The sequence below is a fragment of the Mus musculus genome, chromosome 7 (genome assembly GCF_000001635.26).
Source record: "Mus musculus strain C57BL/6J chromosome 7, GRCm38.p6 C57BL/6J".
Classification (NCBI taxonomy): Eukaryota; Metazoa; Chordata; class Mammalia; order Rodentia; family Muridae; genus Mus; species Mus musculus.
Genome location: NC_000073.6, coordinates 87423240 through 87567418, shown reverse-complemented (window position 1 = coordinate 87567418; position 144179 = coordinate 87423240). Strand labels below are relative to the sequence as shown.

Sequence of the window (144179 nt, the reverse complement as noted above, 5' to 3'; positions counted from 1 at the left end):
CAACATTTGGCAAGTCATATATATTTATTATTACACTACTGGTCCTCACTCGGTAGCCAGCAAGAATGCGAGATCTCATAGTTTAACAATCATGTTCAAGCACTAACTGGAAATCTACTACATAGGGACTGATTCTTACTTATATTTTCTTATTCTAAAAATGTTTACCTAGCTAGTATATGTCAAAACCTATTCTTAAATATTGATAATCAAATAAGAAAAAGCATACATATATGCCTGTCATATAACTTCTAAGAGAATATGTATAAAAATTTTAAAAATTAAAAAATAAAAATAAAATTTAAAATTAATCACACATACACATAGTATTTATGATGATGAAAAGCAGTTTGAAAAAATAAATAATATGTAAATGTAAAGATTACCATTTAGCAAATTTGAAAAGGTCCACTGAAAGATGCATACCTTCCCATTGCTGCATGTGACTTCTAATGCAATTTAATGAAAGAAAAATCTCTCATTACCACCACTAAGCTTGTTTTCTGATTGAGAACTTACAGAACCACTAACCTTTTCTTGACTGAGTGCCTAGGCCACAATACACAAATTGTTGCCTTAGCTTTCAAGTCATATTCTGTGTCAAGACTTGGTTTCCTTAAGCCTTCAGTAAGATTTTGCTGAACTAACAATCTGCCCCCAGGTTTCTGTTAGCAAGTCCTCACACCTAGAGAGGACAAACTTGCCTTGAACTTGAAGGGTTAAGTGCAGTAATAGATTACAACCAGAAGAGGGTAGCAGAGGGTTGCTGAGTAAGAGCTAATGTTGTCAAAGTTCTTCCTCCTAAAAAGGCTGTATTCAAAGTACCAGTGTAGTCAAAGTCCAGAGAGTAAATTCCCAGAATAAATCACCAAAATAGGAAGAACATACTTTATGTGTAAGAATAATAATCTAGGATAGCATATTCTGTGGAAGAAATAATACCTTGATGGAATGGTAGATAGGTGTAGAACCCTATCTTAACAAACAGTCTTAGCTGCTATCAGAAATTTCATTTCCTATCAGATGACCTAAATCTCTATACATGTACTACTACCCGAACGTCTATTTCCTTCTTGTTCCTGTCAATGTCGGTCTATGTCGATTTTTATTCTCATACACTCTGTGTCTGGTAGGATCTACCCAGTCAAGAACACAAGTGCCTAAATATACCACGAGATCTCAGGATTCAAAGGTTCCTTCTTTAGAATGTACTACTTATTCATCATGAGCCCCTTGCTTAAGCTTGTGCCTAGAAAGTATGCAAACTGCATTATTATAGTAAGTCTTTTAGAATAACTCAAAGTTGAAACCAAGACCGTGGGTGTGATTAATTCTGTAGTGCCTTCTACACCAAAATACCAGGTAGAAAATAAATTTTGTTGTTGGATTTCATGAAAGTGTAGCAGAAGATGGCCTAGTCGGCCATCATGGGGAAGAGAGGCCCCTTGGTATTGAAAACTTTATATGCCCCAGTACAGGGGAATGCCAGGGCCAAGAAGCAGGAGTGGGTGGGTAGGGGAGCAGGGCGGGGGGGGGGGGGATATAGGGAACTTTCGGGATAGCATTTGAAATGTATATAAAGAAAATATCTAATAAAAATAAATAAATAACACAATTAAATCATAATTTTACACTCTTTGTATTCCACAATGGCAGCAGTTGGACAAAGTTTATTTCTACTTCATGATCTACAGAACCCAGACAACACATCTTTTGTCACAACACCTAGCAGGAAGCTTCCCCCCTACAGAAACCATTGGGCAGGCTTCTGACAATGATATCAAAGAGATGAACTTAAAAATTCAGTACAGGAAACCGGTATGATCTTTAAATCATCACCCTCCATGACCCTCAGTCCAAAGCAAGCCAAAGGTCAGAGCTGTCCCCATGAGTTTTGGGCAGGATTCAGCCACCTGTCAACTGCAGTGGACTTGCCAGCAGCTCTCTCTGGACAAGAACTAACAGAAATTCTGGGCAAAAAGCCAGATAATCACCCAGAATCTTAGAGCCAAGTATATGGAAATGGAAAAGGAAGAAACACTGAGATTTTTTCTTTCCAACAATACTGTAAAATCAAACAAAAATATTTTCAAGTATTTGATCTTTAGTATTGTTTATCATACATGGAAAAGCATTATTATTTTAATTATTACTTTAGTTTTCTTCTTCTTCTTCTTATTATTATTATTATTAATATTATTATTATTATTATTATTCCTACTAGAGTATTTGTCATTTTCATGAATGCTGCTGAATGAAGCCCAATTTATTTCTGTGTAATTCATATGACCTGGTTTATAGTTCTTAATGCATATTAATTTGGATTTTCTGATTGTACAGGTCAATATAAATTACTCATGGAACAGATAAGGCTTTGAGGCCAGGGTATGAACATATAAATTTTTCCTATAAAACAGTTTTCATTGAATAAGCATCTTTTCCTTACAATATCATTCAGTAGCCCTGAAATATAAATGAGGAGCAGACAAAAACCAGGAATTTGCTAGGTAGTATCTGTTCCTTCATCTTACTTCAGTTTATTTATATATAAACGTTTTTGGACAACATTTATGTATATAAAATTTTTGGACAAAATTATAGTTTATGGGTGAAAAGAAAGCAAAAGTGAACTTGCTAATTTAAACACAAAGTTAAAACAGTCTCTGTGGGGAGGGAGGGAGGGAGAGAGAGAGAGAGAGAGAGAGAGAGAGAGAGAGAGAGAGAGAGAGAGAGATTGAGAGTGCTCAGTCACTACTGGTTGCAGTGCAAACTAGTACAGTTTCTGTGCAAACCAGTATGGAAGTTTCTCAAAAAATTAAAAAATAAATCTAGCATTCAGCCAGCTATATCATTCCAGTATATACACAAAGACTATATCCTATCATGGAAACATTTAAAAAAACATGCTACTGTCCATCAACAGAAAAATAGATAATGAAAATTATATGTTTGTGGGCATGCATGCACATGTGTGTCTATATATATATGTGTATGTTTGTATGTATATATACATATATATGAATATATATGTGAAGATATATATATATATCCAGTTGTAAAAAATATGAAAAATGTAAAGTTTCCAGAAGATGGATGGACCTGGAAAATATGATTAACACAGGTACCTTAAACTCAGAGAAACAAAAAGATTGCATGCTTCCTGAAGAAACCTAGTGCACATATATATCGTTTTGTTTGCCTTGAGTCATTGTGAGGCAACAGTTTTAAAAAACTCTCAAGCTGGGCGTGGTGCTGCACTCCTTTAATCCCAGCACTCGGGAGGCAGAGGCAGGCGGATTTCTGAGTTCCTGGCTAGCCTGGTCTACAAAGTGAGTTCCAGGACTACACAGAGAAACCCTGTCTCAAAAAAAATCTCCTAGAGGAATTATTCATTAAAACTGAATTTAAACAAGTATTAATATGAGAAGTTCAACCTTTCTCTCAATTTCAGGATTTTTGGAGAAAACTCTAAACATGAACTAGGAAGAGTCAATCCAGGACAATCTGGAAATCAGAAAGTAGGAAGAGCTTAGCTCATATGTAGATTATACTCCCAACCCCACTGGCTAGACCTTAATCACGGAACAATTATTTTATGGCAGCTATTTGATGAGTTTTCTAGCCCCTGTTTCTCAAGCTGACAATTTTATTAAGTGAGTTTAACAGTAACTGACATCTGAAAATGAACAATAAGTCTTGGATATGTTGATTTTTTTTCTTATAACCTGTGAAAAATAGAATCAGATAGAAGGGTGCATCTTACCAAGTGCTTGTGGCATTTAAATTATTCTAAATCATACCTGAAAAAGTAGATATGAAAAATTAAATAACCTGAAAAAATAGGATTTATAGCAAAAACAAAATAAACACGCAACAAAACATCAACAAACCCTTTTCTTGTCTTTGAGTTATTCATTAATTTTTCAGTATTGTTATATGGTTAACACAAATTCCAAGGAGTATAATTATATAGGCACCATTTAGGATGTCTCATTCTTGCCACTTGAATATACCCAAAGAGAGGTATTCCTATGAATTAGTCTTGAAGTTTTCAGGCTATCTTCAACATATCAAAGAAGCTAATGTGTTACCAAAGAAATGCTAAAGTGGTCCTTCCTGTGAGCTTTTTAGAGATTTTAAATTCTCATGAGAAATTACTGTAATTCATGTTTTTAACTAGTTCAACTTTTGCACTTAAATCTTCAAAGTCTGAAGAAAATTCATATGTGAAGAGCATTAAGGCTTGGGTATATAAAGACACTCAGAAATGTTCATTTCATGAAACAGGTTTCTGTGTTGTACTCTGATTGTTTGATAGGAAAGTACTGGGATTAAAGAACATCAAAAATAGAAAAATGGGGTGAGCCCCATCTGGGAGGAATTCACTCTTCAAAGGAAAACTTATATATTGAGAAGTAGAAAACTTTCAAAGAAAGTCACTAGGAGATAATAATCACAGGTGAAGGAGTTCTTTCTATTCAGTGGCTCTGTGGAACAAAGTTGATATCCACTGTTGTAGTTAATTCTCAAAACTGTTCTACAAATTACATATTTACTTCCATTATTAATGGGAAAAACAGACACACGCACATATTCAGAAACATAGGGACTGCATGATATGTGCTTGCTCATGGATCCATAGAAACTGTTGAGTTTGATTGTTGTTACATTTGAAATTCATCACAACTTTGCATTATTATCTTTTAAAATAAATATATAATTGCATGCTGTGGTCGAAGTCATCAGGCTTTAAGGTTTCAGAAAATCTTAATCAGTCCAAATTCTAAATTAACAGTCATTGTAAGTCATCTTGGTTACAGATAAAAAAATCTATTAAATAGTGTCTTAAAATACGTGGACTACAACTTTCATATAGCAAATAGTGCAGAAATGCTGCTGATGTGGACCAGTAGCCCAATTATTCTGCTATCTTTGCCTGCTCACCATTTCTTTTTGTTTTCCACAATCAGTTAGACATTGGCCTCAACTTTGGGTATGTATCTGCAATTAAGCCCATAGCAAGAAACAACAATCGAAGAGGTACATCAATTGATTTTCCATACTTCTGTAACTACAGCAATGACAATATAATCTATAATATATGTCAATAACAGCATAATAACACAATTTGAATGTATTTGATGCTCTCTGACATTAAGATAGTATTTTCTCATAAGGACTAACTCTTACATAACACATAGGTTATGAAAAAGAGATCATTATCTTAATTTTATGGATGATAAAAACTGAGAAGAAAATTAATTCATTTCTTCATAATCAAGACCCTAAAATTAATTTTAAAGCCATGATCTAATTCTGTACTTAATTCTAAATCTGGTGCTTACAATTTATGCTATGCTTATTCTTATAGCCAATAAATGGACATATGCACATATACGCAGCCTTTATAACCTGATTCAGGTGACTGCATCATCAAAAGTGCCACAATTCACCACCATTTCAAATTCTGCTTTCTCTATGAGGGAAGCAAAATTGTTAAAATGCCTCAGACCTTCAGCACAGAATGCAAAAAAAAAAAAAAAAAAAAAAAAACAAAAAAACAAAAAACAAAAAAAACAAAAACAAAAACAAAAACAAAAACAAAACCTGTGTCTAGGATGCTAGTGTTTTTCAGTTTTTGGCTCTCAGCTCCTTCAGCGCTATGTCTGCCTGGATGCTACCATGCTTCCTACCATGATGACAATAGACTGAAGCTCAGAAGCAGTAAGCCAGTCCCAATTAAATATTGTCTTTTATATGAGTTGCCTTGGTCATGGTGTCTCTTCACAACAGTAAAACCCCAACTAGACAGAACTTGATACTGGGGACTGGGGTATTGCTGTGATAGGTCTGACTATGCTTTTGTTTGGAAGAATGTGGATTTGGAATTTTGGATTTTAAAACAATAGAATCCTTTAAGTGGTGCTTTATGGCCCATCCTATCAGATACTTGGAAGACATTACAGCTGAGGGTGATTTGAAGTGTGGAAGTCCGGTTCTGGAGGTTTCAAAAGACAAGAATATCAGTATGTGGTCTAGAGACTGTTTTGTGGTGATTTGTTGAAGAATGTTGCTCCTTTTTGCCCTTGTCTGAAGTGTCTGCCTGAGGCTAAGGTGAAGAGACTCAGATTAATTGCATTGAGAAAAGAAGTCTCAGAAATAGCCAGCATAGACTTTGTCCTCTGGTATATTCTCATGAAGAGCATTGTGATCAAGCATAGCAAGCTTCAAAAGACTGGATTTATTTAGTTAGGGCTATTAAACCACCTCAAAGTTTATCAGTCTAAATCAGTTCATTACTGAATTAACTCAAAATAAGGCAGGAAGTAAAGAGTGAATAAAAATAGTTCAAAGAGCAATAGCAGCACAAGGTATTTAACAGAAACCCTTCCAAGTATAATACAGAATATAAAGGATTTTATCAAAAAAAATACAAATATAAGAATTCATGCATTAAATTTCTTTTACATTTTAAAATCAGAGTGGAGAGATGACTCAACAGTTGAAAGCATTTATTGCTCTTGCAGAGGACTGGAATTCAGTTCCTAGGACATATATCATATGGCTCATAATCACCTGAAATGCCTTTTCTCAAAGATCTGACATCTTCAAGTATACACACACAAATTCTATATACTCATATAGATACATACAGACATATATGCTTACCTATAAATAAAAATAAATATTTTCTTCAATTGTTCATAAGTCAAGTAGCAGTACAAAGTAAAGCGATGATCATATGAGCCATAACGAATTCTCTGGAGAGCTATAAATATTACTGAGTAACTGAGAAAACAACATGCTCTACTTGTGGCGTACAGAATGGGCACATTTGTCTGACACAAGCCCAGTAAGTCATCATGTAGCAGTGTGACAGAAAAGAAAATTTCTAAGAGGAGTCCAAGGAAAGTAAAACAAACCCAATTAATTCTCACACAAAAAGCCAAACATGCATAATGGTGAACACACCTAGAACATCTATATCTTTTCTCCTCATTTTTAAATCACTAAAAAATAATAACTCACAATATGACATGACATCTATGTGAAGTCTCTTGTCTTGATCTCCACTGTACTCTGACACTATTTCTGAAACTGGTGAGTGCAATATCAAGATAAGTGACAGCACTTGAGATGAAATGACTGATGATATAGACATGGTACTTTAGAACTAGACATGTTTCTGGATAATTAAAGTGTCACTGAAGTCAGAAAGACTTATAAGCTTGTGTAATGAAATTGTTGATCTGATAACTTTTTGTTTCTTGTGTAAATAGTGTCATAATTTTGCCACAGAGATGAAATTTTGTTCTAACATATACAACTTGCCAACCTTTCAGACATGATGTGATGAATCAAAACTTTTTGTACCCTGTGAAATTTATTTTGATTTCATTAACTGTGGTTCATCTGTCCATTGCAGACTATTTTCTGACAGGCATTTATTCTATTAGTGACATTTTTTGGTTCATTTTATCTTGTGATAGCATGTTAAAATTCTAGCCATGTTCAAAAGAAAGAGTTTCATTCATGTTTGATCTCTATTATAAATGTAGCATCTTGTTTGATAAACAAGTCAATCAAGTAATTATTTCATTTGATAGACATAGGTGATGGGGTTAAAGCAATGGTAATTAGATTTAATTATCTGTCAGTACTCAGTACATGAAATGGCCAAATATATAAACCACCACAGTCCACAAGAATAAATAATGCTGGAAATGTTGACAGTTTGGTTGACAATGGCTTTAGTTAATGAAGAAAGTTATAATTCTGTCGGAGAGTAAAAATTCTGGAATGCAGAAAATAATTTAAGACTGAGGTAAGATTTTTTTGTTTTGTTTTGTTGTTTGCATATCTGCAGATATGCAATATCTTTCTATTTACTAGTAAACTTTCAGTTAACTTTTTGAATGATCTGAACCTTCTACATCATCTTCTTTTGCACCCACAGTTCTAGTAAGCTACTCTAATTTAACATCTATGAGGTCTATTCCTTCCTAATATCCTTTTTGTTCTCTTTGGTTACCACTTCCATAATAGCCCTTTGGATCTTTAATTGCAATAAATGTTTCATGTACCTGTCCTCCTTTCCCTTTTAAAGTATTCACTTTATCCTCTTCAAAACTACAACCATAGGATTCATTTCTACACCACTGAAACTCAGTACTTTCTAACAAATATTCTCCCTCCCTCCCTCCTCCCTTCCTCCCTCCTCTCTCCCTCCCCTCCCCTCCCCTTCCCTCCCCTCCCCTCCCCTCCCCTCCCCCCTCCCCTCCCCTCCCCCCTCTCCTTCCCCCTCCCCTTCCCCTCCCCCCTCCCCTTCCCCTTCTTTCCCCTTCCCCTTCTTTCCCCTTCCCCTTTTCCCCTTCCCCTTTTCCCCTTCCCCTTTTCCCCTTCCCCTTCCCCTTCCCCTTCCCCTTCCCCTTCCCCTTCCCCTTCCCCTTCCCCTTCCCCTTCCCCTTCCCCTTCCCCTTCCCCTTCCCCTTCCCCTTCCCCTTCCCCTTCCCCTTTTCCCCTTCCCCTTCCCCTTTTCCCCTTCCCCTTCCCCTTCCCCTTTTCCCCTTCCCCTCTTCCCCTTCCCCTTCCCCTCTTCCCCTTCCCCTTCCCCTTCCCCTTCCCCTTCCCCTTCCCCTTCCCCTTCCCTTCCCCTTCCTTCCTTCCTTCCTTCCTTCCTTCCTTCCTTCCTTCCTTCCTTCCATCCTTCCTTCCATCCTTCCTTCCATCCTTCCTTTCTTCTTTTCTTCCTTCTTTCTTTCGAATCTGACAGTTACTTTTATTTTAGATTTGGATTACCATTCAGTGTAAAAGGTTTCATTATGATGTGTAATCCAAGTATGTCATATTTCATCCTTATCTATCCCTTCTCCAGTGGCCTCTGCCATTTCTCTACTTGTTTTTGCTGCTCTATTTTTTCGCCAGAAACAATTGCCTGTGGCTCACATAATTTGCATCTGAAACTCCCATTTTTATACAGCACTAGCAAAGAGAAAAGTGCAAGTTATGGCTTGAATAGTGTAGAGTTTTATGGAAAATGAGACACAACGAAGTCAGAGACTGTATTTGTTTACATAGCAGGTGTTCATGCAAAAATAGAAATTAGGATCATGCTTTTGAAATCCTAAATTATAATTCTGTCTCTTATTATTCTAGTGCGAAATAAATTCTTAGAGCTTTAGTTTGAGGGTTGGTATATGGTAGAAGAGAAAGAATATAACAGAATATAACAGTGTGCTATGAAATAGACAGACTGAAGCATCACAAATAAGGCCAAATGGAAGGTGTATTATTTTCTTCAGAAAATATGTAAGTACTTGGTACTTGGAATGATTAGACTTTTGGGGCTATGACAGACATGGTTCTAAGCAAGGGCTTCCAGTACATAATACAACTCTCTAGTTGATATGATTAGTAGACATATAGTAGAGAAATAAGATTTATTGAAACTCTATTTTAGTTTCTGGAGATTTTACCAGGATAAATGTGGTACATAACGATTCAGTTAGTTGTTTATAGTTTTGACATTTATTTAAGTGAAAGATGAAAACTGTGGATTTAGCGAACATGGATTTCTGAGAAGATTACCTATATTAATAGCACTCTTTAATATAGCAATGTACCCAGGATATTCAACTTACAAGGAGAAAAAGCTCATTTTGGTTCACAGTTTCAGAAGATTTAGTCTGTGGTCTATTAACTTCATTACATTAAGCCTATGGCAGAATACTGCTTCAGCACAGGCAGAATGCAGAGGAGTAAAGCCACTTATTCATGGTAGCTGGAAGGCAAAGCACAGAAAGCAGGCAGAGTCCAGGGTAGCAATGTCCTTTGTAAGGGATGATGCCTATTATGTGACATCCTTATACTAGACCCAGCTTCTAAATATACTATTAACCACCAGCAGAACATGTCACCTCATTAGGGGGCAGAAAAGATCCAGACTAATACACTGTCATGTAATTGGGATAAACCAGTGCAATTGTACCCGTATGCCTGTACACATACTTATTTGAAGGTTTTCTTTCCTCTGTGAAATGCTGAGGAGAGCCTCTGAGCTCCATAGAATTTGGTTACAGAGAAAAATCTAAAAGTTCACTATTATGCATTAAACACAGACAAAAGTGGTTCACTCTTTGCATCTTCACACTCTCATATTACCTACCATGGGATTTTGCAGTTAACTTATTTTTTAATGCTGTTATTTTCAGGGCATTTTAGAATATGGAAGACAACCACAACTGAACCTTTGATTCCAAAGAATTTGTGAAAGGATTAGATGATTACACTCTGGTCATGGAAGAGAAAGAGGCAGAAGAATTTTTCCTTTGTTGTTTTGTTTTAGTCAGCTATTACACAAATATTGCAGTTCTGTCAAGCAAATTTAGAATAAGATACCTCTGCTATTATAAGCACACTGGCAAAAAAATATATAACTAGCACAATTGGCAAATAGTTAAATTGGTTAAGTGAAGAATGGTTTTGGAGGACTTTTACAGCACCCGAGTGATTATAAGATACAACAAATTTCACTGATCACTGTAGTAAGATAATGCAAGTCCATTCTTCCATTAAAGTCACATTCCCAGTGACATAGAACAAAATATGTATAATATTGTTAAATGGGGACATGTTTCTAACAATGCAAAGGAAAGGTTATCTATATACTTTTATTTAATAGTCAATATTTTTACCTGTTTTATAGCCTTTATTCTTAAGTTGTTACTGTTGCATTCATACATACATATAAATATATAAATAAATCCTGCTGAATCCATTTGGTGCTATACATATGTATGTGTTTATTGCTGATTGTCAATGGGGGGTATCAAACACTTTCATTGAAGTCTGTTACATTGTACATCCTAAAATGCATCATTTCAATAACGCTCATTCTTATACCCTAGTCCTAGCCTCTTTGGATTTACAGCACACAAAGCTAAACCATCCCAACATCATATGAATTCTAATGCCCAGCTTTTTGAAAATTAAACATATTTAATAGAAATAGAACAATATTACTTACTCCCTTCCTTTCTTTTCTCCAGCCTGTCCCACACGCCTTCCCTCCAAAACCATCCTATGACTCCTCCCTTCAAGCTGGTAGCCATTTTGTCCTCAATTATTTCTGTTTTATATATATATATATGTTTGTGTGTATAAATATAACCTGCAGAGCCCATGTTTTGTTGCATGTGCATATATGACTTCAGGATTAGCCATGAGGTGTTGGGTAACCAATAAGAGAAAACTTGAGTGGTTGAGGCCAATTCTCCTTCTCCCAGCAGTTATTGGTTGCCTATAGCTCTTTGTCTTTGTATGGCCATTAGAAATTTCTACTCTTCTATATGTCAGTTAAAATAGGCATTGTTCAATGTTTGTTTAGGCAGTCATTTATATAAAAGACTGTTTCAAAACAAAATTTCTGATACTTTGGCTTTTACAATTTTTTTTTGTACTGCACCCCTTTTTCTGTGATATTCCCTGAGCCATAGACACTGTAGCTGTGAAACTATCTATTGGGCTATTGGGCTGAGCTTCCTGTGATTGGTTTACCTCTGCACTACATGCAGTTGTTGTTTCTCTGAAGATATCCACTTTCTGTCAGAAGACACTTATTTGATAGTGTCAATAGCTACACTTATTTGTGGGTATATATATAAGATTTAGAATGTAGTAAGAAATTATTCTGGTATAGTGATTCTTTTCTTATGCCTATGTCCTCACTAGTCCTGAGAAGCTGGCTGGATTTTCAGTATCCATCTTGATTTCCTTCCTGTTAAAGTTGGCCTTAAGCCCACTTAGACAGGTATTTGTTACCACCACCACTTGAGTGACACTTATACATCTATGCATATCTCATCATGTTTAAAATATATTGCATCTAGGTAGGACCGTTAATTGTTTCTGTCCCTTGGCATCTTGCATTTGTATTTTCAGTAACATGGAGGCGAGATTACAGGAAAGAGGCATTCAGGTGAGATTCATATGGAAGCACCACCAATAGTCTTTGTCATTTTAAGAGTCAATTCAACTACCATGGCCAATTATTTGAAAGGAGGATTCTAGTACCTGGTACTCAAGATTTTGTTAGGTTTCAATTTTTATAGGTCTGTGGGGAGTGTTGTCTGGCTTAACTTCAAGAAACATATATGCATAATACATACATACATACACCATGTATAAATTGGGGTAAATATAAAATAATTCCTTAAAACTTTATCAAGCCTTCCGCTCCACTCGAGCCCCTGGTACCTTGCCAGTGGAGTCGCCCAACACCCTCAAGGGCCCACACAGAATTCCTCACGGGATCCTAAGACCTCTGGTGAGTGGAACACAGCGTCTGCTCCAATCCAATCACGAGGAACATGAGACTGCAGTAAATAGGGAAGCAGACTACCTGGGCCTGACCTGGGGCACAAGTCCCTTCCACTCCACTCAAGCACCGGGGTACTTTGCCAGCGGAGTCGCCTGACGCCCGCAAGGGCCCACACAGGATTCCACACAGGATCCTAAGACCTCTAGTGAGTAGAACACAACTTCCGCCAGGAGTCCGGTTCGAACACCAGATATCTGGGTACCTTCCCTGCAAGAAGAGAGCTTGCCTGCAGAGAATACTCTGCCCACTGAAACTAAGGAGAGTGCTACCCTCCCAGGTCTGCTTATAGAGGCTAACAGAGTCACCTGACGAACAAGCTCTTAACAGAGACAACTATAACAGCTAGCTTCAGAGATTACCAGATGGCGAAAGGCAAACGTAAGAATCCTGCTAACAGAAATCAAGACCACTCACCATCATCAGAACGCAGCACTCCCACCCCACCTAGTCCTGGGCACCCCAACACAAGCGAAAATCTAGACCCAGATTTAAAAACATTTCTCATGATGATGATAGAGGACATCAAGAAGGACTTTCATAAGTCACTTAAAGAATTACAGGAGAGCACTGCTAAAGAGTTACAGGTCCTTAAAGAAAAGCAGGAAAACACAACCAAACAGGTAGAAGTCCTTAAAGAAAAACAGGAAAACACATCCAAACAGGTGATGGAAATGAACAAAACCATTCTAGAACTAAAAAGGGAAGTAGACACAATAAAGAAAACCCAAAGCGAGGCAACGCTGGAGATAGAAACCCTAGGAAAGAGATCTGTAACCATAGATGCAAGCAACAGCAACAGAATACAAGAAATAGAAGAGAGAATCTCAGGTGCAGAAGATTCCATAGAGAACATCGACACAACAGTCAAAGAAAATACAAAATGCAAAAGGATCCTAACTCAAAACATCCAGGAAATCCAGGACACAATGAGAAGACCAAACCTACGGATAATAGGAATTGATGAGAAGGAAGATTTTCAACTTAAAGGGCCAGCTAATATCTTCAACAAAATAATTGAAGAAAACTTCCCAAACATAAAGAAAGAGATTCCCATGATCATACAAGAAGCCTACAGAACTCCAAATAGACTGGACCAGAAAAGAAATTCCTCCCGACACATAATAATCAGAACAACAAATGCACTAAATAAAGATAGAATATTAAAAGCAGTAAGGGAGAAAGGTCAAGTAACATATAAAGGAAGGCCTATAAGAATTACACCAGACTTTTCACCAGAGACTATGAAAGCCAGAAGAGCCTGGACAGATGTTATACAGACACTAAGAGAACACAAATGCCAGCCCAGGCTACTATACCCGGCCAAACTCTCAATTACCATAGATGGAGAAACCAAAGTATTCCAAGACAAAACTAAATTAACCCATTATCTCTCCACGAATCCAGCCCTTCAAAGGATAATAACAGAAAAGAAGCAATACAAGGATGGAAATCACGCCCTAGAACAAGCAAGAAAGTAATCCCTCAACAAACCAAAAAGAAGACAGCCACAAGAACAGAATGCCAACTCTAACAACAAAAATAATAGGAAGCAACAATTACTTTTCCTTAATATCTCTTAATATCAATTGACTCAATTCCCCAATAAAAAGACATAGACTAACAGACTGGCTACACAAACAGGACCCAACATTCTGCTGCTTACAGGAAACCCATCTCAGGGAAAAAGACAGACACTACCTCAGAATGAAAGGCTGGAAAACAATTTTCCAAGCAAATGTCTGAAGAAACAAGCTGGAGTAGCCATTCTAATATCGGATAAAATCGACTTCCAACCAAAAGTTATCAAAAAAGACAAGGAGGGGCACTTCATACTCATCAAAGGTAAAATCCTCCAAGAGGAACTCTCAATTCTGAATATCTATGCTCCAAATACAAGGGCAGCCACACTCATTAAAGACACTTTAGTAAAGCTCAAAGCACACATTGTACCTCACACAATATTAGTGGGAGACTTCAACAAACCACTTTCATCAATGGACAGATCGTGGAAACAGAAACTAAATAGAGACACAGTGAAACTAACAGAAGTTATGAAACAAATGGACCTGACAGATATCTACAGAACATTTTATTCTAAAACAAAAGGATATAACTTCTTCTCAGCACCTCATGGTACCTTCTCCAAAATTGACCATATAATTGGTCACAAAAGAGGCCTCAACAGATACAAAAATATTGAAATTGTCCCATGTATCCTATCAGACCACAATGGCCTAAGACTGATCTTCAATAACAACATAAATAATAGAAAGCCAACATTCACATGGAAACTGAACAACACTCTTCTCAATGATACCTTGGTCAAGGAAGGAATAAAGAAAGAAATTAAAGACTTTTTAGAGTTTAATGAAAATGAAGCCACAACGTACCCAAACCTATGAGACACAATGAAAGCATTTCTAAGAGGGAAACTCATAGATCTGAGTGTCTCCAAGAAGAAACGGGGGAGAGCACATACTAGCAGCTTGACAACACATCTAAAAGCTCTAGAAAAAAGGAAGCAAATTCACCCAAGAGGAGTAGACGGCAGGAAATAATCAAACTCAGGGGTGAAATCAACCAAGTGGAAACAAGAAGAACTATTCAAAGAATTAACCAAACGAGGAGTTGGTTCTTTGAGAAAATCAACAAGATAGATAAACCCTTAGCTAGACTCACTAAAAGGCACAGGGACAAAATCCTAATTAACAAAATCAGAAATGAAAAGGGAGACATAACAACAGATCCTGAAGAAATCCAAAACACCATCAGATCCTTCTACAAAAGGCTATACTCAACAAAACTGGAAAACCTGGACGAAATGGACAAATTTCTGGACAGATACCAGGTACCAAAGTTGAATCAGGATCAAGTTGACCATCTAAACAGTCCCATATCCCTTAAAGAAATAGAAGCAGTTGTTAATAGTCTCCCAGCCAAAAAAAGCCCAGGACCAGACAGGTTTAGAGGAGAGTTCTTTCAGACCTTCAAAGAAGATCTAATTCCAGTTCTGCACAAACTATTTCACAAAATAGAAGTAGAAGGTACTCTATCCAACTCATTTTATGAAGCCACTATTACTCTGATACCTAAACCACAGAAAGATGCGACAAAGATAGAGAACTTCAGACCAATTTCTCTTATGAATATCGATGCAAAAATCCTCAATAAAATTCTCGCTAACCGAATCCAAGAACACATTAAAGCAATCATCCATCCTGACCAAGTAGGTTTTATTCCAGGGATGCAGGGATGGTTTAATATACGAAAATCCATCAATGTAATCCATTATATAAACAAACTCAAAGACAAAAACCACATGACCATCTCGGTAGATGCAGAAAAAGCATTTGACAAGATCCAACACCCATTCATGATAAAAGTCTTGGAAAGATCGGGAATTCAAGGTCCACACCTAAACATGATAAAAGTAATCTACAGCAAACCAGTAGCCAACATCAAAGTAAATGGAGAGAAACTGGAAGCAATCTCACTAAAATCAGGGACTGCACAAGGCTGCCCAATTTCTCCCTACCTTTTTAAAATAGTACTTGAAGTATTAGCCAGAGCAATTCGACAACAAAAGGAGATCAAGGGGATACAAATTGGAAAAGAGGAAGTCAAAATATCATTTTTTGCAGATGATATAATAGTATATATAAGTGACCCTAAAAATTCCACCAGAGAACTCCTAAACCCGATAAACAGCTTCGGTGAAGTAGCTACATATAAAATTAACTCAAACAAGTCAATGGCCTTTCTCTATACAAAGAATAAACAGGCTGAGAAAGAAATTAGGGAAACAACACCCTTCTCAATACTCACAAATAATATAAAATATCTCGGCGTGACTCTAACTAAGGAAGTGAAAGATCTGTATGATAAAAACTTCAAGTCTCTGAAGAAAGAAATTAAAGAAGATCTCAGAAAATGGAAAGATCTCCCATGCTCATGGATTGGCAGGATCAACATTGTAAAAATGGCTATCTTGCCAAAAGCAATCTACAGACTCAATGCAATCCCCATGAAAATTCCAACTCAATTCTTCAAGAATTAGAAGGAGCAATTTGCAAATTCATCTGGATTAACAAAAAACCTAGGGTAGCTAAAAGTCTTCTCAAGGATAAAAGAACCTCTGGTGGAATCACCATGCCTGACCTAAAGCTTTACTACATAGCAATTGTGATAAAAACTGCATGGTACTGGTATAGAGCCAGACAAGTAGACCAATGGAACAGAATTGAAGACCCAGAAATGAACCCACACACCTATGGTCACTTGATCTTCGACAAGGGAGCTAAAACCATCCAGTGGAAGAAAGACAGCATTTTCAACAATTGCTGCTGGCACAACTGGTTGTTATCATGTAGAAGAATTCGAATCCATCCATACTTATCTCCTTGTACTAAGGTCAAATCTAAGTGGATCAAGGAACTTCACATAAAACCAGAGACACTGAAACTTATAGAGGAGAAAGTGGGGAAAAGCCTTGAAGATATGGGCACTGGGGAAAAATTCCTGAACAGAACAGCAATGGCTTGTGCTGTAAGATCGAGAATTGACAAATGGGACCTAATGAAACTCCAAAGTTTCTGCAAGGCAAAAGACACCGTCAATAAGACAAAAAGACCACCAACAAATTGGGAAAGGATCTTTACCTATTCTAAATCAGATAGGGGACTAACATCCAACATATATAAAGAACTCAAGAAGGTGGACTTCAGAAAATTAAATAACCCCATTAAAAAATGGGGCTCAGAACTGAACAAAGAATTCTCACCTGAGGAATACCGAATGGAAGAGAAGCACCTGAAAAAATGTTCAACATCCTTAATCATCAGGGAAATGCAAATCAAAACAACCCTGAGATTCCACCTCACACCAGTCAGAATGGCTAAGATCAAAAATTCAGGTGACAGCAGATGCTGGCGAGGATGTAAAGAAAGAGGAACACTCCTCCATTGTTGGTGGGATTGCAGGCTTGTACAACCATTTTGGAAATCAGTCTGGTGGTTCCTCAGAAAATTGGACATAGTACTACCGGAGGATCCAGCAATACCTCTCCTGGGCATATATCCAGAAGATGCCCCAACTGGTAAGAAGGACACATGCTCCACTATGTTCGTAGTAGCCTTATTTATAATAGCCAGAAGCTGGAAAGAACCCAGATGCCCCTCAACAGAGGAATGGATACAGAAAATGTGGTTCATCTACACAATGGAGTACTACTCAGCTATTAAAAAGAATGAATTTATGAAATTCCTAGCCAAATGGATGGACCTGGAGGGCATCATCCTGAGTGAGGTAACACATTCACAAAGGAACTCACACAATATGTACTCACTGATAAGTGGATATTAGCCCAAAACCTAGGATACCCAAGATATAAGATACAATTTGCTAAACACATGAAACTCAAGAAAAATGAAGACTGAAGTGTGGACACTATGCCCCTCCTTAGAATTGGGAACAAAACACCCATGGAAGGAGTTCCAGAGACAAAGTTTGGAGCTGAGATGAAAGGATGGACCATGTAGAGACTGCCATATCCAGGGATCCACCCCATAATCAGCATCCAAACGCTGACACCATTGCATACACTAGCAAGATTTTGCTGAAAGGACCCAGATGTAGCTCTCTCTTGTGAGACTATGCCGGGGCCTAGCAAACACAGAAGTGGATGCTCACAGTCAGCTAATGGTTGGATCACAGGGCTCCCAATGGAGGAGCTAGAGAAAGTACCCAAGGAGCTAAAGGCATCTGCAACCCTATAGGTGGAACAACATTATGAACTAACCAGTACCCCGGAGCTCTTGACTCTAGCTGCATATGTATCAAAAGATGGCCTAGTTGGCCATCACTGGAAAGAGAGGCCCATTGGACATGCAAACTTTATATGCCCCACTACAGGGGAACGCCAGGGCCAAAAAGGGGGAGTGGGTGGGTAGGGGAGTGGGGATGGGTGGGTATGGGGGAACTTTTGGTATAGCATTGGAAATGTAAATGAGCTAAATACCTAATAAAAAATGGAAAAAAAATCTTTATCAAACAAACTTAGTGTTGTTTATCTCTGTCTCCCTTCCATGACACTTTTCCTCCTCCCTTCACTTAGGAACCCTTTTTACTTTCTTTAGTTCTTTAGTTACTCCATATTGTATACTCACATATGAGAGAATTTGGTGCTAGAAGTTTCAAATTAGCCAACACATGTAGCATCTGCCTGAATCTTGGTTTCCTCACTTCTGTATAATTTTTTTCTAGTTCCATCTGTTTGCCTGCAAATTGCATGTTTTCATTTGTTTTTACAATTGAATTATTGTATAGTATATGTTTATCTTGATCCACACATCCATTGAAAAATATATAGGCTATTTCCATTCCCTAGTTATTGTACAAATGGTGGTGATGAAACTGCTGAGTAAATACTTAGGGAGTCAGATGTTGAGTACTTTAGCATATGCCAAGGAGTGGTACAGCTGTGTTATATAATGGGTTTTTGTTTTGTTTTGTTCTTGTTTTTTAATATTTTGAAATTTCTCATACTGGTTTCCAAAGAAACTTTACAAGTTTGCATTCCCATCAACAGTGGATGATATTTTCCCTACCTCACATCTTCTCCAGCATTTGTTGTTAATTATTTTGTTGATCTTTGCTATTCTAACTGGGGTATTTTCATTTGCATTTTTCTGATCGATATGGATGAGAAACACTTTTTTAGTATTCCCTAGCCATTTTTATTACTCTATGTTTAGATTCTTAGCCCATTTATTTAACTGAGTCATTGGTGTCCTTGACTATTTGTTTCATGAATTCTTTGTACAATCTGGATACTAGTTGTCTCAGATATATAGCTGAAAAGACTCTCTCCCATTCTGTGAATGTCTACTCTATATGATAGATTGCTTCCTAAGTTGTACAGAAGCTCTTTTACATACAATACTAAAAAGCACATGGAAATGTCTCAAAAGTAGATCATAGTTTGCTATACAAAGCAAACCTTAACAAATGCAATAAAAATGATCTTCTTTATCTATTATTCAATAAAACTTAAAATGAACAGCAAACAAAAACTCAAATAATTGTAGAAAATCATGGAAAGTAAAGCAACTCATCACTGAATGATGAATAGATCAAAGAAGAGACCAAGAAGTCAAAATATTCCTATAACCAAATAAAATGAAGATATCGCACAAGAAAATCTCTGGGAAAAAGGTAAAACAGTTAGAAAAGGAAGTTTTAAAAATCAAACTGAGCACAAAACCATAACAAACTAAATCAAACCCACTAGATGTTAGGAAATAATATAAATCAAAGTATAAATTAATAAAATAGAAGCAAAGAAAAGAGTGCACAGTTTCAATTAATCTATGAATTGGTTCTTTGAAAAGATAATACATTAAAAAACCACTAGTCTAACCAACTAAAAGAAAGAAATATATGACTCAAGTTAACAGAATAAAGAGTGAAGAGAGAAACATTACAATAAATGCCAAAGAAGTATAGAATAAGAAATTTTTAAATTGTAAAAATTAGAAGAGATAAAAATTTTGCTAAGTTGGGAAATCTAAAAATAAATGTGTCAAATTCTTGATGCACCCAAACTACCAAACTGTGTATGAGACCAACAACCAAGACAGACCTATAACAAAGGAAGATATAGAAACAGTAAAAAAATTAGTTTATATTTTAAAATTCCAGGCCCAGATGAATTCACAAAATATATCAGTTGTTTAAAGAACTACAGTCAATACTTAAAGTCTTCAAAAAATAGAAAGAAAATATCACCTCCAAATTTATTTTATAAAGCCAGTAATACTCTAATAAACAGACCGATAAGCACACACACACACACACACACACACACACACACACACACATACATGTGCATAAACACAACAGACCAGTATTTCCAATGAAGAGCCTCAAACACATGGGTACAGGGGAAATTTCCCTGAACAGAATACTAATGATTTGTGCTCTAATATCAGTAATTGACAAATGGGACCTCATAAAATTGAAAAGCTTCTGTAAGGTGAAGAATAATGTCAATAGGACAAAACAGCAATCTACAGATAGGAAAAAAAAGTATCAACCCCACTTCCAATAAAGGGCTAATATATAAAATATACACAGAGATTAAGTAGACTCCAGAGAACCAAATAACCCCATTAAAATTGGGGTACAGATCTAAACAGAGACTTTCCAACTGAGAAATCACAAATGACTGCAAAACACTTAAAGAAGTGTTCAACATCTTAGTCACCATGGAAATGTAAATCGAAACAACCCTGAAATTCTACCTCACACCAGTCAGAATGGCTAAGATCAGGAGACAACAGATGCTGGTGAGGATGTGGAGAAATGGGAACTCTCCTCCATTGCTACTATGTTTGGAAGCTAGTACAACCACTCTGGAAATCAATCTGGCGGATCCTCAGAAAATTGGAAGTAGTTCTACCTGATGACCTAGCAATACCACTCCTGGGCATATATCCAAAAGATGCTCCAGTATATAACAAGGTCACATGCTCCTGTATGTTCATAGCAGCTGTATTTATAACAGCCAGAAGCTGGAAACAACTCAGATATCCCTCACCAGAGGAATGAATTCAGAAAATATGGTATATTTGCACAATGGAGTACTATTCAGCTATTAAAAACAATGATTTCATGAAATTCACAGGCATATGGATAGAAGCTTAAATATCATCCTGAGTGAGGTATCCCAGTCACAAAGAGTGTACATGATATATACTCACTGATAAGTGGATATTAGTAAAAGAGAAGCTAGGAGTACATATGATACAACTCACAGACCATATGAAACTCAGGAAGAAAGTTCACACCGAAGTGTGGATACTGCAGTACTACTCTTTAGGAGGAAGAGAATAATCTTTGAGAAGTGAAGGGAGAGAGGGATCTCAGAGGGAGAGAGAAGGGGGAGGAAGAAGAGGGGGCAGTTCAGATATGGGAGGATATAGGGAAGAAATAATAGAGGGTCAATAATTTGAAAGTAGGTGTGTAGCAGTGGGGAGGGGAAACGGGGAGTAGAACTAGAAAATCCCTAATGCCAGGGGCCCAAGAGTTTCCCAGGACCCAATGTGCAGGACTTGAGCGGAAACATAACAAAGGAAAGATAGTACCTGTAGAGACCAAATCCAGTGGATAGACGTGGTTCCAAGTTGAGGGATGAGGACACTCACCTCAAAAATATTAATCCAGAATTCCTCCTGTCAAAAGGCAATACAGGAACGAAGAGTGGAGCAGAAACTGAAGGAAAGGCCATCCAGGGACTTCCCCACCTACCACTCCATCCTATCTCCTGACACCAAACCCAGACACTACTTTTTTTTTCGTTTTTCTTTCTTTATTTATCTTTTTTATTAGATATTTTCTTTATCTACATTTCAAATGTAATCCCCTTTCCTAATTTCCCCTCTGAAAACCCCCTATCCCTTCCCCAGCCCCCCTTATCACCAACCCACCCACTCCCACTTCCTAGCCCTGGCAGTCCCCTATACTGGGACATATAACCGTCACAGGACCAAGGGTCTCTCCTTACATTGATGACCTACTACGCCATCCTCTGCTACATATACAGCTAGAGCCATGAGTCCCACCATGTGTATTCTTTGGTTGGTGGTTTAGGCCCAGGGAGCTCTGGAGATACTAAACCCAGACACTGTTGCTGACGTCAAGAAATGCTTACTGGAAGGAGCCTGGTATAGCTGTTCCCTGAGAATCTCTGCTAGAGCCAGACCAATACAGATGTGGATATACACAGCCAAACATTGGACGTTGGGCAGGGACCCCAATTTAGAAGTTAGGACGAGGATTGTAGGAGCTGAAGGTGTTTGAAACCTCATAGGAAGAACAACAATATCAACCAACCAGACACGGCAAAGTTCCCAGGACTAAACCACCAACCAAAGAGTACACAGGGTGTACCTATGGCTCTAGCTGGGTATGTTGCAGAAGATTGCCTTATCTGGCATCACTGAGAGGGGGGTCCCCTTGGTCCTGTAGATGCTACATGACCCAGGATAGAGGAACGCTAGGCTGCTGAAGCTAGAGTGGGTGGGTAGGGGAGCACCCTCACAGAGGCAGGGCAAGGGCAGAGGGGATAGGAGGCTTGTGGAGGGGAAACTGGGAAGGGAGATAACATTTAAAATGTAAATAAATATAATAACCATTAAAAAAGACATACCAAAAATTCTAATATAAAATTTCTAGAAATAATTAACAATTTCAACAGAGAGAAACAATGGCAATGCCAACTTGGAAAAATCAATAGTCTTTCTATGTACCAACAACAAACACATTGAGTAAAAGATTATGGGCACACTTTCATTTCCACCAGTATTCAAGACAATAAAACACCTTGAAATAAACATAATGAGGGAGGCAAAAAACTCTACAATGGAAATCTCAAATCTTTGAAGAAAGAGATTGACAAAGATACTAGAAAGTAAAAAGACATTAATGTTCATGAATCAGTAGAATTAATGTAGTGAAAGATAATATCCTACCAAATACAATTTACAGATTCAGTGTAACCCCAACCAAAATAACCACACATTCTTTATAAAACTGGAAGAAAAAAAATCCTGTAATTCATGTTAAACTAGAAATGAATCTAAATAGCCAAAACCAGAACAAAACAAAACAAAAAGTACTGTGCAAAATGACTGGAAGGATTGTTATTCTGGATTTCAACATGTAACATAGAGATATATAGTAATAAAAACAATATGGTGCTGGCACTACAAGAGACATGCATACCAATGGAATAAAGTAGAAGACCCAAACATGAGTATTCATAATTTGATAAAAGACAAATAATTTACAATGAAGGAAAAACAGCATCTTCAACAAAATTCTCTGGAAAGCCAGGATCTGCACATGCAGAATAATGAAACCTGAACAAAAATTAGATCAAACACCTCAATTTGAATGGTGAAACACTGAATCTGCTAGAAAGAAAAACGCAGGCAGTACCCTACAAGATATACATGGAAGAGGGAATTTTCTGAATAGGACTCCATTTTCCCCGAAGTTAAAATCAACAATTGACAACTGGTACTTAATAAAACGATTTCCAAAAAGGAGGTCATGAATATAAAGGAGAGTGAGGAAAAGTATATGGGAGCATTTGGAATAAAGAGAGTATACAGATAAATCTTATAGATATATTATAATCTCAAAAATTAAAACCAAGCAAATAGACTTTTTTCTGGTATCACAATGCTTATTGACAGATACAAGCATATAAAACTTGGGCATCAACATGAGTTGATAATCTAAATAGATTTAATTTCAATACTATGCTAAGAGGGACGAATTCAAATTCCCAACATTTGTTTCACACCCACAAAAACAACTCAAAGGATATTAACCATCTAAGAAAACTGATTCATTTTGTGCAAGGACACCATGTTTCTTTTAAAAAGATGAACACTTTCCCATGATCTAGGGAATGACAGCAATAAACATCTATTACAGTTAAAGAATTTTCCTATAACAACCAAATGGATGTCAAATAATGCAACAACTCAAGTATTACTGAGAAAAATGTATCTCTACATTATTCAGTGTTGCTATTTATTTTTATAGGTAGGTAAAAAATTCTCTGCATAAATGTATATATACCATATAAATATATGTATATGGTGCTATAGAGTTCAGAAGAGGGCATTGGATCTCCTGGTGCTGCAGTTATGGATGGTTGTAAGAGAATTGAACTCGTGTCCTCTGGAAGAGTAATAAATACTCTTAACCACTGAAACTTTTCTCCATTGCCAAAATATGCTTTTCTTTTTTGTTTTTCTTTTATATGACTGAACCAAAATGACTAAGTCCATTTGAGGAAGTCAGAACACAGAAAACTATTTTTCTTTTACAACACCCTCCAGAGTCTGCCAATCAATAAAAGCATAGTCTTTGTATCCCCCATTTCACACCAGTTATTCCCAACTTGTTGTTGTTGTTGTTGTTGTTGTTGTTGTTGTTGTTGTTGTTGTCTGGCTTCTTTTGCCCTTTCCTTTTCATAAACTGAACTTCATTTTAAGCAACAAGTCTGTGTGAAACAGAAATGTCCTAATCTCTCTTTGACCAAATGTACCCATATTCCCTTATGTTAACATGTATTTTTTACATTTAAGATTGTTAAAGTGGAACAGTTTTTTTTCTGCCATTATAGCACCTGTCTCTACTTTTCAAAGTATATGAATTATGATCTTTCTCATGTGGTTGTAAGCCCCATCTTTACAAGATTCACTTGATCTTTCATATTCAATTATTTATGGAACAAAATACCTGTCAATTCTTAGAGTCTTTTCTACATAATTTATTTGTGAAAGAAAATGTTACTGGAAAGTGACAAATTAGAGTCAAAATATAAAGACTGTGGCAGGTTATATACCTATAGTGTGATATGAAAGCTTTTGTAAGAAGAGGTAGTGGTACTAAACTGGACAAAATCCAGATAAAAGAGGCTTTGTGAAAATCAGGTAAAAATTTACTTAATATACAGCAAATACTAATAGTTGCTGTTTATAAAATACCATTTTCTGAACATTGTTTTTGCACATATAACTAAAATGTTGAATATACCCAAGTATGAAAATTTAGTGTCATAGATATTAAGAACATTCTACCCTTTTCAGGAGAGTCATTGACAGTGATTTAAGTGACTCTGCTTACACTGCTTGTCCTCTAACACTGACTCCATAATGATTGCAGCAAAAAATTAAAGCTCAAACGGTCTTGGGGATTACCTAGTTCAATGACTTTGATTTAACACAGTAAGTACTTGAAGTAGAAAGAGGTACATTAACAAGCCAGGCAATGATGATATGGAGGGCAGTGTGATTAGAGTACAGGATTCTACACTCATTCTGCATTATTGGTTCATATTTCTTCTGGGGTAACTCACTTCCTTCCTTTTTCATATTTTCATTGCTCTAACTCTAGCCTTGACTTTAGGAACATCTCTTCTTTTTCCACCTATAAGATAGAATTGTTTTCTGCTGCAGGAGATTAAGATAGCTGGCATTCCTTTATGCTTATTTAGTCATTTCAAGCGATTAACTTCATCCTATCAGACTTTGAGATTAAGCTGCCAGTAGTGACCTCATTAAAGTCCACACTTCTAATAAGCTTCTCTAAAAATTGTTGAGAAGGCATTCTTGAGTTGGTACAGGGAAAGAATTGTGGACTCAGAAGCAAACATAGCAAAGCTCATTTGTTCCAGTCTATGGTTTACAGGTCAAGTGATTTGGGACCAATTGCCAAAATACATTGGTGAGGAAAGGCATTAATATCAACTATGCCAAGTTACTATGCTTATTAAACTCAACCATGATACAGAGTTATATAATGTTATAATGTATTCATTGAATGTTTTATAAGAAACCAATTGTTTATTTGTTATTTAACTCTGCAAAACTACAGAAAGGGGAAATGGTTATTTAAGTGGGTAATAAGTTTTAAGTATTTATCGTTCATAATAATTAACAGAGATGTTACAAAAATGTGACTGATTTTACTTGAAATGTTGCCATTTTAGTAAATGTGGTGCCAAAGCAAGCATGAAATGTTGCCATTTTAAAGACATTTATTTTCTAATGCTATAATATATTCATTACATATTATTAAAATAATTAATGTAAAAATACCCAAAATGTGAAAATAACACGTAAGTCCTATTTTATGATTTTCCATATCAAATTCAGAAACTAATACTCAGATCTTATTGTTTAAATAGTATTTAAAATTAAAGACACATAGTCAGGAATATATGCTAAATAAATTTTCCAAATTGAATAACTAACTTTCAGGGTTGCCTTACTTTCAACAAGAATATGCCTCTATTTGATTACTAATTGTAACTTTGTTCATAGACTACATAAGGTAATATTACAAACATATTCATTATTTTGACACATACTTACTTAAATAATAAATAAACATTAGAAAATATACTTACTATTTATATATAAAGAATTTTTTTGTTTCGAAGGAACTTTAATAAATGAGATTATAAGGTTGTTGTTCAGGTACATTGAACATTTTTTCAGGTTAATAAGGTGTCTAAAAATAAGTTTAGAAAGATCTAAGGTATTCTTTTTTATTTGTTTTTGTCCTTTTTTATTTTTCTTTTTTGAACTGGGTTTCTTCTTCAATTAGCCCTGGCTGGATGTCCTGGAACTAGCTCTATATGCCATGCTGTCTTCAAACTCATAGAGATCTGCCTACCTTTGCATCCCAAGTGCTGGGATTAAAGGTATGAACCACCTCTTCCACCACTGCCAAGTAAGAATTCTTATTTTACATAAGTCATTATGAAGGAAGTTATGTGTTTACTGTAAACAAGATTAATGACTTGGTTTGCTGATTTTCTCTGAAAACATGAAATCTCTTCATATAGATCTTGCTTCTGGATAATAAAAGGCCCATGGAGAAATGTTCGTCTGTCTAGTTTCATATTCATATTAATGATCCTGAATCAATTTTCCTCCATTGAGACTTGCATACTTAAGTATTAATGATTGCTGGAGTTCCATTCATAAGGATTCTTTATGTATTACATGTTAAAATTTTTAAACCTACGACATTTTGGGATATAGTTTAGTAAAACATCTTAAATGGTGTAAGTGGTACCAATTAGTTTGAAGGCAAAAACAATTGTTTAAGTGGATTAAGGTCTGTTCAATACTAGGGAACACCTGCTTGAAACACTTGACAATAGAAACTTAGCTAACTTACCCATGTCTGGAAAGGTCATGGACTCTGAAGGAAAACTACTTTTACCATTTTCCTAAATCAATATAGCTTTTAACTATTCTAAACACTGATCATTATACCCATAGACAGTTTAGATCAACCCTTTCCAAAGAAGATTCTGTTTGTAGTAGATAAGGCTTAATACAAAGATCCTCAATTGGTCCAAATCCAGAGAATAGGTAAGCCTGTGGTGTTTAGGTGCCCAACTTAGTCTACCAATAATACTACCTATGTACTTGAGTACTAGTGAACAGGATACAGAAGGTGGTATCAGGAAGACTGTAAGAACCAGAAAATATGAATACATACATGTGTATATTTATGCAAGAGTAACAATTAAAGAAGTTTATTAATCTGAGTGTGTATGTGTTAATGTATAAAAATCTCAGAAAAGTATTTAAAATTATTTTGCCTTTGGAAATAAAAATAACAAGTATTGTTCAAGAAAAAGATAATTCCAGGATACTAGCCAATTTTGCTCTTAACTTAGAAATATAATTATATTTTTTCTTCTCTTTGACTGGATAAATATGTACGAATGTTCTTTGAATATTTGCAGCCAATTTGACTCCCTAAAAAATGGTATAGTTTTAAATGTGTTTAACATATTGCTTTTGTGAAAGACATTTTTTTAGTATTAGATTCAATACTTTTTAACCATGTGGACATGGTTGGTGTTATTTTTGTTCTAGAAAGGAACTGTTAAATTTCTGCTCCAACTTAGGTCATATAAGGGAAAATGAATCTGGTATTCTACAGAAAAATATAACTGTAACCATTTTGATGATTTTTGTGTTAATTAGCACTGTTTGTCTGTTCATATCATTGAGGCACAGAAATGGTATATTTATATAACACCTACCAAACAGCCTCATAAAGAAATAGATAGATTCTGGGGAATAAATGATCTCCATTTGATCCTCAGTTTTATTAAAATCCTTCTGTTCCTGTGGCATGAATTCATCCAAACTGAGTAATGCTGGCAAGCAGGAAGGGGATCAAGGTCATCCAAGGGATACTGACTTGGAAGGGTCTGGGCATGCAACCAAGTACTTCCAGGGTGAATTATTATTAAGAAAAAGAATGTTGACAAAAAAATATGTGAAAAGGACCTATAGCTAGCTATTCTCTTGGTGACCTGGGTCTTGAGGAAGTTCTCTGGGAAGAGTCACTCAGCACATTTGGTCAAATGAATTCACCTATTCTGAAAACCAAATGAATATAGATTTCTGGACACCTCCCAAGGATTCATGTGTAAGATGAAATGCAGATTGTTCACCAAAATTGTCCCTGACTCCTATACTTAGACCATTTATTTTTCTGAAATCCCATAAACTGAGAAGATGCTGTCTGATTAGAAGATACACAAGTCGTGGATAATAAGACAAAAGAGCCCATGAACCTACAAAGCTCATTGCAAAGTGAACTTCTGTCTTGTAACAGAGAAAGCAGACAAACCAACAAAATCATTTATTTCAGTGAAAAGGAGGGGCCAGAAATGGAAAGATTACATTTCCTAAGTCTCGTACTTGAAGACAGGTTGGGTCCTCAGAACTAATTAAGTAGTAGAATGCACAATGTGCTTCAAGAAAAAAGAAGCTATGAAAAACAGGTAGTCTATTTTATTTCAACCTAGCAACAGTGAGAAAAGGATGAGCTAGCAAGGAGATGCAGATAGTGAAGTGTCCATTGTGGATTTACTCTGGTTCTGACAGGTGGAATTGCTTCCATTCAAAACAAACAAAATAAACTTCTAACTCACAGTAATTCACAGTGTCACACTTTGTAACACAGGATGTCAAAGTTTCAGGACATACAGTCTCAACACATAGGTAATTAATTTAAGTGAGGTGATTTGAGTGAATTTAAATGCAATGGACTTGTAGATTTTGTAAAAAGAAGACACGTCTTTCAATACGCACACATATGGGAAAATGGTATGTAAATATGAAGTTAGCACTTGTAAACCTTAAACAAATCCTTAGTTACAAGCTTAAGATGTAATCAGTCCTGCCTGAATTTGACTTCAGAATTTTCATATCTAATACTCTGAAAAAACTTCTAGTAGATGGTGTTTGGTATTTTACTATGAAATTCTTCAAAAATAATACTATGATTTGACTTAATTGGTTATTTACACACATGAAAAGACATAAATGAATAAGGAATATGCATAACAAAATGTATAAATAATATAGATTATATTATAAATAAGTAGTATTACTAAAAATGTTAACTGAAATTCCAATAGTTTATTGGTCTAGAACATGAATTCATAATGCAATCATTAATCAAAGACATTTTAAATCTGGGTTTAGTATTATTGCAAAGATTTATCCAATAGTCTTCCTTTCAGTTTCTATCAGTAGAGACCAGTGCTTCAATACCTATCTTCACATAGCAGGGTAAGCATATATCAAAGTCAGGCAAACCTATTATTCTATGTATCTAGTACCTATGATTTGCAGGCATGAAATAGGTTCAAAGAATAGGCCTCCAACACCTTCCAAGAAATTCTCTCTCATTAATTTCAATTAATTTGTTTGAGACACAGTCTCACTATGCTTCAAAAGATAATCTTAAACTCCTAGGCTAAAGTGGGCTTCTGCCCCATCCACCCAAACAGCTGGGACTGCAGGCATATATTGTACTTGTCTTGAAATTTATTTTAAATTATTTCTTCAACTATTATTACATTGACATAAACTTGACAAATATGTTATTTAAATTTGTTTTAATCCTAATTGATTAAATTTAATATATGGCAATACTAGATTTTTAAATTGAAATGTTTGGCTTTAAAAGGTTACAAATCTTTATGGCTCATTCATGGTTATGTAAATAAAGATAAATATATTGAACTCCAACCTCAGTTAATGATAATATATCAAATGAATAGGTTTGACACTGTGAATTGTAGGAAGTTGTACTGGTGTTGCTATTATTTCTATGCTAGACCCTGGTCCCTAAGGTCTAGTTGCCCCTGAGAAGGAGATACTTACATAAACCAAATGATTCTATGTAAACTTTTACCCCCAAGTTATCACTGACTGATTAATAAAGACTCCAACATCCTGTGCTGAGTAGAAGAGAGGGTACAGAGCAAAGGTTCCTGGGCTGGGGGGTCAGAGGCAAAAACCATGAGGCAAGATGAGTGTAGAAGGAAGGGCTCAGTGTGGGGTATCTTGGATCATATGAATAGGGTCATGAGGCCTGGCATGATGTAGTAGGAGCAGGACAAATGAAACATGACATGTACTATCTCCTGGATTTTGAAAGGGAAGTAGAAAAAAAAAAAACACATAGAGGGTTGATGTCGGCCCAGATCTAGTGCTTTAAACCTTACTATAAATTTAAATGTTCCTATGTCTTTTATTTGGGAACTATATGGTCTGTAGTCAGGAAAGAATCCCCTAATATACATTTAAAGACAACAAAGGGTTGACTTTATTATTAACCACAGGATAATATTAACCACAACAGAGAAGAGAAACTCATCTTTCAACTTCCTAACTGGCTTCTCTTACAACATCTCTGATAAAATAATACACTAATGAGTTACATTTACTATATAAGATATGGCTTCCAATTATAATAGGGCAACAAATGTTATTTACTTCTAAAATTAGAAAAGTTAAAGTTATGCTCATTCAGAATAATGGATCTATTTTTTATCTAGACTATAAATAAGTATATATATATGGACCTTAAGTATACTTCATCTTCTTATTTGGAAGCTAGATACTAAATCACTCATAATAAATAATAAATGGCAACAATACTAGGGGTAAAAATAAATGTATTATAATTTTTGTTTGTCACAATCATTTAGAAACTCTGAATTATGACTATCCAGATAGGTATCTTTGAATGTAAAGATACACTTTTAAAAATGAGTTTTAAAAAAAATAAGCCTGGCAGTGGTGGCACACACCTTTAATTCCAGCACTTAGGAGGCAGAAGCAGGTGGATTTCTGAGTTTGAGGCCAGCATGGTTTACAGAGTGAGTTCCAGGACAGCCAGAGATACACAGAGAAACACTGTCTAGAAAAAAAAATTGTAATAATAATAAGAAAAAAAAATCATTGTTTTTATGTTGAAAAGAATACTGTGAGGAGCACGTGTGGAATTATGGTCTTTCAACTTTAAATCTAGAATGTGAATACTCATGTAGGGAATGCAATATCTAAAATGCAAGCATCTCTCTAAACAAATTGTCCTTTCAGGAATTGTGTAAGATACTTAAGCATCCTTTTTGTTTTGTTTTTATATCATAGAATACATTAAAATAACAGTTTTCAATCTGTTCTAGTTCTTCACAAAATATTCCACAAAATAGAAAGAGAAGGTATGCTACCCAATTCATTCTATGAAGCTACAATTACTCTGATACCTAAACCAGAGAAAGACACAACAAAGATAGAGAACTTCAGACCAATTTCCCTTATGAATATCGATGCAAAAATACTCAAAAAAAATTCTCGTTAAGAGAATCCAAGAACACATCAAAACAATCATCCATCCTGACCAAGTAGGTTTCATTCCAGGGATGCAGGGATGGTTTAATATACAGAAATCCATCAACGTAATCCACTATATAAGCAGACTCAAAGACAAAAACCACATGATCATCTCATTAGATGCAGAGAAAGCATTTCACAAAATCCAACACTCATTCATGATAAAAGTCTTGGAAAGGTCAGGAATTCGAGGCCCATACCTAAACATGATAAAAAGCAATCTACAGAAAACCAGTAGCCAACATCAAAGTAAATGGTGAGAAGCTAGAAGCAATGCCACTAAAAGCAGGGACTAGACAAGGCTGCCCACTTTCTCCCTACCTATTCAACATAGTACTTGAAGTCCTAGCCTGAGCAATTCGACAACAAAAGGAGATCAAGGGGATACAAATAGGAAAGGAAGAAGACAAAATATCACTTTTTGCGGATGATATGATAGTATATATAAGTGACCCTAAAATTTTTACCAGAGAACTCCTAAACCTGATAAACAGCTTCATTGAAGTAGCTACATATAAAATTAACTCAAACAAGTCAAAGGCCTTTCTCTACACAAAGAATAAACAGGCTGAGAAAGAAATTAGGGAAACAACACCCTTCTCAATAGTCACAAATAATATAAAATACATTGGCATGACTCTAACTAAGGAAGTGAAAGATCTGTATGATAAGAACTTCAAGTCTCTGAAGAAAGAAATTAAAGAAGATCTCAGAAGATGGAAAGATCTTCCATGCTCATGGATTGGCAGGATCAATATAGTAAAAATGGCTATCTTGCCAAAAGCAATCTACAGATTCAACGAAATCCCCATCAAAATTCCAACTCAATTCTTCAACGATTTAGAAAGGGCAATCTGCAAATTCATCTGGAATAACAAAAACCTAGGATAGCAAAAACTCTTCTCAAGGATAAAAGAACCTCTGGTGGAATCACCATGCCTGACCAAAAGCTGCACTACAGAGCAATTGTGATAAAACCTGCATGGCAGTGGTATAGCAACAGACAAGTAGAACAATGGAATAGAATTGAAGACCCAGAAATGAACCCACACACCTATGGTCACTTGATCTTTGACAAGGGAGCTAAAACCATCCAGTGGAAAAAAGACAGCATTTTCAACAAATGGTGCTGGCACAACTGGTGGTTATCATGTAGAAGAATGGGAATTGATTCATTCCTATCTCCTTGTACTAAAGTCAAATCTAAGTGGATCAAGGAACCCCACATAAAAGCAGAGAGAGTGAAACTTATAGAGGAGAAAGTAGGGAAAAGCCTTGAAGATATGGGCACAGGGGAAAGATTCCTGAATAGAACAGCAATGGCTTGTGCTGTAAGATTGAGACTTGACAAATGAGACATCATAAAATTGCAAAACTTCCGTAAGTCAAATAACACCATCAATAAGACAAAAAGGCCACCAACAGATTGGGAAAGGATCTTTACCTATCCTAAATCAGATAGGGGACTAATATCAATATATGTAAAGAACTCAAGAAGGTGGACTCCAGAAAATCAAATAACCCCATTAAAAATGGGGCTCAGTGCTAAACCAAGAATTCTCACCTGAGGAATACCGAATGGCAGAGAAGCACCTGAAAAAAATGTTCAGAATCCTTAATCATCAGAGAAATGTAAATCAAAACAATCCTGAGATTCTACCTCACACTAGTCAGAATGGCTAAGATCAAAAATTAAGGTGACAGCAGATGCTGGCGGGGATGTGGAGAAAGAGGAACATTCCTCCATTGTTGGTGTGATTGTAAGCATCTCTGCAACCTCTCTGGAAATCAGTCTGCCAATTTCTCAGAAAATTGGACATAGTACTACCAGAGGATCCTGCAATACCTCTCCTGGGAATATATCCAGAAGATGTTCCAACTGGTAAGAAGGACACATGCTCCACTATGTTCATAGCAGCCCTGTTTATAATAGCCAGAAGCTAGAATGAACCCAGCTGCCCCTCAACAGAGGAATGGATACAGAAAATGTGGTACATTTACACAATGGAGTACTGCTCAGCTATTAAAAATAATGAATTTATGAAATTCCTAGGCAAATGGTTGGACCTGGAGGGCATCATCCTGAGTGAGGTAACCCAATCACAAAAGAACACACGTGATATGTACTCACTGATAAGTGGATATTAGCCCAGAAACTTAGAATACCCAAGATACAAGATACAATTTGCAAAACACATAAAACTCAAGAAGAACGAAGACCAAAGTGTGGACATTTTGCCCCGTCTTATAATTGGGAACAAAACACCCATGGAAGGAGTTACAGAGACAAAGTTTGGAGCTGAGACAAAAGGATGGACCATCTAGAAACTGTCATACCCGGGGGTCCCTCATATAATCAGCCTCCACACGCTGTCACCATTGCATACACTAGCAAGATTTTGCTGAAAGGACCCTGATATAGCTGTCTCTTATGATACTATGCCTGGGCATACTAAACACAGAAGTGGATGCTCACAGTCAGTTATTGTATGGATCACAGGGCCCCCAATGGAGGAGCTAGAGAAATTACCCAAAGAGCTAAATGGGGCCTGTAACCCTATAGGTGGAACAACAATATGAACTAACCAGTACCCCCCTGGAGCAGGTGTTTCTACCTGCATATATATCAGAAGATGGCCTAGTCGGCCATCAGTGGAAAGAGAGGCCCTTTGGTCTTGCAAACTTTATGTGCCTCAGTACAGGGAAAGCCAGGGCCAAGAAGTGGGAGTCGGTGGGTAGAGTAATGGGGAGGGGATGGTATGGGGGAATTTTGGGATAGCATTGGAAATGTAAATGAAGTAAATACCTAATAAATAATTTAAAAAAAAAAAGAATTTCAAGCCTCTGAAGAAAGAAATCAAAGTTCTCAGAAGATTGAAAGATCTCCCATGCTCTTCAATTGGCAGGATCAATATAGTAAAAAAGGCTATCTTGCTGAAAATAATCTACAGATTCAATGCAATCCTCATCAAAATTACAACTCAATTGTTCAATGAATTAGAAAGGAAAATTTGCAAATTCATCTGGAATAACAAAAAACCTAGGATAGCAAAAACTCTTCTCAATGATAAAGGAAACTCTGGTGGAATCACCATGATTGTATAGCATGACTTAAAGCTAAAGTACTAAAGAGCAATTGTGATTAAAACTGCATGGTATTGGTACAGTGACACACAGGTAGATCAATGGAATAGAATTGAAGACACAGAAATGAACCCACACACCTATGGTCACTTGCTCTTTGACAAGGGAGCTAAAACCATCCAGTGGAAAAAAAGACAGCACTTTCAACAAATGGTGCTGGCACAACTGGCCCTTATCAGGTAAAAGAATTTGAATTGATCCATTCTTATCTCCTTGTACTAAGGTCAAGTCTAAGTTGACCAAGGAACTCTATATAAAACCAGAGACACTGGATCTTATAGAGGAGAAATTGGAGAAAAGCCTGGAAGGTATGGGCACAGGGGAAAAATTCCTGAACAGAACAGCAATGGCTTGTTCTGTAAAATTGAGACTTGACAAATGAGACCTCATAAAATTGCAAAGCTTCTGTAAGGCAAAAGACACTGTCAATAAGACAGAAAGGCCACCAACAGATTGGGAAAGGATCTTTACCAATCCTAAATCAGATAGGGGACTCATATCCAATATTTTTAAAGAACTCAAGAAGATGGACTCTAGAAAATCAAATAACCTCATTTAAAAAATGGGGTACAAAGCTAAACAAAGAATTCTCACCCGAATGGCTGAGAAGCATCTGAAAAAAGTACAACATTCTTAATCATCAGTGAAATACAAATCAAAACAACCCTTAGATTCCATCTCACACCAGTCAGAACGGCTAAGACAAAAAAACTCAGCAGGGCAATGGTGGTGCAAGTCTTTAATCCCATCACTTTGTAGGAAGAGGCAGGCAGATTTCTGAGTTCAGGGCCAGCCTGGTCTATAAAATGAGTGCCAGGACAGCCAGGGCTACACAGAGAAACCTGGCTCGAAAACAAACAAACAAACAAACAAAACAAAACACCAAAAACAACAACAACAACAACAACAACTCAGGTGACAGCAGATGCTGGTGACAATGTGGAGAAAGAGGAACACTCCTCCATTGTTGGTGGGATTGCAAGCTGATACAACCACTCTGGAAATCAGTCTGGCGGTTCCTTAGAAAATTAGACATAGTACTACTGGAATATCCAGCAATTCCTCTCCTGGGCATGTACCCACAATGTTCCAACTTGTAATAAGGACACATGCTCCACTATGTTCATAGCAGCCTTGTTTATAATAGCCAGAAGCTGGAAAGAACCCAGATGTCCCTCAACAGAGGAATGGATACAGAAAATGTGGTACATTTGCACAATGGAGTACTACTCAGCTATTATAAGCAATGAATTCATGAAATTCTTAGGAAAATGGATAGATCTGGAGTATATAATCCTGAATGAGGTAACCCAATCATAAAAGAACTCACATGATACGCACTCACTGACAAGTGGCTATTAGCCCAAAAACTTAGAATATCCATGATACAATTTGCAAAACACATGAAACTCAAGAAGAAGGAAGACCAAAGTGTGGATACTTTGCTCCTTCTTAGAATGGGGAACAAAACACCCATGGAAGGAGTTACAGAGACAATGTTCAGAGTTTTGACAGAAGGAAAGACCATAGAGACTGCCCCACGCAGGGATCCATTCCATAAACAACCACCAATCCTAGATAATACTGCAGATTCCAACAAGAGCTTGCTGATAGGAGCCTGATATAGCTGTCTCCTGAGAGGTTCTGCCAGAGCCTAACAAATACAGATGTGGATGCTCATAGTCATCCATTGGATGGAGCACAGGGTCCCCAAGGAAACAGCTAGAGAAAGTATCCTAGGAGCTGAAGGGGTTTGCAGCCCCATAGGAAGAACAACAATATGAACTAACCATTAACCCCAGAGCTCCCTGGGACTAAACCACCAATCAAAGAAAACACATGGAGGGACTCGTGGCTCTAGCTGCATATGTTGCAGAGGATGGCCTAGTTGGTCATCAGTGGGAGGAAAGGCACTTGGTCTTCTGAAGGTTCTATTCCCCAGTATAGGGGAATGCCAGGGCCAGGAAGCAGGAGTGGATGGGTTGGGGAGAAGGGGCAGGAGGGAGTGGATAGTGGATTTTCAAAGGGGATACTAGGAAAGGGGATAAAATTTGAAATGTAAATAAAGAAAATATCTTTAAAAAAAGAAAGAAAAGAAGGAAGGAAGGAAGGAAGGAAGGAAGGAAGGAAGGAAGAAAGAAAGAAAGAAAGAAAGAAAGAAAGAAAGAAAGAAAGAAAGAAAGAAAGAAAGAAAGAAAGAAAGAAAGGAAAAGAAAGGAAGGAAGGAAGGAAGGAAGGAAGAAAGAAAGAAAGAAAGAAAGAAAGAAAGAAAGAAAGAAAGAAAGAAAGAAAGAAATGCTTGTCATGTTATCCTGCCTGAAGTATGTTTTACTTATATAACGGTATCTATATCTCTTATGTGGTGTTACAGCCCTTTTCTATTAAAAAGTAAAGACTGGTTTCCTTAAAACCTCATATTCATGTAATAGGATAACCCTTTGCTAATTTATACCCATATGTACTTTGTCTTATTAGGGTTATGATTGCTGTGAAGAAACACCATGAGGAAAAGGAAGCTGATAATGAATGTGTTTACTTCCATATCACCATTCATCATTCAAACAGGAAGCAGGAATTTAGGCAAAGCAGGAACCTGCTAGCCAGAGTTGTTGCCAAGGCCAGAGAGTTCTCCTTACTGGTTTGCTTCTTATGGTTTGTTTAGATTTCTTTCTTACAAAACCCAGGACCACCATCTCAAGTGACACCATTTACAGTGAGTAGGATCCTCCTGTATCAATCACTAATTAAAATGCCTTAGAGGCTAACAGCCCAATCTTATGAGGACATTTTCCCAACTGAACTGAAGTTCCCTCCTTGCACATGGTTTGTATGAAGTTAGCATAAAACTAGCCATCACATACATTTTAAACAATATTAAGAATCATTGATAGGTGACTCTCTAGCAATGGGCAAAGAGACACCTTATTGATGGTAGTGTTTTTATATCAGTGAAGGGGCAGAGCAGATGGCAGTTCTTGGTTCATCCCAGCTTGATAACTGGCTTGGTGGCCCAAGTTCATTTATGCCTAGAACTTGTAAAAATCAAATCAAATAAAAATTAGGCAGCACAGGGTGAGACAAGGAAAAGAGACAGATCTGAGGACCATTTTTGCCAACCACATATTTATCCTCTAGCTCCTGTGCACACCACAGATGGGCCACAGACACATGCTTGTTGCCACACTATATAGTATGATTGGATAAATGATGTCACCACAGGGCTGCCAGCTGCATGGCCAGCTGGCAGTGAGAGCCTCCACAAAGTGAAAGTTTGTGGTGGTCATATGGGAAAGAATGAGTAGTGGAGTAGCTTGAGCATTATAAAGTGACCCTACCACTTCTCTGCCATGGTGTGGCACAGGTGCAGAGGTGATTCCTTGTCCCTGTCCCTTACCACCTGTGTTAGTCAGTAGACCTCTCCCTGGAGTCATGAGCTCCAGACAATTAATCCTGCTCCTTACCTTGCCTGGACAGCACAGCAGAGCTGTGGAGCTCCAGATAAACCAGCCCAGAGAGTAAAATCAGGGGAGAGCTGACCCTGCCACTCAGCTGTCCTGAGGCAACCTGTGGGAGACAAAAATGCCCTCCTCCTCTCCCCCTTGGCCATCTGAGGCAATCCAGAGATCTGACCTTGAGGACATGAGAGTGAATGAGCTGGCCCTGTTCATTTTGGCTAAAACATTTGAGACAGGGAACCCTCAGTCTTGCTTGAGCAGCACAGTTGTACTGGCCATGGTTGAGAACTGGGAGAGTCAGACCTGATAACAAAGATTGAGAGATCTGGCCTCTTCACTCTTCTGCCATGATGTGGCATTGGCCAGAGGGTGATGTTCCCTCTCTCCCTCTCCCTCTCCCTCTCCCTCTCCCTCTCCCTCTCCCTCTCCCTCTCCCTCTCCCTCTCCCTCTCCCTCTCCCTCTCCCTCTCCTTTTCTCTCTCTCTCTCCTGCTTCTCATTGGGGCAGCACAGTACTACTGTCCCAGTGTATTGCAGGAAGGGGAGAGGCAGGGTACCAGTAATCTGGCCCTGCCACACCTCTGGAGTCAGGTACCATTAGTGCAGGGGGCAATGCCCTTCCCCTCCTTGACTAGCCACACAGGGTAGTAGGGAGAGCTGAGCTGGCCCTGCCTCATATATCTCCTGGCTATAGCACTTGAAAGAGTGGGGCTCTGCTTCTTGACTGAGCAGCACAATGGTGCTGTCTCTGGAGGTGAGCCAGTCCAAGGGAATGGGAACAGGAGAGTTTGCTTCCTGACGAAGGTGGCATTGGGTGGCCTAGTTGGAGCATTCCTGAAGAGCTCTCTCTGGTGGTGTAGGTAGGAAAAGCCAGCAGACCCAGATCCAGGGCTCTGAGTTGGCCCACCCACAAAATCTACATGGTTTGGATGTGTGACTGGTCCTGCTGATCTAAGCTGCAGGATCCCCGTGACACAGAGCAGCAACAGGATGATCAGGAAGAATTCCTGTGAGGATCTAATATTGATGGTGTAACAGAAGTCAGAGATCTCAATTCAGACCAGTGACTCATTGCAGTTAACATTTGCAAATGAATATATGGGGGCCCAGGTATAGACTATGGGATACACTGTAATGTACTACAGCTTTTATGATAAGATGTTTTCTATACTTTGTTTTGTTGTTGTGATTATTTATTTGTGTCTTTTATTGGGGTGTAGTTTAAGGGTGAAGGGTGGATATGAGAGGATGGAGCAATGAGTAGAACTGGGGTGCATAATGTAAAACTCAAAAAGAATCAATAAAAAGTTGAACAACAACAGTAACAACAAAATAATTGATATAGTGAACCCACAAATCCCATTGAATGATGTGAATATTTTACAAACACTACTTGTGGTTCTTAAATGAATTACCTTGCTCTTTGTCTGCATCAACTTTCTTCCTCGGTGGATTATAGGTAGCACTGCACACATCTCTCACCTTGTCAGTTAAGTACCTATAAGTTTTTTACTATTTTATTCTGTTATAAATGTGAATGTGGTTTTCTTCTTTTCTCTTCATCTTTCTTGATTTCTAATGCCGGGATTAAACTCAAGACCTTACCTGTCTCTCTTTTAGCTTCATGCCCCCCATTCATTGTTTAAAATTATTCATTTTTTGAGATTGCAATAAAATTACATAATTTCCCCCTTTATTTTTTTCTCTAAACCTTCCCAATATACTTACTCTCATATATACTCATATATATATGGTCTCCTTTTTATTGTGATTGCTTGTGTGTGTGTGTGTGTGTGTGTGTGTGTATGTGTGTGTGTATTGCCTTCTCAGTCTGTGTAATGTTACTTGCATGTATTTTTTCAAGGCTGACCATTGTGTTGGATAACCAATTTGTATGTTCTTCCCAGGGAAAGACTATTTCTTTCACTCTTAGCATTTCTTAATGATCTGTAGCTCTTTGTATACTGTTGAGGCCTATGGGTCCTCCTCATCTACCCTAACATGTCTATGGTTGTCCCTCTTTTTTTTTTTTAAAGATTTATTTATTATTATATGTAAGTACACTGTAGCTGTCTTCAGACACTCCAGAAGAGGGATTCAGATCTCGTTACAGATGGTTGTGAGCCACCATGTGGTTGCTGGGATCTGAACTCTGGACCTTCAGAAGAGCAGTCGGGTGCTCTTACCCACTGAGCCATCTCACCAGCCCGGTTGTCCCTCTTCAACTAATATTTAAGGATTTACTTTTTAACTGATAAGCTCCTGAATCCATATAGTGCTAGCCATATGCACATCGTATGGGCTCATTCTTTGAATCATGGGCAATCTAGTAGTAGCCATTTTCCCAAATATAAGATTGTCTTTCCTGATACAGAAAAATAGTCTCTATTAGACAGATTTCCATCCTCCTTTCATAGCCCAGAAACTCAGAATACCCAAGACACAACTCCCATATCACAGGAAACTCGAAAAGAAGGAAGAAAAAAGTGTAGATGCTTTGCCCCTTACTCACCGGAGCATATATGGAGACAAAGCATGGAGCAGAGACAGAAGGGAAGGACATCCAGAGACTGCCTCACCTGAAGATCCATCCCATATGCAGTCACCAAACCCAGACACTATTGTGGATGCCAACAAGTGCTTGCTGACAGAAGCCTGATATAGCTGTCTCCTGAGAGGCTCTATCAGTGCCTGATAAATGCAGAGGTGGATGCTCTCAGACAACCATTGCAATGAACACAGGGTCCCCAATGGAGGAGCTAGAGAAAGTACCCAAGGAGCTGAAGGGGTTTGCAGCCCCATAGGAGTAAAAATATGAACTGACCAGTACCCCTAGAGCTCCCAGAATCAAAACAATCAACCAAAGAGTATACATGGAGTGACCCATAATTCCAGCCACATATGTCGCAGAGGATGGCCTTGTCAGTCATCAATGAGAGGAGAGACCCTTGTTCCTGTGAGGGCTCAATGCCCCAGAGTAAGGGAATGCCAGGACCAGGAAGTGGGAATGGGTAGGTTGGTAAGCAGGGGGGAAGCCAGGAAAGGGGATAGCATTTGAAATGTAAATAAAGAAAATATCTAATAAAAAAAAGAACAGGAAAAAAAAAAGAAGCTGCAAACAACACAGATGTCCCTCAACATTGGAATGGATACAGAAAATATAGTACATTTGGACAATGGAGTATTAGTCAGCTATTAAAATCAATGATTTTATGAAATTCACAGGCAAATGGGTGGAACTTGAGTATATCATCCTGAGTGAGGTAACCCAGTCACAAAAGAACTCACATGGTATGTACTCACTGATAAGTGGATATTAGACAAATAGAAGCTCAGAATACCCACAATACAATTCACAGACCATATGAAACCCAAGAAGAAAAAAGATCACACCAAAGTATGGATGCTACAGTACTACTCAGTAGGTGCAAGAGAATAATCTCTGGGAAGTAGAGGAAGAGAAGGATCTGGAAAGGAGAGAGGAGGGGAAAAGAAAGGGGGTGCTAGTTCAGATATGGGAGGAGACAGGGGAGAAGTACAGAGGGTCAAGAATTTGAAAGTGAGCAAGTAGCAATGTGGGGAAGGGAAATGGGAGTAGTCACTAGAAAGGCTACTCAAGGAACTCAAGAGCTTCCTGTACTGGCTAGTTTTGTGTCAACTTGACACAGCTGGAGTTATCACAGAGAAAAGAGCTTCAGTTGAGTAAATGCCTCCATGAGATCCAACTGTAAGACATTTTTTCAATTAGTGATCAAGGGGGAAAGGCCCCTTGTGGGTGGGACCATCTCTGGGCTGGTACTCTTGGGTTCTATAAGAGCAGGCTGAGCAAGCCAGGTGAGGCAATCCAGTAAAGAACATTCCTCCATGGCCTCTGTATCAGTTCCTGCTTTCTGACCTGCTTGAGTTCCAGTCCTGACTTCCTTCGGTGATGAACAGCAGTATGGAAGTGTAAGCCGAATAAACCCTTTCCTCCCCAACTTGCTTCTTGGTCATGATGTTTGTGCAGGAATAGAAACCCTGACTAAGACACTTCCCAAGACCCAATATGGAGTATTTTAGCCGAAGTATCCAACAAAAGGGAGATAGAATCTATAGAGACCATATCCAGTGGATTGGCCCTGTCCCAAGTTGAGGAGTGGGGCCACCCACCGACCTCAAAAATATTAATCCAAAATTCCTCCTGTCAAAAGGCAATACAGGGACAAAGAGTAGAGCAGAAACTAAAGGAAAGTTCATCCAGAGGCTGCCCACCTAGGGATGCATTCCTGCCAGGGCACTGGTAGAGTCAGCTAGTGAGGCAGAAATGCCAAAAAGCTGCTCATGAGAAATGAATTTCTAGGACTCTCCTCCTGGATGTCTGGCGAAAGTCAGCTCTCCAGTTTGGGTCAGTTTGACAGGCGAAAAGCCTGGAAGCTGTTTCACAAGGATAAGAGTTCCATGGAAATTTCTCTCCCGGAGTTATGGCATTTTTTCCCTAACCCATATTAATCAAGTTTCCACTGCGTTAGTCTAATGTATAGATCCACGTGCACTCTATTAAGCATTACCTTATAGTAAATGTGTTTTAAGATTGTATTATAACATAGCTATAGCCTTTTCCCCGTGTTCTTAGATTCTAGATAGCAGCAAGGAGCTTAACCCATTCAGTAACTAATTAAGCACTACCATAAAACAATAAAGCACTAGCCATTAACTTAGTTGTCTGCAGAAAGAGTCTAAAATTCTCACTGAGATAGAAATTCATATTACAGACTACATTCCATGACAAGAGCAAATTAGTATACCATACTGATAAATGGAAATTCTCCAGACATAGATAAGTATTAACGAGGCCTAAGAATTCCAAGGTTCATGACACTACTTTATTCCTGAAGCCAGGCAAAGAGTTTATACCCCCCCCTAGCCCAATTAACACTAGGGTGTGAAACTCTTGCCTGGCGCAGGGCTGATCCGAAGCAGGTGCTAATCTCTAAGGTAAACATAGTCCTTTTGAAGTCACTCCTCTTACATCTGGAGGGACACTTATCCCTAGCGTAAACATTTATCTGGTTCCTGCAAATTCTTTTTGTAGTCACTCCTTTTGCACCTGGAAAACTTCAATGTACCGTATCTGTTATGTTTTACAATTTATGATATTTGTTGTAATATAATTAGTCTAAGCTCGACCAAAAAATTACATTCAGATCCAACACCACTCTTGCATGTTTGTCTGTCTGTCACATCCGACTCTTTTGCCCATCTGCTTAAGAAATCCCGTTCTACGCAGACCAGGGACCCAGAGGGTCTGTGGCACATCCCATCTACTGACACCAAACCCAGACACAATTGTTGATGCCAAGAAGCAGTTCCTGACAAGAGCACAGTATAGCTACACCTGAGAAGCTCTGCAGAGCCAGAGAAATACAGAAGCGCACGTACACAATGAAACGTTGGACTTAGTGTGGGGACCCCAATGGGGAAGTTCAGGTAAGGACTGTAGGAGCTGAGGGGTTGTGCAAACTCATAGGAAGAACAACAATATCAACCAGACAGACCCTTTAGGGCTCCCAGATGCTAAACCACCAACCAAAAAGTACACAGGGGATACCCATGGCTCCAGCTGGATATGTAGCAGAGGACTGCCTTATCTGGCATCACTGGTAGAGAAGCCCCTTGGTCCTGTGGAGGTTTGGTGATGCAGGATAGAAGGATAGGCTGCTGAGGCAGGAGTGAGTGGGCAGGTCTGAGAGCATCTTCATAGAGGCAGCCGGATAGAGAAGGAGATAGGGAGCTTGTGGAGGGAAAACTTGGAAGAGTGATAACATTTGAAATGTAAATAATAAAGGAATCAATAAAAGAGATTAAAAAAGAAATGTTCCTGTTTTTAGCTGTTGTTGATGATGTCCAGATTAATTATAGTGTTTGATAGAATGTATGAGTTATTTTAACTTTCTTGTTTCTTTTCAGACTTGCTTTCTGCTTGAGTAGGTCAATTTTGGAGAAAATTCTGGGAGTTGCTGATAAAACAGGTATATTCTTAAGGTTTTTGGGTAGAATTTTCTGTATATATTTATTAAATTAACTTGATTTATAGTATCAGTAAGCTCTGGTAATTCACTGCTTTAGTTTTTGTCTTGATAACCTGTCCACTGCAGAGAGTAGGGAGCTGAAGCATCCTACCATCCCCGTGTGATAGTCATTATGTGATTTCCTCAGAATCAATGTTTCTTTTATAAAGGATGCTGTCCTTTTTCTTTGTGTCATATATCATTAGTTGACATGTCATCTTGATTATTTTCCTTTGTTGAACATACATTGTCCTTCCTCATCTCTTTTGAATAATATTGGCTTGATGTCAATTTCGTTAGATATTAAAATGGATATAACAGCTTGTCTTTCAGGTAAATTTTCTTGGAATGCCTTTGTCAAGTTTTTACCCTGAGGCAATGATACTATGAATTTATAATGTTGAGGTGTAAGGATAAGCTGTAACTACCTTCAGCTGGTCCATTTGGTATCCATCGAAGCAAGTTCACATTCATCATTCTATCTTTGCCTGTTCTATTTCCTATTACAAACTGCTTTCAACATTCAATGGTTTTACTCATACTTGAATTTGGATAACTGAAACACTTTCTGGGGAATGTGAATACCTGGAAGGGTATTAGGTGCTATAGTCTCAATAATGGGAGTCCTGAAAGGGTTGTTTAATTTTTAACACTACTGATACTTACTTGTGCTGGCCAGACTTCTTGAGAAAAATATTCTGCTGCCAAAAAGGAAAAGAAATAAAGTAAGGAAGGAAGAAGGGAAAAGGGGAAGGATGATGTTTAGAAGAAAGTCTTCTAGGAAGCTAGTAAAATGGTTTGAGCTGAGGGTTGGGATTAGGTATTCATCTTGTCATGTGATGAACCTTCTATAACCTCTTTGATGAGTTATAGTATTCACACCCTCAACTTTGCTTTGTGTCATTCAAAAGATGAACCCAAAGAATACACTTCTGTGCTTCTGGGGTCAGAATCTAACATCACATTCCATCTTTAAGAGATATTCAAATATTCATTCTGTTTTCAGTTTGTCCTCAAAACTCACTTTGTGAGGTGTCATTTAAAATACTTTGCTAATTTCTGAGCTGTTCAAAATGTCTGCTGTTTCCATGGTGGTCTTGCAGCCTGATAATCTGCATGATCTCCTCTGAAGCTGGAACTATCAATTCCTCTACCCTCTGCCAGATCCACAGTGTCTCCTCTCCTTTTAGTTATGTGCTTAAGAATGGATTGATTTAGGAGTCCGTTATTATTGTGTTTAACTTTAGTCAGAAGTTATCAATTCACTTAAATTAAATTACAATGGTGGATTTTCTAATAATACATTTTCTTTTACTTAGTATGATAAATCTTTTCCCATGTACTACTTTTAATTATTTCTCTACTTACTTCAGCTAAGATTTATAGAAAACTTTGACATCGTTTTAACAAATATTATTCTCTATTACTTTTCTATCGAGTACTTGTTTGGTTTCATTCTCAAAAAAAGTAAACTGGACTCATAAAATTATTCGTAGATGTATTTCCCTGTTTTACAACTTTTTACAGATCAATATATAAGGTTTATGTTCCTGGATTTTTTCTATATATACAACTAACAAACCATACATATACATATATGTATATATATACACACACACACAAACACACACACACACATATATATAGTTGGTTTTGTTAGTTGTTGCACAAGTATTCAGGTTGTGTTTCTTATGAGACTAGTTTTGTAAATTATATTTCTCTTACATGCATATTTAATATGAGTTTTATTTCTAAATGTAATTTTTAGTATAATTCACTCCTCACTTTCATTTAATGCCCTTGTTTTTATGATTATGTCTTCTCCATTATAGCTGTCTCTTGTGAGACTATGCCAGAGCCTAGCAAACACAGAAGTGGATGCTCACAGTCAGCTATTGGATGGGTCACACTGCCCCCAATCGAGGAGCTAGAGAAAGTACCCAAGGAGCTAAAGGGAACTGCAACCCTATAGGTGGAACAACAATATGAACTAACCAGTACCCCAGAGCTCTTGTCTCTAGCTGCATATGTATCAAAAGATGGCCTAGTCGGCCGGCCATCACTGCAAAGAGAGGCCCACTGGACACGCAAACTTTATATGCCCCAGTACAGGGGAAAGCCAGGGCCAAAAAGGGGGAGTGGGTGGGTAGGGGATTGTGGGAGTGGGTATGGGGGACTTTTGGGATAGCATTGGAAATGTAAACGAGGAAAATACCTAATTTAAAAAAAAGTATTTATATCCTTTTATTTTATGTGTATAAGTGTTTTGCTGCTGTGTATGTTTGTGCGTCATGCTCATGGAGGCCAGAAGAGGGCATCAGAATCCCTGGAATGAGAGTTATAGATGCGTGTGAACCTCCATGTGGGTGCTTGGTATAGAACCTAGGTCATCTGTAGAAGGAGGAAATTCTCTTAATTGCTGTGACATATCTCCAGGTCCTGTTCCTGTGACTTTAACCTTTTCTCTCGTTAGACCTCAATTCTGGAGCAACAAGTAGATGGATAGAGTTTCATAAAATGACTAGTTTTCTGGTGAATGAATTGGTTCTTTCCTATATAAGTGATGTTGTTTTTATTCTTAACACTTTTAAGGCAATTTATGTTTTATATATACCGAGATTCATTTCAGTTTAAAAAAAAAACAAAAAAGAGTTAGTATCAATCATTACTGCCTTATAACCAATGGATTTGTAGTTTCCTATATCCTTTACTGCCACTTTTTAAATTATGCAATTAAAGTAACTGTAAATATGTAGTTTTCTGTAAGACTTTCTTTTTTTTTTTCTTTTTTTTTTTTTTTTTTTTTTTTTTTTTTGGTTTTTCGAGACAGGGTTTCTCTGTGTAGCCCTGGCTGTCCTGGAACTCACTTTGTAGACCAGACTGGCCTCGAACCCAGAAATCCTCCTGCCTCTGCCTCCCGAGTGCTGGGATTAAAGGCGTGCGCCACCATGCCCTGCTAAATGTGTAGCCCAGGCTGGCCTCGAACTTGTGATCCTCCTGCCTCTGCCTCCTTCAGCAAATCCTACTGGCATGCGCCACCACTACCAGCTCTGTAAGACTTTCATGGTCATAAGGAAGGATGAAAAACACTCCAGAAACTGTCACCTACATATGAAGCATGCCAGTCCAGTTCTGCATGGAATTTTTCCAGGTAAGTCTCAGAACTGAAGAAAGCTTATTGGGGTCATTCATGCTCCTTTCTTTGAAACTGCAATTGTTTGTGTGTGTGTGTGTGTGTGTGTGTGTGTGTGTGTGTGTGAACAGTTAGACTGTGGTGTCATTGGTTACCCTGTCATATGTAGAGTTGGTAAAGCTCTTTTTCCATTCTGGGGACTGCTGTTTTGTTCTATATTTTGCCTTACAAAAATTTCTCTGTTTCATGAGATCCAATTACTAATTGCTTATCTTAGTTTCTATGCTAAGGGTTCAGTAAAATAAGAAATGTTCTCTGTTCTGATCAGAAATGTTCATAAAGTTGTCTCCTGTACCAGTGCATTCAAGGCTATTCCTCACTTTTTAAAATCAGGTTCAGTGTATATGGTTTTATATTGATGTATTTGATCCACTTGGACTTGAGGTTTTTTGTTTAGGATAGATAAGAATGTATTTGCATTCCTCTACACACCAACATCCAGTTAGAGAAACACAATTTGTTGAAGATGCTTTCTTTTATCCTTTGTGCTAAATCCACTCCAATAGTGACCAGCGCGATGGGCCTCAAAAACCTGGGCGCTGTCCTGAGGCGAAAAGTTCAAGAAAACTTAGTCTCCTGGAACCCTGTCATCCTGTATAACGAATGCTCCAATATTCTTGCTTTAGTGGTAAACGGATCTGTGTGCTTTTCCTTAATATTGCTTTATTATAAGTGCCTCTATTTGACATATAGCTAAGTTAGATTCTAGGGAGTCCTTGAGCCAATCCTGGGCATGGATGGCTAAGTCACTGTCCTACGCAGGAATTTACCATTATCTAGGAAGAAGGAAGTTTGTGATCTAAGGAGGAATCAGAGTAGATACTTAGAACTATAGATAACTGAGTTACACCCATACACAAGTATTTACAATGGCCTAGGAGGAAAGGTGGACTATACAATAGACTAGAATAGGAACTATGGCAAGGGCAGAAAGCCCTTGCCCCTGACTCCTAAGATTAAGTGGACCTTAGGTAGAGCTGTTTTTGATCCCAGTTGTTAACACTGAATTATATCCCAGTTGGTTCCTGACAGTCCTTCCGTTTTTGTATTCCTCTGTTTTATGTAAGCATCTGGTAACCACTTTGTACCTTGCTGGTGTGTCACACAACTTCCCTATTTTCTTCTGTATAAAAAGTTTGATGCTCCATTTGACAAATTACATTCAGAACCACTCTCCCTTGTGTCGAGTCTGTTTGTCACCCCATTCCCGCTGACTCTATGCCCATCTGCCGGAACTCCTGATTCCCACAGATTGAGGGGGGTCAACTAGGCCAGGTCCTTGGCACCTTTGTATATTTCTAGCTTCTTTATCAAAATTCGGGTGCCCATAGATGTGCAGATTTGCATATGGGTCTTCAATTTGGTTCCATTGATTAATATGTCTGCTATGGTCTTCAAACACTATGTAGCCTTTAATACTGCAGCTAGACAACTCAAGTACAACTTGAGATCAGAATGGTAATACCTACAGATGTTCTTTTATTGTGTAAGATTGATTTAGCTCTCCTGGACTTTTTGTATTTTTGTATGAATTTGAATATTATTCTTTCATGATCTGTAAAGAATTGTGTTGAAATTTTGATTTGTGTTGACACTGTAGATTGCTTTTGGTAGGATGGCCATTTTTACTGTTAATCCTATCTATCCCTGATCATGGGAGATCTTTCGATCTTCTACTATCTTCTTTGATATCTTTCTTCAAAGACATGAAGTTTTTTTTTTTTTTTTTTTTTTCAGTTATTAGTTTGCACTTTTCTTGGCAGTTAAGCAGTATTTTTATTTTTTATTTATTTTTTTTTTGATTTTTTTTTCCATTTTTTATTAGGTATTTAACTCATTTACATTTCCAATGCTATACCAAAAGTCCCCCATATCCACCCACCCCCACTCCCCTGCCCACCCACTCCCCCTTTTTGGCCCTGGTGTTCCCCTGTACTGGGGCATATAAAGTTTGCAAGTCCAATGGGCCTCTATTTCCAGTGATGGCCGACTAGGCCATCTTTTGATATATATGCAGCTAGAGTCAAGAGCTCCGGGGTACTGGTTAGTTCATAATGTTGTTCCACCTATAGGGTTGCAGATCCCTTTAGCTCCTTGGCTACTTTCTCTAGCTCCTCCATTGGGAGCCTTATGATCCATCCATTAGCTGACTGTGAGCATCCACTTCTGTGTTTGCTAGGCCCCGGCATAGTCTCACAAGAGACAGCTACATCTGGGTCCTTTCAATAAAATCTTGCTAGTGTATGCAATGGTGTCAGCGTTTGGATGCTGATTATGGGGTGGATCCCTGGATATGGCAGTCTCTACATGGTCCATCCTTTCATCTCAGCTCCAAACTTTGTCTCTGTAACTCCTTCCATGGGTGTTTTGTTCCCAAATCTAAGGAGGGGCATAGTGTCCACACTTCAGTCTTCATTCTCCTTGAGTTTCATGTGTTTAGCAAATTATATCTTATATCTTGGGTATCCTAGGTTTGGGGCTAATATCCACTTATCAGTGAATACATATTGTGTGAGTTTCTTTGTGAATGTGTTGCCTCACTCAGGATGATGCCCTCCAGGTCCATCCATTTGGCTAGGAATTTCATAAATTCATTCTTTTTAATAGCTGAGTAGTACTCCATTGTGTAGATGTACCACATTTTCTGTATCCATTCCTCTGTTGAGGGGCATCTAGGTTCTTTCCAGCTTCTGGCTATTATAAATAAGGCTGCTATGAACATAGTGGAGCATGTGTCCTTCTTACCTGTTGGGGCATCTTCTGGATATATGCCCAGGAGAGGTATTGCTGGATCCTCCGGTAGTACTATGTCCAGTTTTCTGAGGAACCGCCAGACTGATTTCCAGAGTGGTTGTACAAGCCTGCACTCCCACCAACAATGGAGGAGTGTTCCTCTTTCTCCACATCCTCGCCAGCATCTGCTGTCACCTGAATTTTTGATCTTAGCCATTCTGACTGGTGTGAGGTGGAATCTCAGGGTTGTTTTGATTTGCATTTCCCTGATGATTAAGGATGTTGAACATTTTTTCAAGTGCTTCTCTGCCATTCGGTATTCCTCAGGTGAGAATTCTTTGTTCAGTTCTGAGCCCCATTTTTTAATGGGGTTATTTGATTTTCTGAAGTCCACCTTCTTGAGTTCTTTATATATGTTGGATATTAGTCCCCTATCTGATTTAGGATAGGTAAAGATCCTTTCCCAATCTGTTGGTGGTCTTTTTGTCTTATTGACGGTGTCTTTTGCCTTGCAGAAACTTTGGAGTTTCATTAGGTCCCATTTGTCAATTCTCGATCTTACAGCACAAGCCATTGCTGTTCTGTTCAGGAATTTTTCCCCTGTGCCCATATCTTCAAGGCTTTTCCCCACTTTCTCCTCTATAAGTTTCAGTGTCTCTGGTTTTATGTGAAGTTCCTTGATCCACTTAGATTTGACCTTAGTACAAGGAGATAAGTATGGATCGATTCGCATTCTTCTACACGATAACAACCAGTTGTGCCAGCACCAGTTGTTGAAAATGCTGTCTTTCTTCCACTGGATGGTTTTAGCTCCCTTGTCGAAGATCAAGTGACCATAGGTGTGTGGGTTTATTTCTGGGTCTTCAATTCTATTCCATTGGTCTACTTGTCTGTCTCTATACCAGTACCATGCAGTTTTTATCACAATTGCTCTGTAGTAAAGCTTTAGGTCTGGCATGGTGATTCCGCCAGAAGTTCTTTTATCCTTGAGAAGACTTTTTGCTATCCTAGGTTTTTTGTTATTCCAGACAAATTTGCAAATTGCTCCTTCCAATTCGTTGAAGAATTGAGTTGGAATTTTGATGGGGATTGCATTGAATCTGTAGATTGCTTTTGGCAAGATAGCCATTTTTACAATGTTGATCCTGCCAATCCATGAGCATGGGAGATCTTTCCATCTTCTGAGATCTTCCTTAATTTCTTTCTTCAGAGATTTGAAGTTTTTATCATACAGATCTTTCACTTCCTTAGTTAGAGTCACGCCAAGATATTTTATATTATTTGTGACTATTGAGAAGGGTGTTGTTTCCCTAATTTCTTTCTCAGCCTGTTTATTCTTTGTATAGAGAAAGGCCATTGACTTGTTTGAGTTTATTTTATATCCAGCTACTTCACCGAAGCTGTTTATCAGGCTTAGGAGTTCTCTGGTAGAATTTTTAGGGTCACTTATATATACTATCATATCATCTGCAAAAAGTGATATTTTGACTTCCTCCTTTCCAATTTGTATCCCCTTGATCTCCTTTTGTTGTCGAATTGCTCTGGCTAATACTTCAAGTACTATGTTGAAAAGGTAGGGAGAAAGTGGGCAGCCTTGTCTAGTCCCTGATTTTAGTGGGATTGCTTCCAGCTTCTCTCCATTTACTTTGATGTTGGCTCCTGGTTTGCTGTAGATTGCTTTTATCATGTTTAGGTATGGGCCTTGAATTCCTGATCTTTCCAGAACTTTTATCATGAATGGGTGTTGGATCTTGTCAAATGCTTTTTCTGCATCTAACGAGATGATCATGTGGTTTTTGTCTTTGAGTTTGTTTATATAATGGATTACATTGATGGATTTTCGTATATTAAACCATCCCTGCATCCCTGGAATAAAACCTACTTGGTCAGGATGGATGATTGCTTTAATGTGTTCTTGGATTCGGTTAGCGAGAATTTTATTGAGGATTTTTGCATCGATATTCATAAGAGAAATTGGTCTGAAGTTCTCTATCTTTGTTGGATCTTTCTGTGGTTTAGGTATCAGAGTAATAGTGGCTTCATAAAATGAGTTGGGTAGAGTACCTTCTACTTCTATTTTGTGAAATAGTTTGTGCAGAATTGGAATTAGATCTTCTTTGAAGGTCTGATAGAACTCTGCACTAAACCCATCTGGTCCTGGGCTTTTTTTGGTTGGGAGACTATTAATAACTGCTTCTATTTCTTTAGGTGATATGGGACTGTTTAGATGGTCAACTTGATCCTGATTCAACTTTGGTACCTGGTATCTGTCCAGAAATTTGTCCATTTCATCCAGGTTTTCCAGTTTTGTTGAGTATAGCCTTTTGTAGAAGGATCTGATGGTGTTTTGGATTTCTTCACGATCTGTTGTTATGTCTCCCTTTTCAGTTCTGATTTTGTTAATTAGGATTTTGTCTCTGTGCCCTTTAGTGAGTCTAGCTAAGGGTTTATCTATCTTGTTGATTTTCTCAAAGAACCAACTCCTCGTTTGGTTAATTCTTTGAATAGTTCTTCTTGTTTCCATTTGGTTGATTTCACCCCTGAGTTTGATTATTTCCTGCCGTCTACTCCTCTTGGGTGAATTTGCTTCCTTTTTCTCTAGAGCTTTTAGATGTGTTGTCAAGCTGCTAGTATGTGCTGTCTCCCGTTTCTTCTTGGAGGCACTCAGAGCTATGAGTTTCCCTCTTAGAAATGCTTTCATTGTGTCCCATAGGTTTGGGTACGTTGTGGCTTCATTTTCATTAAACTCTAAAAAGTCTTTAATTTCTTTCTTTATTCCTTCCTTGACCAAGGTATCATTGAGAAGAGTGTTATTCAGTTTCCACGTGAATGTTGGCTTTCCATTATTTATGTTGTTATTGAAGATCAGTCTTAGGCCATGGTGGTCTGATAGGATACATGGGACAATTTCAATATTTTTGTATCTATTGAGGCCTGTTTTGTGACCAATTATATGGTCAATTTTGGAGAAGGTCCCGTGAGGTGCTGAGAAGAAGGTATATCCTTTTGTTTTAGGATAAAATGTTCTGTAGATATCTGTCAGGTCCATTTGTTTCATAACTTCTGTTAGTTTCACTGTGTCCCTGTTTAGTTTCTGTTTCCACGATCTGTCCTTTGAAGAAAGTGGTGTGTTGAAGTCTCCCACTATTATTGTGTGAGGTACAATGTATGCTTTGAGCTTTACTAAAGTGTCTCTAATGAATGTGGCTGCCCTTGCATTTGGTGCGTAGATATTCAGAATTGAGAGTTCCTCTTGGAGGATTTTACCTTTGATGAGTATGAAGTGTCCCTCCTTGTCTTTTTTGATAACTTTGGGTTGGAAGTCGATTTTATCCGATATTAAAATGGCTACTCCAGCTTGTTTCTTCAGTCCATTTGCTTGGAAAATTGTTTTCCAGCCTTTCACTCTGAGGTAGTGTCTGTCTTTTTCCCTGAGATGGGTTTCCTGTAAGCAGCAGAATGTTGGGTCCTGTTTGTGTAGCCAGTCTGTTAGTCTATGTCTTTTTATTGGGGAATTGAGTCCATTGATATTAAGAGATATTAAGGAAAAGTAATTGTTGCTCCCTTTTATTTTTGTTGTTAGAGTTGGCATTCTGTTCTTGTGGCTGTCTTCTTTTTGGTTTGTTGAATGATTACTTTCTTGGTTGTTCTAGGGCGTGATTTCCGTCCTTGTATTGCTTCTTTTCTGTTATTATCCTTTGAAGGGCTGGATTCGTGGAAAGATATTGTGTGAATTTGGTTTTGTCGTGGAATACTTTGGTTTCTCCATCTATGGTAATTGAGAGTTTGGCCGGGTATAGTAGCCTGGGCTGGCATTTGTGTTCTCTTAGTGTCTGTATAACATCTGTCCAGGCTCTTCTGGCTTTCATAGTCTCTGGTGAAAAGTCTGGTGTAATTCTGATAGGCCTTCCTTTATATGTTACTTGACCTTTCTCCCTTACTGCTTTTAATATTCTATCTTTATTTAGTGCATTTGTTGTTCTGATTATTATGTGTCTGGAGGAATTTCTTTTCTGGTCCAGTCTATTTGGCGTTCTGTAGGCTTCTTGTATGATCATGGGCATCTCTTTTTTTATGTTTGGGAAGTTTTCTTCTATTATTTTGTTGAAGATATTAGCTGGCCCTTTAAGTTGAAAGTCTTCATTCTCATCAATTCCTATTATCCGTAGGTTTGGTCTTCTCATTGTGTCCTGGATTACCTGGATGTTTTGAGTTAGGATCCTTTTGCATTTTGTATTTTCTTTGACTGTTGTGTCGATGTTCTCTATGGAATCTTCTGCACCTGAGATTCTCTCTTCCATTTCTTGTATTCTGTTGCTGATGCTCGCATCTATGGTTCCAGATCTCTTTCCTAGGGTTTCTATCTCCAGCGTTGCCTCGCTTTGGGTTTTCTTTATTGTGTCTACTTCCCCTTTTAGTTCTAGTATGGTTTTGTTCATTTCCATCACCTGTTTGGATGTGTTTTCCTGTTTTTCTTTAATGATTTCTACCTGTTTGGCTGTGTTTTCCTGCTTTTCTTTAAGGGCCTGTAACTCTTTAGCAGTGCTCTCCTGTAATTCTTTAAGTGACTTATGAAAGTCCTTCTTGATGTCCTCTATCATCATCATGAGAAATGTTTTTAAATCTGGGTCTAGATTTTCGGTTGTGTTGGGGTGCCCAGGACTAGGTGGGGTGGGAGTGCTGCGTTCTGATGATGGTGAGTGGTCTTGATTTCTGTTAGTAGGATTCTTACGTTTGCCTTTCGCCATCTGGTAATCTCTGAAGCTAGCTGTTTTAGTTGTCACTGTTAAGAGCTTGTTCTTCAGGTGACTCTGTTAGCCTCAATGAGCAGACCTTGAGGGTAGCACTCTCCTTAGTTTCAGTGGGCAGAGTATTCTCTGCAGGCAAGCTCTCTTCTTGCAAGGCAGGTACCCAGATATCTGGTGTTCGAACCAGACTCCTGGCAGAAGTTGTGTTCCACTCACCAGAGATCTTAGGGTCCCGTGGGGAGTCCTGTGTGGGCCCTTGCGGGTGTTGGGCAAGACTCTGCTGGCAAGGAAGCCCGGGGCTCGAGTTGAGCAGAAGGGACTTGTGCCCCAGATCAGGCCCGGGTAGCCTGCTTCCCTATGTACCGCAGTCTCAAGTTCCGTGCGATTGGATTGGGGCAGGCGCTGTGTTCCACTCACCAGAGGTCTTAGGGTCCCGTGGGGAGTCCCGTGTGGGCCCTTGCGGGTGTTGGGCAAGACTCTGCTGGCAAGGAAGCCCGGGGCTCGAGTCGAGCGGAAGGCGACATGAAGTTTTTATCATTCATGTCTTTTCCTTGTTTGGTTAGAGTTACCCCCAAGATATTTGTTATTATTTGTGGCTATTATGAAGAGTATTGTTCCCTGATTTCTTTCTCAGCCCATTTATTATTTGTATATAGGACAGCTGCTGGTTTAATTAATCTTGTATCCAGTTACTTTGCTAACCTTGGTCATCAGCTTCAGGAATTCCCTGGTAGAATTTTTGGGGTGTTATATGTACGTTCTCATATAAACTGCAATAGAGATACTTTGACTTATTCCTTTCCAATTTGTATCCTCTTGATCTCCTTTAGTTTTATTACTGCTTCAAGTACTGTATAGAGTAAATATGCATAGATTGGACAACCTTATCTTATTCCTGATTTTAATGGAATTGCTTTTAATTTCTCCCCATTTAACTTAATGTTAGCTATAGGCTTGTTGTAAATTGCCTTTATTATTTTTAGGTATGTCTCTTATATCCCAGAACTCTCCATTACTTTTAGCATAAAGGGGTGTTGCATTTCTTCAAAGGCCTTTTTTAGCATCTAATAAGATGAGTATGTGGGTTTTTTCTTTCAGTTTTTTTATACAGCCGATTACATCAAAAGATTTTCATATTTTGAAGAGTCCCTGCTTCTCTGGGACAAAACCTAATTGATCATGGTGGATGGTCTTTTTGACATGGTCTTTCGTTCAGTTTGCATGTATTTTCCTGAGTAGTTTTGCACCAATTTTCATGAAAGAAATTGGTCTAAAATTCTCTTTATTTGTTGAATCATTGTGTGGTTTAGGTATCAGGATGATTGTGGCCTCTTAAAGTGCCTTTAGCAGTATTCCTTCTGTTTTTGTTTTTTAGAATGCTTTAAGGTATTGGTATTAGGTCTTCTTTGAAATTCTGGAAGAATTCTGTCCTAAAACAGTCTTTGGGCTTTCTTTGGGGGGGCGGGGGGGATTTGGAGTCTTTTAATGATTGCTTTTATTTTCTTATATATTACAGGTCTATTTAAATTGTTAATATGATTTTCATTTAACTTTGGTAAGTGATACCTATCAAGAAAATTGTCATTTCCAATTTTATGAAGTACAGGTTTTTGACATATGTGCTAGTAACTTTCTGTGTTTCCTTGGTGTCTGCTGTTATGTTCCCTTTTGGTTTCAGGTTTTATTGATTGGGATAGTCTCTCAGTGTCTTTTAGTTATTTTTGAATAAGAGTTTTTCTACCTTGTTGATGTTCTCAAATAACCTACTCTTTGTTTCATTGTTAATGTGCATTCTTTTGTTTCTATTTTATTGGTTCCAGGCATGAGTTTGATTATTTCCTACTTTTTACTCCTCTTGGGTGTGTTTGTTTCTTTTTGTCCTAGGGATTTTAGCTGTGCTATTAAGTTGTTAGTATGAGATGTCTTTAATTTCTTTACAAAGACACTTAGTGCTAAGCACTTTTCTCGTAACACCACTTTAACTGTGTTTGGGTATATCTTGCATTCCTTTTCATTGAAATCTGGAGAGTCTTTTATTTCTTTCTTTATTTCTGCCTTGACCTCAAAGTCATCCAGTAGGGAGTTGTGCAGCTTTCATGAGTTTGTAGGTTTTCTGTTGTTGAATCCCACCTTTACTCCATGTTGTCTAATAAGACACAAGGCATTATTTCAACTTTCTTATATCTGTTGAGGCTTATTTTGTGAACAACTATATGATCAATTTTGGAGAAAGTTTAAGGATTGCTGAGAGAAAGGTGCCTTCTTTTTTTGTTTGGGTGAAATGTTCTAAAAAATATATATTAGGTCTTTTACCTCCATTATTTCTTAGTTTAGTTTTTGTCTAGATGACATGTCTATTCATGAGAGTAGGATATTGAAGTCTCCCACTATTAATGTATTAGATTCAATTTGTGATTTGAGCATTAGTAATGTTTCACTTCCAAATGTGTTACCCTTGCTTTGGGGACATAGATGTTAAGAACTGAAGTGTTATCATGGCTAATTTTTCCTTTGATGAGTATGAAATGTCATTTTCCATCTCTATTGACTAATTTTCTTGTAAAGTGTGATTTGCTAGATATTAGAATAGCTAAAACAGCTTGCTTCTTGAGTGCATCTGCTTGGAATATTTTTTTTCAACCCTTAACTGGAGGTATTGTCTATCTTGATGTTGAGGTCTATTTTTTGTACTCAGTGAAATGATTGATTCTCTTTTTGCATCCACTCTGTTTGCCTGTGTGTTTTATTGAGTAATTGAGTCCATTTACTTTGAGAAATATTAATGATCAATGATTCTTCATTTCTGTTATTTTGGTGGTGGTGGTGATAGTAGTGATAGTTGTGTGCATGTGTATGTGTGTGTGTGTATGTGTGTGTGTTTGATTTTTCTCTGTATCATGATTGCCTATATGCAAAACTGTAAATATTTTTCATTAATACACTAGAATTTGTGTTTAAATGATATACAGACTAATCTATACCAAATGTGTTATTACAGATTTTCTAGACTAAATGACTCATCAATCCTCTGTTAGATTTAAATTTTGGGTAACTCTTTTATATATGTATCCTTTATAATGGATTTAGAAGTTTGAATCCCATCAAAAAGACAGTACATATATATTGTATGGAAGAATATCAAAGTTTTGTAGTGATAAAACTAGGCAATTTTGGCCTAGAGCTTTGCAGTGATGATTAGTAGCAAGAGTTTGGTTGTAGTAATATGTTATCACACTGTCTCTCTGAAATGATATTTCTCTAAATATTCACTTCTAGCAATCATGTTCATTTGTTTACATGAACCACCAAACCTAAACATGAACTACAAAATGTATGAACTTTCACCCACAGTGTTATTTTCTCATGGCTCTTGTCCTTTGTTCCAAATTCAACCAGTTGAAATAATGGCAGTATTTTGTAAATTCTGTACATTTTTTTTCTCTGTTCCCTATACTTGACAAAAATTTCCCTTTTTTCACATTCCTCTATTTACACTGTTCTTTTTTCATGGTTAAGAAGAGTCAGTATGACCCTTCAAGCAGTGTTTCCTAACAATCTTGTCTCTTAGGCTCATTTATAGAGGGAATGAGCTATGTCTCCACAATACCTCAATATTACTTGAGAATAAATTCCAACATATAGACCTGGTAATAAGCCATAAGTACCTTGTTCCATTGATAAGTGTTCACTTGGACCCATCAGTTACTATTCCATACATCTTCACTTTCTGAACCTCATTTATGTTTGAAAATTCAAGATTAGAATAACTATTTAATGGAGGTTATTTACAAAGATGCATTATGTGGCATTTGTGGTAAGAATCATTTCGTGGGTCCACAAATCCATTGCATCATTCCTTGAAGTGGTTTAAGTCTTTTGATTGTCATTGTTAATAACTGCATTAAAAGATTCCTTCATTCCCTGATTTGAGCTTGACTTTACTCACAGCTAGAAAATTAGAGGCAGAAGGAGAGTGAAGTCAAAGGTCTGCAACTTCCTCTTTGCCACATAACAAGAAAGTTGCTTATATCCTTCTCCAAGGTCATAGTTCCTGCCAGCTGACTTTGTCAAGACAGTGATGTCTGTGTTCCAGCAGTTGTTCTGAGTATCCTTTTCATTATCCACTGTCCTTTCTTCTTAAATTCCACCCCCAACATTGTAAATAGCTTCTTTCTTAAACTCTGTTCAAAGAACCAGCTTGAGTGTGTCAGCTGCTTCCTGCTGGGGTCCTGGCAAACCACAATATTATTAACAATATGTACCCAATAAAGAGTCCTGAAATTGCCACACCATCACCTTTTTATATTCCTATTCAGATTGTGAACTTCTACAAAGCAGGAATGTGGCTTGTTTATTTTCCTGTTATCTTGCACTGTCACACTTAATTCTTGGGAAAATAAAAACACAAAATATGCATTTCTTTGGTCTACTGAATGAAGATGGAATGTGTATTACTCTGACTCTTTAAATGTAAATGGTGCTTCATATTCCTCTAAAGCCTTAAGCACAATAACACAGGGTGGGTGGTAAGAAAATATCTGTAGTATGGATACAAATTTGTTCCATAAGAATATAAGTATAAAATTATTAAATAAAATGTTTCAGGAAAATTTAAACTGGAACAAATCAAGGTAAGTATCATCTAAAAATGAGCTTAGGTAGACATGTTGAGTTGAGCTTCTAGGGAAGCTGTTAAGAGTAATTATTTAGAAAAAAAGTAGGTCAAGAAGAAAACACTAAATAGATTATTCAGATAAACATTTTATTTCAAATAGTATTTTCATAGAACATTTTGAGGGCATCTGTTTGGAAAGAAATTGATTATTGCATTAGCTCTGAGATTCACATCTTTCTTGTTTATATAAGAGCTCTTTTAAAATTGTGTTTTATGATACTGTCTCTTGTTGAATGTTGCAGTCTCTCCTCCAATTCAGACATCTCCAAGGGTCAGGAAGCAACATGAGCAATTCAGTGAAAGATAGTATATTTCCAATGTCTAACCAAAAATTGTAGATTCTGATGAAAGCCTGGTTGTGTGATGAGACACACAGAGAGAGAATCAGACTTGGAAAATGGCTGCACAGCTACAAATACTTCAAATACTTGCTATCAAGCTTAACGGCATGAATTCAATCTCTGAGATGCTTATGAAAAAAAAAAACAAGAAAAGAACTGACTTCTGCAAGTTGTCCTTTGACCTTCACACACTTGTAGTGACTGTAAATATGCATGCACTCATACACATATTCATGCAAAATAAACTGAAAAGGTAATGCAATAAAAATGTTTCAAATGCACAAGTAAAGATAATAAGATAATGAAGGTATTTCATTTTCTTAAGCTATGAAAATATAATGTCTTTTTATGGCATTGTTTTATTTATCTACATTCCAAAACTTGCTTTCCTTTCTGGTCCCACCTCCCTGAGTTCTTCACTTCCTTCTGCACACCCCACAACCCTCTGAGAGAGTGGTTCCTCACCTGTACACCTACCCTCACTTCATTTCCACCACCATCCCTCTTTCCTGGGGGATCAAGTTTCCACAGGTTTAAGTGCATCCTCTTCCTCTGAGGACAGACAGGGCAGTCCTCTACTATACGTGTGCCCAGAGCCATGGACCAGCCCATGTATGCTCTTTGGTTTTTGGCTTTAGTCTCTGGGAGTTCTGAGGGTTCTAAATTAGTTGACAATGTATTCTTCCAATGGTGTTGCAATCCCCCTCAGCTCCTTCAGTCATTCACCTAACTCTTCCATATGGGTCTCTGACCTCAATCCAATGGTTGGCTGTAAGTATCTGCATTTGTCTCAGTCAGCTACTGGTAGAGCCTCTCAGAGGACAACCTAGCCAGGTTCCTGTCTGCAAGCAGAGTATGGCATCAGAAATAGTGCTAGGATTTTGTGTGTGCAATGGGATGGATTCCAAATTGGGCCAGTCACTGGGTGACCTTTCAGTCTCTGCTCCATTTTTGTCCCTGCATTTCCTTTAGACAGGAACAATCCTGGGTTAAAATTTTTGAAGATGAATAGTTGGCAACCCCGCCTCAACTGGGGGCCATTGTCTATCTACTGTTGTCCTTCCAGGTTCCATTGCTCCACTATTCCACATTTCAGCTAATGTCATCCCCATCGAGTCTTGGGAGTCTCTCACATCATAGGTTTCTAGAATATTTTAGAGGTTCCCTAGGCCTCCTAGCCCTTACTGCTGCAAATTTCAATCCATTCTCCTGGCCCTCTGGGCGTCTCTTCTGTCTCCCCACATACCTGATTCTATCCCTCCTTTTTCCCTCCCCCACCCCTCTCCCACCCAGGTTCCTCCATCTGCCTACCATGATTATGTTGTTCCCCATTCTAAGTGAGTTTGAAGAATTCATACTTGGGTCTTCCTCTTTGTTAAGCTTTCTATGATCTGTGAGTTGTATCATGGATATTCTGAATATTTTGGCTTATATACACTTGTCAGGGAGTACATACTATACATATCCTTTTGGGCGTGGGTTACCACACTCAGGATGATATGTTCGAGTTCTATTCATTTGCCTGCAAAATTCATGATGTCCTCATTTTAAAAAAATAAATAGTATTCCATTGTGTAAATGAATCACATTTTCTGTATCTATTCTTTGGTTGAAGGACATCTGGGCTGTTTCTGGCTTCTGGATATTATAAATAAGACTGCTATGAACATAATGGAGCACATATCCTTGTGGTATGGTGGAACATCTTTTGGGGATAATCTCAGGAGTGGTATAGCTGGGTCTTCAGTTACAACTCTTTTCAATTTTCTGATGAGCCACCGGATTGATTTCTTTACCAACATGGAAAGAGTAATTCTCATCTTCATATGGAAAAACAAAGACCCAGGATTGCAAAAACAATTCTCAACAATAAAAGAACTTCTGAACTCAAGCTGTACTACAAAGCAATAGTAATAAAAACTGCATGGTATTGGTAGAGAGACAGAGAGACAGATAAATGAAATAGAATTGAAGACCCAGAAATAAACTGACACATCTATGGACACTTGACCTTTGATTAAAAAACACACACACACATAAGGTGGAGGGAAAAGGAAGGATCTTCAAGAAATGGTTCTGGTCTTACTGACAGTCTGCTGTAGAAGAATGCAAATTGATCCAGATTTATCTCCTGATACAAAGCATAAGTCCAAGTAGATCAAGGACCTACACATAAAACCAGATAGAGAATCTAATAGAACAGAATGTAAAAAAGAGCCTTGATCACATTGGCACTGAGGAAATTTTCCTGAACCAATGGCTCAGGCTCTAAGATAAAATAATTGACAAATGGAACTTCATAAAACTGAAAAGCTTCCTACAGTGTCAATAGGGCAAAATGGTAACATATAAACTGGGACAAGATCTTCACTAACTATACATCCTATAGAGGGCTAGTATCCAAAATGTACAAAGAACTCAAGAAGTTAAACTCCAGAAAATCAAATAACCCAACTTAAAAATGCTGTAAGGAACTAAACAGAGAATTCTCAACAAACGAATCTCAAATGGCTGAGAAGCACTTAAAATTTTTTTCACCATCCTTAATCATCAAGGAAATGCAAATCAAAATGGCCCTGAGATTCAACCTCACATAAATCAGAATGACTAAGATCAAAAACTCAAGCAACAGTACGTGCTGGTGAGGATGTGAAGAAAGAGGAACACTCCTTCTTTGCTGGTGGGATTGTAAGATGGTTTAATCTCATTTTTTAATAGTCTGTAGCACTTGCCAAAGCAATTATAATAACTTATATTTTACAGATGAGAAAACTTACACAATTTATTTGCTGAAAGTCACACACAAGAGAAAAGCACCAAAATTTAATTAATTAATTAAAAACAATAATAACAACAACAACAACAAGACGTTTGCAGTAATTTATGAGCTACCAGGACAACCACTCTAAACCAGAGCAGTCAGGTTTTTACTTGACTTTATTGTAGGCCCATTTTCCAAGGCCTTTCCTTATTTGTTTCTTTGATTGGTTATTTGCCTCGAATTTATTGAGTCCAAAACCAAGTTGAGTATAACATTAGAAAACACCTCAATCAGATAGGCAAGGAGAACATTGGTTTTAATTTGAATGCATGAGCCCACTGACAGCATGTTTTAGACTACTATAAAAGGTTTTCCAGGATAATATAAAACTTCAAAATAAAAGAAAATCCAAGCATTTCTTACTTATAAAATCGTGCATTAATTTTCCATTACAATGAACAAAATTCAATTATACTGCTTTTATCATTTTTGTGAGTCTCTTGACAATAAAATTTTGATGAACATTCCAATTAATGTGTTAAATAAAAAGAAGATAAAAATGTTTCCATGACCCGTTTTTTAAATGGAGGAAAAATATGGAAAATGGAAAATGTCAAAGAAGTCTTCCCTTCCCTGACATCTTCAGTAATAATAATAATAATAATGATAATAATAATCATATGCAAACTAGAGCAATGTACTGCAGGATGTCATATTTTGAGCTCAAGTAAGAGGAATTGTTATATTTCCAACCAATAACAACAACACTGAAAATCTTGTAACATTTCTCATAGCATCTAACGTTTACTAGTATTTGACTGGAAAAGCCTTCTCAATGCTGAACAGATTTTATAATCTGGGAAGTGCAATACAGGATGCTATGAGAGGAAAGACATTGGTAGACTTACACAGCTGATAACCTTCTGAACAACAATGACAACCTGAGAGGCAAAATATGTGCCCTGACACAGCGGTGGCACAACTGTTATAGAGGAAACCAGGCATGCTTTGCTTGGTTTGAGGCCAAGTCCTCATGATACAATGTGTTGGGTTTTTTTTTTTTTTTTTATTAACCCAGTTAAAAATTCATAACTGAAGAAGACTTAGGCCTTAGGGGAAACCTACTACTATTGGTCAGCTAAATTCATATAGCACAAATCTCCTTTCTAAATGCTTAGTTTTTATATGCTGCTTACATTCTATTATTATTATTATTATTATTATTATTATTATTATATCTTTTTTATGGTTCAGTCATTGTCCCTCTCCCAGTCAACACTTCAACTATTCCTCATCCCATTCCTCCTCCCTCAACTCCAAGAGGATGTCCTCACCCCACCCCACCTCACTTGACATCCCACTCCCTGGGGCCTCAAGTGCTTCTTCTCTTAATGAGGCCAAACCAGGCAGTCTTCTTTTGTACATTTGTCTGGGGGCTCATAACAGCTAATGTATGCTACATGGTTGGTAGCTCAGTGTTTCAGAGATCCAGGTTAATTGAGACTGCTAATATTCCTATATGGCCACCCTCCTCCACAACTTCTTTCAACCTTTCGCTAATTCAACCACAGGGGTCCCAGCTGCTGTCCATTGGTTGGGTTTAAGTATCTGCACCTGACTCAGTTGCTTGATGGCCCTCTCAGAGGGCAGAATGCTCGGCTCCTGTCTGTACAGACACCCTAGCATGAGTAATAGTGTCAGACCTTGGAACCTCTCCTTGAACTGGATCCCAATTTGGGATGATCACTGGACCTCCTTTCTCTCGGTGTCTTCATTTTTGTCCCTTCACTTCTTTTAGACAGGGTCAATTCTGGCTCAGCGTTTTTGCCTGTGAGATGGCAACACCATCCCTCCACTTGATGCCCTGCTTTCTCCTTGAGATGGACTCTACAAGTTCCCTCTACTTACTGTGGGCATTTCTTCTAAAGTCCTTCCCTTTGAGTCCTGACCATCTCTCATCTCTCAGGTCACTGGTACATTCTAGTACAACGATTCACAATACAACACACATTGTTTTGTGAGGTTGGCCTCAAACCAAGCAAAGCATGCATGGTTTCCTCTATAACCGTTGTGCCACCGTTGTGTCAGGGCACATATTTTGCCTCTCATATTTTACTTAAAATATATGCTGCTTACATTACCCACCTCCTATCTCTCGAGGTTGCCTGTTTCCACTCTTTCTCCTGGCCCTCGGGCTTCAGTCCTGTAACCCCAACCCCAATTCCTGATCATGTTACACTTTCACCTCTCTGTCCCCTCTCCTAACCAGATCTCTTCCTCCCTCTGCCCCTTGAACTCCCTGCCCACCCTGTAACTGCTTTTTTCTCCCTTCCAAGAGGGATTGAGGCATCCTTACTCTTCGCCTGAGCTCTTTGCCTTGTTAACCTCCATGAGTTAAGTGGATTGTATCCTGGGTATTCTGTAGGGTTGTTTTGTTTTGTTTTGTTTTGTTTTGCTTTTTGGCTAATATTCACTTATTAATGAGTACATACTACATCTTTTTTGGTCTGAGTTACCTTACTCAAGATGATATGTTCTAGTTCCATCCATTTGCCTGCAAAACTAAGGATGCCCTAGTTCTTAATAGCTAAGTAGTATTCCATTGTATAAATGAACCACATTTCTTTATCCATTTTTCTCTCAGAGGACATCTGGGTTGTTTCCAGCTTCTAGATACTACAATAAGGCCACTATGAACATTGTGTAACATGTACCCCTGTGGCATGATAGGGCATCGTTTGGTCATATGCCCAAGTGTGGTATTCAGGTAGATCTGTTTCCAACTTTCTGAAGAACCTCCAGATTGATTTCCAGAGTGGTTGTACCAGTATGCAGTCCCTCCAGCAACGAAGGAATGTTCCTCTTTCTGCACATCTTCAAAATGTGTGTTGTTATCTGAGGTTTTGATCTTAGCTATTCTAATTGGTGTAAAGTGGAATCTCGGGATCATTTTAATTTGCATTTCCCTGATCACTAAGGACTTTGAACATCTCTTTAAGTGCTTCTCAGACATTCGAGATTCCTGTTTTGAATTCTCTCTATACCCCATTTTTTAATTGGGTTGTTTGTTTTTTTTTTGGAGGTTAGCTTCTTGAGTTTTTTATATATTTTGGATACTAGCCCTCATATTTTCCCAAACTGTAGGCTGCTGATTTGTCCTGTTTACTATGTCCATTGCCTTACAGAAGCTGTTCAGTTTCATGAGTTTTCATTTCTCAATTGATCTTAGAGCATAAGCCATTGGAGTTCTGTTTAAGAAATGCTCCTCGAGAGGAGAGGTGTCCACCCCACCCAGGAGGGCTTCCCCAGAGCATCCCCTGGAGCCATCTTCCTTCCTGGATCCTGCCAAGACTAGTCTGCACAGGTGAGAGTGTGGACTACAGAAGCTAACAGCTTCTGGGTCAGGCGGGAGCCACAGAGCTTCTAAGGCAGACCCCATTTCGGGCTCCAGACATCCAGGCACCTTCCCTGCCAGAGAGGTGTCTGCCCAGCCAGGGGGGAGGGACGGAAACCACATCCTAGAAAAAGCAAAAAAAGTAAGCCTTCAACAAACCTAAAAAAAAGACAGCCACAAGAACAGAAGGCCAACTTTAACAATAAAAATAATAGGAAGCAACAATTACTTTTCCTTAATATCTATTAATATTAATGGACTCAACTCCCCAATAAAAAGATATAGACTAACAGACTGGCTACACAAATAGGACCCAACATTCTGCTGCTTACGGGAAACCCATCTCAGGGGAAAAGACAGACATTACCTCAGAATGAAAGGCTGGAAAACAATTTTCCAAGCAAATGGTCTAAAGAAACAAGCTGGAGTAGCCATTCTAATATCGAATAAAATCGACTTCCAACCCAAAGTTATCAAAAAAGACAAGGAGGGACACTTCATACTCATCAAAGGTAAAAATCTTCCAAGAGGAACTCTCAGTTATGAATATCTATGCTCCAAATGCAAGGGCAGCCACCTTCATTAAAGAAACTTTAGTGAAGCTCAAAACACACATTGCACCTCACACAATAATAGTGGGAGACTTCAACACACCACTTTCATCAATGGACATATCATGGAAACAGAAACTAAACAGGGACATAGTGAAACTAACAGAAATTATGAAACAAATGGATTCAACAGATATCTACAGAACATTTTATCCTAAAACAAAAGGATATACCTTCTTCTCAGTACCTCATGGTACCTTCTCCAGAATTGAACACATAATTGGTCAAAATACAGGCCTCATAAGATACAAAAATATTGAAATTTTCCCATGCATCCTATCAGATCACCATGGACCAAGGCTGATCTTCAATAACAACATAAATAATAGAAAGCCAACATTCAGGTGGAAACTAAACAACACTCTTCTCAATGATACCTTGGTCAAGGAAGGAATAAAGAAATTAAAGACTTTTTGCATTTAATAAAAATGAAGCCACAACATACCCAAACTTATGGGACACAATGAAAGCATTTCTAAGACAAAACCTCAGAGCTCTGCGTGCCTCCAAAAAGAAAATAGAGAGAGCATATACTAGCAGCTTGACAACACACATAAAAGCTCTAGAACAAAGGGAAGCAAATTCACCCAAGAGTAGTAGACTGCAGGAAATAATCAAACTCAGGGACGAAATCAACCAAGTAGAAACAAGAAGAACTATTCAAAGAATCAAACAAACGAGGAGCTTGTTCTTTGAGAAAATCAACAAGATAGATAAACCCTTAGCCAGATTCACTAGAGGGTACAGGGACAGCATCCTAATTAACAAAATCAGAAATGAAAAGGGAGACATAACAACAGATCCTGAAGAAATTCAAATCATCATCAGATCCTTCTACAAAAGATTATACTCAACAAAACAGGAAAACCTGGATGAAATGGACAAATTTCTAGACAGATACGAGGTACCAAAGTTAAATCAGAATTGGGTTAATGATCTAAACAATCCCATATCCCCTAAAGAAATAGAAGCAGTCATTAATAGTCTCCCAACCAAAAAAAAAAAAAAAAAAAAAAAAAAAGCCCAGGACCAGATGGGTTTAGTGCAGAGTTCTATCAGACCTTGAAAGAAGATCTAATTCCAGTTCTTTACAAACTATTCTACAAAATAGAAGCAGAAGGTACTCTACCCAATTAATCCTATGAAACCACAATTACTCTGATACCTAAACCACAGAAAGACCCAACAAAGATAGAGAACTTCAGACCAATTTCCTTTATGAATATCGATGCAAAAATACTCAATAAAATTCTTGCTAACCTAATCTAAGAACACATCAAAACAATCATCCATCCTGAAAAAGAGGTTTCATTCCAGGGATGAAGGGATGGCTTAATACACGAAAATCCATCAACGTAATCCATTACATAAACAAACTCAAAGACAAAATCATCTCATTAGATGTGGAGAAAACATTTGACAAAATCAACACCCATTTATGATATAAGTCTTGGAAAGATCAGGAATTCAAGGCCCATACCTAACATGATAAAAGCAATCTACAGCATACCACTAGCCAACATCAAAGTAAATGGGGAGAACCTGAAAACAACCCACTAAAATCAGGGACTAGACGAGGCTGCCCACTTTCTCCCTACTGATTCGACATAATACTTGAAGTCCAAGACAGAGCAATTCAACAACAAAAGGAGATCAACAGGATAAAAATTGGAAAGGAAGAAGTCAAAATATCACTTTTTGCAGATGATATTATAGTATATATGAGTGACCCTAAAAATTCCACCAGAGAACTCCTAAAACTGAAAAAAAGCTTCAGTGAAGTAGCTAGATATAAAATTAACTCAAACAAGTCAATGGCCTTTCTCTACACATAGGATAAACAGGCTGAGAGAGAAAGTAGGGAAACAACACCCTTATCAATAGTCACAAATAATGTAAAATACCTTGGCATGACTCTAAGTAAGTGAAAGATCTGTATGATAAGAACTTCAAGTCTCTGAAGAAAGAAATTAAAGAAGATCTCAGAAGATGGAAAGATGTCCTATGCTCATGGATTGGCAGGATCAATATAGTAAAAATGGCTATCTTGCCAAAAGCAATCTACAGATTCAATGAAATCCCCATCAAAATTCCAACTCAATTCTTCAACGATTTAGAAAGGGCAATCTGCAAATTCATCTGGAATAACAAAAAACCTAGGATAGCAAAAAGTCTTCTCAAGGATAAAAGAACCTCTGGTGGAATCACCATCCCTGACCTAAAGCTGTACTACAGAGCAATTGTGATAAAAACTGCATGGTACTGGTATAGCAACAGACAAGTAGACCAATGGAATAGAATTGAAGACCCAGAAATGAACCCACACACCTATGGCCATTTGATCTTTGACAAGGGAGCTAAAACCATCCAGTGGAAAAAAGACAGCATTTTCAACAAATGGTGCTGGCACAACTGGTGGTTATCATGTAGAAGAATGGGAATTGATCCATTCCTATCTCCTTGTACTAAGGTCAAATCTAAGTGGATCAAGGAACCCCACATAAAAGCAGAGACAGTGTAACTTATAGAGGAGAAAGTGGGGAAAAGCCTTGAAGATATGGGCACATGGGAAAGATTCCTGAATAGAACAGCAATGACTTGTGCTGTAAGATTGAGAATCAGCCAATGGGACCTCATAAAATTGCAAAGCTTCTGTAAGGCAAAAGACACCATCATAAGACAAATAGGCCACCAACAGATTGGGAAAGGATCTTTACCTATCCTAAATCAGATAGGGGACTAATATCTAATATATATAAAGAACTCAAGAAGGTGGACTCCAGAAAATCAAATAACTCCATTAAAAAATGGGGCTCAGAGCTAAACAAAGAATTCTCACCTGAGGAATACCAAATGGCTGAGAAGCACCTGAAAAAATGTTTAACATCCTTAATCATCAGGGAAATGCAAATTAAAACAACCCTGAGATTCCATCTCACATCAGTCAGAATGGCTAAGATCAAAATTTCAGGTGACAGCAGATGCTGGCAAGGATGTGAAGAAAGAGGAGCACTCCTCCATTTTTGGTGAGTTTGCAAGCTTGTACAACCACTCTGGAAATCAGTCTGGTGGTTACTCAAAAAATTTGACACAGTACTGCTGGAGGATCCAGCAATACCTCTCCTGGGGCATATATTTAGAAGATGTTCCAACCAGTAAGAAGGACACATGCTCCACTATGTTCATAGCAGCCTTATTTATAATAGCCAGAAGCTGGGAAGAACCCCTCAACAGAGGAATGGATACAGAAAATGTGGTACATTTACACAATGGAGTACTACTCAGCTATTAAAAAGAATGAATTTATGAAATTTCTAGGCAAATGGATGGGCCTGCAGGGCATCATCTTGAGTGAGGTAACTCAATCACAAAAGAACTCACATGATATGTACTCACTAATAAGTGGAAGAGAGGTTTCTTGGTCTTGCAAACTTTATATGCCCCAGTTCAGGGGAACACCAGGGCCAAGAAATGGGAGTGAGTGGATAGGGGAGCAGGACCGCATGGTGGTGGGGTGGGGGGGTGGGTATAGGGAACTTTCAGGATAGCATTTGAAATGTAAATGAAGAAAATATCTAATAAAATTTTTTAAAAAACCTTAAAAAAGAGAGAGAAAAAGAACTGTAGGAGCTGCATATTTACAGAATAAATTAGTATGTCTAAACTCCAAATATAGAGAATTAATCACTGTAAACTTTTTCCTTTAGTTGTATCTAAGCACACAAGTAAGCAAAACTATAGTGGTAGTTAACATTTGTATCTGAAATTGACAGATGGCTCAGCAGAAAAAGGCACTTACTCTCAAGCCTGAAGACAGGAGTTTAATCAACAAATCCGCAGGCTGAAGAAAAGAATTGACTCTTTCAAGTTGTCTTCTAATTTCCACTGAGGTATCAGGCACACATTGTTCATGTATATACACATAGCTACAAAGAAACACACAAATACACATAACACACACACACACACAAATTTACCACATGCCCAAACTAATAACTAATTGTAATAAAAAATACGTATCATATCCAGTGATAATTCACCTCAATGCAAAATGAAATCATGTGGAATCATTTTTAGTAAATGTAAGACAATGACAGAATTAGGAAGCCAGTCATTCTTGCAATATTTAGCAAAACAATGTATATAAAAAGCCATTCTTGAAAATAATAAAAACCTTACAAATTTTTGGTAGAAAATTATATGACAGAATAGTCTGAAATCTCTTCAAGCTGGGAAAACCTAAAGCTACTGCACTCAAGTATCCTGGAATAATGAGTACTGTCCTAATTTTCTTTCTTGCTGTGATTAAACAATTCTGTCTCAAAAACAACCTAAGGAAGAAAAATTTATACTGGCTAGCAGTTCCCCATCCTGATATAAAAGTCAGGGCAGGATGGGACTGAAGTACCTACCCCACATATAAAACTAGAATGTACAAAGGAAGGAATTCATGCTCGTGTTCAGTTTGCTTTCTTCATTTTTTGAAGTCTACAATCTCATGTCTAGGGAATGATCCCATTACAATTGAGATGAGTCTCTCGACACCAGTCATAGTCAAGTGAATGCCCACAGTATGCCCAGAAGACCATCTCCCAAGTGATTCTGGATTCTATCAAGTTGACAAAAAACTATCACAAGTTGAAAAAAAAAAAAAAAAGGACTTTTCTTCATAAGATACAGAGAGAATGGAACACATGAATAATGTAATGCTAGGGAAACAGATGCAAAGAGTTCAGGAATTCATGCCCCAGTTGACAACATAGCTGGTTCAAGACAAACCTGAGCACTTTTCATCACTGAAATCTTCACTCTGGACCAATCAACATTCATACATTCCCTTCTTTACTTTAACACTCTCCTGAGAGCTATTTCTCTTCTCATCCTAATTCTCTGCTCATATCACATTTCAGCAGCTTACATATGAAAATCTTGTACATTCCCATGAGATTGCATTGAAATTGCTTCAACCCTTTTCTATGTCCATATGTATACCTTACTTCTCATTCCTATTGCTTTGTAGCTACAGAAGCCTTAGCAGTCTTTAGAAATCTTGGGAGTGTTATGCCTCTTCCACTTAAAGCTTTAATTCAAGAACTCATTCTCTAGAAGTTTAAACAACTGCTATTCTGCTCTTCTATGACTCTTTAACATGTCTCTCAAAATATGTTTTCTCCCAGAAAACTCTCCTCAACTTTCTTCAAAATTAATAGACTACATTTTGCCCCACAGAAATTCTTCTATAGGAACTTCAATTTTTTTATTTAATCCAGGAAAACATATTTAAACATACTTAGCTATAAATATTAAGATTAAATTGTGATAAAAACTTATTTTTGACAGTGGTGGAAACTGTCCTATTAAATTTACCATATCATTCCAATTTTATCCTCAGAAAATGCCCAATAGATGATCAATAAATATTTGCAGTATACTTATTGCATTCCCAGCTATAGCTAATATAGATTGCATTAAGACTGTCTTAGGGTAGACAATAGTCAAACAGAATTGGATAGGGCATATTCAAATTCTGTAGCTACCAAATGTGTATACAAGGGAAAAATGTGTAAATGAATACTTACATAGAAAGAGCAGGACTGGTGATAAGATTGTCATGTAAATAAGTTGGTGGAGACTGTAGATTACATTGCAGAGGAATAAAGAGAACTTTTAATTTAAGAGAATCAGTCCTATGAAGAAAACAAAGACAGCAAACTACACTTCAGTCATTCCTCTCATGAGGCTCTACAGATTTTGAAAATGAGCATGGGAAAGCCCTTAGAAAATGAGCATGGGAAAGCCCTTAGAAAGAGTGATGAGGATTTTCTGAGCAATTTTGCTAAGATGCCTGATAGTAGAACAAGGGAAAGAAAAAGTTGTTAATTAAGTTTAACAGGAGAAGCTGGATTCCACCTGCAACTAGGTGGGAAAGAGTTACAAAAGGCCCCATGTAGCTACAAGTAATACATAACAAAAAGTCCCCAGGGGAACGAGGTCCTGTGTTAATCTACTATGGGCTTTAAGAGAAGAAAAACAAAAAAGGACTAAGACTCCTGAAGGAAATCATGTGAGAGCTTCCTTATTCCAGCAAGAGACAAAATCTCCATGGAAACTTCTCTTTCCTGCACCCACACACTGTTCTTTCTACCTGCCAAGGCTGCCTTGAATCTCAAGAGAATCCTATGGAGCAGTCAACACATTTTAAATACTGAAACAAACCCTAGGGAAGAAAAGAAGCAGAGCAGGCTGACATTCCAGCATTATCAGGAAAGCAATGATTTTCCTAGATTTCCGCAGCCCCAGTGTTCAGATAAACGGTTTCCTCAAACCTTCACTTCCTTTCTCCTACAGTATAAATTAAAAGAACCACTCAGCTTTTAGTATGAAGCAGCATAGAGAAGGGAGTTCCAAAGAGACGTTTGTTTCTTGACCATTCTCATTATCCTTCTTTCATGGAGCAGTGCTATTCAAACCATCCAGTAAGTCCATTACTCACTTCCACATTTTATGAGCAAAATAATAAAAGAGAGATAGAGTAAGAATGAAGGAGAGAGAGAGAGAGAGAGAGAGAGAGAGAGAGAGAGAGAGAGAGAGAGAGAGGAAGAGAGAGAGAGAGAGAGAGAGAGAGAGAGAGAGAGAGAGAGAGAGAGAGAGAGAGAGAGAGGTGTTTTCTTAACTAGAAACTTTATGCATTGAAGCAGTTCACCAAAATAACAAAGTAACAAAGTAAGATATCTTTGGAATAATCAATTCAAGATAATCAAGGAAAAATGAGAGGCAACTATTTTAGACTGATTACTTTTATAAAATAAATAAGCTCAGCTTAGCCAGATATAAGCAATATTCTGAGTTCTGAAGAAAAATTTTTGACAAAATGAGTTCTATAAATGTTATTGTCTACTTATGATCTCTAAATACAACAGGCTTGTATTCAGAATCTAGATGTTTCATGACCTTTATTCATAAGAGATGATGTATTCTTGATACTACTTCTCATTTGCAAATTCCAATTATTATTAATTTCATATCAATTAGAATAATATATCTTCCTTCAATTTAGTTACCTCACTATGGGCTATGTACAAACTCCAAGAAAAAGTTAGTCATGTGCTTTGCAGAAGATAAAAGCTTAGTGTAAAACAGGCTGAGAGTATTTGATGTAAGAAGGGGAGTGGTTATATAGGTCTTAGCCAAAACATGTGATAGTCACTCCAGGGGTTGCTGGAAAAGAAGTCTGTGACACTCATTAACCTATTGGTGCAGATTTTGTATGATCTAAAGGAGAAAATGTTCTTGGCTGTTTTGTATTGCCTTCTGTGGAGTTTCCAGATCTCTGATGGCCATTTTCCTCGAGCCTGTGCCTCCTCTAAGAACTTGTTGGCAAAAGAATGCTGCCCACCATGGATGGGTGATGGGAGTCCCTGCGGCCAGCTTTCAGGCAGAGGTTCCTGCCAGGATATCCTTCTGTCCAGTGCACCATCTGGACCTCAGTTCCCCTTCAAAGGGGTGGATGACCGTGAGTCCTGGCCCTCTGTGTTTTATAATAGGACCTGCCAGTGCTCAGGCAACTTCATGGGTTTCAACTGCGGAAACTGTAAGTTTGGATTTGGGGGCCCAAATTGTACAGAGAAGCGAGTCTTGATTAGAAGAAACATTTTTGATTTGAGTGTCTCCGAAAAGAATAAGTTCTTTTCTTACCTCACTTTAGCAAAACATACTATCAGCTCAGTCTATGTCATCCCCACAGGCACCTATGGCCAAATGAACAATGGGTCAACACCCATGTTTAATGATATCAACATCTACGACCTCTTTGTATGGATGCATTACTATGTGTCAAGGGACACACTGCTTGGGGGCTCTGAAATATGGAGGGACATTGATTTTGCCCATGAAGCACCAGGGTTTCTGCCTTGGCACAGACTTTTCTTGTTATTGTGGGAACAAGAAATTCGAGAACTAACTGGGGATGAGAACTTCACTGTTCCATACTGGGATTGGAGAGATGCAGAAAACTGTGACATTTGCACAGATGAGTACTTGGGAGGTCGTCACCCTGAAAATCCTAACTTACTCAGCCCAGCATCCTTCTTCTCCTCCTGGCAGGTAAGATGCACTATATAGAGAGAGTTGCAAAGACTGGTACTTCAGCAGCCACATTTTCATGCTCTGTGAGCATCTCTGATAATATCTCAGGGCAGAAAATGTGCCTTACTAACAGATGTTAATGCTTCTTGATTTCTTTTTCTCTTTTGAGAACTCTTCAAAGTTGTTATTAAACAAATATCTATGTGCTTATTTGTCTTAATATCTAACAGCTTAGTTAGATTTCTAAGCTGCTATAAACAAGGACTGATTGGTTCACCACTGTATTGTTAGCACCTCCTATGGTATCTGGAATAAACAGTAACTCAGTTATTTAAGAATGGATGAGAAACCAGATTATCTTAGTTCATGTTTCTGAGTAATATTAAAATTAATATTAACAGTAAAATCCATAAGTATGCTACTTTAAAATATAAATCTCTGGCCAAAACCAAGACTTATTATTCAGGATCTTCAAGAGAAAGTGCTGAGATAATTCACTAAGTATCAGAGATGACCTTTATTACATGATTGCCTGATAGAAAAAATGATTACACACACACAAAAAAATCTTCAGTTGCTTAAATTTTAAACGTTGCTGACTCTCAAACAGTTAAGTAATAAAAGAGTTAAAGCCTGCTGTGTATTTAGAATATGTGAATACCTATTGAAAGAATTTATTGTACAATTAATATAAACAGACTTCTATTTTACAGTCATAAGATACTACTTAATTTGTTAAAAATTATTTTTTGATAGCATTGTTGGTAAATAGCAAAGGTGATATTTGCTAATGATTACAAGGGCTGTCTGGCTAACTTACGTTATGTTCAGGGAGAAGACAGTCCTTTTTAAGGAATGGGCACTTTCTAACTTTTTTTCTCTAGGATGGAGAAAAATTAGCCTTCTTCCTACTTTAAAAATGTTAGACATAGAATTAAGGGATTGTTATTTTGAGATTAAATTTTCTTTTCTCCTATTATTTTTCCTCATTCTGGAATGGAAGCAAAAGATGAAGAAAGAAATATATGTTAAATTGTTTTCCTTTAAATGAACACAAATGTGAAATATGTTTTTCTGCCTATCTTGTAAAATTTTCTATTGCAACTATTCTGATTACCAGTTCAAATGGGGAAAAAAGAACATAGGCTACCCCACACTTGAAATTTTGAAATATGAATGTCCTCTGTCTCTGCTGGTCTAACACTTCCAAAATGGAAACCTTTAAAGGGCCACTGTAAATTACAGCTGCTAATTCCTGGTGCCAATGGTGATAAGTGTTTACTAAACCTAGTGAGTACTTTATAGCATGGGGCTCTGCTGCGAAGTAACATTGCTGTATATTTTCAGTCATTCTACCTTAATTCATGAACTGCAAAACTCTCATCTAGCTTTTTACTTCTCTAGCTATTGCTTTAAGTTCTATCAGGCTCAGGTGTGGAATTCTCTCAGTTACAATATTCGATTTGTTATATAGCATTACTTGATGCAGAAAGTCTGAAGGATTATTGAAATTATCAAAAGTTGCAATAAAACCACAGCAGACTTGCCTATTGTAGTAAGTCCTGATGTATAACTGCTAAAATATTGCCTACAACCTTGTATTGCATTTATAGGGCTATGGAGGAAAAGGACTTTTTATGTAAAATTAGAAAGTAGAGGGGGAAAAAATCACTAAGAAAAGCAAGCAAAATTTGAAAAAAGATAATTAACAAAACAACAATAACTTTGCAAACAAACAACATTATTTTAAAATGAGGTCAAATGAATACAGTTTGCTCTATATACTTAAGTTTTGCACTGTCCAGGGATAAACAGTTGCAGACATAACAAATAAGCTAATTCTGCTTGTCTGTTTTCTTTATTCACACAACCTGTCTTGTTAAAATCCTTCTAAAATGAAGACTTTTTTTCTCCTCCTCATTTCCCATTAGAGGAAGTTTAGAGAGCATGAATAAAGGGATATTGTCAAATCAGATGATATGTGTAGATGAATGTGGCTTTATGAAACCCTGTTCAGTGAATATGTGCTGAAGAAAAAGAATATGTACCATTTCAAAAGAAAAGTGAATAATGACTTACAGAAATGAAACAAAGCAAATTTGACTGTTCTGGCCTGGAAAGATGGCTCAGAATTTAAGAGCACTGGTTAATTCTTTCAGACAAACTTGGTTCAGTTCCCAAAACTCAGATGGTATTTTACAGCCACTTGTAACTCCAGTTCTTGGGGGTCTGATAGCCACTTTTGACCACTCTGAGAGCCAGGCACACATATGGTATACAGACATACATGTCAACAAAACACCCTTAGACAGTAAATAATAAATTAATAAATGAACTAATAAATAATGCATGTTTACAGTGCTTTAATTCAATTACTGTCAATATTATGATCACCTACAATCTATTGTTCTGTAGTTGCTTGAAAATCAATCATCCAACTACATACTGGAAACAAAGAATCAATGAGTCTATTGTAAATCTCCAGTGTCTGTGTTCTTTGTCTATTTGAGGAAGAGGTTTAACACTGTAACCCTAGACTAACTTAGAACTTACTCTACAACCTAGGCTGGCCTCCAAATCTCAGCAATCCTCCTGCCTTCAGCCTCCCAAGGGTGTTTATACTTTTAAGACTCTTAATGCGGTTCTAATGTGCAGTCAGCACTGAGATGCATAGATTTAATTAATATGGAGATTGTTTAGTTATCTCTTTACTTTCCTTTATGAAAATAGAGTTTCCGTAATGAACACACCATTAATTTGAACGCTTTTGTCTAAATTAAACATTTAAATTAAAAACTAGACTATTTTGTGTTAGATGAGATCAAATAGCTTCCAAGTTAAAATGAACTCATTAATACCTTCCAAATTACCTAGGCTGTAGCTATTTCATACAGGCTTCTACCCTTGCGTGACTTCCAATATCTTCCTCCTTGAGAAAAGGAGCTTTGATGGTCTTTACCCAGTCTAAGCTGAAAGATTTTTTGTGATATCTCATGGAGTGCTCACATTTTATAAATGATAGGTCTCAACGAGCAGGAGGATTTGTCTAAAGTAACCAGTTGAGGACAGAACCCAAGTCAGTATGTATTCATTGCCATTTATGTAAATGCATTGACTTAGGCTTAAAGCAGGTCTAAAAACAAATGTATGTATGCATAATTTGCCAGGTAGTTACTTTTACTTGTTTTGAGTTCTCGTCCAGTTGACTCAGATGTGATTCCCAGAACCCACAAGATGGCTTACAGCTATTTGTAATGCCAGTCCTTGAAGATCTGACATCTTCTGTCCCCTATGATCACTAGGCACACACAGGGTCCATGGACTTCCCATTAATGAAAACACCATGTGCATTAAAAAAAAAAATCACATGAACCAGACAGCCTGGGGAAGACAGGTATTTCTATTTCTATCTGAGAATTGATTTCCTCCTCTTTGTTCTACATTTTGTGAAGATTTATTGCATAACTTCTATAATATTTCAGAACATATGAATGGTTTATTAAACTTATTTCTGTCTACCACTATCAGATTTTCCAAAGTGGAAACTATTTATAAATACATTTGTAGCCATATACGGAGGGGCTATGTTATACTCACAGAATGGACTTTATAAAAACATGCTGAGTTAAACAAAAATACAAATCAGATAATTTTAAATCTTTCCCTATGTGGATTTCTGAGGTTTCAGCCCATAGTTTACAGCATTGGAATCTTGATGCAGAATACACAATAATTCCAGCAGATAGCTCTTGCTTGAACAATATCTTGTGCAGTACTTGCTGGTTTACATAAGAGGAGAGAGAGTGAGTGAGTGAGAGAGAGAGAGAGAGAGAGAGAGAGAATGTGTACATGAAAATATATGGTTTATAAATCATAATACATCTAAGTATTATGTGACTTGATTATTACTTGACATGTTTTTTTCTGACAGAGGACAGTATATAAAATCTTGTAATTAATGTTAATTGTTTAAGGAGAGTTTAATATGCAATCAGTCTTTTTTTAAGCTTGTTATTCATCTACTTGTTTGATTATTTTCAAAATATTTTTCAAGTAGAACTATTAAAATAGTCCACAGGTTTTTGTTTTGTTTTGCTTTTCTTGGAGGGTACTGGATGACATTTAAGTACAAAATACCTGTGTTCAACACTATTAGATATGTTGGTTATGCAATCAACAGAGACCCTAACCTAAGAAGCAAAGGTGTGTTAAAGGGAACTGTCGTGATAGATCAGAGTGGACAGGAAAACATTTCTGATGATAGATATGAGTGAACTTCAGCCAGGGAATTCACTCATTAGGTGGAAAGCGTATCACATGGAAGCCACAGGGGGAAGAAAAACAGTCATATTTCAGCAGAAAGTCACGGGTTTAGGTAACCATGACAACTGCTCTATGAAATAACAGCTCCTTTTTCTCTATAAAAAAGATTTTGTGGAATGTCATATGGTTTAGGCTTTTTTGGTTTTTGATTGTTTGTTTGTTTTTCAGGAAAAAAAGAAACATAAATACCACAATAAAATCTTTGCCCCTGAAAACCTTTAAGAGCTGGTAGTTTATTGCTACTTCCTAAATTTAATAGAACACTATCATGCTTCACCTTCAGTATTAATACATCTGTTTACATCTGTTTCTTTTGTTCCTTTCTTTGTTTTTTTGTATTTGCATGTTTGACTATGCTACAAATCATTTGTGGTTAGAAGGAGAAAGAATCAAAGTTTAACCAGAAGACATGGGCTCAGTCCATTTTTGCCATTTGCAAAACACTACTACACAAGCCATTAGAATTTTGTAACAACAACAACAACAACAACAAAACCCTGTTGTTATTATATATGATTGTTTTCTATGCTAATGAGAGAACCAAATGGAGTAGAAAACAATGTACTATACTATAAAAGCAATTTTCTCTTGACTCACATAATCATAAACTAATATTATTTCTCTAACATACCTATAAGACCCCCAGGAAGTTACTTAAATATTTTAGAGACATTTTGGTTTCTAAAAAATACAATAGCTCAATACAATATTATTATGAAACAATTTAAAGAAGTCAATTCATGGAAAATTACTTGTTTAGTATTGTTTGCCATATAGTTTTGAGTCCCATCTTTGAGAAGTTCTCTAAATGATACATCAGGATCAGACTATTTGATCCTGAATAATGCTCTCTACTTAGAGAAATAGAGCTCTAATAGAGAGGCAGGCCAACCTGCTTGGGACCATGGATTTAATAGAATCTATATTAGAAACTATCTTTCTGACTGTAATCTCCAGGACTGTAATGACAGTTTCTCTATTCTTGCTTCTTGCCCTAAATTAAACATAAAGACAACAAATTGAAGCTACATTTTTTACATTATTTCTGCAACCAGTTATTATTGTGCATCACTAATGTCTTCATCAACTGAACACTTAGTCAAATGGCAGTTGGTATTTCAGAAAAAAAAAATGGTTTCCTCCAACCTCTCTAATGTAAATGAATCTGCTGTAGGTGTCTTTTTGGCCAAGCGATCTTTTGGGCGTATCCTGAGGACCATTAGTCAAAGAGGAATGAAAATTACTTCCTCAGTGGCACTGAATTGGTAGACCAGTCAACCAACAATGCAAAGTCATCCAACCTGTTACATTCATAGCAGAAGCTGAACTAGTTTTATAAAACCATTCACAAGTTATTAATATGGAAAAACAAATGAAATAGATAAAGCTTTAGAATCATAAATTCTGTATTTATGGATTTTCAAATATCTTCATATGTGAAGAAATTGATATTTTAAGGAAGAGAGCTGTCTAAATAAGCATTTATGTTTCACATGTCCTTTACACATATAGCTTGCAGATAATTTTATACAATTTTAGCCTACATATTTTTCCCTGCTTCTGTCATATGAAGTGAAATTTGGAATTTCCACTTAAAGAAATCAAGGCATTTTAGTTTCAACATTCTGGATTTTGAATTTTTGGATTCGGATTCTGAGGCTGCATAGGCAGCGTGATTTGAATGGGTTTCTAGGACTATTTCCATTCTTAGTCAAACATATTGAGTCAATCATGTAACAGGATTCTTTTTTCTTTGTTACTAAGCTCTCCCTTGTTCTTGAAGACTATGCAGGATCTTGGACCCCAGGATGCAAATACATCTGTGTTTAGGCATGGGCAGAAACATGGAGTACAGACAAACATGAGCAGCATGCAGTAGAAAAGGCAGTGTGACTTCAGCAGCAGGATCACATGGGATAAAAGCTCATGTCGAACACAGGCCAGGTTAAAAACATATTTTGGAGGGAGAATTGAAAACAATGTTTGAAATAGTCAATGTGATAAAAGCAAAGAAGGGCACCATACAAAATAAAACCCACTGCTTTCAGCCTTTAGCTGCAGACTGCATGGTGCGAAAGAAAAGAGAAAGGAATGAATCTATTGTTGTAAGTATATATGTGATTTATGAAAACTGTGTTGAAATTTTAAGTCATAAACAGATGCATGTGTTTAGAATATGAGAATTTTCATGAACATAATTTGTGAGTAGGTCATGAAACTCACTCATAAAGGCAGCCAAAGAATACAAAAAGAAAGATAGAAAGAGTGTGTAAACCTGAGTTCTACACCAAGCCCACCTTCAGGGTCGGGCTAGTTAGGTTTTTTTTTGTTTTCTTTTGTTTTTTGTTTTTGTTTTTGTTTTTGTTTTTGTTTTTTTTTTTTGTCAGTTTTACATGAACTTGGACATACTTAGGAAGGGGAACTCAACTAAGTAATTTCTTCATACAGATTGTCATGTTGGCGTTTTAATAGAGAACTTTTTTGATTGCTAATTTATATGGTAATGGCCAGTACCATCTTTGGGCATATATCCGTATATCGAATGTAGTATACAATGCTAGAAATAGGCCAAAGTTTTGAGAATTTATCACCTTGTTATTTTTGTCTTGAAATTCAGAACAATTTTAGCTGTGAATTTTTGTTTCATAGTGAAGCCATGGGGAAATGGCAGTTAAATATAATAAAGGTTTCATTAACTAATTCTATTACAAATATTTACATAAAGACCTCATTTTCATCACAATTTAATGTGTAACCCATAGAAAACCTAAGGCATTAGATCTAGGACTGGAATGCCACCCTGTGTTTGACATTCCATCCCTTCTCCTGCAACCTCCACTCCGTCCTTTGACAGTGCTAAGACTGGTGATTATCCCACTTCATGGTTTTTCGTTTTGTCATAACAGATCCATTGTTAATGTCTGCCTTGATATAAAGCATAGTCTTCCTTTTAGAGAATTTCAAAACCTAGCAGTTTCGCTGATTTCTATGTTACGCTGGCAGATTATCATCATCATTATTTTTTTTAAATCACAGTTCTTCACATTTTATAGGAAATATTTTAAGGAGTTAGGTTGTATGAAATGTTTCATTTAAGTCATGTGGTAATATTTTCCATATTAATAAGAAAACTGAGGGTCAGAAAGGGTAAGTGATAGTTGGAAGATAAAAGACTGTCCTTCCAATACCAACCAAGTTTTTCAGCTCCAACTTTATTGTACCCTGTGCAGTTATTTGTTTATTTACTCTTATTGACATGTGCATTATATGTATGTGGCACACATTGCATGTCTGCACACAAGTATGTGTTTACATGACGGTAGGTATATGTGTATCTGCAGGTGTACTTGCACATATGCATGTTTGTGTATGCTTATGAAGACCACAGGTTGATGTTGAGTGTCTTTCTCAGTTACACACTATGGTACACATGAAGGCATGGTCTCTGACTGGAACAACACTCATTAATATGGCTAGTTTCATTATCTAGCTTGCTCTGGCAATTTCTGTTTGCATTTTACAAGCACCAGGATACTAACAGAAATCTACTACTCATATTTTGGAATTAAGAGGGTGCTGGTTATCTGATTTCCAGTTCTTAAGTTTACATTGCAAGTATTTTACCCACTGAGCCATTGCCCTTTTCTGTGTCCTTTCATTTATAACTCCTGCAAAAGAGTTCAGCAGCCAATGTTTTTACATCACTTCTATGTTAAAATGAACAGGGGATTTCCAGTTCCTGATTTAGTTTGCATGTTTTTGTTAGTCAAGATACAACAGTGTGAAATAAAACTTGTTTACTGGAACAAAGAATTGCTAATAATACAAATTTTGTATTTGGAAAAGGAAAAGGAAGAAGAAAAGAAAACAGACTGAACTAAGAGGTGACTTTGGAGAATATCTGGGAGGCAGAGTCACTAGTGACAAATTCCCCCAAGTCACAAAAAAGAAATATGGTTCCATTTTATGAATTACAACTGTTAATAGCTCAAGCTATAGTTTGATATATATAGTTTCTGAACACAAATTAGACTAGCGAGTGCCAGCCACAATAATAATAAATGCCTAGCATGGTAGGTTAAGTTCACTTTCATCTAACTGCCAGAAAGCTGAATGATACTGATGTGCAATTTCAACATCTTTCTCTTGTCTCAGAAGTAACTCATTTAACATAAATTGTTTTTCACAGATCATTTGTAGCAGATCAGAAGAGTATAATAGCCATCAGGTTTTATGCGATGGAACACCTGAGGGACCACTATTACGTAATCCTGGAAACCATGACAAAGCCAAAACCCCCAGGCTCCCATCTTCAGCAGATGTGGAATTTTGTCTGAGTTTGACCCAGTATGAATCTGGATCAATGGATAGAACTGCCAATTTCAGCTTTAGAAACACACTGGAAGGTAATATCCTTGTGTTCATTAATTTTGATTTTTTTTAATTTATAATTTCTTTTCAGAAATTCTGGGCTCAGAGATGTTTATAATTTAAAATTTTGTGAGTTTTGAAATGTTATGCTTCAATTATACCCATGGTGATAGTAAACTTAGCTAGCATAGAGTATCTCACTATACTCCAGAAATTTAGTGATATAAAAGGGAAAGGGAAGCGAAGGAAAGGAAAGAAAAGGAAAGGGAAGGGAAGGGAAGGGAAGGGAAGGGAAGGGAAGGGAAGGGAAGGGAAGGGAAGGGAAGGGAAGGGAAGGGAAGGGAAGGGAGGGAAGACCCCTCAAGCCCCAGATTCATACACGAGCAAACATTGGGGATAACCTCCAACAACACTTACAGAAATTACCTACCAAATATTATTAAAAGTTCTTCACAATCTTTCATATAGAAAATCTTTTTTTCTTCCAAGAGTGAATCTTTTTAAACTTTTCTCTTTGAATTTTAGCATGTTTTATCCTAACTTTTGTTCTTCTGCTTATGGGGTGAGTTTACTGTCTCTTTTGAAAAGTCAGCAAAAGTAGACTGACTGTTCCCCAGTAGGGATGCCTTTTCTGTCCTCAGTGGGAGAGGATGTGCCTAATCCTCCAGAGACTTGATGCACTATCATAGGGGATACTAAAGGAGGCCACACCCTCTCAAAGGAGAGTAGAAAGGGGTATGAGGGTTATGACTCTGTGAGGGGGAGACTAGGAAATGGGGCAGTTAATTCATTAATTAATTAGAAGTGGCAATAATTCTAGGGAAAAAAGGAGAGGAATAAGATTAAAATGTTTACTTTTTGTCACAAAATTTGCCATTGCTATGGGTAACCATTGAGTAGTCAGTAAAATAAAGGTAAGTGATTGAGAAACATCCTGGATGGCCATTGCCTGGGTCTTTGGTGTAGGCCAGGCAAGAAGTTAGAGAAACAGCACACTTTGCTTATTTAGCTATGGAAAGTCTCATGGTTCAACCATAATGAGGGGACTTTACAAAAGTATATAGCCCTAGCTAATATTTCTTCTTCTTCTCTCATCCCAAGACATAATTCTAAAGATTTACACCCATAGGTAAAGAAAAGCCACCTTAAAGATAGACTTTGATGACCGATGTTAAGATAAAATTCATATTTTTTTCTCTTACAGCAATAAAATGATGCCTTTAAAAGTAATAGCTAGGTCCAGAACACCCTGCTAACTCCTCTATATGATGTACCAAACTTTACAAATATCTTCTATAGATGCCGTCATTATGCTCTCCTGAAAAGGGGAAGACAGATTTTGAAATGTCAAAAAATAAGGTTATGTTTGGTCACTGACTAATTGGTAGCCCCTAACCTGTACCTGTTTTGTTTAAGGTATTGTTGAAGGACATTCTTTCCATCATATTCTGATGACCAATACAGTTCATGAATTGGCTGAGAGTAGACAATACTGTAAATAGAATTTCAGATACAGTGGTTTGAGGGGGATCTCTGTAGAGTTGCATGTTCTTGTATTTCTAAACAGAGAATTAGATAAAGATTCATGGTTTAAAGCAGAAGCACAGTTATTAGAAGAGAAATACTTTCTCTATCAGAACTGGTCCCAAGATAGCAAAGGCTTGGGAGCACAACAGCAATACTACACAATGATCACATTTTATGGGAGTTCTGGCTTACTTTGGTAGCACTGGCTTTTTTGCAGCATGTTTTATCTGTTACATGATGACCGTGGGCTATGGTGCCCAGCCTTGCTCTTGGACAACAGCTTTATCTCCCATGCTAATTATACAGCTATTATGAAAGGACTTCCAGATCTCACTGTCTTCCCTAATATTTTGTCTTGCCTATGAGCAATAGAAATGTATGAAGTCATAAAGAAAATTTAAATCCTTACACTTACAGGAAAATGGATGAAAATGGAAATTATTAAATGAAATAAATCAGGCTCCTAAAGACAACACCAACAATGTTCCTCATACATCAGACTTAGATTTAAAATCATATATCTGAATATATTTACAAATCGATGTATTTATAGCTGTAAATGTTCATCAGAGGAAACAAAGGTATCAGCTTTAAGAGTACAGTGACTGAGCAGGGCAAAGACTACCAGCATACCTAAAACTCCATATACATTTTACAAAGTAAATAAATGTTTTGATTATTCATAAAAAGGGTCATAGAGAATGAAATAGTTACAAGAGATTTTCTATAGAAATTAAGAATAAATATTGAATATAATGCAGATTTTTTACTTATAATCTAGTTAACAACTAGCTCATGTTGAAGTAATCATTCACAAAGAGAGGGAAAAAATTCTTTAGATAGTGATGCTACTGCTTAGAAAAATATTCCCAATCAAGGGCTGGTTGTCCTGTGACATGAACCTTGAAAAATTTATCTGAATAAGGACTCATCACAAGAGGGCCTTGCCTATCCTGATAATTTGAAAAGAGGGCTTCAGCTTTCATTCCAATGAGCATGATAACTATTATGAAAAACATAACATGACCAGAACATTTATTTCCCATTTCAATTTTTACACAAATAATAGCTTCACAAAGCTAGAGAGAGATGGAGAGAGAGAGAGAGAGGGAGAGAGAGAGAGAGACTATAATAAAGGTCAGAGTTTTGATGCCTGTCACATAATTGAAACAAATTTCAATCTGGCACAGCTAAAATATGTAGAACAAAGCACTTAGCTTCTTTGAATTTTCATTTTATTACCTGAAACCTCATTAAACCATTTCATGTTTCCAGAGTTTCAATGAGGATTCAGTTCCATAAAAGCATACAGAAACATATTATAGTACTAACTGTATGGGAGGATAAAGTACAGGAATCGCAGTATTTTTTATTGTGGTGTGGTTGAAAGAGAGAAAGAAAGAAGAAAGAAAGAAAGAAAGAAAGAAAGAAAGAAAGAAAGAAAGAAAGAAAGAAAGAAAGAAAGGAAGGAGGGAAAGAGAGGGGGGGAGGGAGGAAAGGAAGGAAGGAAGGAAGGAAAGAAAGAAAGAAAGAAAGAAAGAAAGAAAGAAAGAAGAAAGAAAAATTGTTAAATAGGAGAAGGAACATATTTTGTGAGTAGAGTCCTTGTCTAGCATGAAGTGCTAGTTGCAATTCCTCAAAAAGTATAACTAATATTTATGGATAAAATTCTAGCATTGACATTTTAAAGATACAGAACACATGATATGTCACAATGATTCCCTTCCGTCTTTATTTAGTAAGACTGGCATTTTCCAAGACCAAGATGATCATCAAATACATAATTTTCAGATGCCAGTAAACTATAAAAATATGATTCACTGTCTTAGTTACTTCTCTATTGCTGTGAAGATATCACTTCTAGAACAGCATAGAGAGAAAAGAGTTTGCTGGGGCTTACAGTTATAAAGATCAGGTCCATGGCCACCATAGCAAGGAGCATGAGTACAGACAGGTACACATTCCACTAGAGTAGCAGGTGAGAGCTTACATTCTTATTCACAGGCATGAGAGAGAAAGGGAGGGAGGGAGAGAGGAAGAGAGAGAGGGGGAAGGGAAAGAGGGAGAGAGTTTTGTTTCAGAGTCTATCCTCCAGTAACACACATCATTTCACAAGGCTTCACTTCCTAATCCTTTTAAAACATTTCTATCAATTTATGACTAAGCATTTAAATATATGAGCCTAAGGGAGCCATTCTCATTCAAAGCAAAGCAATCACCTTGTTGAAAAATTACTGAATGTATCAAGTATGAGCGGTTCTTGTTATTCTTGAGCAACACTCATTTGTCTCTGTATAAAGCCAACTGTACCAAGAACACAGGGTTTTAAATTCTAAAAATAAAGTGTTGCCTCAGCAACCTCACCATCTGCACTAGTGACCAGCAGGATGAAGAAGCAGGAAAAGGCAACTGAAGACCCTTCAGGTCCCTGGCCCTTCCTTCACTCACCACCCCCATTATCACTGATTCTTTCTTGCCACGATCACTATATCTAGTGCTAAACCTATCTGTATTGGCAGCACAGCTATTCAGATCTGCCCTTCTGTCCCTTGGGAAGCAGCTTCAGATAAACCCTCATGGGAATTTGCTGGACTTATGGTTGCTTTGAGTCACAGGGCACTCCCTTTTTGAATTGTGCAGAGAAGTGTGTTCTGAACAAAGCATTCTATTATGTCTGTTGATCTCTAGCAAATTCAGGTGATGTTAATTGAATATAGAAAGGAGAATTAGCCAAACAGGCTGTGACTGCTATTTAAAACAAGCTGATAGTGTTTTGTTAAGCAATACATCTTGTGCATGCAAAAATGAATTTGACCCTCTCACCCCTCCCTTCAGCTAATGGGAACTGACACAGTGACAACTCCTTCACCGCTAGCTTTATAGACTGTTTCTTGTGAGGTTTCAGCAGCCCTTGCTGTGCCTCTTTAACTTATGATGTGTGCACACCTTCTTTTTAATACAATGCATCAGAAGTTTTTGATATGTGTAACTTTTTTTTTGGATTCTGATTAAGAATCATGGATTTATTTTTTTTGTAACTCTTTGGCTATTGCTCTTGTGTACCCTGACAGCATCATGTGTGTCAACCTATGTCAATCATGATGGGTGGTTATGAAATGCCAGACTGCTAAAATAAATGTTTTGGACTTAAAAGAGTAAATAAATGCTGCTTTGGGGAAACAAACAAACAAAAAGTGTTGCCTCAGGCAAAGTGTTGTGGCATGGCTGATTACTTAAGCTTGTTTCAAAAATAATTAGCATTATCATTAATAAATTATCAGAGTATTAGTACAATATATAAACTATGCCAAATGAACTAGGCACAATTAATTGAACCAAAATTGAAGAATAGGAAGGAGAAGAAAACATAAATAAAAATTTACTTACAGAGATCTTTTATTTTTCTGTTGTTATATTTTTGTAATTAATTGCTATATAATATAGTATGTCTGTGGTTCTGCACGCACAAAAAAGGCTTTAAAGGAGTATAAGTAGCTATCATAAACTTTTAAAACATTAAACACTAAAAACATTTAACAATTTAAAATAAGTTTCAGAAATAAATTTAAATAAATACATTGTCCATTATCTTTGCAGTGGAATATTGCATTATGGATATATTGAAAGTTTTACAGTTATGTGAATACTGTGTATTGATAACATGGCTGGAGAATAAACAAATGTATACTAGTGTTTCCAAATTTCCAAGAAGCTAGTCTAGTGCTTATTGTGATAATTTAAAACTACAATTTTGAAAAAAAAATGTACTGAATTACTTATGTGAGTTTATTTATATTATCATGACTTACAATAACCAGAATTAGAAAAAAAGAATCGCCAGGCAGAAGTGGCACATGCCTTTAATCCTAGCACTTGGAAGGCAGAGACAGGCAGATTTCTGAGTTCGAGGCCAGCCTGGTCTACAAAGTGAGTTCCAGGCCAGCCAGGGCTACACAGAGAAACCATGTCTAGGAAAACCAAAAAAAAAAAAAAAAAAAAAAAAAAAAAAATCTAAAACCTGAATATGCATGAAAGTCATGGCCAGCACCTGCTGCCTTGCTTGACAAGCTCCATCCCTTTTTGACTGTGTCTTTCTCAGTGAGGTCCAGAGCATTTGAGTGTTATAGGTAGTGGTGCTGGATCTGTGACTAAATTTAAAAAAGAAAAAAATCATGATTTTCACTCATAGTATTTGCATATTGAAAAACACTTCCAAACACTACACTACAATGGTACAATTGGACAGTAGTATTAAATCAAATTAAATTATTTCTGTAACAGAGGAGATGGATCAGTGAGCAAAATACTTACTGCACAAGCATTAGAAAATATATGCTTATTTAATCCACAAAAGGCCAGAAGTCTTAATACCACCACACCCACGATGAGATGAAAAGACCCTAGGAAGCTCATGACCATATCATTTCCACATACAATATTAAACAAAATAGCCTGCTTCAAACAACTTTTAGGGGAAGACCCAACATACCAACTTGTCCTCTGATCTCTACAGGAATGTATCTCTACATTTTCACCACGTAATACACACACACACACACACACACACACACACACACATATACACACATATACACATACACACAAAGACAGAGAGAGAGACAGAGACAGAGACAGAGGCAGGCAGAGAGAGACAGAGAAAGAATGATTTTTTTAAAAGGAGTTCCAATAAATAAAAATGAAAATAAATTCCATTTATGGCTTTAAGATTACATCTTCTCCTCCTTAGTTAGAGTCACGCCAAGATATTTTATATTATTTGTGACTATTGAGAAGGGTGTTGTTTCCCTAATTTCTTTCTCAGCCTGTTTATTCTTTGTATAGAGAAAGGCCATTGACTTGTTTGAGTTTATTTTATATCCAGCTACTTCACCGAAGCTGTTTATCAGGTTTAGGAGTTCTCTGGTAGAATTTTTAGGGTCACTTATATATACTATCATATCATCTGCAAAAAGTGATATTTTGACTTCCTCTTTTCCAATTTGTATCCCCTTGATCTCCTTTTGTTGTCGAATTGCTCTGGCTAATACTTCAAGTACTATGTTGAAAAGGTAGGGAGAAAGTGGGCAGCCTCGTCTAGTCCCTGATTTTAGTGGGTTGTTTTCAGGTTCTCCCCATTTACTTTGATGTTGGCTACTGGTATGCTGTAGATTGCTTTTATCATGTTAGGTATGGGCCTTGAATTCCTGATCTTTCCAAGACTTATATCATAAATGGGTGTTGATTTTGTCAAATGTTTTCTCCACATCTAATGAGATGATTTTGTCTTTGAGTTTGTTTATGTAATGGATTACGTTGATGGATTTTCGTGTATTAAGCCATCCCTTCATCCCTGGAATGAAACCTCATAGCTCCTCATGGGCACTAAGATGAGTTTGCTATCTTGTTTATTTCTTTATTTCTATTTCCAAATCATTTTTAATGATTAATATAATTTTAATATTAGCACCAGTTTAAATATAACCAAAAAATTAAATGTGCTTCTCTCTAGTGAAAACTTAGTCACTTGTTTTTTCACACTTCAAAACTGAGCAGGCTTAACCATGTAAGTTCAACACCACCTATGATCCTACATCCTGGAAAGAAAAGAGTCTAATCAAACAAGAAAATACACATGAAAATGTCTTTGCATTACCTGCCATAATATAGTAGCTAACTTATTTTCAAGTAAATATTAGCAGCTACTTCTAAGAAATTATTTCACATCATAAGTTTGCAGAGCGAGGTTTTAAAGGTAGAATGGTTATTGGTTCTTTTGATACCAAAATATAGAAGAGGAAAAGTTCACCTGAAGGAAATAATATGATCAGAAGAAAATAGTTTGAAGTGAAGGTTTATGGTGAGGAAACAAAGAACAATTTAGTCAAATTCAGGAAACTTCAACCCTGATTGCACATTAGAATCACTTAGGGGCTTTTAAGACTATAAGTGACTGAGTTCAATTCTAAAACAATTAAATCCAAATCTCCAGGTATCAGAGATAAACATCAATATCTAAAACAAATAACCCAAACATCTCTAGAGGAGAATTGGGGGAGAAATAAAAGAGTAAAGAATATGGATTGACAAATTGAAACTCCCTTTTGTCATCCATGTGAAATGCTCCTAAAATTTCTCATTGGAATAATACAGATTCCTATGAGACTTAAAGACACAACTCTCAATAATTGGAGCCATTGTTGCTGCCCTTTGCAAAGAACTTTGAGTTGTTTTGGAATTTAGGTTGCTAACATGATCCCTACTGGCTTGCTGGATGATCTGTCCAGGGGGAATTTAAGAACAAGCAAGAGTAATATCATCCTAACATCCTGTACCTTCCTGTAATGGTTTTGACCATTGCAAGTGTACAAACAAATTCAAGAACACTACACAAAGAGATGTCTGAGGTGTATTGACCAGTTCATACGTAACATTTTAGATTTAATGGGGAAGATTATCTTTGTTATTCTCAATCTCTGTTGGATAATTTTCTTTTAAATACAGAAACATTTGAAACTCAAGCTTTGTTTATAAAAAGTCAAAGTAAATTATTTGATCTCACTTTGGAGTCATTTCTGATCTCTTTTTGAAGAAATCCAACCTGCTATTTGGTAAAGATCACAGGTTTCAAGACAATCACAGTTATGTTTAAGTTTTTTGTTCCTTAAATGCTAGTTTGAATTTAGATGTGTTACATTAATTCTTTAAACTGGTGTTTCATCATTAGTAAAATTGGGACAAGGAAAGCAATATTGTCAAATGTCAAAAAATCCTGTTACTAAAATCAGATTATGTACACGAATGATATTTGAATGCCTGGATTTATGAAAGTATTGGGATTTTTCTTTCAGGAAAGAGCAAAATGCAACAAGAAATGAAATTAACAGAGTAATCATTTTTATTTTATAAAGATAATTTCAGAAGTCATAATCTCCCCTTATATTTCCAAATGAACTGTAAAGAAGTAAAATATAAAATAGTTTATTTTTATGTTAATATCATTTTAATCTCTAATAGTATTTTCATTGGCAAATACCACATTATAAAACTTTAATGGTCCATTGGGTTTTAATGAGAAGACTGCCTTTCTTATTGCCCACCTCTGCTGGATACACACAGAAAAGGCATGCATATTTTTGGTTAGCAGCTTTGAGACTGGGCACTCATTTATCAACTAAATCTGACAACATAAAGAGCTGTTATTATTACTCAGAAAACTACCACTGGTATCAGATGAATGCTAGATGCTTTCATACTAGCTATCAGAATTATCTGTTAAATCTTAAGAAATGTGTTTACCTAGCTTCTATTATATCAATGACAAAAGCAAAGCAAAAAATAGTTACCTAAATTGACAAATACTATACTTCTTTCTTGTAAGTAACCTAGAAGTTAAAGCCAAGTTTACTTAGCCCTTTACAGCAGGGTCTTGAAAGAGGACTAGCTAGACACAGTGCTTTAGGATCTCAGAAGAATCAAAAACACAGAGAATTTGAAGGGAATTTATTTGCCAGTCATTATTCTGCTATAACGTATTATACTATAATTGTCTAAAACACATCAGACTGAGAGGTTACCGAAGGTCTTCTGACACTACTGTACTTTGCAATCCCATATATGTGTGTGTGTGTGTGTGTGTATTCACTTTGTATAATTATATTCACAAAAACTATCATATTGCTTCCACTTTTATTTTAGCATTTTCAAGGGGAGGTGAAAATTTCTATGATTTTAAAAACAAAGATATTATAAACATTGGGGTGAAAGTTGACAAGAAAAAATTACATATATTTATGGTAAATGATATTTTGATATTTTAGATACATTATATAATAACGAAACAAAATTAAACATCATGTCTGCTGTCTTTTATACTTACTATTCCTTTTTTGTTTGTTTGTTTGTTTGTTTTATTTTTAAGACAGAGTTTCTCTGTGTAGCCCTGGCTATCCTGAAACTCACTCTGTAGACCAGGCTGGCCTCGAACTTGGAAATCCACCTGCTTCTGCCTCCCAAGTGCTGGGACTGAAGGTGTGCGTCACCACTGCCCTGCTTAAATTCCTTGCTGTGAATGTTTGCAATCTTTGTTCTTAGCAATTTCCATGTGTACTATGCACTGTGATGTACAGTTGCTGTCATGATCTCTGTTTATCTCCCTGCCTTATTCTTTCCCACCAACATAAATTTTATTTGACTAGTATAGCCCTAAACTTCACCAACCTGAAAAAATCTCCACCATAGAATGTGTAACATTTAGGTTAATAATTCTGTAGTAATGAATTAAGGAGGCACATAAAAGAAATTATAAACTACTAAGACATATGAGTCTATTTTGATACTTAAATATGAATTTCACATTTAAATCCTTAAGGTGGTTCTCTTCAAAACTACATTACCTTTAATTTTAATACTATTTGCAATATCTCTAAATTATTCCTCAAAATATATTTATATCTCTGGCAAAAATAATTAAGTTGCACTTAAAATTATCTAAGACCGAACATGAAATGAAGTTCTAAAGCTTTCATTTGATGCTATGATTATGATTAAAACTAAAACTTGACGTCTCTTCTTATATAGACTATACTCTTCAGTGATGCACAGTATGTTGCTACATGGGAAAGACAATAAACTATTGCATAGGAAAGCTTAAACTCTTTAATTAAACAGGTTTATCTTCCAATCCCTGTTTCTATACATAAACATATGCAGTTCTTTAGTACGCTAAGCCTTGTATTTGAAATCTATGATAAAGAAAAGAAGTAATATGTATGATGATTCTGAAACATATGAAATAAATAATGTCAAGTTCTTAGAAATATGCACCCCCAATCCTTATAGACAAGAAAGGACAGAAGAGACTATTATATGATCTTACGGTGAATGTACAGAGATGAGGACTTGATGTTGTTTTTGAAATGAGTTTAGATAGATATTTTCTTCATTTACCTTTCAAATGCTATCCCCTTTCCTAGTTTCCGCTCTGAAAGTCTCCTATACCCTCCCCCTGCCCTGCTCCCCAACACACCCACTCCTGCTTCCTGGCCCTGGCATTCCCCTGTACTGGGGCATATAATCTTCACAAGACCAAGGGCCTCTCCTCCAATTGATGACTGACTAGGCCATCCTCTGCTCTATATGCAACTAGAGACACATGCTCTGGGGGGTACTGGTTAGTTCATATTGTTGTTCCTCCTATAGGGTTGCAATCATCTGTGAAATGAACGTTCTACAAAATTAAAAACATTATGATTTGCTGTCCCTAGGACCATTAGGGATGAATGAGTATAAGGTTGACCACAAAGTTTGTCCTTTTTCTGGAACCAGGATCCAAAATTTAAATATTTTTTAGAACCAGAAAGCAAGAGAAAATAAGTAGACTGCAAAGGATACCTCTCAGGGTTATTTTCTTAATATGTTGTTGATATATTTTGTACATTTTTATATTTAAATGAGAGTGAAGGCTTATTATTTATTGCAAAGGTTCTTGGGACTTTTCAGTATTCAAAGGACTTAAGAGAGATGTACTGTTAAGAGGTCCATATTGGCCCAGCCTATCTCACTGCTTAACCTATCTCACAGTGTACAAAACCTAATATCTTTCAGTTCTGAAGAGATCTAAATGAATATTCAGAATCCCAATATCAAATGAGTTTTCTTATTGATTTTCTTTACTTGAAATCATGATTTTTCCTCTGGAGTTGTAGATTAGATGAGATAATTAGTGAGATTTTCAATCATTTAGAAAAACTAATTTTTTTTTAAATTTCCCTTTATTTCAACAGGATTTGCCAGTCCACTCACAGGGATAGCAGATCCTTCTCAAAGTAGCATGCACAATGCCTTACATATCTTTATGAATGGAACAATGTCCCAAGTACAGGGATCGGCCAACGATCCCATTTTTCTTCTTCACCATGCTTTTGTGGACAGGTTGGTTGACATTTCCTCATAAATTATGCATTTATTGCATTTAAATGTATTATCAACGTGTGTTTCAAATGTGACTTTATCATACCAATTCTTATAAATTATGGTGGTTTGCTATTTTGAGAGAACCTAAATTAATCCTAAAATTTCAAATGATTTATTAAAGTAGTATTTACTGAAGAGAAACCAGTAAGGTGTAAGCTATGATAAGGAAATAGAAATTTTCATGTTAAGCTACAATAAAAGTTTAGGAGTCAAATACAGCCATGTCTTGGGACAGTTTAGGGTATTCTTTATTTGATATTAGAATAGGACAAAGGAATAAATTTTTAATCTAATAGTAGAGAGTCAATAGCTACACGTTGACTTTACACAGTAGATGCAGAACTCCCAACTACTAGTTGGATTCCTCATAGTACATGAGGCTATGTGGTTCTAGTTCTGAATTTGAAAGCTTGTAGACATTTTTGGTTAAGAGTAAAAATATGAATATAGGGAATCTACTGTGTATGGAACGAGGAAAAAAGTGACAGTTTTCATGGAAGAGATGAACACATATTATTGTTTCATAGGAATTTGCATGGTTTGTAACTAATCTTTTTACTAATTTTAAAGCTAACTAAGTGGATGTGAGAGGACTTAGGTAACGGTGTTAGTCATTTAGACCTTAGATAATCAGCTGTAATATATCCTGATATTTACTATTTCAGAATTTGCACAGAAATAACAATGTGTTGGGGATGGTTAGTACTCTCATGGATCACTGGATGCAAATAAATATAAATAATTATAAGTATCCTTGGAAGTTTAGGCAAATCACTGAGTTTTTCTTTTCTTATCTTTAAACATGGTCTTTAGAAGATGTTATGAAGAATACAGAGGTTATTAAAAACAAACAAGCTATGAAACTAACTAAACAGTTGTGTGTTAACAGTAGGCAGCACATATAAGTTATGGCTAACTTGATGACAAGCATACAGCCTCTGGGGTACATATATAATGGAAGAATTATTATAATATCACTTTGGTCATAATGCTGAGTGGTAGAAGTAATAATATTTAATGATATTCTATATTAGTGAGCTATTATATTCTTATTATCTAGCAATTTGAATAATTGTTCAGTAGTGCATTATTTTTAAAAGTTTGAATATTAAAAATGATACCAAAAATGATACTATAAAGAAACAGAGTAAATTATTGAGATATTGGAGATTTCTTGCAAACTTTTTCAATATTACTACATAAAAACATTTTAGGATGTTTCCTTAATTTTATATATTCATTAATGTTTATTCAAGAAATAATTATAATGCATTTTGCACTCCCTGTACTCTTTTCATAACTGAGCTTGTTAAAAGCATGGAACAATGGTCTGTACCAATATTTAGAAGTCAAGGGTTATTTTAGGTACATTCCTCACTATACAATTCTCTCCATTTCTCCAAGGAGCTTATTGAGTTATCTTATGTCTTCAGAAATTTGTGTTCTTCTCTTTCCTATAGAACTTAATTCATTGTATCATAATCATCAAAGTGCTAGTTTAAACACATCTTGACTCATTAGTTCAAGTCATTAGTTCAAGTTTTATTTTATCAATCATGACTTGTTACCCAGTAATCAGCATGACAACATGTAATGTGTAGTTGAGGGAATAAATGAAGAATTGGAATGTATAACTAAGATATTCTAATTTTTAAAATTGAGTAGAAGAACTGGCTGAATGCATTTCCTATTGTTCTTTCACAAAATAAATTGTAGTGAGCTCTTGAATGGTAAGGGAAATTTAGAGGGCATTAAAATAATGCCAATGTATCTACACTTGATGAGTTTTACAATATCATTTATATTTTAAAATGAGGAATGGAGGCTACATGATATTTAGTACTTCAACTGCATATGTGTCTTAATATGTATGAATATGCCTATTAATAAATGAGAGGCAAGTATAAACAAATATTAGTGAACTATCTCTGATTTGTGGTTAGACACAATCTTATTAGTTTTTAAAAAATTTTTTAATATCTCAAAATGGATGACTATACTTGTTCAATAATACCAATGATAAAATAAGTCCTGAAAAATGAAAAGAATGGAAGGAGATGGGCATTTGTTTCCCTATAACTCTTAAGATATATTAGAAATGTTTATTTCTTATGAGTTTTTATCAAAGTGATTCCTGGTGAAATATTTATTTTGAAGCCTTCTCTCCACAGGTTGGTTTAATGAAGACTTCCTGGCAATTCAGCTCAAAGTCCTGTCTAGTGTTATTATATATTACATGATATCTCTCTAGCCTTGGCTTCTGGGATGTCTTCCCATCTTGGCACAGCATGCCATGGTGAGGCCTCTACATGCAATGCTCCTATCAACTTTCTATATGAGCTGATATTCAATTTCTCTTATGGAAATTGTATGTGTTAAGGCTTACAAATCCATGCTTTACTTTGATGTGATTTAGTTTGGTAAAAGTGTTTCTATTTTCAACCTTTGAGAAAATGATGACTTCCTCAGGCAATAATAGATTGTTGGTGGGTAGCACAGAGCATAGACAAATGTTTGGGAACAAAGAGGGAGCTTTATTAAGATATTGTTATGCTGTTCAGTTTACAACTCAAGGCTTAGATGAGCAAAAGCAAACACACTTCTGCACACATACATCAGATTATCTGTACATTCAAAGTAACTTTTATATTCTATATATGCCATATTAGAATTGAGCAGGCAGCAATCACTATATATTTCTCATCTCCACCTGTTTCCACCCAAGCTATATAATGTAAATTAAGTAACATATAGTAAAATGTAGCTCCTTTGGTAATTGTGACTTAATAGGCAAGGACATTTGGGAGTGAAGAAAAGAACACGATTGAAGTAAGGACAAACAGGCATCCTTTTTAGCCTATGACTCACAATCCTCAAATTGTGACTGTCACAATGGAAATATCCACTAGTTATGGAATATACTTATGAATGTAGACTTCTTGAAATATAGATACAATTTTAATTGGTGGAACTTGGAAGGAAAAATGCTCACACTATAGCTAAAAAAACTCATAAAGAAGTTTGCAGTTAGAGAAGGTTCATATTAACTCCAATTATTACAAAAATCTACTAAAGTATTGAAATCACAAGTAACATTTGTAAGAAACGAGATGTATGCTGAATTCTTTGTATGTTGCATAAGGGGACTCATTTCATATCTACAGATTCTACCATCTTATCAGTTAAGTGCCATGTCATTACGTTACAGATAAAAAACATAATTAAAGAGTTTAAGTCAACCGGTATAAATCTGCTTCATAAAATACTTAATATAAGGTATATGTATTAATAGACAAAGAGAGAATAGTCTTCAGCCAGTGAGAAAATTTAAAACATCATTACAGTGGTTGTTTTAACAGTAGCCAAGTAGTGTGATTGCTACAGAAGACATTATTCAAGTAGAATGAACTACAAAACATTGGCAATCTGAAACCAGAATGACCAAGATGGTCCTGTTGCCATTTTTCCTTCCCAGTTTAGACCAGCCATTTCAACTGATTCTCAAATCCTAGTCTGATATCATTGTGTATAATGGTAAGACAGTGGGAACAGACTGACTGGTGAGCCAAATGAGCAGAGGAAAAGAAACAGGATAAAATATTCACCAGTAGTAGTTCATATTTAAAACTCCAGAACCTAAATATAAAAATAAACTGTGTGATAGAAAAATCATTAGCTCTGGAGTCAGAGCCCATGAGAAAATTCTAGTAATGTTCAGTGAATCTTATGTGAGATTGGAAAAGCTGTTAGACCTCTCTGGACCTATGTCTTCTCACGTACAAAATGATGTTAATGAACCTTCTTCAGTATAATGTATCTCCATTTTACAAATTATAACACAGCATACAAAGACTAACTCTCATAAGAAATAAGGAGGATATTTAAAAGTGGCGACATCATCTCTATTTACTATTTTCTCAGTGCTCTCCAGTAAGGTAACACGCCTTCAGCAAGTCTCTGAAGCCTGCCTTTTGAGGGTAGGAAAAATCCTGGCTAAGTGCAAACATGAACTAATGCATCCTAGAAATAGTGATTCTGCCTTGGTCCTCAGCTACAGATAATTACCTCTCCTGCAGTGTTTTCTTGGATGTATTTTCCTTCCACTCTACTCACCAAGTGTACCCTGGGCCAGCATGCTAAGGAGGTTGCCCGAAGGAGATGCTGTACCAAATTGTCAGCAGAGTAGTCCAGGCAGAAGAGTGGAGCAAGACAGGTCCCTGGCATTTCAGGAATGAACAGAAGATTGCTTCCTGACTGGTGACTGGAGGCCAAAGCTTGCTCAGAAAGGTAGAAATATCAGGGTTATGAAAGGGAATCATCTCAGAAATCAGAGATATATCTTCAAGTCTGCATTTGCCATCAGATGGGATGTCAGAGGGGAACCTGCTCTCTGTGTGCTGCTTTTCTTATTATTGGCCTACAACCCAGTTTACAATGCTTACTTGCTTTCTGAATCAGAATTCATTCCCTATAACCAATTGCTATTGTACCATTATAATCATATTCAACCGTACTCCCCCAGCTGCTTTTCCTGTTAGATTTAGCTCCTAAAACAGTTTGTCTTTGTTAGATTGATTCATGTGTGTCTCTCCCAGTAAATCTTGAGCTCTCTGCTGACAGGGTCTATATATTGATCACCTCTGGCATCTAATACTGTCCATTACACATAGAAACCATCCACTAAGACTTCCTAAAGTGTCATGTAATTGATAATTTTGAGCAGTCAGCCACTATGGGTTATCAATAACATTTTGTTTTGAGATAAAATATTCACCCAGGGACATTGAATTGTACTCTATCTTGTGATAAAGAAATCAGTTGCTATGACAAGTAACCTTAAGCATGTCTTATAATGAAGAAAATCTCTCAACTCGTTTTAGGATTGATGTGATTTAGAATTAGGAGAATTACAATATTGTTAACCTAAATATTTTACTGGCAACACTAGGAAGAAAAGTAGGTCTGAAAAAGAATCTTAAATTCATGCATGAAACTCTTTAAAGGCACAAGCAAGGCAATCCTCCCACAGAGTTTTCTGAAAATAAATAAATAAGTAAACAAACAAACAAACAAACAAAGAGGAATTGAAACTATCAGCTCCCAGGAGGTAGTGCAGACTACTTAACATAGCAAAAGGTTATTTAACCAAGTCAAGCAGAAGCAGTAGGACTAAAGAAAAGGCCCTCAGCTTTCATACTTAGACAGCAAAGGTCAAAAAGAACTTCTTTAATAATACCAAATAGCAGATCCAAGAGAGCTACTAAGTGATTCCAACTGCCAGAAAACAGAATCCCTGGGGATCATAAATCTTATGATTAAGACACTATAATTAATACTACACATGCCTGATTTGAAATTATCCATTTTTATGATCTTTACTACATTACTTGCTATTATATAACCTTCCTTTACTAAGGCAGAAAATGGTTTAAATATTAGTATCTGTATGAAGTTATAGCTTCAATATTTTATGTGTTTGTGTGTGGTATTGTGGATGGAATTCATGACCTTGTGCAATTCAAGTGCTTTGTTACCGAGGTTCACACCCAACCCCAATATTTTTTGGGTTCAACGTGATACTTAGGCTTTTTTATTTCTGGGAGGGGGTTATTTCATCTTAAAACTCTTGTGTCACAATCTAACACTAAGGGAATTCATTCAGGGTAGCAACTAGAGGTAGGAACTTGGTCACAGCATCTGACACAGAGGGCATGAAAAACTGTTTACTGGCTTGCTCCCCGAGGCTTGTTGAGCATGCGTTTTAGTTTTTGTTTTCTGTCTTTTACTTGTTATTCTTTGCGAGTTTTACATTTCCCATCATACACCCTAGTCCTGCTCATCTCCCCATCCCTTCATATCTGCCCTCTATCTTGCAACCTCTCTCCCACTGGCACATTCTCTCTCTCTCTCTCTCTCTCTCTCTCTCTCTCTCTCTCTCTCTCTCTCTCTCTCCCACACACACACACACACACACACACATGGGGGGAGGGAGACAGGAAGAGAGAGAGAGAGAGAGGAGAGAGAGAGAGAAAGAAAAAAATCAGAGAAATATCTCATCATCTGTAATGTGTCATATTCCTCTGTCCACACATCCTCACTTACACATACATGTTCATTGCAATGAGCTATTGGTCTGGGTCAAGGTCTCTGGCTTCTGTGATAGCATCAATATTGTATCCTGATCAGGACTCCTGTTGTTGCCCTGGGTCATGGAGATCCTAAAGCTTTGGGTCAACAGGACTGGCTCTTACACTGGTCCTGATCATTAACAGATCATTCAGATTTTGGAATGTGCTATCTAAAAGTCCTGGATTTGGGCCTGGGGGGTTACTGAGCAGATCAGCACCCTGGCTTTCTCTTATGAGCAATACAAGGGCAAACTCTGCAGCTCTGCTTTGACTCGACCACCCAATGCTGCCGGTATTATTATTATTTAATTTTTTTTTTTACAATTCAGTCATTATCCCCCTCCTTGTATGCTCTCCAACATCTGCCCTCATCCCATTCCTCCTCCCCTCTTCTCCAAGAGCATATCCTTATACCCCCCAACCCCACCCTACCAGTCCTCCCCACTCCCTGGAACCTTAAGTCTCTTGAGGGTTAGGTGCACCTTCTTTCACTGAGACCAGACCAGGAGGTCCTCAGCTGGATATGTATCTGAGGCCTCATATCAGCTAGTGTATGCTGCCTGGTTGGTGGCTTAGTGTCTGAGAGATCTCAGGTGTCCAGGTTAGATGAGATTGCTGGTCTTACTATGGGGTTACCCTCCTCAGCTTCTTCCAGCTTTTCCCTAATTCAACCCCAGGGGTCCCTGACTTCTGTCTATTGCTTGAGTGTAAGTATCTGCATCTGACTCTTTTAGCCGCTTGTTGGGCCTCTTGGAGGGCAGAAGGCTAGGTTGTTGTCTGGAAGCACATCATAGCATCATTAATAATGTCAGGCCTTGGAGCTTCCCTTTGAAATTAATTCCAATTTGGACTAGTCACTGACCCTCCTTTCTTTTATGCTCTTCCCCATTTTTGTCCCTACAGTTCTTTCAGACAGGCACAATTCCGGGTCAGAATTTTTGACTGTGGAATTACAACCCCATCTCTCCACTTGATGCCTTGTCTTTCTATTGGAGATGGACTCTACAAATTTCCTCTCCCCACTGTTGCGCATGTCATCTAAGGGGGACATGATTGGACTTTATTATTAATGTGTAGGTATTTTTCAAGTTACTTTGCTTGCTGAGACAAATGATTATTGGAAGAAAACTACGGATGGGACAATTCTGTGGCATTAATTAATGTTATCAGCTAGAGGTTTGATGGGAAGAAAACCGCTCGTGTGTATTTCAGAGGTAAAATCAACAGAAGTTATCTTGTAATATATGATGATATTGATGTAACTAGAAATAATAACTTAAAAAGTAAGGAAAACCCAAGGATACTCAGGATGAAGATCAGTAGAAGAAGGAATAATACTATAAAAGAATGCAAATAGACAACAGAAGTAATAAATTCAGTGAAAAATAAATCATTGCACACTCATCAATGTAGAGGAATTTTAATGCAGCAACATGGCTGCTCTGGCAAGGGATTACATCCAAACACTTCCTAAGTCTGTGTGATCTGGCTGGAATGCAGAAATGTCACAGACCTTAAATTCCTTTGGCTGGAATATAGACACACATTTAGTACACACCTTTAATTTCAAGCAATGTAGGCAAGATTATTCTGTAGAAGAAAGCAGCCATTTTGAAAGTGATATCTAATTGAGGGACAGACAAAGTGAAGAATCAGGGAAAGATGTGAAAAAAATACACAGGCTGTAGAAAGAACAAGATAGACACAGGTGAAGACAAAATCATCCAGAGAATGAGAAGGAACCAGAAGGTCACAACAGATTGCTAACATTAGTCTGAGGCCAAGCATGGCAATTCAGTCAAAAACTTAGAGGAACCAGTTTGAATCAGTTTGAATCAGTCAGTTTGAAGGGGAGATTGAGACAGAAGAGCTGAAGTGAACCAACCAGCCAGAGATCTATTGTAGAAATCGTTTAATCCCATTCCAGAGTTTATTGAGATAGGATTTCTCTGTGTAGCCAGAGCTGACCTGGATTTGTCTGTAGATTATGTTGGCCTCAGTGTTGTGTTTTATAAAAATGAAACAGGATATATTTTGTAGAGGCATGGAATGGTGAGGTGGAATGGGGTGCCTCTGTGGGCCCACGTTGAGACATCTCTTCTTTTTATACAGGGTATGGGGAGGGGAGCTGAGAATGGAGTAGAGACAGAGAAAGGCAGAGAGAGAGAGACAGAGACAGAGACCAATAGAGTCAGAGAGACAGGAGAGAGAAAGAGAGAGCAGAGGCTGACTATAACCATGTGGAGAGAATGGGGAGGGGAACATGGGGAAAGAAGGGACAGAGAGGGGAAGAGAGTAAAAGGGGGAGAGGGGAAGAGAGTAAGGGGGTAAGAGAGTGAGGAGGGGGCAAACAGTCCCTTTTATAGTGAATAATGCATAGCTGGATGTTGCCAGGTGACTGTGTGTGGGAGGAGCCTACAAGGAATGCTAACACTAAAATTCACAAGAAACCTCACTTTCCTTGCCTTTCTCTCCTAAGCAACTGTGATCAAAGGCCTGGATTTAGTCATTCATCTATGTATTCTTAGAAACATTTATATCAATTTCCATTTATATCTCCCTTCTTTAGAGATTAATATCTCTGTGGGTAAATATATTTATATACCCTTTTATTCATATAAATTAAATTAATATTATTTTCTGTATTTATCTTCATTTGAATTGGTCTGATTGATTGATTGATTGATTGATTGATTGATTAACTTAAAGAAAATAGACCTCTTGTGTTGCTTAGCCTGACTCTCCCCACCCACTTTTACCGGGCCCTTTTAGGTTGTAAACTTGCGTTTTAACTGACATAATTCAAGTGCTATTTTGTTGTAGAGATCATTTAAATCCATTCCAGGAATTCTACTCCGCCTTTGACCATTTAGTTCCAGGATAAAAGACACATACAATCTTTATTTTTACAATAAGCCTTAATCAGCACTAGAGCTTAGCAGAGATCTACCCTCTGTGCTATTAAAATCTACTTCCTACAGATAACCTAGAGTTATTACTTACTATGCTTCATGTGAGCTGTTCTTAACTCCAATTGGTTGGTCCTCAGATCCATTCTTTCTAGATTTCTAACACATGGTGTCTTCCTCTGTCTCTTCCTCCTCCTCCTCCTCCTCCTCCTCCTCCTCCTCCTCCTCCTCCTCCTTCTCCTCCACCTTCTTGCTTTCCTTGTGGTCTCCTCCAATTTCCAGGTTGGGAACACAAAGTATCACCTATCTCACCTATACCATTATTTAAGAGGATAAACATATACAGATTAGCAAGTGAGAGAATCAACAGGGGACAAAGGAGGAAAAACCAGCATATGAAGTTCTAAGATCCATTTAAGAACATGAACAAACAAAACAAACAGCAACACCACCACCAACAACAACAGCAACAAAAAGAAACAAAGAAAGGCTACCAACAAATATATCTACTGCTCTAAAAAGATCAATTACATGATGTTATTGGGCCTGGTAGTTACCCAGGCGACAGCAGATTTGGTAGCTGCTCAGAATACAGGAAGTCAGAATGGGAGTTTCAGAACAATTCTTTGCAAAGTTTTCTAATGAGAAGTGGGATAGGGTGTGTAAGAAGAAGCTCTTAGGAGGTTAAGTGGTATAAGGAGATACAGAGGGAAAGTGAGAAAAGCACCTATGCATGTTGATTGACCGTCTTAGCTGCTGTTCTATTGCTGTAAAGACACACCATGGCAACTCTTATAAAAGATTAATTTGAGGCTCATGGTCCCAGAGGACAATGGAGTTCATGATCATCATGGCAGGAAGCAGATGGCCATGACAGGAGAGCAGAAGCAGAAAGTTCTACATCTTAATCTTCAGTAGAAAACAGGGTTGGGGCTGGCATGGACCTTTGAAATCTGAAAGCCCTTTTCCAGTGACACACCTCCTCCAAGGCTGAACCTTTCTAACAAGGTCACATCTCCTAATCCTTCGAAAATAGTTCCACAATCTGGTACCTAAACATTTAAATATAAAAGCCTATAGGAAGTTGTTCTTATTCAAATAATCATACTAATGTTTGAGGTTTGAAGACAAGGAATCAGTGAAGCCCTCCTGTGAGATATTCCTGACTTCTGCACATTTAGAAAGAAAAGATAGATAATAAGTGCATATATGTGTACAAATGTAGTGTTGAGGTATTTTGATTGTATTTTAGTGTCGTTCCTGTTTTTATGTACTATTCCATTCAATGGCATTGGTGCTCATCACCTTTAAATTTGGTGATGACTTCTCGGGAGGAGAAGATGGAAAAACAAGACTTTATAAAAGTTTTAGGAAATTTTTTTCTTTATGTAACTCAGTACATCAAGTAGGTTGTTGAATTTAAGAAATGTACTGGTGTGGGAAAGTTCTACAACATAATGCAGTTCTTTACAACCTGTTTGATACCACGAAGTACATATATATATATATATACATATATGTGTGTATATGTGTGTACATGTATATGTGTAATATATATATCACCCATTAAATGTATGGATTATAACTTTTATTTAAGATTTGTAAATTCACAGTCAGAAGCTAATAGTCAACTGTCAGGATTTCAGTTGACCTCTGTATTATTTGGAATTATCATCTCCTAAGTCTGTCATTAATCAGTTCTGACTTCAAGGATAATAAAATTAAAAATTTAGCCTCCCAAGAAACAAATTCAAGTTTTTATTGCCACAGAATAATACCACAGTCTAGTAGCTTAAGAACAGACATTTATACTAACATAGTTTCAAGAATAAATGCCCCAAATCAATGTCAAGAGAATCAAATTCTCCTGAGGATTTCTGTCCTTGGTTTGGACAGAGCTATCCTTTTCCTGTGTGCTGATGTAGAATACTTTCTGTGTGCATCTGTGTCCTGTATGTATTTCTTCTCCAGACATTGGTCATATCTGATTGTAGCTCCCACTAATGACTTACTTAACTTAATTGCCAGTCTCTGACTTTGTCTTTAAATCCAGTAACACCATGAGGTTCTGGGGATTAGTAGTTCAATATATTATTGATTTGGGTGTGAGGGCCCATTTAATCTTTAAGATTGGTACAAAGAAAAATTAAACTGTAGACTGAAGGAAGATAGAATAGTAATAGAAATTGTTGAACTAAAGTAGAGATTTTAATAATGTGATAGCAAGAGTAAGAAGAAAAATAATTCTTAAAACAGATTTTTAGTTCCAAATGGCAGGTTGCTGGTGTTAGAATTTACGGGAATATTTTGCCAATGAAATGGTACAAAAATCACTAGAAATGAAGAACATTGATCTGCTTTAAAACTCAAATTATGAAAAATTACATGGCTTCAATTTAAACACTATTTTTAATATTTTTTATTATTATGTATTTTCCTCAGTTACATTTAGAATGCTATCCCAAAAGTCCCCCATAACCTCCCCCCCACTTCCCTACCCACCCATTCCCATTTTTTGGCCCTGGCATTCCCCTGTACTGGGGCATATAAAGTTTGCGTGTCCAATGGGCCTCTCTTTCCAGTGATGGCCGACTAGGCCATCTTTTGATACATATGCAGCTAGAGTCAAGACCTCCGGGGTACTGGTTAGTTCATAATGTTGTTGCACCTACAGGGTTGCAGATCTCTTTAGCTCCTTGGATACATTCTCTAGCTCCTCCATTGGGGTCCCTGTGCTCCATCCAATAGCTGACTGTGAGCATCTACTTATGTGTTTGCTAGGCCCCGGCCTAGTCTCACAAGAGACAGCTATATCACGGTCCTTGCACCAAACGCTTGCTAGTGTATGCAATGGTGTCATCGTTTGGAGGCTAATTATGGGATGGATCTCTGGATATGGCAGTCTTAAAAGGAAAACATTTCCAAATTGTTCTTAAATACAAAATAAAGCCAATAATAACTGCTAAAGTATAACATATCCACAAGAAATGCTAATTTTACATTTTATTTCTGATATTTTTAATTTCATTAATTTATGTTATTAATAGGATTCTGATGTCTTGTGTGTTTCTGAAAGCGTCAAAACAAAATTTCTTCATGTACTTTTGGCAAAACAGAAGAAAGCAAGAATTCATAATTCAAATGTCATTTCCATTCTATCAGCAAGCCAAGATGCATCTGTGGAGTACAAACTGTCACGTAATCTCAAATAGCAAAGGATACAGTGCTGTTGGATGTTGAAAAAGACATATTACTATGCCCAGTAACTCAGAGATAAATGCCAGTTTTCTTTAACTGCATCAGGATAGCAATGTTTATATTTATCAAAAGAGTAAGATTTGTTTAAATGTGATTTTTCTCACAAGAAAAAAATGAGACAGTAGAACTTCCTTAATCTTAGAGACAGAGAAAAATAAAAAGACAAGCCACAGAACAAAATTCAAGATTGACATTACCATGTTTTCCTTAACAAACCAGAAGTAAAATCCTTTGGGGAAGAGAAATCACAAATAATCCCTAAACCACAGTGATCTTCTTGTCTGAGTTCTATGGATACAAAGCCATTAGAGTCCTCGCGTACTCCACTGAACTGTGAACAAACAACTCTGTATAAACACACTGTGTAAAGAGACTCAGCAAACAGCAGAGCATCCTTAAAATCCACCTGTTGTCCAGGTCCAGTTCCTTACATACAGTTAGTATGTCCTCTCTTTCTGTTATTTTTTATATTGCAAATGTCTCATTTCTCATGTGCTATAAGGAAGAGAAGACATTTCACTTGTTTTAAGAAAATGACATTTATAATTTTAAATCTACAGTTTGTGTAATTATAAGGCATAGAAGGCTCTGTGTTCCAGAAAGATACTAAGTTATTAGATATTCCATCTCTAGCTGAGGAGACACTGGCAACTGACTGACAGGTGGGTGAGAAGGGGTCAGTTTTTATTAAGGTTGTGGCCCCTGGTAAGTTGACTACTCAGGTGATAGGCCACAAATCCAAAAATCAATGGGCACCTTAACTGAACTTGATGGGTTTAAAGAAAACACAACATCACACAAAGTTGTGTGACTCTGAAAGAGAGAGTGAAGTGATGTTTGGCAGAGTGGGAGAAGGAACATAGATACAAAGTACTAAAAGAAAATGAGTACAAAGCAATGAAAATAAATTAGAAAAAAATGGTTTAAAATGACACAAATCTGAGGTGTCACATTCTCTTTAGAGTAACAGATAAAGCTTTAAGAAATTTTACAATAAATATTATTTCACATTTATAAATATTATTACACATGGATAGCTGAACCTCAAACTTCTATGCTCAGGCATATTTTGGGAAGAGAAACTGGAAGTATCATTACATTTAAAATTAAGCCTGTTCCTGTTTTTTGCCTATTAGGATTTTAGTTCGTGTAAATTAATGGCTAGATCGCAACAGAAATGAAGGGCTTGGGTCCATGGTTAAGACTAAAAAAATTATTTTGTAATTCTGAGGTTCCTGTAAATCTGTCTTTCATCTTCATAGTTATTTGTTTAAAATTACTTTTAGAAGTCTATCTTATAATATCAATCTGTGGGCTTTCTCAGTCTTTGACTTTTATTTAATCTTTAGGGTTTCTTTTTTGTTGTTGTTGTTTTGATTTTTAATACTTTGACAAAGTGATGCGTGCATAAGTGTGTGTTGTAGTATAATTATTTCATAGTGTTTTATAAGTAATATATAACTGACAGACATGATATAAAAGAATAATTAATATTTAGGTAAATAACATTTATTTCCAGAGACAAGAACAAATATCCTCTACATTACAATTTTACAGTAAAACATTTAATTAATTTTCCCTATCAGTTTGTATACTATTGAGATTATGGTTATCTTTGATAAATCACTATCTTTAAATCCTTCAAGTTATGACTTAACATTATTTTTTGAAGGTATTTAACATTTGGGTTGCTAGAGTGTTATAATGTCTTGGCTATAGCCAAAGCTTTAAGCAGGCTTTATATATATTTATATGTGTATGTGTGTGTGTGTGTGTGTGTGTGTGTGTGTGTGTGTGTGTGTGTTTGTGTGTGTTTGTGTGTGTATGTGTGTGTGTGTGTGTGTGTATTTATGTATATACATGGCACTGAAACTGTTTTGCTGAAGAGCTTGAATGCATGTTTTGCCTCCTTTCTATCAGAAGAAAGATTTAGTTTTTGTCAATGTGAGATTCTGGAATCGAACATAGGTGCTGTTTGGACCAGTACAAACTGTTTATACCTCATGTCACTATATCGTGGAGTCTGTGGACAAAGTCCCAGACATTTTACAAGGACAGAGCTACTCTTTCTAGTAAAAAGGCAGGGACCCTTTTATAAGCAGCTGATCTTTTGGCTTTATATTATGTAAAGAAGCATAACAAGAGCCGATCTTATACCTATGCTTCATCAGTTGCCCATTAATAAACTGTGCTATTGCTGTCAACAGTGTATTGGCTTCTGCAGACATGCATGACTCTTCTTCTGATAAGAAAAGGCCAGTACATCTTACCACTGCTTCCTAATTTTTCTCATGAGCAACCAATAAATTGTCTACAGAAAAGCAGTGCTAAGTGGCTGTGTACTTTTCTCAGGATTGCAGTCTTCGGAATTCTAACTATTCCATAGCTTTTAGTCTAACTGGGTTGTTGATATTTAACTCATTTATGTATAAAATACATTATTTTCTTGTTTAGCTCAAATTTATGTAGTCATGCTTATGAGAGTTATGGATATATCTTCTAACACAATTATACAACACAAACATACAAGAAACACCCTGACTCTTCGATCCCTGAGTCTTATAATTTTTCTGCCTTTTCTTCTGTATCCCTGAGAACAACTGGCCTTCCCTAATGGATAGGCAGGTGGGGTAGACCAGAGTGCTTGACTCTACACATTCTCCTGCTCGGAGCAGGAGAAATGGTCTTCTCTAGGGTAGAGCACTCTGGTTATCCAATAGCAAATGGTCAGCCATGAATTTTAAATAAGGCAAGGTTTGATGGGAAGACAGAGAAGGAAAAGAGAGATGTAATTATAATCTCACAAATAAAAGAGATAATTTTAACAAATAAGTGATGTTGATTTAATTACGATAATTGATAGAAACTTTATTTGTACCACAATTACAATTTCACATTACTGGGTTATATAAAGAATATAAATGTGTTTTTCTTTTTAGTTACTCCCCTAGTGTTTTTTCCAGCTTTGCATAGATTGAGGTAGCTCATGTATTCCATTCAACATCTGTCTCATTTTTATTTTAAAATCCAAAAGAATAGGTAATCTACTGCCAAAGCTTCACATATTCCTTGATATATAGATCAATTACTAAGGAGTATCATGTGTAAAACACACACACAGTGATGCTGAAGTAGCATATGTAGAAGTCTGGGTATCCATACTTAAATGAATTTAAGGATGAAGTGTATTCATGCATACAATTGGTAAGCCTGGAATTAGGAATATATACACAACCACAAAGTACAAATATGAATTAATCCTAATAATGCAGGTAGTTCTTGATGTATAGCATACTTTGAACTCATTTTCCACACAAATAAATTTTTTACAAGCTTAATACTATTTTGATGTTACAAATCAGGTGCCCTATAGTACAGACTATTTGAATCAAACCATTCATATTTTGCCTAGTCTCAAAATCTTCCTAAGAGGATTGACACTTTGTAAACTTTTTTCTTTAAAAAAAAAAAGTCATGCCGGCTCGTTTCATAAAAGTATACTCTTAGCCACCTATATGACCCCGAATACCAGATCTCATACTAAATCAACTGTTCTTGGCTGTCGTTTAGGAATAGTATCAGGAATCAGTATTTCTCCTGATTCAGACTGCAGCACCACTGGGATAAAAGTTAGGAATAGTTTTAATTCAAAAAAGCATGATTTATATGCTGAAAGGTACAGAAACAGTATTAAAGTAAATTTAATAAATCTCTGAAATTAATAGATATCTCTTGCTCATCAATTTAACTTCCTGTTAAAATGATCAGATTCTCTAAAATGATTTGTTTTCAGTATTATCGCAGTTAAATGGGAGGAAGTGATATAATCCAGTCACATGGCACACACACTCAGAGTTCTTAATGTTTATAAGATTTTCTTGAATAATGGTTTCTTACTTTTAAGAATGCCATTAGACAATGTCTAAGGCTAAATGATAGTTTTATCTCATAATTTTTCCTAGCTATATTTTTTTTTCTGCAAAATAGCAAAAGTAGAAACACACGGCACTTTATTTCAATTCTGTATCAAGGACACGCTAATGTATACATAGTTAAAACTGTGCTCTTTTTGATCGATTGTCCATTTGCATGGGAAATTCTTGGAAATTATGATGAACCAAGGGTAAATATTTATCATCTCAGTAAATGACAATATTACTTCAAGCTACAATATTCTGTCATATGTAAAATATACTACATATGTAAGAATTCTCCTTTCTGAAGAAAATTGCTTTTTGATAGTGTCATTTTCTTTCCATTGCTTCAAGAAAGATGGATTTGTTTCTCCTCCATTAAGGGATTCCAATGTGCTAAATGCATGTTTGATTGTTTTCAAGTTTCATTCATCTCTATCAGTTTTAAGCTCAGACCTATTATACAGTAAATCCACGGGGATTTTGTTACAATTCTTGACTGCTTATATCTATTCTTTCAGTACCACAAGAGTGCCTCAGTGTTTTCAGCACAAACAGATAGTGGTGAGTTGGACATTTATTGAAATAACTCACATTTTTAAAAGAAGCAAGGATATTTTAAAGCTAGAGGGAATTGATAGTAAATAAAATTATTATATGTAAATGACATAATACATAAGCAGCTAGAACAGACTTCAGACAGGAAAATCATGCCTTTAACCTTTATAGAAGTTATAAGATGGATTTAAGGAGGGCTTTGCAAGTAGCTGTCATGTTGATTTTATCTTCCAAAATTACCTCCACCAAGCCCCTGAGTTTTAGGCTGAATATTTTTCCATAGTTCCTTTTTCCTTAATGTTACTTAATTAGGTACTTTAAGCTTCATAAATTTCACAGCTAACCACGTAAAGGAAAACTGGCAAAAATTGATAGCAACTTGTGACATTTATGAGAATTTCACAGTTCCCTTGGGCCCACGTCTCTGCCTCTTCTCCAGATGATCCCTATTGACTTTCTTGGTATTCTACCCATTGATTCATTATTTATTTTCACTAATCTTTACTTATATAAAGATTATTCTTTAGCACAATAAATAGAAATTATTTCCTTCTTATTATTTCCTTCCCATAATAAAAATTCAAGGAAGTTAAGAGGTTTCTCCTTCAGCAAAATCTTTCTGACATTGTGCAATAGTGTCTGGGTTTCGTTGCTGATTATGGGATGGATCCCCGGGTGGGGTAATCTCTGGATAGTCCATCCTTTCATCTTAGCTCCAAACTTTGTCATTATAACTCCTTTCATGGGTATTTTGTTCCCTATTCTAATGAGGAATGAAGTATCCACCCATTGGTCTTCCCTCCTCTTGATTTGATTTTCTTGTGTTCTGTAAATTGTATCTTGGGTGTTCCATGTTTCTGGGCTAATATCCACTTATCATTGAGTGCATATCTAATGACTTCTTTTGTGATTGGGTTACCTCACTAAAGATGATATTCTCCAGATACATCTATTTGCCCAATAATTTCATAAATCCATTGTTTTTAATTGCTAAGTAGTACTCCATTGTGTAAATGTACCACATTTTCTGTATCCATTCTTCTGTTGAGGGACATCTGGGTTCTTTCCAGGTTCTGGCAATTATAAATAAGGCTGCTATGAACATAGTGGAGCATTTGTCCTTATTACCAGTTGGAACTTCTTCTGGGTATATGCCCAGGAGAGGTATTGCTGTCTTGTATGAGGCTATGCCAGTGCCTGGAAAATACAGAAGTGGATGCTCACACTCATCTATAAGATGGAACACAGGGCCCTCAAAGGAGAAGCTAGAGAAAGCACCCAAGGAGCTGAAGGGGTCTGCTACCCTATAGGTGGAACAACAATCTGAACTAACCAGTACCCCCAGAGCTCATATCTCTAGCTGCATATGTAGCAGAAGATGGCCTAGTTGGCCATCACTGAGAAGAGAGGCCCCTTGGTATTGCAAACTTTATATGCCCCAATACAGGGGAACGCCAGGGCCAAGAAGTGGGAGTGGGTGGGTAGGGGAGCAGGGCGGAAGAAAGGCATAGGGAACTTTCGGGATAGCATTTGAAATGTATATAAAGAAAATATCTAATTAAAAAAAAAGAGTTTTCTCTTTTGCTTAACTTGACAGTTTACATATTTTAAACTCGTGATTAATTGACACACAAATGAAGAAGTTATTTTTAAGGAATAACTTTAGTTTTCAATTACTTCAGTTGAAAGAGACAATTAAATGAGCAGAAAAGGGAATTTATGAATAGATGAATATCCTCACTACAGGAAAATGATAGCGACAAGCGGGAAGATAGAGAGAGCAAAACACACACACACAAATGTGGTTTTCAGCCTTTCATCTGTGCATTTTTGAGTTTATCTTTCCAGTGGTAAGAATGATTTGTTGTGGTTTAAGTGTCAGCCTGCTGCCTGGATCAATTCATGCTTTTCATGTTTTTTTTTTTCATTTTGTAAAGATTTACTTATTTATTTTATGTATATGAGTACACTCTAGACTGTAGACTGTAGCTTTACTGATGGCTGTGAGCCATCATGTGTTTGCTGGGAATGAAGATTGCTCACTCTGGTAGACCCCTTTCACACTGGCCTAAAGACTTATTTATTATTATGTCTAAATACACTGTAGCTATCTTTAGATGCACAAGAAGAAGGTGTCAGATCTCATTACAGATGGTTGTGAGCCACCATGTGGTTGCTAGGATTCGAACTCAGGACCTTCGCAAGAACAGTAGTGCTCTTAACCTCTGAGCCATCTCTCCAGCCCTCAATTCATGTTCTGAAGAATGCTTTTTCATTAGTTACACTAGCATAAACACACTACTTTTGTCATTGAAATTCCAATGATAATAGTATTATCACTGTATAAATTATTTGTGTATTCATACTCCATATGCACTATAAATATGATGAGGCATACATAGAACATTTTCTGTTAGTTGGAAAAAACATTTGAGTTTATAGGGAATTTTCTCTATATAAATATCATCCTGGTGTTGAAACATCTGTGAAATTCTTTATATCCTCATGCATTACTTCTAACTGCTACTACGATTAGTATAAGCACTTGGTACTAAACTATGTCATATGGACCATAGCTCAAGTTTTAAAAAGCAAATTCTGTATAAAATTCTCAAATAAATGTTTCATGAAGTCAAGTTTTTTACACCATCCCTTTGATCAAATGGTAACTACATCTCCCACTGCATCCAAAATTAATTTAAAGTCCTCTGACAAACATTCATACTTCTTCCTGTTTAATTCAAGTCACCATTCCTGTGCTAATTTTTAATAAGAATAAACAAAATGAAAGTGTTTATGTTATTTTTATTTTTCAAATAAAATAATTTGTTTTTCAAATAAATGAGGTGGAAATTGGGGATTTACAGAAAGGAAAGAATATAGATTAATTGGCATGTAGCCTACCAATGATCTAAAATGATAAATGATACTTCTTGTAATTTTTATTGACAAAGAATCTAGGACTATAAAGAAAATAAAGAATATACTGATAATGCATGCAGTAAGAGGATCAATGACTGTGAATTGTTGGCTTTATGCAACTGCAACTACACTTATCTTCTGTCTCTTAGTAGGTTATCAGTTGGAGGGATGGTGTCTTTGAATTTTCATATAGACATGCTATTTACTTGTGAGACTATAAAGGTTAAATATTACATATGAAATGTCATATGTACTGTGGTGTGTAGTAAATAGTCACCAACACAAACAAAGAGCCCATCATGATGAACTTATCCATTGCAATCCTGGGTGTTGGGAGAGGGCTTAGTACAATCTATCACAAGTGGAAAAGAAGTAAGGAAGCTAATGATGTATAAAGAGTTGGTATAGTAATGGGAACCTCTGAATAAGGATAAAGAGTGTTTTTTTTCTGTCACTCTTGGTGGAAATGTTGTGTTAAGAGTGTGTCTATACTAAGTCCATCTTGAAGTTATTTACTTTTTATTACAATTAATGATGGTTAAGAATTGCAGAAGAGGCTTTGCCAGCACCTGATTAAGAGAGATGTCGAAACTCAGAACCAATCATTGAACTGAACCCGGGGACCCCCAAAAGAAAAGTTAGGGGAGAAACTAAAGAAGCAGAAGGGGATTGCAACCCATAGGAAGAATAACAATATCAACTAACCGGACCCCTCAGAGATCCCAGTGACTAAACCACTAACCAAAAAGTATATCCCAGTGACTAAACCACCAGGCATTTATCATGGCTGATCCATAGCTTCTGCTACATACGTAGTAGAGGACTGCCTTATCTGGCAACAGTGGAAGGGGAAGCACTTGATCCTGTAGAGGTTTGATATCCCAGAGAAGGAGGATGTTAGAGGGGTGAGGTAGGTGTGGGTGGGTGGGTGGGTGGGTGAGCATCCTCTTAGAGGCAAAGTGGAGGGGGAAGGATTGGGGGCTCATGGAGGGGAGACACGGAAGGGGGACAATATTTGAAATGTAAACAAAAAATCAACAATAATAATAAAAAAGAATTGCAAAATAACTATCTTAGGAAAGCAATAGAGTTGACCTGGGTTTTTAGGAGGATACGCATACACACAGATGCTGAAGTCTCTCACATACAATGCTGTGTTACTTGAGCATAAATTAAAACATCGTCTCATTGACTTTTATCATTCAGGGTTTGTTTATATCTAACAGTGTTTAGTGTTTTTTCTTTATCCTCCATTGTTGCTAGAGAAGGAAAAAGGTTACACGTCTTCAGTATATATACCAAAAACTCATATTTCTAATCCTTAGGTTGTTGAATTCATAGATGTGGGAGTTTAGATAAGATTAGCTAGTTATGCTTATTTTCACATAGAATCATTGACTTTGTTTATTATTGGTCCTATCATATACTATACTAGGTAATTCAACATAGAAATATACATAACACATATAATCAATATAACCATAATTAGAAATTTAAAATCCAATAACAACCACACCTTCTTTGTTGTACATACACAGAAGATGGACCCTCAAGTTCAATCCACACTCTCTCATTATTCACATAAGGCTTTCCAAAATCATTCTAATCTTTCTAGGCTCATTTCTCATTGACCCTGTACTATTCAATATTACCTTCCATACTTAGCTACTTTTACTTTCCAGTTATTGTTTCTCAACTTCCTGTAAGGATGTAATTGGAATGCAGTCAACTTCTTCTCCATAATTTTCCTGATTTAAGTCCTTACTTCTGAGAAACTCCCTTTGTTCTCACCTTTGATCTTGTAGCACTTACGTTGTTTGGATTTTCATATGCTCCTTTATCACTACACAAAATGTTGTCTGCAAAACCATAGACAACTATAACTACTCTTGGAATTTGACAAATAATGGGTGCATGATAGAAAATGTATTGAAAAATTAGTGAGGACCTTAGTGAGAGGGATAAGGAAAGCTTCATTATTATGATTTTAGATATTGGAACACTGAGGTTTTAAAAACAGATAACATTTTCTACTGAGAAATAAATGTAGAGCCAATCTCCTACCTCTATTCAGCACAGTCTGAGCAGGGGGAGGGGCTAGCTCTTTATGAACCCATTTCATAGATTCACACTGACTGTGCTTCATGAGTATAGTTTAATTAGTTTGACTTGAATTTAGTTTCTATTCACCCTAAATTCTTTCAATTTAATTGCAAATTATAACCATCTTCTCTTCCAAATTGTCCACAGTGTAGCCTACTACCTACATATATGCTTAAGTATCTCTGGGAAAGGAAAATTAGATCACTGCTTTTGTTTTCTTGACCTTCATCCTTACTTCTCTTTTCAATTCTTATGCTAAGTTCCCCCAGGTTTATTCATCAGTTTAAGTGATTTTAATCTCATCTTAATTCCTTGCCATTCCCTAGGAATTGCTTAATACTTTCTTTAACTAAGCTAGACAGTTTTAAAATAGGTACTTGAAATGGTGGTCAGTTGACATTGGGCTCTGTTGAATTTCATAGTTCCTTTATGAAATTTTCATTTAAAATTATTCATATCTGACAATATATCCTCTTAAAATGTGAATCTCTATTAAAAGGAATGCTTTCATGAATACTTTCTGAATACTTGCCCAATCGGTTCCATGATTATTGAAGAACACTAGAAAATAGAAGCAATGAAGCACTGTTACTTCCCATGCAAACAGAGGCTCATGCCTCCCCACCTCTGCCGTACATGGTCTCCATTCAGATAGACTGTTTATTTAGTCAAAGATCACTCCTCCTAATCCCACAAACTTGACTCTCCATACACTTCTATACCAGGTAATGTGACTGCCATTCCATTGCCTAAACTACCCTGTGAAAGCTCATAGGGACACAGTACTATTTAGACTCAGTTGCTTCCTTGCAAGTATCTGTTATAGCATATGTACTGGCATCCACATTCCCTTTTCATACTGAGCAACTTACTGTCCTGGGCTCCTTTATTCTTGAGTCTGTTTTGGCTGCCTTTTCTCTTTCTGTTATGTTGCAAGATTTCTATCAGTTACTTCTTGAAAGAATGTTCAAATGTCACTCAAGGGTCCTCTTACTTTGTACATCCCTCCTCAAGCATAATCTATCTGTCTTTTCACAGTTCTCCTAATGTATAAAATATTTTGACTATTGTTTGCCATTCATATTATGCTGTTTTGAATTGTGGACCCAACTTCAGCTTCTTGGAAGACAAGGGTAGTTCTTCTCTGGGTTTTGTATTTCCAGCATCAGGCTTCAAGCTGATCACATGGTGAAGTTCAGTGAATGGTTCAGTTAGGAAATATTTACAATCACCAGCATATCTCAGATTTTTTAAAATCACCTCTGATCATCAACTAGTAATTCCTAAAAGAGTTACTTTATATCCACTTTAAGAATTTGGAAAAATTGTGGTTTTCCAATAAAATGCATAGTTTCTGTAATTTCCTTTAAATTTTATGGGTGATTATGAATGATTCAAATACCCATCTGGTTTGTGAGCAGGCACTATGTAAATATATGGTATATAATAACTAAAGAGGTGATTAATTGCTTTATTTGAATTCTGTACATATAATATTAGACAAAAGCCTGAGAAGTAATAATGAATGGATTTTAAGTATTGAACACATATTCAAAAATTATCATAATGTAATAATCAAGTGAGGAAAGTGAAGTTCTCATGGAAGTGGTATTTGACCTACACATTGTTGGAGCAAAAGATAAAGTAGAAAAACATATATATTATAAAGTCCTTAAATCAAATTATAATGCTAATACCAATATCAATAATTATAATCTTTTATACCAGGTATTACATTTTTTGCTTACTTACAGCACTGGAGGTTAGAAATCTGCTGAAAGAGACAGCAAGGATGTTTCTTCTAAGGCCTTTTTTTGTGATGAAAGATAACTTCACAGTTTTCCCTCTGTCTCTGAGTTGAAATCTTCTTCTCCTGAGGATGTCATTAGTCTGTGATGGTCTCATGATTCATTTTATGTCAATCATTTTTGTTTAAACTCATTTTCTAATGTAGTCACCAGGGTTCTAGGAGTTCCCTCACCATTTGAACTTTGTGGCTGAAATGGTTCATCCAATACTGTTATACTCTGTTTCACCAAAATGAAACTAGCATCGTCACAGCTTAAGTAGGTTACCCATATTTCTAGAGTTATTCTTACAGTACTCTGAATCTAAATTTCCAGCTGAAGACCCTCAGAATTTCTTCCTAATCCTCTACAAAGTGCTCACCCTGCAGATTTTTATTTTATATTCATTATGCATACATATGTGTTTGTGTGTTTAATGGTGTGCTCATGCATGTGGATGTTAGAGGCTTGCATGTTTTTCTCTACCTTTTCACTTTATTTTCTGAGAAAAGATCTCAATAAACCTGGAGAGTGCCACTTGGCAAGACTAGCTGGACAGGTAGCCTCAGGAAAGGGTCTCAGAGGACTTGATATAAATATATTTAAGTCTGAAACAAAGGGTCCATCTTGTTCCCAGATTCTGTTCTTAATAAGCGCAAATGACATGACAATTTACCAATGTAATTTATATTGCACTCTCCTTCTGAATGGCTGCTGGGTATCTAGACCCAGTTCATCATGCTTGTATAACAAGTACTCTACTGACTAAATCACCCTGAAGCCCATCTTCAATTGTTTTTCTCAATTTAAAAAATATTTCTTAGCTTTCTTAATAATAATTTTGTGGGGACCTGGGAAGTTACCCAACCTCCAGTAGGTGGCCCCACACCCACGCACGTACAAGCAATGTTAAATGGACTCAGTATGTATGGGATTGGAGAGTGAGAGAGAGAGGGAGAGAGAGAGAGAGAGAGAGAGAGAGAGAGAGAGATAGATCAGGATATTGGGAAAGAAAAGTGAGGGAGGAATGAGGAGTAATTGGAAGAGAGATAATGGAAGATAATGGAGGTTAGAGTCTTTCATATAACACATTATATGTACATATAAATAATGAAATGTTTTTAATCATTAATAAAGGTACAAAATAAAACATTGTTTGAGAAACCAAACAATGATATCTTGTCCATAGTATATCAAATATAACCCCAGATCCAAAATGTAGAATATTTATTTCAAAAATATTAATATTAGCTCTTTTATGAAGTAAAATGGGTAGTTTCTGCCATGTAAAAGAATAGCCACAACTAATCAGTTTGGGTGCCTAATAGACTGTCTAGGGCACATTGCACACCTAGCTCATTGGTTTCTCACAAGCTTTTGACTTTGTTATTAGGTACACTTTACACACAAGGAAACTGAAACCAGGAAAAACAATTTGTTGTTTTACACACACACACACACACACACACACACACACACACACACACACACACAATTTGAAACAAAATGTCTATATTTTGCAGTTTTCTCCTTGCCCACACACCACAGAGCACATATTTTCTTCTCATCTGTTCATCCTGCAGCATTGATAGATACAATATTGATAGATTGTACTGTTATTCTTTTCCTTAACTCTTTCCACTCACACCTACCTGCTTTGGATATGCACTGTCTAGAAAACACTAAGCAATTTGGGAGTCACTTCATGGACACTCACAAGCCTCCCTAAAAAAGGAATCTCAAGCTATTCATTAGAAAATCCCATGTCAGTGTCTATCTCTGGAATTCTCGGTACTGAATTCTGGGTCCCTGTAGTACAAGAAGGAAAACTGAGTTTCAATTATAAACACACACACACACACACACACACACACACACACACACACACACACACATCTTTAGCCTTGTATTTTACAATTACGAATTCATCTCTTTTCTGCCATCTGAAGGTTATTTTATGATAAAAAATCCATTTCTCGTGTAAGAATTACTGACTGAAGATGTCTACTTTAGACTTTTAACACCCTACACATGCACAAATAAAAAGGTTTTCTACCTTTTGACACAAAACATTAAAGTTTTGTTTAACTATCTACTTTACTTTCTAATTGCTAAGGAATTTCTTGCATATTACCAGAAAAGTATTAAACTTAGGTATAGCTGTACATCACAGAATATGATATGAAATCCCAGATAATTTTAGCACATTCTAGTTGAGTGTACAATAGTCAGTCTTACACATTACTTCAATATTTTATCTCAAAATTCCAGAGAGATTCCTTTACATTTAATGGAGAATTCATACTATGATATTAAATCTTGTAATACATTCACCACTTTTCTAGAGTTCTATTTGTTTGAGAGTGAAAATCTTTTGCCCAGAAGCATGAGACATAATATGTAAAGTCCTATGTAGCATCTCACCATTCAGTAGTTCTTGTTTCTACACCTCTTCTTTTATTTTGTTTTTTGTTTTTTTTTGGTTTTTTGTTTGTTTGTTTTTGTTTTGTTGTTGTTGTTGTTGTTTGTATGTGTGTGTTTTCGAGATAGGGTTTCTCTGTATAGCCCTGGTTGTCCTGGAGCTCACTTTTTAGACCAGGCTGGCCTCTAACTCAGAAATCTGCCTCCCAAGTGCTGGGATTAAAGGTGTGCACTAACATGCCCAGCTCTTTCTTCTTATACATAGATTTCCTCTCTGAGAAATTTAAACTTTACTCATATATGTCTACCAAGTTTTATTATATGATTTAGTCCATGATTGTGTTAAAATAGAATACTTGAGACTGGCTGATTAAGTAACACATGTGTTTCTTACAGTTCTTAGGCTATGGGTTGAGGGTTTAGGGTATTCTTTTCTTGAATTGACATCCAATGTGACAAGATTCATGCTCAAATAGAACAAGAGAACAAGAACAAGAGAGAGACAACTTTTTTTTCATAACAAACACAGACCTAGGGAAATTATCTCACTCCAACATTAATCCGTTTTTGAGGGCAGAACTCTTGTGAGCTCATCTCTGATATTTGCTTTGACATTCAATACTTCCAGATTGAGGGTCAAAATTCAATATAACTTTGGGGGGATACATTCAAACGATAGCATTATCTTTTATCTATCATCCACAAAGTAATCTGCATAATCTGTCAAAACGCTTATTTGTTAATGCCCTCATTCACCACGCCAAATTTGAAGAGCTACTTCCTACTGCTCATAGAGGGAAAATATGCAAAATTCCGACACATGACATTTGCTATTCTTGATGGCTGAAACCCAGGTTTTTGTTCTCCAATATCATCCAAAAATATTCCCTCCTTGACCCTTATGAACAACTATGTCACACACTAAGTGCGTGTGATTTGCTGTATACCTGTTCCTCTTCATTCTTTCCCCTGGATACTCATTCTTCAACTCTGAGCTTAAAAATACCATCAAAATCTTTCTTTGAGTTTGCACACTTAGAGAACCCTATAACCATGAATCAGGACTTCTTTATATAGAATTCTTTTGTAAAATTTTCTATTGTATAATTACAAAGATATTTCTAAAATTACTCTTTAGGATGTTTAAATCTACCACTATACTGTTAAGAACCACAGGGCAGAGGATTTCACTAATGCTTTGACCAGAAAAAAAAAAAAAGGGGGTATTATAAATGCTGAAAACTTTTCAGAGGAATTCACCCATTTTAAATGAATGAATTTTAAGAATAAAATGTCTTATATTTGTATATACAACATTTTGTTACATTTTGTTATTACTAGTGGATGTTCTAAAATTGATTCTTAAACACTCAACTTTTTTACGGCCCTTCTGTTAATTTTGTTTAATAAACTTATGTTTTGTTTTAAAATAGTTTCACTAATTAGATAAAATACTGGGGTTTGGCATGCATCATACCTTGTTTATTGAATCAATAACATCTTAAAAGAGTATGGAACTGTTGTTGCAGTTAGCAAGCCAACACTGATAAATTACATAGGCAAAGTCCATATTAGAAGTGACCCAATGTAATTCTTGGACCTGTGCTGTGACTAAGATCCTATCTTACCATTATTCACCAAGCTTTCCTATTCTCAGCTATGATAGTTTTTCTCACTTCCATTTATTAATCTTGACATATTGGAGTCCTACTCAGGTGTCTTATATAATGTCCCTTAACAGAACTTGATTCTTATTGGATATAAGTTTTGTATTGTAAGAATATTACAGAAGTAAAGTGCTATGTGCTTCAAATCATATCAAGGACATGCCACTGTTAATAGCATATGTTTTCTGGTACAGGTGGTTTCTGACAGGTTTCTCAAACTGTTAAATCTCTCTACTATCTGATAATGCACTTCAGAAGGAAGTCCTTATAGAATATCTGCAGAAAAAAAAATTATTATTTGAAAGTATTTGATATTGTAAATTGCTCCTACTTATTAATTCATTTATATTAGTGTAAATATACCTCCTTTATTTTATAGTTTGGACTATAAACCAATAATACCTAGTATTTTAATTTAAATTGCTCCATATGTAGCAACTGTGAACAATTTCAGTTTGATCCTTGTCCTGAAATATTTCTCTCTCTCTCTCTCTCTCACTCTCACTCTTGCTCTCTCTCGTTCTCTTGCTCTCTTGCTCTCTCTTCTCTCCCCTTCCTGTGTGTGTCTGTATCTGTGTGTATGTTATAATAAATATTTCTGTCTTTAATCATATCCTTACTCTATGCCACTACATGGTATTCATACAGGGAATTCATATTCATTTGCCACCATGACAAAACAAAACAAAACAAAACAAAACAAAACAAGACAAGACAAAAACCACAAGTTATTCTCTTGGAATTTATCTGATTTGTTCAATCTTATATTCTGGTGTTCCAGTTATGATTATGCTTCATCTTTAAAATTACTCAACAATTTTCATTTGGATCATTTGTTTTGTTTTTTATTTCTTCTTTCTCTGCTTCTCCCTTGATTCTTCGCTCTCTCTCTCTCTCTGTCTCTCTCTCTGTCTCTCTCTCTGTCTCTCTCTGTCTGTCTATCTGTCTGTCTGTATCTCTCTCTCTCTCTCTCTCTCTCTCTCTCTCTCTCTCTCTCTCTCTCTCTCTCTCTTTATCCATTTGGGTTTGAGAAGTTTCTGCTAAGTCATCTTTAAATTTTCTAACGTATTCCTCATCTATATTAAGTATATTCATCAACTCACTGAAGATATCCTTCATTTCTATTGTAGATATTATTTTATTTCTGAAGTTTTCTTTGATTCTTTATTAGAGTTTGTACATCTGCTTACATATATCATCTTGTCTTGTGAGTTTTTTATTGTGAGTTGTTTACATTTCCTTTTAAAACTCAGCGTATTATTAGTATAGTTTTGAGCTCTATGTTTGATAATCCCAAAAGTATACATGGTATTTGGAATTCTGATAATTGCTTTGTCTCTTTAGACAAGTTTTATTACTTTGGATATGTTTTGTTTTTATTTAATTGTAGTAGCTGAGGTAAACACAATGTTAACGTGAAGATTTATTTTTTTTTTCAACATCCAATAATCTTTCATTGATTTAATGTGGTCATAGTTGGCATAGGTTTCAGATTTCCCTAGTACCTTTGATGTTTTTTCTTTTGGTTTTGGAGTTCCCCATATCCCTTTCTTAAGGACATATATATTGTTCCTCAGAATATTGTAGTTCCTTTAGATGTAATCTCTGGTCTGACACTGTACCTTTGTTGGTGTGATGTTACAGTCAGAGAGCCAGGAAGTCATGTAACATATTGTGAAATTTTTGTAACTTTTAGTACACCAATGTCTGGATTGTGAAATTTTTGTAACTTTTAGTACACCAATGTCTGGGTGCTATGGCTACAAACTTGTGTCTCTAAACCTCTTTAACCTTACCCATTTTCTCCTCCCTTGATTCAGCAGTACAAAAAACATTTTCTGGAGGCCTTGGGCCCTTTGGCCTCTCCCCCCTCCACACACACACACACACACACACACACACACACACACACACACACACACACAAACATACACACACACACACACACACACACACACACACACACTGAATAAGATAAGAACAGCAGGTAGATTGGGAGAAATCCGTTTCTCCAGTAAAACAAATTGTGGACATTATCTTAATTGGAAAAGTTCTCAACATATTTCACAATAATTGCTTGCATGGACAGAGTTAGACAAGATCTTGTACCTTCATCCTGAAATCCTTGTAGAATTCCTGGATGTAAAGTCATAATGTGTGTTATAATATCCATGAGACTGCTACCCCAGAAGTTTGTCACTATTACCCAAGTCTAAGTTTTCCTGAAATGTTTAGGTGTTGTTATCATTTTATGGACCCAGTTGCATTGGCTCCTAGTAGATAGATTTTTAGTCATATTCTTTAGGATACATATATACCTACAGCTTTAGGGTAAGAAATTTGTTCTGAAACCTCGATTTTCTTATGGATTCAAGAGAAGTTGCTCATTTTCCACTTTATTTTTTATTATTGCATAGAAAATAGCAACCTAAGACTTTATATTAGACCAGAACCAAATAGTCTATGGTAAGTTTATCTTTAAAACTTATCACGCTATCTCTCTACGGTGGCTTTTTCCTAGTTCTACAATACCTCTCTCCCTATTTCTCAGACTTTCAATAATCTATCCAGATTCAGTACACGGGAGGGTTTTTTGGTTTATTTTTTATAAGATTTTCCACCCAAACTGTCACAGTGAATATACAGTTTACTATTAGTATTTCAATGAAAACCATATTCTAGACACAGTTTCATGAAATTAGTTGAAGATGAAAACTATCACTGACGATTTTAATCGAGACTAATGCCTTCATTTTTATAAGTTGATAAAATAGTAAGCAAATTAATGGTCACATCCATTAAATCTGGAGCTAAGGATTGATGCCCTTGTCCTACTAAGGTAAGAGTTTTGTTTTTATTTCTCAGTAGAAACAAGATTATTTATAAATTAAACTATAATAGTAATTTTTCTCAGATGAAATCAGGTACAAATTTTTCCTTCAGCCTCTGCATATTGGCCTGTTCCTATATCAAAGTTAAGAGGGTTTGGGAAAGGGCCAATTGTGAAAGACTCTGCATATACCTAATATATATATATATATTTACTTGTTGAAAATATAAGGCTTCAAACTAATAAAATATTATACACACACACACATATATATATAAGTTAATAGTATAATATCCATATGATTCAAGTATATATAGAATATTATATGTACATATCTTAAAACTAAATATATAGCATTTACATGTGATCTTTTCATGTTTGGCTTGTTCGTATTTTCTAAATTGAATGTGGTTAACAAGTAAGCCTTTTTTGAAGATAAAAGTACAAGCTAATATTTTTAAAAAGTCATAAAATTATAACTCTTAGAGAGACTTAGGGTTTAGAAATCAGTTCTAATCTTTTTCGGGTAAAAAAGCTGGAAAAGAATATCAAGCCTTCAGAGGTCTCTTTCCTAATTCTGCCTACCAGAAGATGACCATTATTAGAGAACTGGCTTCAAGCATATGGCCTTCATATTTCTGTCACAGCATATTTTTTTTCTTACCAGCTGTAAAGTTCTCCTAGTTTACTGATAATAATATGAAAGATGATTAGCAAAAGGGATCGGGAAAAATGCTACTATCAACAATCTGTGTCTGATGCTGTTTTAATCTACACAGTATCTTTGTACCATAAAAGTTATTTCCATTTTGAATTAGCAGAAGTTGACATGCAATATATGGCTTATATATATTTAATAATAAACCAAAATTAGAAAAATTTTGTTAGTCATGATTCATATTTTCATGTTTCACATATAGATAAAATATTGACTAGACTAGTGATTGAAATCCAGATCTCGTTGTGGTAAATCTCCAACCCAAATATGCCCAAGCAATGAAAACACAACTCAGTTAATAGGAATACATGCTGTGCACCTAGATTAGGCAGCTCTACCACTACACTACCATCTTCCACATCTATGAGACCCCTCATAACTTGAGGTTTCTCCAGGCCATGTGCTTCTGCTCCTCCTCCTATGCCTCCTCTTTCTCTTCCTCTTCCATTTTCTCCTTCTTCTCTCTCTCCCCACCTTAACTTTTATCTGCCCAATCATCAGCTCTCCTTTATTTTATAAATTAAGAAGAGAAGCAGGTTTACAGGAAATCACCTGAGTGCTGACTCATTCCTAGTTCGAATTCCCTCACAGGAGAATGGAATTAATATCAAATATAATTAGTCCCAGGGCTATCCAAAACAAGATCTCAAGTGATAGAATTGCTTTATACCATAAAAAATTATTATTTTCTTTTCTATTTGACTTTTTGTTCTGTTTGTTGTAATTTAAACTGTATTTTTTTTAAATTTATTGAAGTATTAACAGTCTCCCTTTTATGTAACTTGATCTCTACAATGTACTACCTTCTGACTTTCTAACTTACATTTAAAATTAGCAATAACTTATTTGGACTTTCATAAATATTTATAACATTGGAGTTTTGAATCAGTTGGATAGTAAGGATAAATTTTGTATTTTTAATTTATGTTTTAATCATGAGAGATTCAAACCTAAAGGTACTGCTCAAGGAGAGTTCATTAACTCCAGGTTTCTTGTTCTTCCCCTGTCAACCAGTCTTGTAACACAAATTGATTTCTTTTTCATGCTTATAAGAGCTCTCTATAAATTCTCTTACTATTTGAGAATTCATTTTTCGAAATCTTCTGATGCCTTTATTTTTTTTAAGCATTGTTACTAATTTTTATTGTGTCTAACAGAAACTAACATTGGCTTATTTTAGTAGGAACGTTCCAAAAGGAATTTAGTTAGCTTACAGAATTATTGTGAAACAAACTCAGGGGCAGATCAGAATAGGGGCAAACTCATGAGCAAACATACCAGAGAACAGATTAGTGCAGAATAGATTCCTTTCATGGTACAGCTGTCTTTTGCCAAGGATCACCTCAGCTTTGAGGGAGATTCTGAGAGAAGGAAACAACTGGATGTCAAATTTTGGTTCCAAACCAGTAGCCTACTTGAGATAGCTTTCCAGATTGCTTTCTCTCTGATCTTTTTTCTCTGGAGATCTCCAGGCAGCTCTCATCTCTGTATTCTGCTTTAGACTGTTCACCAAGCAGTTCTTGCTAAAAATTTCTCTGGATACCTCAGATCTTACAGATCATAAACTCAGTCTTTTATTGTACATATCAATCTAGTCATTTTCTCCAGGTTCCCTTTTGATTATCCTACAAATCACTATCCCATGACCTTGCCTCTTGATTCTTAGGATACAGCAAAGCACAATATTTTTTTTTAAACATTGCAAAATCATTCAAAGATCTGCCAGCAGAGCTGTACAAATTATAAGCTAGCTGGGTGGGACCCTGCCCTGAAATTATCACTTCTTCATGCTTGGGCCTGGACCTAAATTCCCTCTGTCCCAGGCTGACCTTGAACTCAGGAATCTGTCTGCCTTTGTAATCTTAAACAAAAAACTTAGCAGGATGGGATCTCTTATGATCACCACTCCCTAAATCTCCTTATCTCCTTCCTTACTGTCTTTCTTACAAATTGGTTCAGGGTGCAGCTGGTTTTGTTCTTTTAAAAAACTCCTGCCCCCTCCCAACAATTCATATCATATCCTTATATTTCACATAGCTGAGAAATTATATATTTTCAAACTCATGTTTCTAGAGTTCTCTTCCACAGCATTAAGGGCTATCCTGAAGATTCCAATGTTTATCATTTTGGTGAGATATTAGCCACACCATCACCTGCCAGATTCATGCTATCTCTGATTATCGGAGTCTTTACCATTAACAGGAAGGACATTTTTTAAAAGAAGAATGTGAAAATATGTACATTGTTATACAAACAAGCCATATTCCCACAGCAGCCATTGACACTCATGAAGGCCCATGCCTGTTGGCCCTGATTCAGGGGCAGGAACCATGTCATTCTACCTCTAACAAGTCCATATCTGACCTGGCAATCTTATTTGCTCAATGCTATTCCAAAGAATGTCATTGCCCACCATTAGGATGGATTTCCACTGTCCTTGGTTTGTTTGTTTGTTTGTTTGTTTGTTTTGTTTTGGTCGCTATTTCCTATTCCTAGAATGGTTTTGTCTTGTTGCCTGAATAGTAGTCATGTGGTCACATAAAAGCTTTATGGGAAGCTGGAAATGGGCTGTTTCATCTTCTATCATTAAAGGTAGGCTCTGCCTTAAAAACATGATCTTTCCTAACCATAAGACAAAGACTGAAATACCTGATATAGAGAAAAACAAAAAGTGATTATGGTCTAGTCTTTTGTCAATTTAGTTTTATATGGTTTTTCTTTTGACTTTCTTTGCATTTTTAAAGTTATATTTAATATTATGACAATATTTCATGAAAACAAATGTTGAATTCTGAAACCTCTATACTATCTATAAAAGTTTAATTTTCATAAGGAAAATTTGAAGTTATCCTCACACTACTTCTGATGAATGACCTTCTTCAGGACATGAAATTGTAACTTGTCAAAGTTTGAAGATAGCACTTGATCAAGTCTTGTGATATCAATAATTGTCTTTTAAGAACTTAAAATTTACACCTTATAAATAAAATGTTCCTGACTCTGAGTAACCCTTCCCTCTGTAGTATTTTTGAACAATGGCTGCGAAGGCACCGCCCTCTTTTGGAAGTTTACCCAGAAGCCAATGCACCTATCGGCCATAACAGAGACTCTTACATGGTTCCTTTCATACCGCTCTATAGAAATGGTGATTTCTTCATAACATCCAAGGATCTGGGATATGACTACAGCTACCTCCAAGAGTCAGGTAAAGCTCAGTTGCCTTCAGATGAACTATGGAATGCAATGTGGGTAACCTCTTTGGGGGCAGTTAAAAACACCTACTGTATACTCAATTTTTTTTCTAAAACTTCTAAAGAAACTATATTATGCCAATTTATAATTGTGTAAACTAGAACTGTATTTCAATGATTCCTAAATTTATAACTATTCCATCTAGTATAGGAATTTTATACAGTTAAATTGTTGAAGAATATAGGATTGGGAAGCTTTTGAACCATGAATTCCAATGAATTATGTCAGCTGTTTTATGACCTAGGGATATTCTTTCAATTCTGTGAATCATATTTTATTCATTATATATTTAGATAGGAATAACTGTATTTTTCTGAATCAGGTTAAAGAATTCAGTCTACGAATCATATGGTATTAACAATTTGTGATCTTCCATCTTGAGACTCTTGGTAGGATTACCAATGCAATAATGGAAACTTTCAAAATGAACTAATATTGGGTTTCATAATAATTCTTTAATGTTAACTATTATACCTTTGGCTAGAAGCATAATGTAAAGCCTTAGGACTGGAAGTAGCTATGGGCTTTGGCCTTCCTAGTCAGAACTACACTAATATCTTCTTGATGAAGAAAGAATAGGTAGTAATAAAAGCCTAGTCCATGTTCTTCCTATGGGGCTGCAAACCCCTTCAGCCCCTTGAGTACTTTCTCTAGCTCCTTCATTGGGTACCTTGTGCTCTGTCCAATGAATGTCTGTGAGCATCCACTTCTATATTTTTCAGGCACTGCCAGAGTGTCTCAGGAGACAGCTTTATCAGATTCCTGTCAGCAAGCTATGTTGGCATCCACAATAGTGTCTGGGTTTGGTGGTTGTATATGGGATGGATCCCCATGTAGGGCAGTCTCTGGATGGTCATTCCTTCAGTCTCTGCTTCACACTTTGTCTCTGTAACCACTAACCAAAGAAAATACATGGTGGACTCATGACTCTAGCTGCATATGTAGTAGAGGATGGTCTAGTAGGTCATCAATGGGAGGAGAGGCCCTTGGTCCTGTGAAGGTTCTATGCCCCAGTATAGGAGAATGCCAGGGACAGGAAGCAGGAGTGGGTGGGTTGGTGAGCAGGGAGAGGGGGGAGGGAATAGGAGGTTTTCTGAGGAGAAACCAGTAAAGGGGATAACATTTAAAATGTAAATAGAGAAAATATCTAATAAAAATGAAAAGAGAAAGAAAGAAAGAAAGAAAGAAAGAAAGAAAGAAAGAAAGAAAGAAAGAAAGAAAGAAAGAAAGCCAGAAAGCCTAATCCACGCAGGATCTTCCTACTATTCTAGTCTACCTATTTGTTGCAATGACAAATGACTGAGAAAGTCACATTAAAAAAAGGTGAGGTTTCAGACCATGATCAACAGGTTTTATGGGTTTGAAGTTGAGGCAAGATAGAAATATCATGTTAGGGGTTTGTAGAAAAGACAAAGAGGGAGTTATAATTACGATGCATCCTTCAAAGGCAAACTCCCAGTGACTTAATTCCTCCAATCAGTCCTCACTTTCTACTTTCCAGAAAGTCCTAATTAGTGTATCATATTGGGAATCCATCAATTGATTAGTCAATTAATGTAGCCAGAATCCTCCTGATACAAATTGTCAAACCTATCAGCTGGCAACTAAGTCCTTTAAACATTTGTCTTTGGGTGTGTGGGTATGTTGAACTATATGTATTTACATCATTTAATTTATTATTCACTAGATAGGTATTATTTTCCATAAAAGAGATGAGAATGCCAGTCTTATAGAATTGAAATGACTTCTTAAATGTTAAATAGAAAGCAAGTTTTGACAGTTCCCTTAGCACACTATGCTTTCACTATAGCATATAAAGACTTCTATATAAAGGCTAGAAGAATACAATGTAAAATTACAAATTGTTACATGAAAGAAACTTGAATACTTTCATTAGATAAGGAGAAATGAACAAATGTGTGATCCTCAATAAAACCTAGCTCGTATGATCAACTTTCATTTCACTGAAATGACTAATCACTGTAAGGACCAAATCCAAAGTAGAAGTCTGTCTTACTTAGGGTTTTACTGCTGTGAACAGACACTATGTCCAAGGCAATTCATAACGGACAACATATAATTGGGCCTGGATTACAAATTCAGAGGTTCAGTTGATTATCATCAAGGTTGGATGCTTCTAGACATACATGGGGCTGAGAATTCCACCTCTGATTTCAAAGCAGCTAAGAAAAGTCTGGCTCTGAGGCAGCCAGGACAAGATTCTTAAAGCCTACCCTCACAGTGACACACTTCTTCCAAGGCCACACCTTCTCCAAAAAGGCCACACTTCCTGATAATTCCACTCCCTGTGCTTTGCATGTTCAGACCACTACAAAATCCAAAAGACTGTGCAAGGAAATACAAAGACTGAACAGCAAAATTTTACAAAGATTCAGATAGGAAAGCACTGATTTGTATACAATTCATCTTTTACAATGTTTGACGAGTTAGTAGGCCGCAGATAGAAAAGGGCAGAAAATATTTTAACCTGAAAGAATAAGACTAAAAAGCAAAATGACCTCTGTGTTTATGAAATATTGAATTCTTCTATTGGTTATTATCAACAAAGAAAGTAATACTGAAAAGATTAAGATGTTTTGTAAAAGTTATCACAAATTATATGCTTTTTATTACTGCAGCATTGTCTAGGTATGATCCATGGATCACTTTATTCCTCATTACATTTTTAGGACAAAACTCATAGAAATTGGCAAATAAGTTATATACTGAATGAAGAAAACGGAGATTATAGGACTCTTTTGAAGCTTTTTAACCTGTGGTGCAAATTCATTATAGTAAAATTCAATGATATATTTAACAATAATAAAAGAAGGGCCAAACACAAGGGGTACATCCATATTTTTGTTATGATAGAATAAGATAGGAAACATCAGGGTAAATATTTCTCAGTGCAAATGGTACCAAAACTTGAAGCTCCAGACACCTAGGCCTTAGATCTATATGAGAGAGGAGGGTCAAAAAAACCTAATAGAAAGTTGAATATATTTTTCTAAGTATGTCAAAATAAACAGTATTAATTTGAAATGCTTTACTGATTTACTATCTCTTTTATACAGTTATGAATTTACACAGTTAAATTTAGAGAAAGTTGATTTTAAAATAAGTAATAGAAATTGCCTATTTTCTATTTTATGAACCATTCTTCATTATTGTTTATGCATTCAAAGTACTTAAAATTCATCTCTATTCATTGCTAAACTTCAAGATTTCTAAAAAAAATATTAAATGTTTTCAATAATTTAGTTCATGCGGGTCATTATTCATCATTCAGGTATTCATGTTGATAATCACTTAAGTATTTTGTTGTAGAGGGCAGCTAATGTCTGAAATTGTCAAACATTTTCTCTTGTAATGAGATTCAGTGATGCTTTAAAAACTGAGAAGTAGGTGATTTTCTTTCAGGGGTAACTGATAAAAGGCAAGGAGAGAAACATCAAAAGAGAGTTTATTTTGGCATATGATTCCAGAAGTCTTGATGTCTTAATGCTAGAGAATGTATATTAATGGCCGCTGTGCACATGAGACTTGTTTGTATAATAATCTACATAATTACTTTAGGTTCCCCCTTCAGAGAAATGTCTTCTTTGCCAAGGTTAATGACCCTTGATAATCAGAAACCACAATAGTCCTGGAGACCAGGGTGTGTCTAATGTACTAAAATGCTCTGATCTTCAGGACAGCCTGTTAGAAAAAACAAAAACAAAAACAAAAAATCTTCTGAAAACATGAATCCAAGAATGTATAATTTCTCAAATATGCGAAACATAGGGAAGCATAATGAATTATAAGAAAGGCTTCATGGACCTAGAAGAACAAAGGCAACTGCGCTATGAGCCAGCTTGACAGAAAAATATTAAGAAAAGAGAGAAAGAGGTAAAGATGGAATGGTGATCTCAGAGATGGATCTCACCCAGGTAGCTTATTGTCTGTGCTTACAAAGGCAGGCAGATCTCTGAATTCGTTTGCCACGTTAAAAAAATAAAAAATAAAAAGAAAGAAAAAAATTGTACTTGCTGATTTATGAGATAATCAAAAAGGAACATGGAGTAAATGACTGAATTGATATGTTAATCTGGGCTTTAGTCTGCAAGAGAAAGCTACCCAGAGAGAACTGTTTGGAGAGCAAACATTGGTCTTTTAGAATTTTCTTGTTTTGTTTTGTTTTTTTGTTTTTGTTTTTGTTTTTTTTATTGACCTTGGTCAGAACACCCAAGTTGGTGGTTTGTTTGTTTGTTTTGCTTGTTTTTGTTTTTGTTTTTTTCTAGCAGATTTTCTGACTTTGGTCAAAAAACCCAAAAGCTATCCTAAGGAGCTGTTACAGCTCCTTTTAAAAATTTTTAGCAGAATTTCTGACTTAGGCCTGAAAACCCAAGAATTTTTTTTTTTTTTTTTCTTTTTAGCAGCTTTCTGACCCTGGCTGGAAAATCCATGCACTATCCAGAGAGCTTTTAGATTTTTTTTTTCTTTTGGCAAGCCTGAGCTGCCTGGAAAGCTGTCTCAAGCAGAACACTGAGCTGTAAGTTGTACCCATGACTGATGTTGAGTTGTTTTTTGACCATTCTCAAACACCACTCTGAGGACCCCCTCTCCACTGTGAGGCTATTTCTTAGCATGGAGAGATGACGTAGTATTTAAGAGCACTAGCTGTTCTCTTTGATCCCCAGGACATAAAAGAAATAGCACTTATTATGCAATGTGCTACACATTGAGGAGACATTTAAAATGAACTATGTATGTGAATATCTAAGAGTAATTGAATCTAGACATTTAAGTCCCATTATCAAAACATGTTTTTTAAGTGTATTTAAGAGTGATTTTCAGAATTACTGAAAGTAAATATCACATTTCCATTGATCTCATATTTTTATTATATACATTAATGTCACTCAAATCTAGAGATTTCCAGTTTTTATGTCAGTTATTTCTTAAATTTTCTAATGATGATAAACAATCAAACAATCGGTTTCATTAAAACTATCTTCATAACTTCTAAGAAGATTTTCAGAGACAAGTAAAGAAAAAAAACAGAAAAAAGATGGAAAGTTACTTATCTCTATAGTCACCACTTAAGTAAAAAAAGAAGTTCTATTTTTGTCCTCTTTGAATACTGAACTTTAATATGCAGTTAGTCAAATCCCCCAGTTGAAAGAGAATATTCCTGTGTCATTCATTCTGAACATTATCAAGCTAAAGTGAGACAAACATCCATTTCTCTCCAAATACCTCATAAGTAAATGTTGCCTTTTCTTTGTTTTACATATGTAATTTCACTGTGAATTATTTATATAGAATTATCATTCCAGCATGCCATGAGTACTTATCTTTTATTTTTATGGGATGAGCAGTTAATTAACTTCTCAAAGTAATTAGAACGTTTGAAGACTGACTATCAGCAAATAAATAGGAATGAGATTAGATGAAAAGATAATTTGATTATTAAATTAGATGAGGGGGCTACTCAAAGGATCAAAAAGGACAAAGAAGGATAAAGATATAGAGAACCAGGTCTTCTTCAGTTCTCTCCAGCTCTTGATTTTCTGCTTCTTATATTGTGCTGGCTTCATTTCCTGAATCCACTCTTTCTTAGTTTGCAGGATAGTGCATTCCAAACAGTGATTAGGAATAACTATCATGAATCAGGCATTCATCCATCCTGTACATTTATACATCCTGTAAAGTATACCTAAAAAAGGTGACCATGGAAGAATTACTGAAATTTCCACTTCAACAGAGGTGGGATTAAAAAGTGGATAGCAAAGATACTAAAACACTAGTTAAAATTTTGTGACTTAAATAAATTGTTTGCTAGTGTTTGATACTCTACTGAAAAAATAGTCCATAATTTTGAAGACTAGACCTTAATCTTCTTTAAGACTTAATGTTTACATGGGATTCTATAATCTATGATGGCTTATTCATATTCTTAACAGAATTCAATCTAAACAACCCAAACAAAAGACAGTATACAGAAGTTGCCTTCCATAAGCAATCTATCTACGTTTATTGAGATAATACAATGTACCCTTTCTTTGCTTCCTGAAAATTAAAGTTTATTATGTAGTCTGTAATATAAGCAGAATATTAATAATTAATATTAATACATTTTAACTGTTTCTTTGAGATACTGCATGCTTTAAGTATATATGTGATATCAAGACTATTATTTTCTAATTGTATTTATTTTGAGCTAATTTTCTAATATAATTAATATTCATATATAATTAATTGATATGATTCACTTCTACAAAAGCATACTACTTCAATATATATCATCTGATAATTCATGTCTCACCATACTATTTATTTTTTACTTTAGGTATGTTTTAAAATCCAGGTACTATTTTTATAATATATTTATGTATTTTTTAAGCTATAGTTTCTTTTAGTGCTGGAAAATAATGCACTCTGCTTATGTTTGTCTATATTTTGTATCTGCTTACATTTTATTCTCAGATGTAAATCATGTCATTCACCATGTTTCTTAATTTCATTTTGTCAAATAACGATATGTGTAATTTTAAAGGCTAGATTTTTCCAAATACCAAAACAATGACTTCACTTTCCATGTTTATGCTTTCACCAGGTTAGTGCCCCAAGTCGGCTACCATAACTTGTGTAGCTAAATTTTTAAAAATTATTCCATGTTTCCAAATAATATGTAAATAGCAATATCTTTTTATTCATCAAGTCTATCTCAGGTGTCTTCATGTATAAATGAGTTTACTTCTCTTACAAACCTATTTTATTTGTACCATTTCAATATGGGACTGTCACTTAAAGACACATTTTGAATTTTTTGTTATTTTTCTACACTGAATCTGTCTGATATAGTGATTTCTTATATTTTTTCTCTGAGAGCCAATGCTCCATATTTTTATTTTAATATATATAAAATACATCATGACCAATACCTGATTTTAAAAATAAACTCTAAGTTTTACCTCAAAACATAGTAGATACTGGCTAATTTATAATTTGTTTTCCATTGCTATCTATTGAATATCTCTCCCAATTGGCCTAATGTTTCTTCATTACCTTTTTGGAGTGTAATAATACATTCAGTCATGGAGTAAACATTTACTTTTCTCATGGGATTCAGGCACTCTACCAAATTTCAGGATTACTTCATTGTATCCACCAGCATTCCACCCATACCCCAGTTCCCAAAAAATGACTTGGAGGCTTATTATTATATTAATAAATGCCTGGACCTTAAACTAAGCTTCTCTGACTAGCCTGTAACTCAGTTATCCTGTTTATACTATTCTATGTTTGCCACATGGCTGGTTACCTCATTCAACTTCCTATCCTGCATTGCCTAGTTCCCAGAGTTCATCTCTCTCTGCCGGGTGTCCCACTTTGTAATCATTCCTCAGCTTATTGGCCATTAGATATTTATTGTCAAGTGATGCTTCCACACAGTACCGAAGATATTATCTCTACACACCACAGTTTGGGTTTTCAAGGAGTCAGTATAATATAGAACATAAACATATAATTAGTAACTCTAATACAATGTGTTGGTGTAATAGTAGAAGAAATGTTATACTTACAGCATTTAGATGTTTAGGGTTTCTTGGACTAAATAGAAAAAGTGGAAAAATGCTTATAAGAAACACATGAAACTAAAGGTGAAATTTGACTCTAGGAACAATTTTAGGAAAAGTACAGGGGAATATCAAAAGTACATTCTTTTCAAAATATGTATGTTAGACTATCTGTACTAGAAGATTCGGAGGTAGAAATTTATTTATGGGTGGCAGAACTCATAATTGTTCAACCCAGTTGTAATTTCTTATGTGGTTTGAAGTAATTATAGATGGTCAAAGGCTACACGTTTTCCTTACTTGAAATTATTTTTAAAATATTCTTGGCTAAAATCTATTGTCTTAAGACTGAAAATTTTAGTACTGGAGACATATCTCAACAGTTAAGAGTTTGCTTTTCTTACAGAGGAAAGAAGTTCAAATCTCAGTACCAACATGGGCAGCTTGTAACTACTTGTAGCTTTAGCTCCGGGGGTACATTCACCCTCTTTTTTACCTTGGTGCATTCTGCATGTACATGCACATGTCAATGTACACACACACACACACACACACACACACACACACACACACACGCACAGATCTCTGCAAGAACAGAGAGTGTACAAATGTCGTAGTGTTCTTGAGAATGCTCTGAGACTACAAAGTTTCTTCTAGCAGTATAGTCAGTGTTACTCAAATAATTTAAATTATCAACAGATCATCAACAGTTAATAATATAACTATGTTTCATAGATCAGCAGTATAATTACATAATCATCAAAAGGAATTGTAACAATAGTACCTAACAATATTGCACATCAAGGGTTATATTCAAGTTTCAAAAGATCCCAAAAGCAGAGAATTATTTTCTTTTCTTCCTAGGGAGGAAAGGGTGCTTGAGAAGGAAGAGGTTAATTTTCCCCCAAGATTTTCTTTTTATTAAGCAAAACAGCTGGCATTACAACCCAAGCCTCTTACTCCTAAGTAGCATGCTAAAATGCTGCTGATGGTGCTGGTGATATCTGTGAAAACAGCTTGATCTCTTTCTATTTCAGATCCAGGCTTTTACAGAAATTATATTGAGCCTTACTTGGAACAAGCCAGTCGTATCTGGCCATGGCTTCTTGGGGCAGCACTGGTGGGAGCTGTTATTGCTGCAGCTCTCTCTGGGCTTAGCAGTAGGCTATGCCTTCAGAAGAAGAAGAAGAAGAAGCAACCCCAGGAGGAAAGGCAGCCACTCCTCATGGACAAAGACGACTACCACAGCTTGCTGTATCAGAGCCATCTGTGAACATCCTAGGAAACAGAGTGGGACTGAAAGGTTTTACCTCACTCGACCTATTTGTTGGTGTTTCTACAAATTTAAACTAGTATAAAACATAGACCATAGCTGTTTGGCTTTTTTTCAGACCCATGTTTTTTCCTAAGTCCTAGTTTCTAAGAAATGACTGGGATTTGCTAAAATATATATATATATATAAATAATAACTTACTAATAGCTAAATAAAATTTCCTCTTACAACTAATTGAGCTGGTTTTTATGAATGTGTCTTAATTATTTAAACTTGAGGCACATTTTTGTTTTCCTTACTTCATTGTGAATTTCCAAGAAAAATATTCTCTCTCTCTCTCTCTCTCGTGTGTTTGTGTGTATGTGTGTGTTAACTGATTCAAACAATTTTGAAAATCTTGGATTGATAGAAATGATTCATTAATTTATGAAATTATTTCATTAATGATTAGGAAAGACGAATAATTACTAAATTAGTAACAGAGGAGAACATCTGCCAGCTTTTATTAATTGTCATTTAAGTTACCTTATCTACCTTCTGTGACTGGTGGAAAAATATCAGGCAAGAGATGGGAATGCTCTGCCTAATAGGATAGTGGCTCCTGGAAGGAGTGGGTTATTACTAGAGATTATTACCTGAAGTTTACCATAGCCAGAAAATTAATCAAAACAGATGACTCAGTAACATCTGAAGCTTCAAGTCGGCTTGACTGCAATCTGAAATCATCAAGCCCAAGAGCCAAAGGAATGGGAACAGCGATGGGAAACTATCTGAATCAGATTCTAGTGTGATAGTGTCAGGGGCACATGGGTCATCTTTGAGACCTTCACACCTGTTGAGTCACCAAAATTTGCTGTGAATGTAAATTTTTACTGTAAATTAATTTTTTCTTTTCTTTTTAAAAAGATTTATTTATTATTATACATAAGTACACTGTAGCTGTCTTCAGACACACCAGAAGAGGGTGTCAGATCTCATTACAGATGGTTGTGAGCCACCATGTGGTTGCTGGGATTTGAACTCAGGACCTCTGGAAGAACAGTCAGTGCTCTTACCCGCTGAGCCATCTCGCCAGCCCAGTAAATTTTTACTTTAGTGAAAGTAAAATTTAAGTTTTAGTTTTTAGTTTAGTAAAATTTTAGGAAGCAAATTTTTAGTTTTCTAAACTAATTTTTTTTTCTAGTACTGGACATCAACCCAGTGCCTTGTATATGCAATGCAAGCATTTTCTTGTACTCTGCTACCTAGCATGTATATATAAATCTACCCAACAAATGTTCATTACAGCTGACAAGGGTCTTTATAAACTCAGTGTTTCCCTTTATCACAATACAATTCCCTCCTTTGCCACTTCATGTCATCATAGAATATTGTTTTTTTCTCTAGCGGTTCAAGGTATGTATTTGTATAGCAGTCACACCTTTGATAAAAGTTACCATCTCTTTGATTATATATTCTCATTATGGTAACAAAATTATATTATGACTATTTCAATATATCTGAAAGTTTCATTAAATTCTCATTAACTTTGTATATTTCAGTCTTGCTTATTGTGAAGCTTTTATAAATTGCTTCACTTTTTTCTGAAATTGTCCTGTTGCTACATCATTCTGTTAAGAAATAAATAAGTGGCAATATTTTCCCCCTTTCTTCTTCCTCTAGGCTTTTAAAATTAATTTTAGTATTCATATATTTTTATCAAATCAAACATGCAATTCTCTATCTGTAGAGATTAACCTGTGATCGATACAAGTCATTTTAACTAGTGTCCTTATGAGGCTGACAGCAAGCATAAATCATTGATGTTCAGCATTTATATAAGCTTTCATTTATGAGTAGAGTTTGTCAGTTTATACAATAGAATATAAATTATAAACAAGCTATTAATACCACAAAAGCCTTAACATTATTTAGCTGTTGCAAACTACATATGAACAACTTTAGTAATTTTCATGTTCTATTTAAGTTTTATATGCTTCAAATTTATTATTTGGGGCCTCTTATTGTTTTTTTATATGGCAGCATTCTAGGATGGAGTGTGAAGAGATTTCTTAGCCTCAATCCCCATCTGATGCCCTATGGGCAGTGATGGCTTCTGTTTGAGGGACACTCAGTTTTCTATTCGAGTCCTGGTAGAGTTATCATGTTCTGGTAGAAGGATTCAAGCCCAGTAGTATAGGTACACCATGCCTTATAATGACTGAGCTATTACATTTAAAAAAGAATAAAAGCATGAAGCTGAGGAGGCAGTGAGGTGGGGGTGGATCTGCGGAGAGTCACATGGAGAAGTGGAGGGCAGATTTACATTATATCAAATTTTCAAAAAATAATAAAATATTTATAAAATGTAATTGAACGAACAATATGTGGGTTGGAATCAAAACTCATGTAGAACTTTCTTCAGTCACTAGATCTGATTGATTGTGAATTGATTATTAGCCATTTAAACTAGTAGACTCGAGACTTACCTTAATTATTTAGTTGCCAAATTTGGGATCACAATTGAATATGTCTCCTCAAAAAATATCTTAAAAATTCATAGTAATCACTTTCACTTTCCTTTTGCCTATTTTAAAATATATGCATTCTCTTTAATTAAACAGCTCTGCATCCTGTTTGTCCCATAGGTAAATAAAATGTTGAGTGTGAATATTTAGTGAAATATAGTTCTTAATAAATTTGCTTTACTAAAATTATTTTTACTTTCTTAGTCTTTTTTTTTTTTAGAAAATTAAAAGTAAATGTATAGAAGTAAAAAGTTTGTTTTCTAAATCAGTGTTCTATATGTTGCATAAACTGGTTCCTACTGCTGGATTTTGTTGGCTTTCCAGTCTCAGAGCAGTGTCTGGATTACAGGTAGATATTGCTGTACTAGGATGAAAGTAGACTGTTTTAATGAGAGATACTTTCAATTTCACAGGAAAGGTGATTTCTATTATGTTAGGCCAATAATCCTAACTTTAATGGCATTTCATAATGGGTGCTGAGTTAACTGTCTGATGCTGAAATTATACTAAAAATAATGTGGTGATCATGGAACCTCAAAATAAAACAAAATAAACTAAAAATTTATCACCTTTTAAAAATCTAGTATTATCTTTTCATTAACTAGAAAACAAATGTTGAAATGTTTAAAAAGAAATATTTAGCAATATACACAATAATTGATTAATTTCAGTTTAATTTTTAAAATATTTTATTCTTTCTTAATGACAACTACTGTATGATCTGGCTCATAAGTAGTAGCGGTAGCAGCTTTTGCAGAGCATATACCCCCTAAAATCTGTGTCAATATACTATTTGAGTTCCCTGAACATCTGTTTATTACAGTGCTACTCACAACAACTAGGTTGTGGAGACACCCCAGATGTCTATCCACAGACAAATGGATAGAGAAACCATGGCATGTATACATGGTGGAGGTTTGTTCAGCCATAAAGAAGAATTAAATTATGTCATTTGCAAGAAAACTAATGTATTTATAATTCATGATGATGAATGCAATAGGTCACACTAAAAATCACGTTTTTCTATATTATATATACATATAAGTGTATACATGCACATTTTCAGGAGGAACTATTTGTTTTTTTTTTAACGCATTCTAGAATGTAGCAGGAAAGACAATATTGTGGGTAGTTTGGGGTTGCATCAGTATAAGCAAAGAAAAAGTTATACAAGTATGAAAATTTTATAATGAGTACATTATAAAATTTGTAATGTGTACAATAAATATATACCAATATGCTGTATAATAAATATATACCAATGATTAAAGAAAAAATCCAAGTAGTTATGTATTTTACTTATAAAGACAAAATGAAATCAGCATTAACTTATTTCACAGATATTTCCTAGAATTTGGGGGTATAAAGATGATTAAGACACATAAACCATATGCTACATTGAAAAATGCAAGTGGGGTAATAGGAAAGTAGATAACTACTTATAAAATTATGATGGAAATAATCATTCTAGAGTAATATTCTAAAACACAATTTAAAAAGTAAGGTCATAAAATAGAAAAATAATTACCCATCTCAATTCTAAGACATAATTTTTTAGATTAGATTAATCTCTTCTTTAACAATTATAATAGAACCTTTTCATCATTTATATACTGGATGCATGTCTAAGCACTACTCTATATAATTTCTGCTTGTCATATGAACACTGAGTATGGTTATATTACTTTATTTTAATGATGAAGAAGCTTGAATAACAAAGATATTTTAAGAAGTCAAAAACCCTATTAAATTGTATGTATCACAATTTTTAATTTATGCCTCCATGACTTTAATTCTTATTTCTAATGCAAAGCCATATTGTTTCCATGACTTTTACACATATCTTTGATTACTTTACTATAATTATCACCATTACTAATAACACTGGGAATTTGTTTTATATGACAAAAATCTGTCATGTTTGCACATATATCATCATTCCTTGGATAGTGGAAGTTATTGAGCTGAGGTTATGCTCAGTGGATAAGAACACTTGCTGTGCAAGCAAAAAGGCCCTAATTCAGACTCCAACATCTATATAAAAAATATGGCCATGGTAATGCGCTCACCTATAACCTCAGTTCTGTGCAGGAAGTGTGACAGAGACAAAAATAAAATCACTCGATTTTCTGTCTACCTGCCTAGCTCCAGCTTCAGTGAGAAGCTCTGTCTCCAGTGAATAGGTAGAAATTGGTAAAGAAGGACACTGGGGATTCTTCCTTTATATATATATATATATGTATGTATATATATATGTATGTGTATATATACATATATATATATGTATATATATACATGTACACGTACACATACAGAGACAGACAGAAATAAAGACAGCAGAAATAGAGACAGAGATGGAGAAAATCAAAGTGCAGATGCAAATAGTTTAATTGTACAAATTTTTGAAGTTCAAATTAGTGGAAACAGATCTTTACACTAGCTAGTATGATTTTAAATTCACAGTTTGTCTCAGCATGTAAAAATAACTACATTGTACAGTAAGTCCTGGAATTCTATAGTTCCATAGGGACACAAAGTCAAGAAAAATAATACAGATAGAAAGAGATAATTAAAAATAGAAAGACATCATCCTGCTTCATCTTGACAGTAGTATGAAAGTTCCTAGATAAGCACCCACAGTGAAATAATACCTATTATGTCAACTGTTCTAAAAGTGTTCTTGGTGGGATGATTCTTATGTGTAGCAGTGAATAATCTACCTTGATCTCCCTTCTGGGAGTGGGGTCAGAACGTGTGATCACACTTCTTGTCACCTGCCAGAATTTTCTGGATTTGCGAATGAAAGACAGAGAGACAGAGAGAGACAGAGAGACAGACAGGCAGGCAGACAGACAGACAGACACACACACAATTAGAACACACACACACCATACACCACAACACACACACACACACATACACAGACTCGGGTCAGCTTAATTTTAATATGCCTTGACTAGTTCAGTGGCCAGGCATTTGCAAACCTCCCTTCAGCTAGCATACACTTCCATCCGTACTCTTCAGTGAACACTTTCTAAATCTATATTTTATCTTTGTTACCCTAGACCGAAGATGGTGAGTGGCCTCTGGGGTCATTTCCCTGTCTTAATGATGAACTCTCTGCTTCCCTGTCATCATGGGGTATGGGGTGGTCAGTACTAAGCCCCCTCATAGTGGAATTCCTTTGTCTTCTCCTTGCTCAGAAATCCCAAAAGTCCTGCCTCTTTCACTCTGACCAGCTATTGGGTTTGGCTCTTTATTGACTGTGGGGAGCGGGTGTGGCGGCAGTCCCAAAGGCGCC

The 144179-nt window shown here is 36.3% G+C and overlaps 1 protein-coding gene and 1 non-coding gene across 4 annotated transcripts, besides 16 other annotated features; both read left to right on the top strand.

Moving 5' to 3' along the window:
- Window positions 24403-29095: an enhancer, noted in NCBI's record as "CNS-2 region". NCBI's record gives its function as "Tyr gene distal enhancer in retinal pigment epithelium" and the evidence as "EXISTENCE:transgenic organism evidence [ECO:0001131][PMID:17196956]".
- Window positions 37720-37866, top strand: LOC115486834. The gene has a single exon (XR_003947165.1). It is a non-coding gene; the product is annotated as a small nucleolar RNA SNORA48 (small nucleolar RNA).
- Window positions 56423-60133: a locus control region, noted in NCBI's record as "3.7 kb EcoRI LCR fragment". NCBI's record gives its function as "developmental regulation of Tyr gene in melanocytes" and the evidence as "EXISTENCE:transgenic organism evidence [ECO:0001131][PMID:8039502, PMID:14576318, PMID:11353514]".
- Window positions 56424-58694: an enhancer, noted in NCBI's record as "2.2 kb AvaII-EcoRI 5PT fragment". NCBI's record gives its function as "Tyr gene enhancer in retinal pigment epithelium" and the evidence as "EXISTENCE:reporter gene assay evidence [ECO:0000049][PMID:10402671]".
- Window positions 56424-60114: an enhancer, noted in NCBI's record as "3.6 kb HindIII-EcoRI S/MAR-containing or UPT fragment". NCBI's record gives its function as "Tyr gene enhancer in neural crest-derived melanocytes, but not in retinal pigment epithelium" and the evidence as "EXISTENCE:reporter gene assay evidence [ECO:0000049][PMID:10402671]".
- Window positions 56424-60114: a matrix attachment site, noted in NCBI's record as "3.6 kb HindIII-EcoRI S/MAR region including fragments a, b and c, which were matrix-bound in vitro". NCBI's record gives the evidence for it as "EXISTENCE:fractionation evidence [ECO:0000100][PMID:1822431]".
- Window positions 58006-60133: an enhancer, noted in NCBI's record as "2.1 kb EcoRI-XbaI HS fragment". NCBI's record gives its function as "Tyr gene cell type-specific enhancer, but not copy number-dependent" and the evidence as "EXISTENCE:reporter gene assay evidence [ECO:0000049][PMID:14576318]".
- Window positions 58695-60114: a silencer, noted in NCBI's record as "1.4 kb region of the UPT fragment not included in the 5PT fragment". NCBI's record gives its function as "Tyr gene repressor in retinal pigment epithelium" and the evidence as "EXISTENCE:reporter gene assay evidence [ECO:0000049][PMID:10402671]".
- Window positions 58940-59347: a DNAseI hypersensitive site, noted in NCBI's record as "melanocyte-specific; the nucleotide coordinates are approximate for this feature". NCBI's record gives the evidence for it as "EXISTENCE:in vivo cleavage assay evidence [ECO:0001075][PMID:8039502, PMID:1822431]".
- Window positions 59040-59247: an enhancer, noted in NCBI's record as "0.2 kb SspI core enhancer fragment". NCBI's record gives its function as "Tyr gene enhancer in melanocytes" and the evidence as "EXISTENCE:reporter gene assay evidence [ECO:0000049][PMID:8039502, PMID:17516925]".
- Window positions 59050-59076: a transcriptional cis regulatory region, noted in NCBI's record as "hs1 or box A sequence". NCBI's record gives its function as "required for enhancer activity" and the evidence as "EXISTENCE:reporter gene assay evidence [ECO:0000049][PMID:8039502, PMID:14576318]".
- Window positions 59058-59066: a transcriptional cis regulatory region, noted in NCBI's record as "core enhancer E-box motif E1". NCBI's record gives its function as "necessary for enhancer transactivation by microphthalmia-associated transcription factor (Mitf)" and the evidence as "EXISTENCE:reporter gene assay evidence [ECO:0000049][PMID:17516925]".
- Window positions 59077-59105: a transcriptional cis regulatory region, noted in NCBI's record as "hs2 or box B sequence". NCBI's record gives its function as "required for enhancer activity" and the evidence as "EXISTENCE:reporter gene assay evidence [ECO:0000049][PMID:14576318]".
- Window positions 59148-59171: a protein binding site, noted in NCBI's record as "S1 Sox10-binding site". NCBI's record gives its function as "necessary for enhancer transactivation" and the evidence as "EXISTENCE:chromatin immunoprecipitation-seq evidence [ECO:0000229][PMID:26206884]".
- Window positions 59177-59199: a protein binding site, noted in NCBI's record as "S2 Sox10-binding site". NCBI's record gives its function as "necessary for enhancer transactivation" and the evidence as "EXISTENCE:chromatin immunoprecipitation-seq evidence [ECO:0000229][PMID:26206884]".
- Window positions 59209-59218: a transcriptional cis regulatory region, noted in NCBI's record as "core enhancer E-box motif E2". NCBI's record gives its function as "necessary for enhancer transactivation by microphthalmia-associated transcription factor (Mitf)" and the evidence as "EXISTENCE:reporter gene assay evidence [ECO:0000049][PMID:17516925]".
- Window positions 59229-59872: an enhancer, noted in NCBI's record as "0.6 kb SacI-AvaII 3PT fragment". NCBI's record gives its function as "Tyr gene enhancer in neural crest-derived melanocytes, but not in retinal pigment epithelium" and the evidence as "EXISTENCE:reporter gene assay evidence [ECO:0000049][PMID:10402671]".
- Tyr (tyrosinase) lies at window positions 73907-142648 on the top strand. 3 transcript variants are annotated; one of them, NM_011661.5, is made up of 5 exons: window positions 73907-74887; window positions 83382-83598; window positions 94873-95020; window positions 129301-129482; window positions 138135-142648. In NM_011661.5, exons 1-5 carry the CDS (start codon window positions 74069-74071, stop codon window positions 138368-138370), a joined length of 1602 nt encoding a protein of 533 aa, NP_035791.1. In that variant the 5' UTR covers window positions 73907-74068; the 3' UTR covers window positions 138371-142648. The 3 variants fall into 3 exon arrangements, with proteins under 3 accessions (NP_035791.1, NP_001304326.1, XP_006507640.1); NM_001317397.1 differs by lacking the exon at window positions 94873-95020; XM_006507577.2 differs by lacking the exons at window positions 129301-129482; window positions 138135-142648 and adding an exon at window positions 97234-98299 and having other exon boundaries at window positions 73992-74887.
- The last annotated feature ends 1531 nt before the right edge of the window (window positions 142649-144179 follow it).

Excerpts from the sequence above, each read along its gene's own strand:
- Tyr (NM_011661.5), top strand. The coding sequence starts at position 74,069 with ATGTTCTTGGCTGTTTTGTATTGCCTTCTGTGGAGTTTCCAGATCTCT. Across the intron at positions 83,599-94,872 it reads CTTTAGAAACACACTGGAAG|GATTTGCCAGTCCACTCACA; the intron begins GTAATATCCTTG and ends TTATTTCAACAG. Across the intron at positions 129,483-138,134 it reads CAGCTACCTCCAAGAGTCAG|ATCCAGGCTTTTACAGAAAT; the intron begins GTAAAGCTCAGT and ends TTTCTATTTCAG.